The 121,896-nt window shown below is 39.6% G+C and overlaps 2 protein-coding genes across 2 annotated transcripts; one reads left to right on the top strand and one right to left on the bottom strand.

Annotated features, from left to right (window-relative positions):
* Positions 1-671: 671 nt before the first annotated feature.
* ACSS1 (acyl-CoA synthetase short chain family member 1) lies at positions 672-77,549 on the bottom strand. Its single transcript, XM_043982225.1, is given in 19 exon segments — positions 672-6,894; positions 8,933-9,051; positions 14,492-14,555; positions 14,759-14,889; positions 16,790-16,853; positions 16,855-16,914; positions 17,605-17,717; positions 18,882-18,974; positions 24,241-24,378; positions 25,925-26,072; positions 30,160-30,195; positions 30,197-30,229; positions 30,231-30,314; positions 33,193-33,258; positions 33,260-33,369; positions 35,957-36,156; positions 55,937-56,033; positions 63,218-63,231; positions 77,091-77,549. Coding segments are annotated over 19 exon segments (2,127 nt in total). The 5' UTR covers positions 77,471-77,549; the 3' UTR covers positions 672-6,717.
* Positions 77,550-89,081: 11,532 nt separating this feature from the next.
* LOC122743940 (WD repeat domain-containing protein 83-like) lies at positions 89,082-90,484 on the top strand. Its single transcript, XM_043989190.1, has one exon. The coding sequence runs from the start codon at positions 89,082-89,084 to the stop codon at positions 90,030-90,032; it is 951 nt and encodes a 316-aa protein (XP_043845125.1). The 3' UTR covers positions 90,033-90,484.
* Positions 90,485-121,896: the final 31,412 nt, after the last annotated feature.

Below are 121,896 nucleotides of genomic sequence, written 5' to 3'. Positions count from 1 at the left end.
GAAATGGAGAATGTATGAATGTATGAAAACAATGTATGAAAGAATGTATGAATATCTGAACTAAAAACAGAAAGGTAGACATGAGTCATGTTGTAAAAGGCTCTAAGTGCCAGGTTAAGGGATCTGTATTTAATCCTAGAATCAAGAGGAAAGTTTTTGAACAGGGGAGTGAAATGGTTGATGAGCTATGGTTTTTTATATTAATTAAATTAATCAATATCAATTAATTATTTAATTGATTTTTGTTGATTAATTATTGATTTTTGGTTGATTTAATTAGCTGTCAAAAGTCATTGAGCAGTTATTAAGCGTTGCTTGCTATGTATATCAGGTCGTATGTGGAGGACAAATTGTAGAGAAGAGAATGGAAGAAGCAGGGAACCAATTAGAAGACTATTTAATTAGCTCAGAGAAAGATAATGAGGGCCTGAACTAGAGTAAATTATGTTGAAAGGAGATTAATGAAAGATGTGAGAGATGTTGTGGAGGTAGAATGGACAACAATTGACATTTGATATTATGGGATGAGGAAATAGTCAAGGACGATGCCACGTTTGTGAACCTGGGTGATTGGAGGGATGGTGGTGTCCTCAATAGAAATAGGGACATTTGGGGGGAAGGGGAAATAGTAATTGTTTTGGACATGTTGAATTTGAGACAAACATACTATGTGACATTTTTATAGCACTTTAATGTTTACAAAGCAACTTATATACATATTCATTTGATTTTCCCAACAACCATGAGAAGTAGGCCTTACAAGATTATACCCATTTTACATTCAAGAAAACGGCTCAGGGAAGATAAGTGGCTTGCCTTTGGTCACATAGCTAATAAGTGTCTAAGGTGAGATTTGAACCCACATCTTCCCAAATCTACAGACTAGCCATTATTCAGTGCTGCCTTTCAAAGTTGCTACAAGTCATAAAGGTAAGATGTCTAGCAAATAACTAGTGAGTTGGAACTAGAGTTCAGAAGAGACTTAAGCTAGATATAGAGATATGGGAGTTATATTTATAAAAAATAATCTTTGAACCCACAGTAAAATCACCAAGGAAAAAAGAGTATAAAAAGAGGACATTGAATATCCTTTCCAGCATTGTATCATCTGTAAATTTGGCAAGCATGTCACTGTGTTTTCATTCAAAATAAAAATGTTGAAATAGTGAACCAGTCATGAGACTATTTTTTTTTGCAGGATGAATATCCTAAAAGAGATTTTCATCTTGAATTTCAAGCCTTTTGTCCTCTGAATTCTTTTTAATACCATAGGCTATTCCCAACAACCAAAACAATTTTTACCACATTTTCTGTACAGTGAAAAATAAGAAATCTATACACGTGTCTATAACATTTTCTGGCAATCATTTCAAGTCCAACTGGTATTCCTAGAACAGGAAATTAAAGGATTAATTTACTTAGCTCAAGGTTAACTGCTGCATGGGACAATCAAACCTCCACATATGAAGAATTACAGCCGGACCATACAGCAGAGAGCCAACTTCCCTTGCTAGAATCCTGGACCTGTCTTCTACCAAAGGTACTCCTTTACTTGTAAGGCCCTAAGCCTTCTTTCACCAGGATTCAAGGATCATTGAAAAAATTGCAGCCACCAGCTTCTCCTTGAGTTTTCCAATGCCTAGGAGAAATATTCTCCTCCTTTTTAAAATATACTTTAAAGTTAAAAAAATGATATTCAAATAAGCAAAATTAACAGGACAAAACTAAAATGTACAATGTGATCATCCTGTAATATTTCACTTTCTAGAAGGTTTGCTAAAACTAATTCATATATTTCTCCCTTTTTTTCTATTTCTTACTCTTTCAAAAAACTCACCAGCTTTCCTTTCCCCTTCCACTCCATAACACCTTATCCTGTCCTGTCTTATTTCTTTCCTGGGAAGTTACAGTTGAAACTGTTTTACTGGTTCAAACTTCAGTGGCACAATTAAACAAACATTTATTAAGCATATGCCAGGCTTTGTACCCTGAAATACAGAGATTTAAAAAAAAATCCCTACCAACCTGAACAGAATTATGATCTAATGAAGAGGCTACACACAAATAAGTGTGATGGAAAATTCAATATAATATGACAAAGAAAAGTTCTCTAAGAAAATCTGAGGGATTGATAACTTTCAGCTGGGACAATCATAGGAAATTAGGATGCTAGTTCTAGAGCTGGACCTCAGAGGTTACCTGGGCCAACCTCCTCATTTTGCAGGTGAGGAAACTGAAGCCCAGAGAATTTAAGTGACTTGCCAAAGATCACACAGGTAGTGAGTATTTGAGTCAGGAGGTAAAACACTGGTGCAAATTTCATGGAAATGACATCTGAGCTGGGTCATGAAGGCAGCGAATCAGTACAAAAAATGCAGAGGTAGGAGATCACAGAAAGAGTTGGGGGATCACAGCTAGTGGTCTGGTTTGTCTGGAACATAGAATGTAAGAAACAGAACAGTATGGGACAAAGCAGGAATTGGAGGTTGGAAGCAGGTTGTGAGTAACTGTAAAAGCCAGTGCAAGGAAGTAAGGTGCCATTGCTTGCCAAGACATGAGGTTTCAGAGGGTTTGCTTCAGCTTTCCTGGTCTGCTTAGAAACCAACTCAGAGCAGCACCAAGTTTAACTCATATTCTTTGAAAGTATTCCATGATATTTTATCAAAATAGAGATAGAATTTAGTCATAGCAAAGCCAGGAAGCCTTTCTTTTATCCAGCCCCAAGAGAGGGGGGTGTGTTTCTCCCAGGCAGTGGAAAGTAAAAGTGTTATGGTGGAAAGTGTGTTGCATTTAGAGTCCAGAAAACTATGTTCCAGCCTTGTCCCTACCACTTATCAGTCTTCCATGGGCAAATCCTTTAACCATTTGGAGCCTGTTTTTCTCAGTTGTATGGGGATAATAATATGTTCATTACCTGGATTGTTATGAAGAAGGGTTTGATAAATATAAGCCATACTACCAATTCTCTCCCTTTATTCAGATGTCTTCCTCCTCACCCCCACCTAATCCAGAATAATCCATAAGAAACTGTGTCCCACTCTTCAACTCAAAGCATAGAACTAAGATTCCATTTTTTTTTTCCAGTTTGTATGAATCTTACCTCCCCACATTGAAAGTGTCATGGAAAGAATACTGGATTCAGAGTCAAACAACCTAATCCTGGGTCTTTCATTTGACCGTGGATGAGTCACTTCTCCTCATTTGCATCATCTGCCAAATGAGGAAATTGGACTGGCTGATCTCTGAAGTCCCATTCAGCTCTAAATTCTCTGGCTACATATTCTGTTAATTGTAGAGTACCTATCACATTCAAGAGATCCAAGGATTATTTTTATATATTGAGAATTATGAGAAGAATCCTGACAATATCAAGATGCCCTGCCAGATTATATTTTATATAGCAAAAAGAAAGGATCTTAAACAGTGCCTATATACACAATCCCTATATGTATATACACTTTTATAAAAAATTAATTTAGGTTGAGTCTGACAACCTTTCTAAAAAGATTCTAAACTTATCACTCCTTGTGGAGCTGATTTGTAAACTCTCTGTCTATAGAATTTTCCTGGAGCAATTAGCTTTTATTTCTAAGGTTGTCTGGCAAATTACTTTCCTTATTGGTCAAACAGATCCATATTCTCCCTCCTCCCAACTATCTCATTGTTTATTATAAAACAACCTGGAGAAAGAAAAATAAGAATAGGTAGGTAGTGATGTTTTGTACATATGATTGTTGTCCAGTTTTTGGGTTTTTTTTTTTTTTTGTACTTAAGAACCTCACTTGTACATAAGAACCACAGATTTGGAACCCTTAAGGAGAAAATCATTCTGGACAACTGAGCTTTCCAGAGCCTTGGTTTATCACTCAAACACTAAAACTGTTTATAAACCATTTTTATAGAAGTCTCTATTAAGTACAACAACTTCTTGTTTTCTTAAACAGAATGTGCTAAGGCTAACCTATTCATATCTTAGAATCATTATACATATCAACTTATTGTATCGTACAATAATAAAGTGATATGTTTAGGAATTCATGAAGTCTTCAGCACTGTGCTTAGTGGTTGGTTGGCCTTTGTGCTTAAAGAGGACCAAAATGGGGGGGGGGCAGCTAGGTGGCACAGTGGATAAAGCACCTGCCTTTGATTCAGGAGGATCTGAGTTCAAATCCAACTTCAGACACTTGACACTTACTAGCTATGTGACTCTGGGCAAGTCACTTAACCCTCACTGACCCACAAAAAAAAGGACCAAAATGACATCACTGTGTTGGGGTCAAGCTACAGCGTGTTCCACTGTGGCTGATCAGACAAGTACGAGCTCAGAAGGCTCTCCCATAGGTCCATATGCACATTTGGCACAGAGATGCCTCTAAATTCACACATCTCACATTTCTTTTGAGCTACTACAATTCTGCTTTGCTCACAAAGCATGCACAGCACCTTCTTTGAGGCTGAGCAGTCCTGTGGCAATGTCTCTTGTGTCTTACAATCAATTCCAAATCAGTTCTTCAGAGACCTTGAGAGTGTCCTTGTACAACTTCTTTACTGATTACTAGTCTGGAACTGTTGTACTTTTAACATTCTTTTTGCTGCTTTTTATAGTTTCTCTCTTGCTGACAGCTATTGTTTTTCTCTACTGTCAGTATGCCTGTAACAGTCTCTTCTTAGTTGTTGTTTTGTTTTGGTTTTTTTCCATTGCTTTGGAAAATAGATCAGAGGATCAAAAATTTAGAGCTAGAAATAACCCTGAAGGTCATCTACTCCAACTTTTTTTTATAGATGGGAAACTGAGGCCCAAAGAGTTTACATGATCTGCCTAAATTCATAGATACAACAAAGTGGTAGGATTTGAACCTAGAATCTCTAACTCCAAATCCAGCATGCTCTCCACTATGCCACACAAACCATTCGAAATTCTGTGAACAAAAGAAGAATAAAGAGGCTCTGACTGAGGGCTTCTTGTATGAGTAAAGTAAATGAACTTCATTACACAAATATTGATATTAATTTTGTTGACTTACAGGCCACTTTTTTTTTTACTTGGCTTTAATGAGCATTTATCACTTCCCAGGTCTCAGTTGTGTTCCAGACAGATGAGGTTTCCAGAATAACAGTGGGCTGCCTGTACATCTCTTCCCTGTACAAAGCAATTTTCAAAAGGTTTCCTTTCTTTTATTCTTAGTGAATTATGCCTATACTTTGATTTGTCCTTAGTATCACATCAAGCAGAACAGAATGACATTCTTTTATCAATGTCATCACAGTAAACTGGAAACAAAATATATTTTATTTTAATTCATTTTCAAGTAAATTATTCTAAGTCCATAAGCCCTATGATCTCATTTTGAGGTTTTTCATAGGTATCAACTCTTTATAGGCAGCATGGGGAACAAGCAAGATAATAGAGCCTTGGTTAGTATATAAAAGAATTTAAAATACTAAGTATGTTGTTCTTTAAGTGATTGTGTTATAAGTGCCATAATAGTGAACAAAATAAAATTTACCATGTATACATAGCTAATGTTTAATGTCTATATTAGCTGATTAATGTCAGCCACATTTACTGATAATATTCCAGATGTTCACCATTAAGTCAACAATTGTTCACTCTGCTAAGGTCAATACCAGCTATTTGATTAACATTAAGGCACTTTTATATAACAGACTTCTGTTGAGTGTTTGTTCTGTTTTGTTTTTAATTTCTGATTTAGAGCCTTGAACTGGCTCTATTTTCCATCCTCTCCTCCCCCAATCATATAGAGCCAAAAACATTTTTCAAGAATGCAACAGGTTCTTCCAAGAACTTTAGTGCTTATTGTAATAGGTTATTTGAACTTTCATTGGTTACTTTTGGCAGGGCCACAGTTCAGAGCACTAATGACCTGTAACCAAGAAGCATTCTAGAGGAAAGAAAAATCCATCCAGTACAATGCTTAAAAAAAAATGACTGGACAGAACTTAAGAGTGAACAAGCTTATAATCAAGCTTTTAGGAATTAATTTTGTTTTTGTGTATAATGAGATGTAGTCCTGATAGGCAAAATGAAATCATTCTATATGTTTGAAAGGCATCAATACATAATTAAAATGAGTCTATTGGTTAATCAATATATTTTTCAGCATGCCATTCACATGCTGCAAGAATTGAAATGAATTTTTTTCTAACTGCAGCTATCTCCTCTATAATGATGTTATTAAAATGTATACAAATAAATTCATACATTAGACTTCTCTGTTTAAATGCTGTTCTCAAATAAGAAAGTATAAAAATAAAGACTCTACGATATTATACCTAGGACCACATGGGAAAAAATATTATTGCTTCTAGTTTTAAATCTTCTGAGAAGGCACATTTTAACATTTTCCCTTTTGTATCTCAAGGGGCCACTAATATTTAAGCATGATAAAACACCCCAAAAACTCAAATTAGTTTCCATTTTCATGAAGATGAGCATATCTCAACTTTGGTTTTGTTTCTTGTTAATTGCATTCCTAGTTCCTTTTCCAGGGGAAGAAAAGGATGGGGGAAATGACACTATAACAGGCTTTATGTAAGATCACTGGATTCTATGGTGATCCTAGAGAACTCTTTCCTGATTTGGAAATAAACCAATTTCAGGAATGTGTCCTGAGAAAAGACAATAAGGAACTGTTGCATTTGGTTTAGGCCAAACACGTTTTTGGAACTTCCAGGATGATGCACATCTCTTCTCTATTAAGAGGCAGATATCTTGGCTTTATGTTTCTGGTAGGCATTTACAATTTCAGAAATCACTGAAGGGTCCTCCAGAGTAGTAATATCTCCCAGATCCTGAGTATGGTCAGTGACTATTTTCCTTAAGAGCCGCCTCATGACTTTTCCGGACCGAGTTTTTGGAAGACGTTTTACCACCTAATAAGAAAAAGGAGAGAGGAGCATTATTAGAATTTGGAAATGATACCCTGCCCTTTAGGATCTGAGGATAGCTATAAACTAGGGCCTGATTGACTGATAAAACAAAAAGGTATTTGCTCTGGACCATCCAGTCACCTCAGATGAAAAAGCAATTTTTACAATAGGTTACTTTTTTGTAATTCATCATATAGAGAGATTCCTGAGGTAATAGTTCCCTATGATATGCCGTATATAGATATTCTAGGATGATGTTTTCTAATCATAGTTCTTCCAAAGTTCCTGTGTCAGCCTACAATCTAAAACTAATCTTGGCAAGTAGAAAGTGATCCCAGTACTGAAAACAACCCAGAGATTAGAACTACTAAATCTTTAGAGACAACTTAAGGACAATGTACTTCCATGAAGCACCTTCTTAGCTAAACAGTACAAATTTCCTTCAGATGGTTTTTCCCCCACACCCAAATTCACAACTATCATTCGTAAATTTTTCTTTTTTTCTTTAATTTCCCTTACTTATATGGAAATAGTTGTCTATACCCCAGCTCCTTAAACTGTGAGTCAAGATCCCATATGAGGTCACTTAACTGAATGTGGGGGTCGTGAAAAATTTGGCAGTAAATGTTTGATTTGTATACTTATTTTATATACCCAGGGTCACAAAAATTTCTTGGGTAAAAAAGGGTCACAATTTGGAAAAGTTTAAGAAGCTCTGATATAAGCTACTGGGTAGGTATCCCACTTCTGACTCATACTGTCTACATCAGAGCTTCTCAAACTTTTTTGATTCACGACCCCTTTTCACCCAAGAAATGTTTACAGGACCCTAGTTATATAAAGTATAAAAGTAGGTGTATGTATAACCTTTTGCTATTACCAAATTTTTGTGCCCCCACATTCAGTTACACGACCCCATATGGGGTTGCAACCCACAGTTTAAGAAGATGGGCCTTACCCCTGCCCTCTCCCCCTTCCCAAAGTCTTGGGCAATGTGTTAAGTACTTTCAATGTTGCCCTCATCACATTCCCTGGAGATTCCCCAAATCAACACGCCTTTGTGTGGACCCAAGCTTCCCATAACTTAATGTCCTTAGTGGTCCAACACACAACAGTTATAATCTTCCTCACATATTATGTCTATTTTAATAGTTAGAAAAGTTGAAACAGCCACTGTTCTGAACACCCAGTGAAATTACAAAGAAGTTCCCATCCCCCCAAAGTAAGCCATCCAGTACAGAACAGCTGCTGACCTGAATTAGTAAAAGGGACTTTCCTCACCAGAACTTCCTATCACAATGAAGTCAAATCCAAACCAAATCAAAATGCAATCTTGTAACTGGGAATCCAGATAATGAATACTCTGATAAGGAGGACCTTTTATATTAACATTCTCTCCATGATATTCTCCCTATGATTGCCCATGAATCATTAAATGTCACAATTTCTGAAGAATCAAAGTTGCTTAAAATCCAAAGGTCGGGGCAGCTAGGTGGCGCAGTGGATAGAGCACCGGCCCTGGAGTCAGGAGTACCTGGGTTCAAATCCGGCCTCAGACACTTAACACTTACTAGCTGTGTGACCCTGGGCAAGTCACTTAACCCCAATTGCCTCACTAAAAAAAAAAAAAATCCAAAGGTCAATGGAGAGCCATGGTAATCATAAATTGGCTGCAGTATATTACAAATGATAACTTACATACAGGTGTCATAAAACATTAATCAAGAGATGTAAGATTGAAAAGAGGTGACCTGTCATATATTAAGGAGGAAAAAATAACAGGTGGATAGACCAAGCATTGTACTGGTACCCATAGGATATATAAAGACCTAATAGCCTCTGGAGGGCTTATGGAAATATGGATAAGATAAGTACAGTATGGGAAAACAAATATGGGTTGCAGCCTATACCACTGGAGGAAGTGCCTATATCATTGAGATCATGAAGCCACTGGAATACAGTAAAAAGTAATGACTCTCTACTGACCTGGGACAAAAAAAATGGCAGTTAACAAATGTTTATAACCTTGGGCCCCACTCACCAGAATTTGATCAGGCACTGCATATTTGGCTATCTTGGTGGCAACGATCGATTTGAGCTCATTCAATATGATGTCTGAATTATCTATGTCATCTTTCAGTACTATGAAAGCACATGCAGCTAAAAGAAAAGGAAAGAGATGGAATGTTAGAATACAAATCATCTTCTAAAGACCATTTCTTTTGCTATATGTAAGTTACTACTTAACCAATAATTTTCACGAAATTCATTGACAAAATAATTGAGTGCTAAATGGTAATTTAATAATCCTACCCAAAACACCATCACTATAATGCAAAGGTACATACACTGCTACCTTTCCCCAAAGTTCAAAGATGTGCCCCAGTACTGAAAACCTTCTATAACCTTGGAATACAACTAAACAATTTATCACCTAGAATTACAGTATTTTTTAAGGTGGAAGACTTCAGTGACTATCTGATGAAACTCATACCTAAAAAAGGAATCTTCCCTAGGTATTTTAATACCTAGCAAGACATTATCCAGCCTCTGCCTGAAGACCTCTGATGAGTGGAAACATCTCCCAAGCCAAATTATTCCACTTTGGGACAGCTGTAATTATTAGGGAGCCTTTTCCAATATCAAGCCAAAATTTTCCTTCTAGTTTTTTTCGCTGGGCCAAAGAGAACAAACCCAACCATTCTTCCACATGACAACCTTTCACTTACTTGGAGACAGGTGTCATGTCTTCTGAAGCCTTATCTTCTCCATATGACCTATCCTCCATTCTTTCAACCACTTCTTCTTCCACATGAACTCTATATCCTTCACCTCCTTTAGACATTACCAGATGAATCATGATCATATTAGTCCCCTGCTTAAAATTTTTCAATAATTTCCCCATTTTCTACAAAATAGTCCAAATTCCTAGTCTACCATTCAATGACTTCCATGATCTGGCTCCAACTTATTTTTCTAATATCATCCCCCACTACATTCCTTCATGCATCCTCTGCTGCAACCAAACTAGACTCATTGTCATTCCTCCCAAATACTCTGTGTTTCCTTGTCTTTTTATATCCACCTGGAATCCTATTATCTTTATTGTTATCTTTCTATCTCCATTTATTAAAATCCAATCATTCCCTCAAGGTCAAGTCCAAATGCTACATTCTCCATGAAGTTCTCTCTTATCCACCAAGTGGGAAGTAATCTTTGCTTTTTCTTTACTCCCACAGTACTTAGTTTGTTTCTCTTTTGTGGGGCTTATCTCTTCCTATCATATATATGTATTTCTATGTTTTGTTTCCCATAACTTCACTCATCATGGAGTGAAGGTGAACCCAGCTTCTCAATGCCTACCTATACTGGCAAAGCCTAGGTTCTAACCAGTCCTACCAAGCTAGGGAAGCTTCCAGAACAAGATTTTATTTGAGAACTAGATTAACAAAGATTGGAAAAGTTTGCCAACGGATAGGCTGCAAGCTAATGAATTTTTCAGCCAAAACAATTTTCAGTGACAACCTTTGAAATTATAGAGACCTTGCAGCTTGGATAGATGGAGTATCTGCATCAGCAAAATAATGGAACCTATTATCCTAAATTATAAGTTGAGAGCAGGGACTATGATTGATCTTTTTAACTCCTCTTCCCTGAACATATATAATGCCTATGACAGTACCTTGCACATAACAGGCACTCATTAAATGTTTATTGAACTGAATGAAGTAAAAATGAAACATCACATTCTTAAAATGCATTATAGAAAGCAATCTCAAGTTCTATGAATTATTCTCAAATACCACCTTGGCTTTCTGTAATATCACTCCACATTCATATGACATTTTCAAAACTATATTTACAAAGGTACTCATTTCAAGAATATCTCAAAAGCAATTTGGCTTAGCATTCACCCCTGGAATGCTTTGGAAACTCTCAGTGTGTTGAAATATATGATGAACAAATATTACCTGTATAACAATTGAAACTAATATTAACAGAAAGGCCTTAGTCATATGTACTTGGAATATTCAATTATAGAATATTCAACACTTTTTATTTTTCTCAAAAGAAAAATGTCAAAATTTTCTAGAATTTATTTTATAATCCTGCAATTCTGGTTTAATTGTATGGGCAAGTAGAGACACAAATGCTTATCTGTTGCAGTAGGTCAGAACTGAATTTTTCTCCCTGTCTTTTAACAGCTCACATTGGTTTAAAGGAAGAAAAGAAAAAGGGTTATTCTAAGAAATATGGATGAGGGTAGTCTAGAAGCTAGGCAGAGAGTCCAGGAACCATTGTAGAGAGTACAACCTGTAAAGATGATATTATACTAGATATCAGTGAGCAATGATTCTTAGGGGGAAAGGATCTTTTGGATCCTAGGTTGAAAAAGCATTAAGGATTAGAGAGATTGAGGAAAGAGTAATTACAAGTCAATGGCAGAAATGGGAGGAGGCACTCTGCTCACACACCCAGGAATCCAGTAGATTTCTTGTCCCTTCTTCCGGATTACCTGTACTGAAAATGTCTCTGGTGAGTTGGGGCCAGAGGAGCTGGAGCCACAACTAAATTTCTAGTAGATGAAAATCTCCACAAACCCTTTTCACTCCTTATTTCAGTCCCTTTTGGATTTACCTACTACTGACAGGTAACCAAAGTAAATGCCCAATCCCTTAAAGGGATATTCATTTAATTCAACAAACATTTATTAATCTCCTTCTCTCTTTAGAGTAGTATGTTAGGTACTTGTGGAGATAGAGCTTGCAGTCTAATTGGGGGTGAAGATTCAAATAAAATACAGAATAAGTCCTATATGAAGTCTAAGGGAGAAGGAAAATGATTTCTTTCTGTGAGGAGACAGGGAAAAGGGGAGATTTATTGAACACAAAGTCAAACAATCAATCACAGAGAACCATGTTTTCTTTAGATCAAAGAACAATCATAAATAATAATGCAATGTGCTCAAGATAATGACTTGGATCCAGACTTTAGGAGCAACATAATGAAATCCAGATAAGAAATTCCTTTTCTTTCCAAGGTCCTGGCTATTTGGCAGCCAAAGTTTAATGTCTGTACACTGAGAAAGCATATATCGATAACTTGCATACATGTGTTTGCAAAGAATGTTTTCTTTGGCACGAATGCCACAACATCCTTACTTCAGTCTAGATATCAGCTAGGTATAGCAGAATCTTGCCATCTTTTTAAGGACCTTATAGGAGCTATATTTCTTCATATAAATGTCAGCTTCCCACATGTCTTAGGGCTTTCAGCATAACTGATGTACTTACAAGACAAAGGAGTTAAAAAATAACCAAATCCCTGTAATATCACAATTTTTAATCAGCTAATCAATAATAATTTATGAAGTGCCTATTATATAGCAGACACCGTGCTAGGCTCTAAGTTTCACAAAGACCAAATAAAAAAAAAAAGAAAGAAAGAATTGCTACTGGTGAGAAGCATACATTCTTTCAGAGGAGATAACATGTACATAGATAAGAACATGCAAAAAATAATAATACAAGGTTGTTAGGGAGGGCACTAGCAGTTGTGGGGATGAGGAAAGGCTTTTTAGAGAAAGTGGGCCTTGTCCTGAAGGAAATGAAAGATTCTATGAGGTGGAGATGATGAGGGAGTATATTCTGTAGCCAGTGCAACAGTAAGAGAAGGGATAGGGGGATGAGGGGAAGAAAGATGAAGTACCATGTGTGAGGAGCAGAAAAGGTCAGTTTGGCTAAGCTATAGAGTGTGAGAAAAGAAGTCATATATAATGAGGGTAGAAAAACAGATTAAGACCCAGTTGAGAAGGGCCTTAAAAAAAAGACTTCAAATTTTATCTTTAAAGGCATAACTTTATCACAGTTTGTTGAGTAAGGGAGTGATACACTATTGTCAGGCTTCCTGACAATCACTGGGCAACAAGAGAGTAAATGTGCAAAATTTCTTGAGTGGGGAGGAAGAAAAGAATCTTTACTGATCTTTTGAAGTCTTTTGAAGAATATATGCTACTTGAAAGAAGACCTTACTGGTATTTGGAGTAAGGAAGAAAGACCTCAAGAGAGAGGTTCAAGGAGTCAAGACTGTTATCCAATATACCAACAGAGGTTTTAGAGTTGGGAAAATAAAAGACCATTTGTAGATAATAAAAGTTTACATTTATATAGGGATTTATCAGTTTTTTCCTCATAATTGGCCTCTGAGGAAGGTAGTACACATGTTGTTGTCCCATCTTATAGATAAGAACCTGAGATTCAGAGAGATTAAGAGGCTTACTAAACTTACCCAAGTCCTAAATTTCCTATTTCCTGAAGTCCAGAATGCTCAAGCTGACCATTATTAGACCCTGACTGGTCTGCTGCCAAATCATCTTTGCATCTTTATCTTCTACTATTCTCTTTCACAAACTCTACGTTGCAGCCGAACCAATCTATTCAAGAATACGTTGTATTTTCCTGGATTTGTGCCTTTGCTTATATGCACTCTTTGCTTCTTGATTGTCCTTCACACCATTTACCTATCAAAATTCTATTAATTCTTCAAAGACCAGTACAAAATCTCATCTCCCCCAAGAAGCCATGGTAGGCTACCCCACAAAGAAGTGATCTCTTGAAACTACAAACTCCAGTTGCACTTGTTACCTATAGAATTCATATATGATACTAGTAATGTAATACTTATATTTTGGTTCCAAACCTAGGAGGTAGCCAATAACAATTTTCTGAATGAAATAAAAGATAATAATTCCAGCCTCATGTTCCAACAGCTGACTCTCCTAACACATTTTAAGGGGAAACAAAGCTGGAGAGCAATACAAATTTTTTTGGCAGTCAAACCAGTTTTAGGAATAGAAAAGAGAAATAAAAGATTATAAAGCAGCAAGCAACTACCAACTATCTGGGGTGGATAAGATATGTAAGACCTAAGCCCAAAATAGATGAATAACCAAACATACCATTAGAAAAGATCCTTAATGAGTTTTTATTTAAAGAAAATGCAGAAATGATATAAAATGATAGCTATTATGCCTAAAAAACAAGAAAGGAGAGAAAACCAGACAGGACATAGGACATACTTAGCAACTTGCCACCCCTTTTTTTAAATCCTTATGGTCAAATTAGCACACATCAGCAAACTCACAGGAGGTCATTGAGATACTTGAAAATTTTGAAGGAAACAGTAATATAGACTTTTAGGCATTTGACCTTGCTTTTGGAACCATAAACCAAGAAATTTTGGGAATGCTACCATAGGACACAGTGGTAAATAGACTTGGGGAGGAGAAGTGTCATGAACTCCTTTCAATAGCATTCAGGGGATGTAAGGAGGCCATAATCTCCCCTGCAGTGATCCTCAAAAGACCTTCATTTCTATAGTAATGCCATCCTCAAATAATACATATTTATGTTGAATCAGTTTCAGAAATTTTTACTACACAGAATGTCCAATTTGCCCATAATTTTTTTTTAAAAAGAACTGCATTATCCTTTCCTTGTGGCACCTAGGGACCACTATTTTCAACATTCCTGAATAATTTGTATATACAATAGATATGAAATTAGAATAATTCACAAATTATAACTTTTTTAACACTCACCTTCTCCTTTTATGTCATGAGGATAGCCAATCACTGCTGTTTCAGGCACAGCAGGGTGGTTAGCCTGATAATAGAGAAAGACAAGAAAAACAGAATATATGAGATTAGATAAATAAACCAAATTCAGTAGATTAATCCATCTCAAATCTGATGCATACCAATTCACCTGCCTCCCACCCCCTATTACATGATATGAAGAAATGAGGTGTTATGCAGTGTTTGTAGAAGAGGCAATTAGGGAAATAAGAACTTTTATTTGTGAATTACCATTGCATCTTCAATCTCTGCAGTTCCTAGCCGATGACCACTGATGTTGATAACATCATCCATCCGTCCAGTTATCTGATAATATCCATCCTCAGTCCTATGAGCACCATCTCCAGAGAAATAATAACCTGATATGATAAAAGGGTTTAGTATCAATAAATGCAAACTTGGCCTTGACCCTGAGAAAGGTCCTGCCAGAGTTAATATCCTTCCAGTGACCCAATCCAACAACTTCTGTTTTAAAAAAAAAAACTGTCCAATGGTCAAACTGAATCATTCCTGGAATCATTAGTCTAGAAAATATGGTATATGACTTAGATACTAAGAGCTACTATCAAAATAGCCCAAAAAATTAAATGCATAGAAAACTATAGCATAAGGGGACATGGAAGAAAAGGACAAATTTGTTAGTATTTTGTTTAAAGTTAATATGTACATTTTTAAAACAAATTATAAATAACTTTGAGCTTAAGATTCAATTAATGATCACTTTTCTCATAGGATTTAAAACTGGAAGGGAAACAAGAGATAATCTGGTTTAATATCTTCACTGCAAACATAAGGAAACTAAAGTTCAAAGGATGGAAATAACTTGTCCTTGGTCATATATCCGGTTAATGGTATAGCTGGAACCTGAACCCATTCTCCTACTCCCTAATCCAGTGTTTGTTCTACTGCACTTCTTTCCCATCTTCTCCCCACCCTCCCAGTGGAAATCTTGAGACGTCTGTCTACAGTGTCAGGTCTTTCACAGCCCAGTTTATGAACAGTGGGTTTTTTAAATCATTCCTGCAGGATTTAGAGCTATAAGGAATTCAGGAGAACATCAAGGTCGACTTCTTTATTCCAAAGAAAACAGAGGCCCAGAGCTTTTAAGTTCAAAGTCACACAGTTAATAAAGTAGCAGTCCTTTTCTAATTGGAAAAGAGGCTGAGAGTTCCTCCAGCCCCTAGTTAATATAAACAAGGAATTCCTATGAGTTTACCTTAACTCACCCACAATTGGTGGTACAGTGGATAGAGTGCCAAGCCTGGAGTCAGGAAGACTCATGTTTCTAAGTTCAGATCCAGCTTCAGACACTTACTGACTCTGTGACCCTAGAAAGTCACTTAACCTTTTTGTCTCAGTTTCCTCAACTGTAAAATGAGCTGGAGAAGAAAATGACAAACCACTCCAGTATCTCTGTTAAGAAAACCCCAAAAGGGGTCAAGAAGAGTTGGACATGACTGAACAACACCTACAATAGACTCTTGTCCTTTTGTTAATATGCAGTGTATGTTATAATAGTATACGGGCCAGGACTATGATAGTATTTAGCCAGGATTCTAAGCTAAATTGTTGTATTTTTTTAATTTTAATACTTTCTACACTAAAGATGCATTCTGATACTTCATCATGATATGAAAAAAGAGCTTGCCTTTTGAAGGTAATATAAGCTCCAGCAAGTCCTAACAAGCAAGAAATACTTCAGGTATAATCCCAGAGATAGACCTGTTGTCTATTGTCCAAGGACTACCCTAAGTAAGGCTGCAGAAGTTCCATCACTTAGGTTGGCCTCAAGGGGATGAATTTTTCAGCCGCAGAATATCTCAAAGACTGTCTACTAAGTTATAGAGTGCTGCAACCCACATTCCATTGTTTCAGTGCCCACACCAATAAAATTACAGATCTTGGAAATACTGAAGTATTTCAATGTTTGTTTGTTTAAAGGTAACTAAGAAACTGAAGCTCAAGTAATATTCCTGAAACATTCTAAGATCCTTTAATGAAAAATACTAAGAAATATCATTCCTTCTAATAAGAAACAGGAGGTAATATGTATTGTCTTTTCTATTTTAAACCCAATAACACAAGATGAAAATCTCCTGCCTTCATTTACATTTTCCATATTTATTTCCTGGTTCTTTTCTTTAGAATGTTGGATTTAGTTCATGATAATTTCTGAGAAACAAGAAACCAATATTTTGCTGAGCTGAGATTTTTGTCACAACCCTAAGCCTATACCAAGTTATCCACTTACACATCTTACCTGGATAAGTTTGAAGTATGCATCAACAAATCTCTGATGCTCTCCATATATTGTCCTTGCTATGCCAAGGCCAAGCCTGAGTAATGCACAAAGCACCAGAGACATCATATCCTTCTATGATTTTCCCCTAAAAATCAAAAGATCAAAAAACAAATGAAAGAAACAAAAAGGCCTCATCAGAAAACAAATTCTGGTGGAGATTGAAGAAGAACCAAGGGAAGAGCTTGCAGTCAATATTGTTTTCTAGGTTATTGGATTTGAGGCAGAAAATGAAAAGCATTTGCCCCCAAAGGAAATTCCTTCTGACTCGTCATTTCTGGTAGGAACCCCTCCCACAGACTGGAAAATTATTATCAATGCACTATCAAATGTATAATGTGCGACATTACATGAAAAAAGTTGAAAAGAATGGAGTTTTACATTTGGGGAGTAGTCTAGAACTATACCCAAAAGGTTATCTGGCAGTTATAGTAGAATATAGGTTCAATACGAGCCTTAAGTTATGGAGCATAGAGAGAATAGGTGTTGGGGAAGAAAAGGCTAGTGGGTTCCACTGTTCCCAAGCCTTGAGATTATGTGCAGCTCTGTGTGCCTACCCCTAAAACAACATGAGTGTCTAGGGAACAATGATGAAAGAGGCCTTACAGAGGTTAGAGATTTAAATATCAGAGTTCTAAGCTGTATTAGTATTCCTCTATAAGAAAACAGTGAAGTTGGAAGAACACAAATAAATCCAGAGCCTGGGGCTTGAGTAAGATCAGTTTGAATGTGAGGGGGTCTCTAACATGAATAAGGCTTGAGTGGAACATAAACTCACCTTTTCATCCACTAATATTGGAGTAATTCCAAAAAAGGGTCTCATAGCCATACCAGGGATGATCTCAGCTCCCTCCTCAGAAGGCCGAGGAGCAATACAAATGCCTCCTGTTTCTATATAAAGAATATGCAAGTAAGGAAAAATATAAGTTATCATAAGGAATGATATTTTTGTACTTATCTAGAATTGATTTTAAAGGGCTTAAAGGATATTATATACGCCATCTCAATCATCCATTCTGAAAACTTCTAAGTACATAGAATTATCCCTATTTCAGGAATTCATGGCAATTATACAACTGCAAAGTCAGGTTTAGGATTTGAGTTTTCTGAATTTATATGTATTCTGCTCGAGAAAGGAAACTGACCAGTAGATATGTTGGGAAATTAAAATATATCAGAAATCAAGTTAAATTTTGTGGTATAGTGGCCCAGATGACTCCCAATTGTATGAGTTTTGTTCTATTTCTGATGACTCCAAGGTTCCTGCATGTGTCAGACAAAAATTTAATTCATTAAGGGGCAAGGCAGAATTTTACAATTTGGACATGTTTTCCTATGACAAAAATGCAAAATTAAATGATGCATTTTATTCAAGAGCAAGTGTAATACATATGAGCATATTTTATATTTTTTAAATTTGTATATATACATGTATGTGTGTAGGTATATGTGTGTATGCATGCATGCATGCATGCATGCATATATGTATAAGCAAGACTATAATCTACAGTTTTGCACCCTAAATCATTTTTACATTGCTTTGTGGCATCTGTGTGAAGTGTTTTCCGAAACGAAATTACTCTGATTACATAGAATTAGAATGTCCCCACAATTCTGAACTTGATTAAATTATTGTCCATTCGGAGCTGTGTTTCTTCACCAGTCTGGCTTCACCTCTGCTCAGATGAACTTTATAGCAGATTAGTGATTTCTACTAGCTGCATTCAGCAGATTAAAATGATCCTCTGCAATGGACTCCCTAACACTGATTCAAATACATAAAAGAGAAAGGCAAAACAATGTTCATTTAAAGGTGAAAAAACTGGATTTCACAACTTTTCCTACTGAAATTAAAGATTTAGTATCATATGCCTCTTCTAAAAAATAGGACTATTCTTGTAAAATTCACTTGGGTACATAAAATAGCACCAAAAAAACCCTTACTATTTGGAGAGCCTAAAGAAAATATGCTCATGCTGTGAGCAATAAACTCACTGTTTCCTCTAACAAATTAATTTTAGCCATATCTTGACACAGTTAGTCATAGTTTGTTACCTGTTTGCCACCAGGTGTCTACTAGTGTGCACCTGCTATCTCCCACCACTTTGTAGAGCCATTCCCAGGCCTCCTGGTTAATTGGTTCTCCCACTGAAACCAAGACAGTAAAAGAAAATCATATGAAAATTCCAAGGCTTGAGGAGATTAAATGCATTCTGTATCACTTTTATTGATCCTTTTTTGTCCTGTAACTGCCTAAGTTATTGTTATCTCTAAACTTAGCTCAGAAAGTCAGTCAAAGACCCATTCTGTTGGTAGGCTTGCTCCCTATGAACAGAATGTCATCTTGCTCAGAGAAACTTGCCTCAATCTACTTTTATTTAATTTTACTCACAACACTTTTGAATTTGGGTAACTTTGCTCTCCCCGCAAGCAAGATAAAATGAAATTTATCTGCTAAATACCAAAAATATAAAAATAGGGTCCCCATCTTTGGCCCCACCCTTAAGCCCCTGGCAGGGCTAGCTATATAGCCCAAAATAAGATGGGATATGAATACCCTGTCATGATCTACTGCAAAGTGACTAGAGGTTCAGGATTAATGACCAACCACAGTTGTGTTGGTAGGGGGAATCCAGAGTTGAGGCAGAGAGAGATGGCAACAGAGACAGGAAGATAAAGCCATGGGGGAAATACAGAAACAGAGATTAAGGCATAGGTCAAATTAAAAGAAAAGACAGAATTGTGTAAGGGATAAAGCAGAAAATCAGAATGGAAAACCAAAATCAAGGACTAGAAGTAATCTCATACTGACACAGAGAAAGAAGACATGTGCCCCTGAACCAAAGTGGGTATGGGGAAGGAATGGTACAAATGTGAAATGTTATATGCACTTTCAGATGTGGTGGCTATATTATTAATTTTACTTAAATTTTCTGCTTTTTGTAAGACCTCCCATGAAGTAGGCAACAACTATAAATGTTTGTAATGTCAAAACAAAACACATCAATAAAACTTTAAAAGAAGCGAGTTGGGATCACTCTGGACCATGCTTTTTCCTCCATCCTAAAAAAACTTAGATTGCCAGGATTGGGAAGTAGGAAAATCACACATCAGCATACATGGTCTGAAAGCATGAGGTATTGCCTGCCCTCTCCAAGATTTTCCTTAAAAGTCTGGAGATAAGCCAACCCTGTGGATCCTGAAACAGTATGTGCTGATGTGTAGAAATCACATCATACCTTCGGTTGAACTGTCCACCCACCTCATGCCATCCTTGAATTTTAATTCAATTTGGCTTCCCAAGGCATTTTTACTGGCAGTCTTTAGGTGTAAAGGATCAGTTCCTTCCTCTGCTGTCCAGTCAGCCAGCTCTGCACTCAGCCAAGCCAACGACATACAGGTTGTTACAAAAATCTTAGAAATGGGTCCCTCGTAAAGGAGCCATCATCAAAAGGCTTTGGCTGAAGTGCCTTCACATTTCCTTTTGTTTATGAGAGTAGACATAATCAAAAACAGTTGATTGTTGATTATTTGCTGTGTACAAGACATTGCATCAAGTACTTTTGGGTAACACAGAGTAAACTGTTTTGAGTAGAACCTTATAATCTAGATGATAAAATTACTCTCACTGGGAAGTTTCTAGAACCCATTATTCACCAAGTCAACAATTCTATTTTAATCTGTATTTTAGCAGTTTAGTGTTCCTTATATAGTCCAAGCTTGATTTCTACTAAGTAGGAAAGAATAATCATTTCATCACCTTTGTTACATCTTTTGTAGGGTGAGACTAAGCTAGCGATAGATATACTTAGATGGGATAAGAAATTTGGGGCTCATTTGCAAGACAATGTTAAACTAGATGTTATGCTACTTAAGGGCAGAGCCTTATACTTCTCTTGTATCCTCCATAGTCTCTACAACAGTTCAAGTAGTAAATAAGGATTGATCAGATAGAATATTATAATAATACAGTTACTGTCTACATGAAGCCTTTCCTGATTACTTGAACTGCTAGTGCCTTCCCTCCTTAATTATCTGTTCTTTCACTATTTTATGCTTATTTTTATTTATTCTCTTTTTAATATATGCTATCTAAATGGTGCAATAGATAGAGCATTGGGCTTGGAATGAGGAAGACTCCTCTTTCTGAGTTTAAATCTGGCTTCAGACACTTACTAGCTATATGACCCTGGGCAAGTCACTTAACTGTTTGCATCACTTTCCTTATCTGTAAAATGAGCTGCAGAAATTATAAACCAGGGGGCAGCTAGGTGGCACAGTGGATAAAACACTGACCCTGGATTCAGGAGGACCTGAGTTCAAATCTGGCCTCAGACACTTGACACTTACTAGCTGTGTGACCCTGGGCAAGTCACTTAACCCTCATTGTCCCTCAAAAAAAACCCCTATAAACCACTCCAGTATCTTTGCCAAGAAAACCCCAAAATGGAGTCACAGTCAGATGCAACTGAACAATAACAGCATCTCTTTTTATATTTATTCTCTATTTAATTATGCAGCAGATAATTAAATTATCCACTAGAGCATCATAGGAATTGCCATACCTGGAATTCACCCTATAAATTTTCTGGGGACTCAAGGGACATGGCAGCTCAGCATTTGGGTGCATTGGAGATGACAAATTCTCTAGGTGCTTCCAGACATGTGATGGTTCACCAGTGAAGGACATGGTCATTATGAAATGATAAAAAACAAGACCCTTCATTGGCCTGCTGACCCAAATGAGCAATGACGGGATAGACTTTATAAAAGGAAAGACAGCTTCCTACTCAGTCTCTTATTTTGACTCTCCATGTAGGAAATAGTGTGGTCTTTCTCTAGGCTCCCTATAAAGGAGGGGGGAGAATGGAGTGCACTCATTCCTTAACCTTGCTCTCATTCCCACATAAAGCATAGACTCAGTTAGAGCAAGCTTACACGTGGAGCTCTATGGCAGCCAGTCTCCTCTTTGTGTTTCCTTTCCTCAGCAAATAATAGAATTCTTCCTCCCGGTGGATGTGTCCAGGTTGTCCAACTAAGTGAGTTTGAAAGGTTCTGAGGTCCTGCATCCAATGAGTGAGCTAACTACTGGCAAGGGAAGCTTTTCCATCAGACAAGTCAATCACCAAAAAGAGGAGAGTCCAAACCCCTGACTTGGCTTGTCAAAAAGCATGGACTTTGAGGGATACAGTGAAGAGCTGAGGTGAATGTACAATGCAGCAGAAATATAAAAGCATCAGCAGTCCTGCAAACTTTCTTTAGGTTTAGATAGCTTTAAGTCATCAACCTCCTGGCCACGGTTAACAATCATCAACACTGCCTTTTGTTTAGTTTAAATGCGATTGCCAATCCACACTTATGAGAGTTGTTTGTGCCTTAGCTTTTTTTTCCCATGTATAGGCAACTAAACACAAAATCTCATACTTGGTTTATATTTGTACAATGAGTACCCTTTCTACTGTTTCATTTTGGAGAAGCCCAAAATATGAATCTAAACCTAAGCTAAAAGTAAATAATTTTCAGGGGACTAGCGATGGGGTTAACAAAGCAGAGTGTGAGAAAATGGAGCCTACCCCCTCTCTCATTATAAGTCATACACTATCCTTAGGACTTAACCCCATCCAGACCTCATGCCTGTGTCAAGAGCAGAGGGGCCCTTATAGGGAAAGGGAATGAGTACAATGCCCCAGTGCTGTGAATCCAGAAGTTTGTTCCTTAATATTAAATTTGTATTTGTTAAATTTTGTATTTGTATTTGTATTAAATATGTATTTGTTTTCCCATTAGAATGTAAGCATTTTGAGAATAAGAATTGTAAAATTTCCTGAGGGAGAAACAAAAGACAGATTGTGCCAAGTGAATTAAAACACCAGCTGACTAGAGGCACAGGTGGCATAGTAGCTAGAGAGCAGGCCCTGGGAGTCATGAAGCCCTGAGTTCAAATACAGCCTTAGACACTTAATAGCTGTGTGACCCTGGGAAGTCACTTAGTTTCCTCAACTGTAAAACAAGGGTAACACCTGCCTCACAAGGTTGTGAAGATCAAATAAGGTGATATTTGTAAAGTGCTTAGCAGAGTTCCTGGCACATAGTAGTTGCTATACAAATACTTATTCCCTTTTCCCTCCTTCTCCCCCACCCCCTCCCATAACCCTCAACCACCCCTTCCTATCAGTCCAGATGGAGTCACCCAGGACCCTGAGCCCAAACGCTTTGGGAATATCAGAGCCCCCAGACCACATCCCTGCTTCCAGACTAGCTCCTACAGCCATCACCTGGAGAAGTCCTATGTAAAAGGGGCTAGCCCTTCTGCACCAAACCTACTGGGCCAGCAGTCTACATTAGCTGCAAACAGGAAGGTATCCTGAGAGAAAGATAAGAGGTGGGATGTGTGAGCAAGTCAAACTACCAACATCACCACCCATCTCCCTCCTGCTCTACTTGAGATCGCCCAGGGCCCAAACTCAAAAGCCTTGCAAATAGCAGTACCCCCGGGACTCTTAGTCCTACCAATCCCCACAGCAATCTTTAGGGGAAGAAATCACTACGGAGAAGGGATCCATCTTCCTCACCAGCACCAAAGCCAACTACAGACAATTAATACCACACCCATAAGCAGATAAGCCCCAAAGCCCTGGTTGTGACAGCACCTTCCTTCTCAACCCCAATCCTAAATCACTGATCCTGTTTCCAGTCCATCCTCCACATCCTTCATCTAGGGTAGCAACCCATGTGGAAATGTGGCCTGAAAACGGCTTCTGAGAACGATGCAGCAACAGCCCTCTCAAGATAAAGGAAAACAGTTCTTGTCAACAAAGTCCTCAACTCTGTCAAATGATTCGACATCAGAAACCAAGGGAATGATAGGATTTATCAGTTTGCAATGACTTAAAGATAATGAATTACATCTGCTTTCTGATGCACTATAAGGATCATGGGACTTGCAGCTGAAACGTTTTCTATGTGTTGTTTTCCTCATTGGAATATGAACTTATTGAGGGTGAGGGCTGTCTTTCTCTTCTATTTCTCTAGCCAGCACTTAGTATAGTTCTTTATACATTGTAAGAAATTAATACATTTTTTCATTCATTTCATTCATTCATTCTTTGTTTCTGTATTCCTAGTGCCTAGCACGTAGCTTGTTGATTAATGATGATATCAACCATGAGGCAAAAATAATGTAACCCAATGTTCTCCAAAAACTACATAAATGTTTTTTCTAAGCATAACATCCAAGCATACACATTAAAATATGTTCCCTTTTCATGAAATGATTGTTTGTAATCCAAAATACAAAATTCACATTTTCTGTTGTTTTTCCAACTGCTTTTTACACTACTCCCTTATTCCCTAAGTATAATAAATATGAAAGGCTATACCCCAAATTTCTAACATAAGCAAATGCATGTCTTACCTGATCCCAAGGTTCTTAAGGATGATCTGTCATACTTTTTAACCCACTCATCACCATAATTCAATAGTAATCGTATAGCAGTAGGAGCACCATAGAATTGATTAATTTTCAGTCTTTGTATCGTCTCCCAGTATCGACCTGCAAAATGCCCCCAAATTCATTGTCATTCCCACAGGTCATAGAATGGTATTAATAACTCTAAACATGTCTAAATGGCAAAGCAGCAGCTATATGATGATGGCGGAAATCTCCTTTCACTTGTTTATAAGATGATTTAACGTATCCTCAATGCAAAACTAGAAATCTTAGGCTATATTAATATTTTCCTATTGTCCAAGAATACTAAGTCCCTTATGGATAACATTTTTAGGAAATAAGCTTCTCTTGACACTAAATAGCTATAACTATTTAAAAAACAGTTTGAATGAATATTCCATTGAGGACAGTGATAGCTATCTTATATTTTATTAAAACAGTTATAAATAAGAATAATCTCCCTGACAGGATTTTGGTGACTTTCCCATAAAGTACACTTAATTGTCTTAATTTATTTGTTAGGATATGGGCAGAAGTGTCCATAAGATCTGAAGGCACAAACATTCGCCTGACAAAATAGGGTTTCTAGCTGCCCCAAGACAGGAATAAAATTGTCATCATCATTATAGCTAAAATCCTGATTTAAGAAAATTCAGAATATGCACATCTAGCTTTTCTCCTCAACAAAAGGATCTCACAGGGATTCTACGAATAGCCACATTTAAAGTATGCTTTACAGATTTACAAAGTATGGGTTACAATTTACAAAACTGTGATGTATCCACAACCTTCCACAAACACAGTTATCAGGTAAAATTCCTAAATTAATTGGCCGTTTTATCATTTTTTTCTCCTGAAATGGAGAAGTATATTCATGTTGTAGTTTACCAAAAAGATAACGGTTTCTTCTAGCAGTGACTTGAGCAACCAGTTACATGAGAAGATATTCAAATGGTTACTTTAGTGTCTAGTGCTTTATCAAGAGCAGTATTAAGAGCATGAAGCTTCAAGTCATAAAAACCTACAGTCAAATGCAGAATCTGCAAATTACCACTTGGCCCTAATCAGCTCTGAGTCTCTAATAGTTTCTGAGCATCTAATAGTTTCCTTATCTGTAAAATGGAACTGATAATGACAGCTATTCTGCAGACCTCACAAGGTGACAGAGGATCAAAGGAGATAATGGATGTGACCTTTGTAACTATAAAAGGCTATACAAGCTTAAGTTTCATTATTATTATTATTTCCCTTCAGGCAAGGTTCACTGAACTGCCCCCTTCCTTTGTTGGCTGGAAAGGGATGGAAAGGAACAGACTGTTTTCTACTCTGCTGCTCTTACAATTGAAGTAGTAGTTTTCTTTCACTGTTTTCCAAAGCCTTGTTGTGCCTCCAAATACTTCTGACCTCTCTTTACAATTCCTAAAACCTCACTGCTTTTCCTTGTCCCTCAGCTGCTTCTCAGGACACTGTTGATTCCCTCCCATCAGAGGAGGTCCTTAAGCAAATGTAAACTAAGCACTTATAAGACATATAGAGGAAGTTCTTTTTCAGGTACGTGTTGGATCAGAAATCCTCCGAGATGTTTTTGGATAATGGAATTCTGTGGGCTTCTATGACCTGATTCCAAAAGGAGGCATGGAGACCTCACCTGCATTGGGATAAACTGGGGTGCTTTCAAATAGGACACTGGTGGCTCCATTGCAGAGTGGACCATACACAACATAGCTATGACCTGTAATCCATCCAATGTCTGCCACACAGCCAAATACATCCCCTTGCTTGAAGTCAAACACGTGCTGGAAAAAGGAAAGATGTTTAGAGATGAGCATTATCATTATAGCAATGAGGAAATGTTCCTTTGGACACAGGGAGCAATCATTCCTCATATTCTATGTTTCTAAAGTACACAGGAAAAAGAAATAAAGGAGAATCCATCAGAATAAGAAATTCAAATTAGAATAATGACAGAAATATGAGATATATGTCTGGGTTTGTAGTAATAATGGGGGGGATGATGGGAATAATAGTAGCCATATTAATGGTGGGGGGAGAGTAATAGTAGCCATAGAAATGGTATATGGTGGAAATGGCATTTACATCTGGGACCAGGGTTAGAGCTAGATTATCTGTGGCCAAGAAGGAGAAGCTATAGAACTAAACAGGACTAAAAAACCCTGAACTCTAGTGCCATGCTCTCATGAACTGAACTATCTAATTCAGATCATACAACATTCAAATGCTTCTGAACTCTCATAGAATTAAAGACTTAAAACTTAGAGGTCATTAAATCCAACCCCCTCATTTTACAGAAGAGGAAACTGAGGCCCAAGAGGTTAAGTGACTTGCCCAAGGTCACACAACTAGTGAGACTCTAAGGCAAAGGTTTGAAACCCAAATCTTTCTAACTCCAAGTCCATTGTTTTAACCACTATACAGCATAAAGAGACCCTCTAATAGGTGGTAGAGTACCAACCCTGGAGCCAGAAATACCTGGATTCAAGTCCCTCCTATGATACTTACTGGCTCTGGATGAATCGCTCGACTTCTTCTCAGTGCTTTCAACAACTCCCTAAAACTATAAAGTGCCAACTTGTATTGGTAGAGGGAGTTTCTTCATTTGGAAGTTCTCTATACCAATGAAATCACAGGTACAGTTTGTATCCTATCATTATTATTATTTCAGCTTTACCCTCTGTGTAGAAGATAGACATTAGAGTTGTATTTATTCAGACTAACAATTAATTTTGCACATAAAAGAGAGGAGTGGGGCACCATAATATCCCCTCCATCCCAGCCCACTGACTTCTCTTTCTGGAAAGCTATATTAAGCACTTACACTGTGTTTCAGGAGACAACTTAGAAAATAACAAGTAGAAATGGGATCTACTATAGAAAAATGAAGTGTAACTGAGTAGGAACATGGGAGACCAACAGTTGTTCCAAGCAGAGCCCCTAAATGGCATTAGAGGGATGAGATGTGGGATTTAAGCAGAGCCCTCACAGTGCTCTAGCATAGTCTGTTAAGACAAATGGAAAGTCAAGGCCTTTGAGTGTGTTCACCTCATAGCACTGAATGTACATCAATATCATTTACACATACACATATATATGTATAGAAACAAACATATATATATATATATACACATATAGGTATATATGTGTATTAACAGCATTGCTGATTATCTGTTGGCAAGAAGTGATAGCAGGAAGGCCAACTGTCCCCCAGAGAATTTGAGGCCAAAAAACAGTAACCATTTGATTCAGCCCTTCCAAATTTTCCTTTCAGATATAAAAAGAGCACCTGTGCCCCAGAACATAGTCTAAAAGAAAATAAGACGGTATACTTCTCTTCCTCTGGCCACCATTCTCCATGATTCTGTCCTTTGTAACTGAGTACAGGACGACCTCAGAGTCAGCATGTCTTCATGTGACCCATAAAACATACTCAAGGCAGGTTTTATGTCATGGTAACATTAGCTGCAAATAAAACGATTGTACAAACATGACTTGTGCTCTGCACATCCTCATTTGCCTTGTAAATGTGAGCCAATGAGAAATCAAGTACATGAGCAAAGGGTTCTAGCTAGCTTTCCAAGTGTGTTGAGTTCCATGATCATTCCCAGAAGGACAGTTAATGATCTGGATAAAGTATTAGCAGTAAATGAAGCCAAAGTGGAAGATAAAAACAGTTTGGGGAGTTGTTAAAAACACATGGTTTTTGCTAGTGCTAAGGAGGATGTGATCATTTCAGAGACTTTGAGGACCAGTGACCCAACAGCTCACTGGGGATCTCTCTTCTCCATGTGGCCCAAGAAATTCAGAGAAAGCAAGTGGAATTCTCCATTATGTATGACAGGCTATGCTGGCAAAATCCGTGAGCTCTTTCCTAACATTGCTCTCACTCATTCATCTCACAATCCCTCTAGCAGATTAAAGCTTGGTTGCACCTCTTTCTTGCCAGAGGGAAAACAAAAGCCCCAGAAGCTGGCAAAACCATCAAAGAGTTGACCTTCTATGTTATATTTTTTAGGCCTGTGTTAGTATCCTTGGAGTCTCCAGCTCCTGAATACAAAATACCAAAACTCTATTCTGAGACCCACAAGGAAATTAACTCACCAGACAGAAAAGCACAATCAGACTTACTGTGGTCAAGAATTCTTTAATGCTTGTACTTGAGGGGATGGGAAGTGTTTTTAATAGAGAAAGCTTTTTTTTGTCTGTTCAAAGAGAAAGTCTAAGCTGACAAGGTCATGATACCTAATATGTCGCAGAGGGATATAGAGTTTTTAAAGGAAAAATACTTTTAATATCACATCAGGGTACAAATCCCCACACCTTTGTCATGGGACCTAGGATTGCTTACTGCATCCTGTAGATGATGAAAGAAGAACCCTGAACTAAATTCTCCTTTGTCAGCTCCTCTGGAGCACGTGACCTTTTTCACAGAAAGAACTGATGACCCAATCTCTTCTCCCATACCCTAACCTTTGACACAGATTATTTCACTACTCTATTAGTCCGATGACTGCGTCTGGAAAAGGCTACAACCTGGTCAGAGATCCAACAAAAATGTTAATTGCTCCATCAACAGCATGCAGAGCACATTGGATTTGGAGTCAAAGGTCCTGAGTTTGAATTTGAATTCTGCCACCACCTGTGTGACCTTGGTTGGCAAGCTAGGATCTCCCTTTTCTTATCTACTAAATGAAGGGGACAAAAGCAGCCCTTTGAAAATATAAAGCAGAGAAGAATGGCAAGCCACCAGCAACTGCCTTTGAAATAAATTATATGTGTTTGTGGGAACAAAGAGACCCAGGAAGAAAGCAACACTGTGTGATGATGGGGAAAAACAGTGAGGCCATTGAAGGGAAGAAAGTCCCCAAAATAGATGAGGTGAGGGGCAGAGAGGGGAAGTGGGTCCAGTGGTGAAGAGAAAAACAGAGGGGCAGCTCAGTGGCATAGTGGATAAAGCACTGGTCCTGGATTCAGGAGGACCTGAGTTCAAAATCTAGCCTCAGACACTTGACACTTATTAGCTGTGTGACCCTGGGCCCTCATTGCCCCACAAAAAACCCCAAACAATCCAAAAAACAGAGCCCCTGGTAGGGAACTGGAAAGAAAACCTGGGTGTTAAAGAAAGAGGTGAATGAGAATAATTGCCCTGGTATAAGATTTGTTCCTTCATTTCCATACTGTTAAAACTGTTTCTGGGGGAATATCCTGCTTTTTGAGTTGAGAAGGCCAAGATTCAAATCTTGCCCCCTAAAACATACTAATTATGTGACCACAGGCAAGTCACTTAACCTCTCAGTGTCCAAAACAACTAAGTCTAAATCTGAATGATACAACATGCCTAATGCAGAATAAAGTGTAAAGTGCCTGGCAGATCACAGGTGCTTATCAAATGCTTGTTCCCTTCTTTCCTTACTGTAATGAGGATCAAGTGAGAAAATATATGAGGATAATACATTTGTTTTGAAATGCCTGAGAGGTAGTGAGGTATAGCAGACAGTGGGCTACCCTTAAAGTCAGTAAGACCTGAGTTCCAGTCATTCTTCTGATTAGCAATGAGACCATGTAACCTGCCAATGCCCCAGTCAGGCACTATAAAAGTTCATCAATTTCAGATAACCTGGATCTCTGCATCAGTACAATGGGATTTACACACCAAGAAGGGTACATTACATGGTTGGGAGGATGTAAATAGAGTTATTATTTAACAACTACATTGGTTCTTAATCTGCAACTGAATATTCGTGAATTTAACTCAATTCTATCATGTCAGGTTATAGCAGAATTAGCCTCAGCAAACAACATGTTATCCACAAAGATCAATGATTATATTGTCTTCTTTCTCTATACATAGTAAGACTGCATACATACCTTGTGTGTCACAGCAGCAAAGAGCAAAAGCCCAGCCTTGGGTATGGACAAGCCCTTTTGGCTTGCCTGTTGCTCCCTGAAGTTTAAAGCATAAAAAGCATGTCTTCACTGTCCATGATTTCAGGAGCACAAACAGGATTCTCCTTGGCCATCTCCTGACAAGACAGAGAAAACAAAAGGAGTTACATAGGAAAGTCGCCAGCTTCTTCCCTAGATTTGGCATCTGCCACTGTGACTGCTTTGAAATTGGCATTTCATAAAATCTGACCTCAGGACACTTGACACTAGCTGTGTGACCCTGGGCAAGTCACTTAACCCCAATTGCCTCACCAAAAAACTAAGAAAAAAAGAAATTGGCATTTTCGTGGGTGACCAAAGTTCTCAGCTGGCTCAGGGAAGGGAAGATGGGCTGACCTTGGAGAGATCTGGGTGGAATTGCTTCCTCTGACCCATAGTAACCATATAACCATGGACAAGTCACTTTATTTACCTGAGGCCCAGTTTTCTCATCTGTAACATGGGAATAATAACTGCAGTTGTAAGGGTTAAATGTGATAGCATCTTGTAAACCTTAAAGTGTTGTATAAACACCAGTTACTTTGAGAGGCAAGTGGCCATTGGGGGAAAAGTTTTAGAATTAGTGTCAGAAGAGAGTTCAAATCCTTTCTTGAACCCTTAGTTATATGACTATAGGCAGTCACCTCACCTTTCAGTAGAAGCTATTTCTTAATCTATAAAATAAAGATAATACTTTCACTGCCTACCTCAAAGGATTTTTCTGAGGAAAAAGAGGGCATTGAGTACTTATACAGCACTACAAAAATGTAGGTTATTGTTACCAAAAATTATCACAAAAATAAATTCAATCCCACTATCCCACATGGTGGTCTTGATGCCTATCACTCCCACTGTCTGAATTACTCTCTCCCCTTGCACCAATCCATGTTCTTCTTTGCCCCTTTATAAATGAGGTTAGAACTCATCTCTACCAATATACATCTCAGTCACTCTTTACAGCTATCCACTTGGCCACTCGTGCACTTAGCAAAATGTTATTTACATGTTTGTATTACGGTGTTTAAAAAGGCTTGAGAAACCTAATTTCTGGGTAATTTAATCATTATATTAATAATGCCAGCATTTTAACAAAAGGATGATCATTTAGCTGTCTCTCTTAGATGAAAGACCCCCTCTTGGTGGTGAGCTCACAGTTTATATGCCCATGGAAGAGTAGGTGTTCCTGAGAATGGCAATCAACTCTGATTGGTTAACAGTTAATAAGAAAATAAATATTACAATGAGAGGCTGGGCCATATTACAATGAGGATCTTGGGGTACATGACTTGTGACTGGGAGTACCAAATCTTGGCCAAATAGACTTATCAATTACCATATCATCTGTCTGACAAAAGGGAAAATCAATATTTCTCCAGACCTGTCTGAGCAGTTACAATGAGTAGGAATGAACCCATTAGCCTAAAACTTAGAATTTCTTTTACTGTCTGCTTAAATCTCACTTAGCCATCCTGTCTGGGTATGTCTTTTGGAAAGATTTCCCACACTGATTGCTTTATGGATGAGGAAGTAGAAAAGGGGGAAACTTTGGTCCTACTACAATAATTAATTATTAATACCAGAGAGAAATTATCATTTCTCACAGTATGTTATATTGAAAACATTGCTTCATATTTTTCATATGTTTGCAATTGTCTCTGCAACCAAATTGTCAGCCCCTTGAGGGCAAGGCCTGGACCCTCTATATCTTTGTTAGCACTTAGTCCAGTGTTCTAAACACCTTGGTCATTCAGTTCAATGTTGCTAACTGCTTTGTACCCTCCAAATATAACTCAAGTAGAACAATGATTTCAGAAGCTCCCAAGATGTGTACTCTACCTGACATCTCCCATGAGTTTGAAGTACAAAATAATACTCTCAATAACTCTAAATTTCTCCAGAGTTCAATTTTATCAAGAAGTGGTAGGTTGTTGAAAAAATAAACACTGTACTTGGTTTTCTCGTTGCCAGAGTATTGTAGAAATTCAGCAAAGTGGAACAGATGTCACAAACAAAATGTTCCACTTGAATTTCTTAAGCTATCAAGTGTGACTACATATTCTACTTATTCCTATGCTTTCATTTAGTGCTCTTTGGAGGCACTCAGTTGGCTGCCCATCCAGCTACATGCAATATGCATTTTTCATCCATTTTGTTTTTCCAATGTGTCTGATCAGACAGGTCTATGGTCTTTTTAATAACTAGTTGTCATTGAGACAGTTCTGAATTGTTGGAGGACTCACTGTAATCAGTGTCATATTATCTAAAAACAACAGTATGTAGAAGACCTGAATTAAATATAGTCACTAACATATACCTTCCAAAAAAACCATACAGCCACAGAATTTCCTTTTATAAAATAAAAAAGACCCCACCAATCAATTCCTCGTTCCATCTGTTCTTAGAGACACAGTGCCTTTCTTTATCACCTATATTTTCCTTTCTCAAATGTTATTAAAACATCAATACATATTCTGGCCAATCTTCTTCAGGTCTTAAAATTGCTACTTTCATAGAGGCAGCTGACAGTGCAGAGAGCTGCAATGGGAGCACTGGTCATCATTGACAAGTCCTTCTATCACAGAAATAAAGAATCTTTGCAGGTAAATCAGCAGTGATACATGGAATAGGATATCGTATACTTAGAGCCAGAAATAAACTCAGAGGTCATCTAGTCCCAACCCTCTCCTTATACAGAAAGGAAACATAAACCCAGGGTTTAAGAAAATTTCCCAAAGTTATACATGAAGGCCAGTGGAAAAGCAAGTATTTGAACTCTAGTTTTCTGACTCCAAATACAATTTAGGGATTATAATTCCCTCTAACCAGATACCTCTGTCCACAATCCCCAGTGAAAAGACAAAACTCTTTTGTTAGGGTTAACACTAAAGTGTGATCAGCTAATCCTTTATTGGGGATCAATTGTTGGGAAAGAAGGAAAAAAAGCAATAGACCAGAAAAACCCTGACATTAACTTACTTCTTCAAGAGGGACATCTAGCCTCCCCATGTGGATTTTGTTGTCTGTTCTCTGTGCTACTAAGACAATGTTTGACAGTAGGACAGTTCTTCACAGCTTCCATCAACTTCTTCTTCAGCTCGATGATTCGTCCTCCCCGGACTCCTTGGTTTGTAGGTGATGACCACTTGCATTTTGCTAATTATAGAGTAAATTTGAGACTGGTCAATTTATATTTCCATTCTGCCACCCATCTTGTTGCTAATTAGTCACAGCAAAGCACAATGCTAAGCCTACCATAGAGATTTCAGTAATGATTCTGTCTCATTTGCAAGCTTTCTACCAAAAGTCGGGGTGCAGCTAGGTGGTGCAGTGGATAGAATGTCAGGACTGGAGTCAAAAAGGCCTGAGTTCAAATCTGGCCTCAGACACTTACTAGCTGTGTGATCCTGAGCAAGTCGCTTAACCCTGTTTGCCTCAGTTTCCTCATCTACAAATAGAGCTGGAAAAGGAAAGTGCAAACTACTCCTCTATCTTTGCCAAGAAAATCCCAAATGGGGTCACAAAGAGCCATGCTAAATTTCAGTTAGTGAAAATAGAGATGTAATTTTTCCCATCTAAGTTCACAGACTCCTTGAAAAATATTCATAGACCTCTGGGGATCTAAAGATTCCAGGCGAAGAACCCCTGCCTTTTATGAAATATTTCAATCGTTCATATCAACTCTCTATATGAATCATTGCTCAGCTTTGGTTTTTTGTCTCTTTTCAAAGATTCTTAATAGTGCTGTCAATGCAAAATATTTAAACACCCTTCAATTTATTCTGAATTAAGAATGTATCATCCCAAGAGATGTGGGCTAAAGAGCCCAGCACTGAGAAGACTTCACCTTTGTAACCTTCTCAGCCACAAAAGTCACTCTGGTTCTTTCAGACATGAATCTTGGAGAGGGTAAGCAAACTACAGCCCACCAGATTTGGCCCAGAGGTCATTGTTTGTTGACCTCTAGTCTAGGGAATCTCTGCTTGAATGGATCAGCTTTGGGAGTTCTGGTCAGATAAACTGATCCCAAGTCTCCTAGGAAGATCAGAGCAATTGATCCCAAAGCTAACTAGGTTTACTGTACAATTTCACTGTACATTCAGGTTTACTGTACAGTGGACTCAAGAGGGTCTCAATCCAAAATGGATCTCTGGTCTACCTAATAGTAAATAAGAATTCTCAAGTATCTTCCTAGCCTAGAGCCAATTTAGGCCTCCCAGAGTTACTCTAGGGACCTACAACCTGGTATCAAAGAACCACAGATCCTTTGACAGATGAGGAAATACACACCCAGGTAGGTTAAGTGAATTGTCTGATTATACAGGTAGGCCAGTGGATTTGAACCCAAGCCTTTTGACTACTATCAATAAACAAGAACTAGAAACAGAACTCTGTAGAGCCAAAAGAGACCATAGAGATCATATAGTTCGACTTTCTCATTTTATTTATGGGGAAAGTGAGTTCTATAAAGGTTACTCACTCAAGGCCACACAGCAAGTTAGTGGCAGAGCTAATACCTAAGTCTCCAAACTACCATCCATAGCTTTTTACGTTTACTGTGCTATCTCCCTAAGTCAGCCCCTTTATGTGAAAAGGATAACATTTGCCCAGAATTTACCCAAGTATAATTTTCTTGATATAAGCCAAAAGGAAAATGCCCATCATGCTGTAAATGTATTAATGTGGAAAGCATCATTTATCATGCATTGCTCATTTATTTGTTTCATAAGTACTTAGTCTAGAACACTGTGCTATACCCTGGGGAGGGAATAGATATAAAGATTAATTAAAACATGGTCACAAAACCAAAAAGAATCTCAGATACTATCTAGTCCAAATGACCTAAATAGGAATCCTTTCTTTAACCTCCCTAACAAATGTATTCCTGCCCTTAAATCTAGTAGGGGGTATTTTTTTTTGTAACCAGACCCTGACTTCATCTGTAAACCCCAGTAAGGAACCTTCTCTCCAGGATTCTTCTCAAGATACAAAGAGATAAATTTGGCCAGCCAATAGGACAAAGGCAGTATCTTGGAAGCTTTTTGCATCCAAAAAGTTTTTAATCTAGAGCCTTCTCAGGGACAGTCATCCTCTCACCAGATTTCAATGAGAATCCATTTTGGTCCCCTACACTAATACATCAGCCCTACCTGCTCTGATATTTAGGGCCTAACTAGAATAGCAGACATAATCAGACTCTGAGGAAGATACTGTAGAGACTGTGGCCTGGGATAGAAAATTCAGGAAGAGGTGAGGAGTTGCTGCCTCGATGTTCAAAATCTTCAGTCTCCATAAAAAGCTAAAGAAAGTTACAGTTCTCAACAATCACTAGAGAGTGGGCCAGATGGGACTCACAGCCAGGAAGATTACATGAGGGCTTTTGGAAAGACATATTATAAAATTTCTCCTTTTGTCCCATATAATCCTTATCGCTCATATTTATTCAGCTTTCATATCCACTATCTCATTTAATCCATTAACCGCCCTATAAAGTAGAAGGAGAGTCATTATTGTCCCCATTTTACAGATGAGGGGCCTGAAGCCTAGGAGGATTAAGTGACTAAGTCATATAGCCATCTAATTAGTGGTAGAGACAGGACTAGAACTGAGGTGCCTCACTGATTTTGGAATGTATACTCTCAAACCATTGGGGAAGAGCTACACAGGGTGATCAGAGAAGAGTTAGAATGATAGGGATCTATTGAGTCCCCTCACCGTGTCACAGCCTCAGAAATATGCTTACCATCATTAATTCTTCCAGCTAAGGACTCAGCACTAAAGCCAGCAAAGACCACTGTGTGAACTGCCCCAATTCGGGCACAGGCCAACATGGCAGCCACGGCCAGTGGAGACACAGGCATGTAGATGGCCACCCTGTCTCCTCGGCGTACTCCATGCTTCTTTAATGTGTTGGCCAGGCGGCATGTGGTCTCCAGCAGTTCCCTGTGACGCAGAGAAGAGGTTGACATTGGTAACTATGAAGGGGAGACATAAAATAAATTTGGCAAGCTACCTAAAATCCCCACGGGCAGAATGGGCTTTGAATATTATATTCATGCCTAACTTCATAGAGAGATTATCAATTATTTTGGACCTGAGGGTGATCTACTCTTGGGATATTGAGGCAAAAGCTGCTTTGTGTTGGTGTCCAGTAAAAGAGTTAGAGTTGTAGTAGTTGTAGAGTTGGTCTGGGGGCCTAGATTCTCTCAAAGGGTATCTTCTTATTTGTGAACTTTCCAAATACCCCCTTATAATGGAGATGAGTTTGGCTTGTTATTTTTTTAAAAAGAAAGAGAAGGCTTCTCCTTTTTATATCATTGTTTGATAGAGGTTACTGTCTAGTAGCTCATAAAAAAAAAAAGGCATGACCCTTACCCCAAATACCAACCCCACTACAAGCACCTTACTTTCAAGCCATATGGAACATGTTCTCTGGTGCAAAGGAAAGAAGGGGAGAACACAGGATCATTGCTTTATAGCTGGAAGAAATGTAGAAGTCACCCCCATCCAGCTCCCTCATTTTAAAGATGAGGTCACCAAAGTCCATCGAGGATAAGAAATCTGCTCACAGTCATACCAACAGTAGCAGTGTTGGGATTTGAACCCAAGTCCTTTGGCTCCAAATCCAGCACTTTTTACAGGACACCATACTGGAGACACTGTTTAATTCAGTAACCAAAGGGGTAGGGATTCAGAATCATCTAATGAATTACTATACGCATACACAAAAGAGAAGAATGTAAGGAGAAAAAATTTGTCCCCAGCTGTATGACCCTGGGCAAGTCACTTAACCCCCATTGCCCCACAAACAAACAAACAACAACAACAAACTCAGCCCCTTTTTTTCTCCCCTCCTCCATTAATGATGCCTCTTTGTTCTAGATACCAAATAGATTTCACTGAATTTCACAGGAGAGAAGTGTTATAAGAGTGGAAAGGAAAGAATTTTAAAAGGAAATAAGCAGAAACTAGCTCTGTAAGCTTATAGGTACATGCAAATAGTCCATTGCTTGAAGCTCTCTGCTGCTAAAGTGTTCTTGGGAGTGGTTCCTGAGGACATTGATCTCAGTGAGGCATACACATGTCACTTGGCCAAAGGTTAAAAACTAATTAGTGTACCACTCAGATTCTTAATTGTTTTCATAGTTCCTATTAGGACCCTGCTATCAAAAAAAGATATTGAAAAATACATAGCTGATTAAGTCTATGGGATCAGGAACAATAAAGATGCTGACACTTTTCAAAAGGAAATACTGTATGCATAATGAAAAGAAAGGGAAAAATTTTCTCCTCTCTAGCAGAAACCACAAGAAACGTTATTTCTTATAGGCCAATTGGAAAGCAACCTAGACTAGAATATTTACAATTCACCCCAACTGCTAACATTACTTCCATGTTATATAGAATGCTCACTGTGACTCTTATAATTCTTTTTAATGGATTATTTTCAAAAATCATTTCTCCTCAAAATAAGAGCAAAAGCACTGCTAGCAGCCCAACTTCTGCTAGAAGAATTGCACTTTTTTCCCTATACCAACCATTTTAATATCCTATATTCCAGAATCACTCCATTTCATTTTAGCAGAACATGAGGCCACCAGGAGGCGAACAAAGGGAAGAGGGTGTACTTCTCCAAATGAGGTATGCCATGGAAGGACAGTGGAAGATTATGGGAGAAACACTCCAGGGAGGGAGCCCATGTCATTATATAGGACCTACTTTTGTTGTATCAGTACCACTATACCCAACCAGTGTAGACTATGTGAACACAACCTGATCTGTAGACCCAAACCATGGAGTTTACTCAGGATCAGCAGCAAAGGAGACACATGCTGGACTCAGTCCAGAGAGCTCTTCTCTTTTTCTTTCCCTAATGACAACTGAATTTATCCCAAATGCAAGAATTCTCAGTTTTAACTTTGCATATTAGAATGAAATAGACCAATATGACAGGGGATCAGAGATGAGGAATTTGAGAATCAATGAAAAACTGCTAAGAATTTTAATTTAATTCCCTGTATTTGAGGGAATCTGGTTACAATTAAATTTAAAACTCACTTTAACCCTTGTAGATACTACAATAAAAGTGATTGGGCTCTTCAGTAAGGCTGTCAGAGGAGAATGAGGGTTGATCAGGTAATTTGGAATAGATGAGCATATACCTACCCATAATCAGATATAAAAATCAGTTTGACCCCAGAAAGCAGAGGCAGGTTTTGTTCACACTAGTCAATGTTGGGGTGATCATTTGGTCAAATGAGTAGTAGCATAGCCTGGTGGTAGGCTGGGAAGTAACTATGGAAAAAGGAGACACTTGAGCACACACACCAGGAAAGAAGAGCAGTTCTCCAGGGAGAAAATGCCCTAGGGCAAAGCCCCAGCTGTCTCATACTAGTTGTGGCCCTGATGCCACATTATTTGCATTCACTAGTTACTTTTCAGAATCATGACAAATTCAGTAAGGCATATCTATCTACTTCGCCTTTTTGGAAGAAGAGCACGCTGTATAATGGATAGTAACAGTTTGGAAAAGCTAAAGCAACAATCACAAGCAGGTGCCCCTAGAACGAAAAGGGTTGGTTTGAATGTAAACCCAGCAACAGGAAGTATCTGTCACCTGAGGATACTTAGTACAACCTTTACTAGCTGATGATAAGTGCCAGAAGATTGGCTACTTTGTGATGAATTCTCTGGTCAGGGCAGCTAGCCCACAATAAAACAAAAACAAAAAAGACATGCAGTTAAGCACAAAAAATACACACGCACACACACACACACACACACACACACACACACACTTGCAGGAATTTAATATACATGAAATACATGTCTCCAGGGATGCACATTGTGTGTGTGTGTGTGTTTAAATACAACAGAAATACATACACAGTGCATTTGTGGCCATCAAGGAGAAGTTATGAAGATATAACTTCAAATGTAAATTGGGTTCTTTTTGCCCAGTCAGCTGCTTTCCAACCACAAATAGTTGCTTCATAAGAACAGATGGCTACCAAATAGAGAAACCATACATGTCTTCTCTCCCCAATGAATTCATAATCTATATTAGATCAACAGACAAACAGGAAACAGAAGGTGGCTATATTACAGGAAAAGACAGGCAGCAACTTGGTTTTCCAACTTGTAGGGTCCCAAGCTAATCCTGAGTATATCTGTGTTTAGTTATTTAACTCAGAGAGACAGAGAGACAGTCAGACCTGATTTTTCAGGGTTATTTTGAAGCGAATTAATTTGAATGTACCTCCCCCCCCCACCTTTCTCTAATAGTAGGTTCAGTGAGTTATTTAAAACTCTTTATGTATTTTTCCTTTTTTAAAAAAAATCTGAAAATATATGTTTTGCTATAGATATTATTTTGAAAAACTCCTTTTAAGATATCTGAGTCCAGGACAGCTAGGTGGCGCGGTGGATAGAGCACCGGCCATGGAGTCAGGAGTACCTGAGTTCAAATCCGGCCTCAGATACTTAACACTTACTAGCTGTGTGACCCTGGGCAAGTCACTTAACCCCAATTGCCTCACTTTAAAAAAAAAAGATATCTGAGTCCATTAGGCATGTGATTTCTTCATGGAATTTCATAAAGACTTGAAGTAAGGAAAGAGAAGCAGTGAGCCAGGCTGTCATCCCAGTTTTTTTATGAGGTTGAGCTAAAGCCATCCCACTATCTTTCAGGAGACTTAAATAAAAGGACTTTGAATATAAATCAATTTTAGGATGATTATCCCTTATGTGACCTCAGGGAAGTGATTTTTACCTCTCTGGATCCTGGTTTCCTCATTCTGTAAAATAATGGGGCCAGACTAAATGGCTTCTGTGGTCTCCTTCCAACTGAGATCTACAGTATGGTCCAATTCCTAGAGACAAAACAGGACTTATTCCTGAGGAAGGCAGCTGGGTGGCTCAGTGGATAGAGCACTGGGCCTGGAGTCTGAAAAACTATCTGTGAAACCCTAGGCAAGTCACTTATCCCTGTTTGCCTCAGTTTCCTCATCTGTCAAATGAGCTGGAGAAGGAAATAGTAAACCACTCCAGGATCTCTGCCAAAGAAAACCCCAAATGGGGTCACAGAAAGACTGAAGCAACTGAACAACCACAACAAGAAATGGTCCTGAGGAATCTGGTTGTGTACTCCCATCCAACCAACCATTTCCTTTCACAGAGGAGGCCACCCTGCCTCACCAGGTCTCTAATTGTTTTCCTTTTCTCCTTCATTTCAAACACTGACACTAACTGAAGCCTCCACAATCTGTGAACCACAGAGAAGGAGCTACTCACTTCTTAAGGAAATGGGCTTAGCCTGGCTTCACAGCTGATCTTTTCTGCATAGTCATAACCTACTTATCGTGATTCAAAAGGGTGATTAAAGAGTTCCTACCACTCAAGATCGAAGCCTGAGAGACCTTGGAGACCTCTGATAGAGGAAGTGAGGTGACTTAGGATCACAGGATCATCAGTCAAGCAGTCGTTGGGCCAGCAGAGGCCATGTAGTCCAATCCCTTCCCTTTTTTTCATATGTGGAAACTAAGACCCAGAGAGGTTCTATGACTTGCCCAAGGACACACAAGTATCAAGCATCTGAGTAAGAGTGTGACCCTAGGTCCTCCGCCTCCAAAAACCAATGCTCTTTCTACCATTCCACCTTGCCTGTCATGCTGCTATGGAACTGCAATTCCACCCTTAGAGATTTATTCTTTTAGGTTGCCATCTTTCTTTTGGACTGGGAGTCAAACATGCAATACCCTGGCTCTGTCACTTCGCTATAGAACCCAGATACAACCCTTTACATTTCAGGCCATCAATTTCCTCATCTGTAAAATGAAGGGGTTCAATTAGATGATTTCTAAGATTCCTTCTGGGTGGCTAGGTGGTACAGCAGATAGAGTGCCAGGCATGGTGTCAGAAAGACCCGAGTTCAAATCTGGCCAAAGACACTAACTGTATGACCCTGGACAAGTCACTTAACCCTGTTTGTCTCATTTTCCTGATCTGTAAAATGAAGGGGTTCAATTCGATGTTCTCCAAGGTCCTTTCTAACTCTGATGAGGTGTGATTTCCCTCGTTCTAAGTTGATAATGCCTCGAGGTGATTAATTTTATCCCCTAACAAGAGAGACCTAGGAACAGTAGGAATACTGGGCTTCTAGGAAAGGGGTCGTACAGAAAAGGAATATATGGCCACTAAAAACAAGCTGAACTACCAGATAACATTTCTATTCCTCCTCCTCTTCATCCCCCATGTCCCCTGGCATTAGTATGAGCTATATGTCCATATTATCAGCATATATAACGCATTCCTTTATCTCCAGGCACATACCTAGTAACCCATCCAACCACCCCCTAGTCACTCTAACTGTAACAGATGTCAGAGGGATAAATTAGGAGGGAGAAGCAGAGAATTTTCAAACACCACTAGTTTTAAGAAACAAGCTGCTCTATTCAATTATTCTCCTATCTAGTGGATCACTTTGTTGTGCCAACAAGAGTCTAACTTGTATCTCTTAGGCATTCTCAGCAATGACACAGCCCTAACAGGAAATCAGCTGCTGCAGACACCTACCCCCAACTCCTCACAGTCACCAGTTCTGCTGCTGTTATTGAACTCTGTCAGCAAATAAATACCAAAGCAGGAGGCCTTAGCTTCCCGGAGGAGGAGGAAGAAGGAAAGGTTTTTGTCTCTGATTTCTCAAATTATGGTTTCTTTGGGGCTTTAAAAAAATAGTCAAAAGCATTTACACACTGCCATGCTCACCCACTAGAAACTCCAAGAAAACAGGGAAAAACATTGTCTTCTAAGGTTTCATGTCCCTGCCCCCACAGGCATGACATCAGTATTTGTCAAATGAATCAGGTTCCAAGATTCCCGTAAGACCTAAGTTTTTTCATGCTGGGAGGATGTCCCAACCAAGTTAATGGATACTTTCTCATATGATGCAAGGCTTTTCCTCAATCATTCCACTAACTGGAATTTCTAGAAATGAAATGCAGATTTAAAGGTAACCAAGTTTGGCATTTTGGATCCCAAGTTATTTCCAGGCCAGATCTTGTTTCTCCCTTAACTCTTGCTAGCATTGAGAAAAGGAGGGAAACAGTCATCTCTCTCATCATCTAGTCTTCCAGGGTGATAAAAGCAAGTATCACTGCTCCTAATATCCTGCCCAAAACGAGGCATTGAAACACTTTTTAAACCCTGACCAGTCTAACAGTAAGAATTCTGAAGGATGCAAATCATACCACCTAAGCAATCTTATTTCTCCTCCTTACAACCACATGAAGCTGGCAGCAAGGAAATATTAACTTTATTTTGTATAAATAAGCTAGGTAATATATTGCATATAGTATGGAACCTGGAGTCTGTAAGACTTGATTACAAATTCAACCTCAGACACTTACTGGCTGTGTGACCCTGTGTGGGTCACTTAACCTCTGCCTCATTTTCCTTAACTGTAAAATGGGAATAACTATAAAATAGGAGCACCTAGCCCACAGGGTGGTTGTGAGGATCAAATGAAATAAAATTTGTAAAGTCCTTAGCACATTGTCTATTATATTTATTGTTGTTCAGTCATTCAGTCACGTATGATTCTTCATGACCCTATGGAACATAGCATGCCAATACTGTCCATGGGGTTTTCTTGGCAAAGATACTGGAGTGGTTTGCCATTTCCTTCTCCAGTGGATTAAGGCAAACAGGTTAAATAACTTGCCCAGAGTCACACTGCTAGTAAATGTCTGAGTTCAGATTTGAACTCATGTCTTCCTGACTCCAGGATAAGTGCTCTATCCACTGAGCCACCCAGCTGCCCCAACCTAGTCCATAGAAAGAGCTTAATAAATGTTTGTTCCTCTTCCCTTCCTTATAAGATGGACAGAGGCAGTGTTTGGCTTTGTGGCCCTTGGCAAATCACTTGTCCTTCCAGTGCTCTTGGAATTCCTTCTAACATTATAAGTTGCAGAGAAGCTGTCAGCTTACAATGGTAGAGGGAATTACCTCATCTAGGGGTTCCCTATATCAATGAAATCTTAAGTCCCATTCATTTCCCTGTTATTACTGGACTAGAAGCTTTCTTTAATAACTAAGTACTAAGGAAATATGAAGATGGAGAAAAATAAGCAGATGGTTTGGGGCAAATGGAACAAACAGGTCCATGGAAAAATAGAGAGACCTAGATCCTCCTGGGACTCAAAGGGGAAATGTATGATATACACCTCTGGTCACCTAGTAACAGCTGTAGCTCAGCTCTACACAAGAGAGAATTTGCTGTCACACTAGTTCATAGGATCTCTTTAGGTTTAAGCTACACTGACTCTAGCTGAGGCTATTCTTAGTCACCAAATTTTCTGTTAGTAAACAAAATGAGAGGTGTGGACTGCATGACCTCTAAGGTACCTTCCCTATTTAATTATTATTCTGTCCACTCTACCCTTTGCCATCACTGATGGAATTGGATTGGACTGGACCAGATTGGACTAGATTGGACCAGAAGGGAATGTACTGAACCAAACTGGATCAGACTCAACTGGATTAGACTTGATTGGATCAGCCTGGAGCAGACTGGGCTAGATAGGACAGAATTGGACTATATTGGTCCTGACTAAATGACTAGATCCAAATAAATTGAATTGGACTTAACTAAACTGAGTTGGACAACACTGGATCAGACTGGACTGTATTAAACTTGCCTGGACCAGATTGGACAGGACTGAACTGCACTTTATTGGACCAGACTGCACTAGATCGGACAGGATTGGATTGAATTGGCCATCTTGGGCCAGATTCGACCAAATTGGACTGAATTGCACTAAATTGAACTTAATTAGGCTAGACTGGACAATATTGTACCAGAGCAGACCAGATTAGACTGGTAGACTGGATTGAACTCAAAAGGACTGGATTAAATTGAATTGCACTGGACAGATTTAGACTGAATTTAACTAGACTGGATCAGATTAGACTGAATTGAACTGCAATGGAATGTATTGAATCAGAATGGAATAAGTGAGACTGGATTAAACCAAACTACACTGGATTGGACCTAATTGGATTGGGCTGTGCTGTATTGGACATCCAAGTGAAGACTAGACTGGATTGTGCTGGACTTGATTGGACCTAATTGAACTGGACTGGACTGAGTTGAACCATATTGGACATGATTGGGTTGGACTATACTGCAGTAGACTGGTCAAAACCACACTGGATTAGACTATATTGGACATATTTGGACTGTAATGGACTGAACCGGAGCAGGCTGGACCAGATTAGACTGAACTGCACTAGGTTTGACTTAATTGGACTAGATTGGGCTACCCCAGAGAGGACTAGAATGGATTGAACTCGACTGGATTGGTTTGGACTGGACTGAACTGGACTGGAATGAATTGTATTGGTTTGGATTGGACCAGATTGAACTAGTCTCGACTATATTAGACTAGACCAAACTGGATTGAATTGAAGTGAATTACACTAGCCTAGACTGGACTGAGTTGGATCATACTGGACTGGATTGGATGGAAATTTACTAGATTGAACTGAAACAGAACAGATTGGACTGTATTATTCTGACCTGGACTGGATTGGGCCTAATTAGACTGAATTCCTGTACATTCATATCCCAGTTCAGATTAGAAAACCTAAATTATCTCTCTCTTCCCCCTAGCATTTTATGTACTTGTGTTCATTTAATCTATTCTAGGGTTTATTTTTCTATTGTTTTTAACCAGGGCCAAAGTAAGTAAATAATTAGAACATGTAGATAACTAATAACATTAATAATATTAGGTAGGAGAGAAGAACTAAACCAGCTTTTTTCTCCCCTGTATTTTGTCTGTTTTTGAAGAAAAATATTTTCTCTTTTCTGATGAACTCCTTTTGATGAAATAACAATAACAATAACAATGACCAATAAAGTTCTATGTGGAGACTTCGGCTGAAGGGAATCATGTAATCACATATAAATTTTTCCTCCCTAGTAGATGTTTTGACAGTTTGCTTCCTAGGGCTCCTTAGAAAGGATCTAGTTGTAAACATGGGATCAAAACAGAGGACACACCCCTGAGTAACCCTATCTATATCCCTCCTCGGCCCTGAGTATATTTTGAGAGTTATACTTGTGTAAAGACAACAGTTTCTTCTGGTGTAGAAGCAATCCCTGCACTGTTAAACAGACTAGCTAGCCTCTGAGGTCTTTTCCAACCCTATGAGCCTACAATTTTTCAGAAAGAAAAACATTTCCCACCTCCCCCCACTTTTATCCTTTAAAAACAGAAAAGGCAAGCCTATGGCAGACCAAAGGCAGATGAGTGAGCATGGGTGTCTCTCAGAGGCCACATGTGCCAGGCAGATAGTACTGATAGCTCCTGCAACCTCTCTGTAGTACAACGATAGAAGCCTTCTCATCCTGTTGTTATCTCCTGAATGTCACTGGTGTTTGTATTTCTTCCGCAGGGAGTCTATTTGAAATAGACTCTATGGTGTACTTGAAGAGCATTTCATTTGGACCTAGTTCAAGTGGGTTGGCTTGAGGGATGTGCAGAAATAAAACTATGCTCTTACTTTAGAAGTGATGATATGTTATGTGGGTGAGTAGCAATCAGAAAAAAAGTTCAAGGCCCTTATTTTCATGCTCCTCTCAAATTTGGCTCTAGTCTACCTTTCCAACCTCATTTTTTTTTTAGTGAGGCAATGGGGTTAAGTGACTTGCCCAGGGGTCACACAGCTAGTAAGTGTTAGTGTCTGAGGCCGGATTTGAACTCAGGTACTCCTGACTCCAGGGCCAGTGCTCTATGCACTGTGCCATCTAGCTGCCCCCCCAACCTCATTTTATACTACTCTACTTTGTGCCCTCCACATTCCAGCCAGATTGGGCTACTTGCTTTTCCCTCATCTTTTCCAGACTACCACTATCTCCTTGCATTACATCAACACCACTCATGCCCCTCAATGAGAATCCCCATGTGCCTTACTTGTTGAAATCCTTCCCTTTCCTTTGAGTTCAATACCACCCTCCTTCATGAAGATTTCCCCTAAACCACTGAGCTGTGTTTCCCCTTTCTTGGATCTCTCATGCTATACAACAGAGTTGAGTTGTTCTTTGTTATGCACTAATCAAATTCCAACATGTGTGTACGTACACATCTAAATTTCTCAAGGCTGTGCATCTATATATTTTATCTTATTTTTGTAGCAGTATCAGGAGGACTTGGATTCAAGGGATACTCTTTTTTTTTTTTTGGTGAGGCAATTAGGGTTAAATGACTTGCCCAGGTCACACAGCTAGTAAGTGTTAAGTGTCTGAGGCAGATTTGAACTCAGGTCCTCCTGACTCCAGGGCCAGTGCTCTATCCACTGTGCCACCTAGCTGTCCCTCAAGGCATACTTCTAACACATACTGGTTTAATCATTCCAGGCAAGACACAATCTTTCAATGCCCCTAACTGACTCTCAGATTGTTAAATTGCAGAGAAGGTCCCTATCCTCATTGGTAGAAAGAGTTGCCTTATCTGTGGGTCCCTACACCAGTGAAATTACAGGCCCAGTCCAGCCATTCATTCCCAGGAGAGAGCACAGTGCCTTTCATATAACATGTATAGTATAGATGATATTATAGAGAGAGACAGATAATTGAGAGAGAGAGGGAGAGAGGAGAGGGGGGAACTGAACGAACTCGGGTCTTTCTGGCTTTAAGATTTTTTCTCAATCCCCTATACCACTCTCCCTCTGAAAGAAGATAATTTTTTTCCTAACATCTTGAAATAATATACTTCAGGATGGCTTTCAGCTCTTGACAAAGGAAAATTCAATTGATGATTAAAACTCATAAAAAAATGATCATCTTTTACTCTAGCAGTATTATGGGAAATTATTCATCACTGATGATTGCATTTACAGATTGGTGGGTTGAAGTGAGTTTTTTTCTTTTTCTTTTTGTTTTTGTTTTTGTTAGCAGTGGTTAAAAGAGAAAAAATAGGGGGCAGCTAGGTGGCGCAGTGGATAAAGCACTGGCCTTGGATTCAGGAGGACCTGAGTTCCAATCCAGCCTCAGACACTTGACACTTAACTAGCTGTGTGACCCTGGGCAAGTCACTTAACCCTCATTACCCTGCAAAAAAAAAAAAAAAGAGAGAGAGAGAGAAAAAATAATTGTAAAAACAATTTGTCATATTTTGGGAATAGTAAAAAAAAAAAAAGATTGTCCATTAATAGAAAAACCCTAGCCTTAAAGTAACACAGAAATTTTCATAGGAACTTGGTTCTAGATGTTGAAGCAGAGAGACGGTAGGACTTAAATCCACCGGAAGGACTTATTCCTTTTCGTGCATTCTCTTTTGGCAGGCTTGAGTTCAGATTTTTTGGATTTTTAAAATGTCAGGACTTTTTAAAACAGCCAAAGAAGAGAGCTCCTATTCTCTGGGCAACATCTCTAGAAAGTATCTGTCATTCTTCCCAGGAGACATTAATTATGCACCTGTTCTATACAGAGACCTATACTAGGAGCCCACATGGAAGGAAGGGAAGGTATGTGCTTTAGAAAGCACAGCAGTTTTAGAGATGGAGCTGGGGCAGGGTGACCAGGTCTTTCCCAAGGTCTATCACTGGATGGGGATGCACTTTCTCCCCTGGATGACCCATCTATTGCTAGATCTTGGCTACCCACTCCTAGGGTTCCCAATATTATGTTTCTTTGGAAGATATGCTTTTCCTCCTCAGCCCAGTCTCTGTTGCCTTCTCATTCTTCCTGGGGGGATGGGAAATTTGAGAACTGTTGGCCATACTTTGAAGGGCCATACTTCCAGCTGGGCCCTCTGAGAGATAGGCCCATTCCCTCTTCCCTGTGCAACTGTATGTGAGGTGGCTAGCGCTTCGGGGATGCCCAGGCTTTGCCCCACCACTTGGCCAATTGACCTGAGAACATTCCCTAAATAGGATTCTGAGTCTGTTCACTTTCCAACACTTTTGCTCACAGTCCTTGGTGTAAAAAAGTGTCATGGGTTTAAATTTGGTGCCCCAAGTCAGAATGTTAGAAAGGAGCCTCTTACCCTTTATTAGAAGATAAAACGATCACTTGCTTTGATTGTAACAATTTGTCTCAGTGTAGTGACTCGTGGAGCCAATGCGAATGACCAGAGCTACAAGCCCTGCGGAAGAGAGAGCCAGAGGAGAGCTGAGGAAAGCCTCAGCTGCCCTATCTTAAGCAGAGCTGAAAAGCTGTTTAAGCAGCTAGACGTGAACCTTGGCCTATGGAATGTTAGAGGATTCTTTGTTCTGTTGTTTCTGGCTAAAGGCAAGGCTGGGAATACAAAACTGACTCACTCACAACTGGGCCTGCCAAGTGAGTTACTGGCAAAGCTTTTGGTTGCTGAGCTGCTCCATCTAAAGCAGCCGGGGGGGGGGGGGGGGGGGCGGGGCGGGGGGACAAGCACACATACACAAAAATATCTTTGGACTTAACAAACATTTTTTCTCCTCTGCATTGGGCCTATGAAGATTTCTCAACAGTCTTGCATATCTCCCCAACTCACTCACCTTCCCCTCCCACTCCCTAGAAGGGTTCCTGGGGAAGACAAAGGACAGATCTGCAAAAGATACATGCAGAGGGGGATCCCTGTGAAAACCTAGTAAAAGGGAATCAGAGTTCATCACTGCTCTCAATGGTCAGTTGTCTGCTGCTATTCTCGGGGGTCAGCTCCTAACTCCTTTGGCACATAATAATTTGGGGGGCCCACTTTGCAATTTTGCATCTGAGGAGGAGGTGGAGTGGAGCAAGATGAATAAACTAATGATTGAAACTTTTAGTTAGGTATTAAATGTGAGCCTGCCATGCGCAAGGCTCTGTGCTAGAAAAAGGGAAATGCAGGATATCTTCATAAAAAGCACAGTCTTTGATCCCTCCTCTCTGTTATTAGCAAAGTCTTTTTCTTGAAATTACACGTCATAATGTCATATAGACAGAGAGGCAGGATGGCATGGTGGACAGAGAGCTACCCTAGGAGCCAAAAAGACCTGGATTCAAGTCTTGCCTTGGTCACACATGGTTCTTTGACCCTATGTAAAGCTCATTACTTAATTTCTAAGTCCTCTAGGCAACCCTCAAAGACTAGAAGCTGTAGAGAAGGTGCTTCTGACCAACACTGGTAGAAGGATTTCTTCACTTGGAAGTTCCCTATACCAATGAAATCACAGGTCCAATTTCTATCCCCTTACCTTGTATATACATTGTATGTACTTATCTGCATACATGTCCTGACCCCTAAGTAAAATGTAAGTTCCTTGATATCAGGGACTATTTTGCTGTGGCATCTTAAGCCCCCTAGAACAGTAACTCATAAACTTTTGTTGAACTGAATTGAATTTCCTTCAGCAAGCTTATATTCTGATGGGGGCCTTTAGGGGTCATCATTTACTTATTTAGCAACAGCAATGATAACAAGTCATTTGTAAAGTGCTCACAAGTTTAAAAAAGTATTCTCCTCCTAGCAGTCATGGCCAGCACAAATGTCTCCATTTTTTACAGCTGGAGAAACTGAGGCCCAGGCAGAAGAAATTATTTGCCCATGGTCACTTCACCAAAGTCTGGGCCATGAGAGTACTTGGTGGAGAAGAATGGCAGCCTTGACTGCCATTGGTCAACAGGCAGTGCATTTGCAGGGGGAAAGCCTTGCCCTCTGAAGTCAGAGGGACTGAGTTCTCATTTTGAGCCTGTCTTGGACCAATTGCTTCACCTGGCCAGATCTCAGTTTCCTCCTCAATAAAACTAGGGGATTGATTGGCTGAGATGACCACTGAGGTAACTTCCAACTCAAAAGTCTATGTATCTGTGATATGTAAAACAAAGAAGTTGGCCTAGATCAGAGGTCCTCAAAGTGTGGTTCTCTTGGGGATCTCTGAGACCCTTTCAAGGGATACCCAAGGTCATAACTAATTTTTAATATGCAAAAACATTTTAGTTTCTAGTATAATAGCAAATATAACATATCTAAACAAACCTTCTTTGACTGGGAGCAGGGGGCAATATTGTTGGAAGAGTATAAAGCAATGCAAAGACTAAAAAGCTAGAGAACCTCTGGCCTCCCACAACCGAGTCCCTTCCCTCTGTTTGGCCCATGCAAAATTTGCACTTCTTTATTAATGAAGCAGCTGCTGTATTAAAAAATAAAAAGTGCTGGTCTTTAAAGACTGAAAATCTGGGGATGAGCCTCAGTTCTGCTATCTGCCAGCTGTATAAGTTAATAAAACAAGGGGAGAGAGAGTCACAAACTCTCTGATCCTAAGTTTACTCATCTATAAAAAAGGAATCATATTTGCATTCCTTATCTCAGTGTTATTATAAAAAGTGCCTTATAAAGTGCCATATAGATCACCATATAAATATCAGATATTGTAATTTTCATACCAAGTATAGAGGATCAAAACACTGAAGAGAAAGATTCTTAGACTTGGTAAAGCCCGAAGACATCTTTCTCAATTTAACAAAATGTATAAACTCCCCTGACTGAGACAGGCTTTTTTGCAAAGTAACATCACAAATAAGTACACTGATTATCATGGGCAATCTGACACCACTATCTATAAAGTAAACATTTGATCTTAGTTTAACCTTTCTTGGACTGCTGCAAAAGCTGGCATTTTATTTACTATGAAGTTCCTAACCTCTCTGTTAGGGTGGGTAAGATTCTAATCTGACTTCTACCCTCCTTGACAATTCATAAGAAGGAATCTATTGTTAAAAGAGTCTCAGGGCAGCTAGGTGGCACAGTGGATAGAGCACCGGCCCTGGATTCAGGAGTACCTGAGTTCAAATCCAGCCTCAGACACTTGACACTTACTAGCTGTGTGACTCTGGGCAAGTCACTTAACCCTCATTGCCCCGAAAAAAAAATAAATAAGAGTCTCAGCCTTCAGAAAAAAATCCAACAGAGTAACAGCACCTCAGTGAGTGACACCAAGCTTGGGGAGGAAGATATGCTTGAAAATATTATTTATATAGAAAATATGTAAATTAATCCAAGTTACTTGTGCAAAATTCTTCTTGCCTTCAGATCTTACCACCATCAAAGTAGTCAATAAATGCTCATATGCACATGTACAACTAGAACACAGATAATGCAACAGCAAAGTCCATATATATATGTATATATATATATGTATATATGTGTGTGAGCACATGTGAGTGTGTATATATATGTATTTATTTGTAATATCTACATTAGTATCTTCTCTTTAAATAATGCTTCTACTTCTAAAGCATGATCTCACCTTTTCTTCATTCTCATTTTATAAATGGGGGATTATACACTAAAAGAGTAGGAGAAACAGGATGGCATGGTTAAAATTGGACTGAACTTGGAATCAAGTGAGCTAGATACCAGTCCCAACTATGCCACTTACCAGCTGTGTAGCCTCAGGTAAACTACTTGATGTCTCTCAACCTCAGAGTCTTCATCTTTAAAATGGTTATAACACACTACCTACCCCACATGGTTGTTATAAGATTAAAATGAGATAATGTATATAAGAGTATTTTATAAATATTTATATAAGGAAAGAAGGAAGGAAACAAGTATTTATTTGTCATTCAGTTATTTCATGCATGTCCAACTCTTCATGGCCCCATTTAGGGTTTTCTTGGCAAAGACACTGGAGTGGTTGGTCATTTTCTTCTCCACTTCATTTATCAGATGAGGAAACTGAGGGGTTTAAGTGACTTGCCCAGGGTCACAAAGCTAGTAAGTACCTGAGGTCAAATTTGAACTGAGGAAGAGTCTTCCTGACTCATTAAAGTCAATATAGGCCCATTACTCTATCCACTGTGCCACCTAGTTGCCTCCTAGCAGAATTTATTAAGTACCTATAATGTGCCAGGCACTGTGGTAAGCTAAGCACTTTACAAATTTTTTCTCATTTTTACAAGAAAAATGCAATGATGGATGATGGTAGAGAAATGTGCGACAGGAAAAGAAGGTAGGAATTATGTTTAGGTGGAGAATTCTTAACCAAACAAGGGATAGACATGATCACAAAAGAAGAAATATAGATGAACAATTTTTTGCACAAAAATAAGGCAATTCAAATAGACTAGGAAAAAAAACTGTCAATCGAAGGGGAGGAAATCCTTGCACCAAATATCTCTGGTAAGATTCTGTTATCCAAGAAATACATGTAGGGAACTAATACAAATATATAAGACCTAGAGCTATTTCCCAGAGGATTAATAATTAAAAGATATGAACAAATAGCTCTCAAAAGGCAAAGAAGGTGGATTGGTCATGTGATGAGAGTGAGGGATTGCCAGTGGACAGCATATGTGCTCCAATGGTACCCTCACAATGTCAAGAGAACTAGAAAAGGGCCCTCTGCATTTCTGAGTGTACAACAGTGGCATGGGTTGAGAAGACATGGGTTTGGCTATAATCTGAATTGTTGAAGAGAATCCTCATGTGAGTGAGATCACAGATCCATCTGAATACCAACCTATCCATGCTCATACAACCTTGCAAGTGGCAACCCTGAGTGTAGAACACAACTCTCTTCTCTCCTAGATCAGGTGTTTTTCTCCATTCCAGTATATGTGAACTCATGTGTACTAACACAGGAAGTATCCATGTAAGAATTCCATTCAGGAAGAATGCTGTCATTTATCGTTTATCTTCTAAGTCCTAGGGGGTTGCCTAAGGCACAGAAAGTTGCAAGACCTGACCATGATGATGTAACTGATAAATTGTCTGAGTGAAGATTTAGACCCATGTTTTCTTGACTGAGCCCAGCACTCTACTATGCCACAAAGGTGGCAGACTACGTGTAAACTGAGGCACAGGAGAGTAAAGGTCATACCATCCAAGGATGCTGAGGTGGCACCTTCCTCACTGTTACTGAACATGAAAAGATGTTTAGATGCTCAATCTGGGCATTTACTCCTTTTTACCTCTGTTTCCCTCTGTCGGTAACATTAAAGCTATTGACATAGGGGGAATAAAAGCTAAGGTCAGTTCCTCAGGGTCAGTGGGGTAGCCAAGGTTTGCTGACTCTGCTGATTCCTCTTGGGCCTCACCTCCATTGGAAAGTAACTCCACTTTGGGCAGCTGGAATGATCAGTCTTTCCTAGGAGTGGACTATACTCACAGTTCATTTTGGCAGGACAATAAGTACCAATAACTAGCTGACCTTCCTGAAATAGAAACCACAGAAAAAATCTGAAATGACCAGGACAATCATTAACCCAAATCCATGCTGAGCAGTGGGTAATATAGATAGCCTGTAGATATCCTATTAAAACTTTCTTTGCCATCATCAAACAATGAGTAGAGATGGGTATTCACCTAGAATTGATACAACCTCTCAGTCAATGATCAACCCGAACAGATCTCTGTTAAAGGATATGAAGAATGTGCTTCTGCTCAGGATTGTATGTTTCCAGCATAGAGCTGCCTAGTGTGCCAATTAGTTTAAATTACTCTTAGGCTTATGCATATCACATGTCATCCTGAAGAGCCTTTCAGGGTTTTCTGAGCACCACCCACACAAGGAAAATAAAAATAGTGAACATAGCTTAACATTAACTTAGGTATTTGTATTAGGTATCCTGTTCCTCAATTGAGAGAGCAAAGGTGCAGTCAATCAATGTAGCACAATCCCTGAGCAGACAGACCAGAACCTGATCCTCAGAGTCAGAAAGGGACCTTTAGAGGTCAAGTCTAACCCATAACCAAACAAGGAATCCTACCACACCCCCAGCAAAGGATCATGCAGCCCCCACCTGAAGGTCTGTCCCTTGACTCCCCCTGTGTGACTTTGGGTAAATCACTTAAACTTTTCTGGGCTTCAGCTGTTCACCTATAGAATGAGGGGCTCACACCTTGGGCTTTAGATCTTAGACGCTGGACTCGACTACCTCTAAGGTCCCTTGCAGTACTAGTAGCCCCTGATTCTAAGAACTGCAGCAAAGGGCAATCTGCCACTTGGGAAGGCAGCCACTCAACTGCTAGATAGCTCTAATTGTTACAAAGGCCACACTGTGTGAGTACTATGATTCAGGTGAAATTCGTTTTCAAAGAGTGGAATAGAGAATGTGACACATTTATTTCTGCTTTGCTTAAACCGTGCTGTTAAACACCTGCGTCCAAGATTGCAGCTCAACTCTGAGCCACATTGACCTCTGCCATGGGGAGTTCATAAGTTAGCACAGGCGGGGGAAGGGAGGCAGGCAGTATGGCAGTAGTGGAAAGGGTGCTGTACTTTTTGGGGGGTCGAGGCAATGAGGGTTAAGTGACTTGCCCCAGGGTCACACAGTCAGTAAGTGTCAAAGTTGTCTGAGTTCAGATTTGAACTCTAGGTCCTCCTGAATCCGAGACAGTGTTCTATCCACTGCGCCACCCAGCTGCCCCCAAGGTGCTGTACAAGGGACAAAAAGACCTGGATTTAAGACCACCTTTCACTTCTACTAGTTTTGTATCCATGAGTAAGTCACATAACTTCTCCAACCCTTATTTTCCTCATTTGTCAAATGGGGATAGTATATAGCTGGTAGGGATATTGTGAGATACAAATGATATAATGGATGATGTGCTCTGTGTTTTAAAGCACTATATAAGTGTCAGGCTGTGCATTGATGAGGGGTTTTGGGGTGGGGGAGAGAACCTGTGATCTTCCTGTATACAGACTTCCAGTGTGGAAACTCTCTCCACCAATATAAACAGGTTACTCTTCTGTAATTTACAGTCCTAGAGAGTAGCCTTGGGATTATTATCACCTTCCAGCCCTGAAGAAAAAAAACAGCCTCAACAATTTAATTTAACAAATTTACTTACTATGTATATGGTATAAAGTAAAGAATTAGCCTGATCTGAAAGCAAAATAGGCTTCAGGGAAATAATAAATTATGGATTAACAATCTAGAATATGGTCCCTTTCACCAACACTAGAAAAACACAGATAGTAGCAGATAGGAGGAACATCTATTTGGACAGGTAGAGAGGCCATGGGCCAACAGCAGTCTGTGGACCAATGGTCAGAAATGCCACAACAGCAAAAATCATATCTGTTATCTGTGTGTTGTGCATGCTACTAAGAGTAAGAAATCATAAGTGATCACAGAAAACAAATCTTGGAAAACACATATTTTGGACAGTTGGGTCTGTGCTTAAAACCTGAACAAAAATCAGTCAATTAGCACCATATATACTGGAGATTCCCAACTAAATCGATTTCTAAGGTTTATAACACTTAGAAAGGGCGCAGTCATACCTGAGGTGAGAAGAGAATCTCTAATGATAAAGAATAAGTCATTTGCATATTTTGTGTATCAGTAGAAATAGAATGTGAAAGATTAAGGAGAGATTTTCTGTAGAAAGAATCAAATGGCAGGCTAAGAAACATAGTTCTTACCCAATAGATAAGGCTTTTTAAATCAGAAGAGCAAATATAATCAAAACAGTGGGGAGGAGGGGAAGGCCAAAGAAATTTTTAAAAGCTGAGCATCTTTCCCTTCCTTTCTCAACCAGAAGTATTCCATCCCCAATCCTCTTAATATTTTGGTTGGGGGAAGGTGGAAGGTAGGGTTGTTAAACATGGATTATTAGCCACATTGTTTTTGCTAAGTTGGGGAGGGAAGATGAGGAACAACTTGCTGGGCCTGCTTTTTGCCCAAGAGATAATTTTGCTGTGATAGTAAGCATGCTGTTCACATTGAAAAGTGACCAAGGAGAATACATCATACCTGTATGTGATTTTCACTTCTGTACCAGGTTCATCCCTCTCCCAGATCAAAGCAATTCTATCTGGGGACTTCTGCACATGCCGATCCAAGCAGTTTACTGTGAAAAAAATTTTTAAAGGGTTACACATGTTACTTTTTGGGTCATTAACAATAACTCAATGGAGTGGCTTGTTTAGGTTGCCATACTTAGTGCTCTAGACCCTAGCTTCTTAAACTATGGATCACAACCCCATATGGGGGTCACCAAAAATCTACCTGTTTTATATACTTATATACCCAGGGTCGTGTAAAATTCTCTCAGGTAAAAAAGGGGTAACAAGTGGAAACAGTTTAAGAAGCCCTGCTCTAGAGGAATGGTGGCCACTATTGTTACTAAAGGTTTCTACCCACTTGATAAAAGCAAAGGACTGGAAAAGTTGTGGTCAAAACCTGGAAAGGATAACGAGTTCAAGAAAATAAAAACCCACCAAAGGTCATTACCCACTTCTGTTCTCAAATGGAGAAGATGAATGCATGCCAGGGAATACTCGAAAGTGGATTGCCTTAGGTCCTGAGGAAGAATAATTGTGTTTGATACTTCAATGCAAGCAGAAAGTGACTATTTTCATACTATCCTTCCAAAGGAGGGAATGGAGAAGTCATAAAAATCTGAAACAGTTTTCAAGGATTTATCCACCAATCCTCTAACAAAATCGGCAGGCCCCACACTAAGAAATGGTACTGCGAATGAGGAAAACCATCCTTTTGGTTTCTGGGCACTTGTCCCCATTACCCCAGCTGTCAGGTCCACATGATCTACCCTTACCAAACAGAGGAAGAGTCCTTTACTTTCTTTTACTGCAAGCCAAAAGGATTAAAAGGTTCCTGTTCTTTGCACACTGTGTTAAACACCTGCTCCCCACTTCCTTCATTTTCCAGATGAACCAGAACATTTAGCCTTGGCTAGTGCCAGCTGCCCCTCCCTTCCACCAACTTAATCCTATGATTCTATTACTCCTTTCTGTTGGGAATGGTGACTGCATTTGCAATGACCATTGGAAAGTTGATGCTATCCATAATACTTAGGGAACTGCTACCCTGTTTGTATATACTTCCTGAAAGAATATTATTCCTGATGCTTTAGAAACAGGTGAATGTGCTGAAGGAACTTAAGTCCATACAGGGTGAGATCAATGCCCTATCCAGACCAGCTGCTTATCTCTGATAGTTGGGCAAGGAAAGTTTTTAGGGGAGATTATATTAACTACCCTCCTTAAAGATTAGGAATAGGCTGAGAGGGGCAGCTAGGTGGTGCAGTGGACAAAGCACCAGCCTTGGATTCAGGAGGACCTAAGTTCAAATCTGGCCTCAGACGCTTGACACTTACTAGCTCTGTGACCCTGGGCAAGTCACTTAACCCCAAGTGCCTCACAAAAAAAAAAAAAAAAAGGAATAGGCTGAGAGTGTTTCAATATCACCTTAATCACCTATCAGTGAATATGTAATGCATTAATTTTTCTATCACTTTCTTAATGCAGCTGAAATCCTGAGGGAGTCAAAGAGGAGAAGCTTCTTCCAATTCTAATCTAAGGGTCACTTCCCTTGGTAAAAAAGAGCAGTACAATACCCAGACAAGTAAGAAGCTACAAATTCAGAAAAGAGCAGCTGACCATCAAAGAGCAAGGCCAGGGAATCCAGCGGATCAAATGGCTCCTTCTTTGTTCTGTGAAGGGTTCAGTAGTTTAGCAACATGACCATCCCAGTCCAGCTAAGCAACCTGCCTAGTTCTGCCAGCTGAAAGGACGATCAAGATATCCCCATCACTGACACAACTCATCAAAGCAAACCTTGGTGAGGAACCTCTGGAGAAAGAAAGCCCCTGTGACATGGACGCATATGTCTCCTCTGCGTCACCTCACTACCATTTTCCTATAAATTTTACTCAGTCTTCCCCACCATGGACTCTGTGGGTATTTGTGGAAGAGTGTACCCCAAATTGGTTGGAAGAATGCTTTGTAACACTTTGGCAGCTAAGTAATGCAGTGGATTAAAACATGATCCTGAAATAGAGAGGACCTGATGATGTCAGACACTTGCTAGTTGTGTGATCTTGGACAAGTCACAACCTGTGTTTGCCTCAGTTTTCCTCATCTGTAAAATGGAGGCTGATAACAGCACTACCTCCAGGATTGTTGCCTGTGATGAGATCATTGCTAAAGAGCTTAGCACAGTGCCTGGCACACAAAGTGCTATAAAAAATGTTAGCTATCATTACTGTTGTTGTAGTAACTACTATTCTTATTTTGCCATTTGATTTTGGTCATCCCATGCCATTGCAGTGATTTAGTGGAAAAGAAAAGGGTACTGAGTACACAGTTCCTTTCTTCCTCCCCCTCAACTCACTATGTCATGACCCTACTTTCTTCGGTTTTCACTATTTCCTCAAGAAAGACTGAAAGAAACTCAAGTGTGGAAAGTTCCCAAGGTAGAAGAGATAGTGCTTCAGCCTATAATCCATGGCCAATAGAATTCAACCCAAACTCTTTAGGCCAATATTCAAGGCCTTCTAAAATCTTCCTGACCTCATTTCCCACTATTCTTATATAGTATTCTCTAGGCATATTTGTCCCCCAAATATGCCATGCACATTCATAAAGCACTGAAGTTCTACAGACTTGGAAAGATAGCAGATGTCACCCTAGTCCAACTTAGACTTGAAGTAGAAAATCCCATCTATAACTATTTTCTTTGACACGTGGTCATCAAGTCTTGGCTTGAAGACTTTATCAATGGGGACCTCCACTACCTCCCAAAGCAGCCCGATTCTATTTATACGGGTAGCTAGTTTAATTATTAAGAAATTCTCCCCTTTCTATCAGTTCGAGAATTTGTAGCTTCCACTAATCGCTTCTGGCAATTCCCTTTTGGGATAAGCAAAATTTATTTCTAACATGTCTTATATAAGGCAAGCCTTCAAATACATATGTCTCCTAAATATTTTCTTCTCTAAGTTAATCATCCCGTTCTTTCAACTGATTATCATCATTATGACATAAATGTATTTCTATAGTACTTTAATGTTTACAAAGTGGTTTCCTCATACCAATCCTCCAAGGTTATGCAAGGATTGTTACTTTCACTACTATGGTAGGAGCAAAAACTACTGCTCTCTTTGAAGCCCATGCTAGTAGGTCTTTTTGCTACACATTACCTAAGAACACTGGAAGATTCCTACAGCACAGGTTAATTTCCCTCCCCTAAAAAAACATAAAGAATAAGGTCCTCAGGCTTAACAGACTTCCCATTGACATGAGAAATCAGCATGAAGTCAACAAAGCCTTCTGATTGAATGTGCTATTTTGGCAAATGTGGAGGCAAGAAGCTTTGCCCATATAATATCCTTCCCAAACTCTCACTGAGTAAACTTCCTTTTGTTAAGTGTTAAACAGTATGCCAAGTCTGAACCACTACACATAATTAAGTCAGGCTTAGCCCAGAACCTACCTCAGATCACAGAGCCTGATTTCAAATCTTTCTATCCTGGGCACCCTCCTCTAGACACAATCCATCTCTTGTAAATATCTTTCCTAAAATCCAGCAACTACAATTGAATGTAATACACCAGATGGGATTTAATAAGGACAGCAGGAACATCATTTCCCCTGTTCTGGAAAACAGTGATAATATACTTGCCGAAGGAGAAAATCTTAATAATATCTAATATCTCATTAGGTCTTTTGGTTGTCCATTTCACACTGTTGAATGACATTGAGTTTAAAGGTCACTAAAAGCCCAGGGTCCTTTTCTCAACAAGTCTTTGACCTATGCAATTGATATTTTAAACCTCAGGGAAATTACTATACATTTATCCTTATTAAATATCACTTTATTAGGACAAATCATCCAGTGCACCTGATATATTTAAGGGTCATTTTTTAAAAGTGAGAATGTGAGGGCTATGGTGGTTTGGTTTTCTTTCCATGGTCTAAAAAAGAGAGAACAGGAGAGATAGGGACTTATACTAGGGAAGAAAGAGGATAATAGGCAGAGAAATGCACTTAGAAGTACATAAGACAAAAAGTATTTGAACATGGAGAAAGGAGTTGGGGAAAATAGGTATCTCGTGACCCCTCACTTTTCTCTGAACTAAATGAAGCAAAACAGATTCCATCGTTAGAGAGAGTACAAGTCAATCGGAGATTAAAAGGAAAGAAAGAAGAATAAAAACCTTGGGATGGGGTAGAATAAAGGGAAGAGAGAGTTTTGATAGAAAACAAATGTTTCACCTGTTGAGCAGGTGTTTAGCAGATTCTATCTCTTTTACGACCTTCTTATTTGCAAATAGAGGGTAGGAAAGAAAAAGTACAAGAGGAGAGAATGGAGGGAAATATTAACACTCATAACCATGAACGTAAGGGGGATGAACTCACCCCATAAGCAGAAGAGGATGGCAGAAATGGACAACAACATAGTGCTTACAAGAAACACACTTGGAATATAAAGGCTAAATGAGTGGCTAGAGAACATCTGATATGCTTCAGCCTCAGATAAAGCTATAGTAAAACATACATCATAAAAAAATAAGCAGAGAAACTACATTACGCTTAAAGGCATAATAGATACCACTATCAATACTCAATTAGATAAAGCCATAACTAGGAGTGGGGTGCTTTAGATGTAGCTAGATGGCTCAGTGGATAGATCATTAGGCCTAGAGTCAGGGCCCTGACTTCAAATCCACTCCCTCAGATACTAGTAGCTGTATGACCCTGGGCAAGTCACTTACTTTCAGTTTGCCTCAGTTTCTCATTTGTACAAAAGAGCTGGAGAAAGAAATGACAAACCACTCATATCTTTGCCAAGAAACCCCCTATGAACACGCATTGGCGTGCCATGGCCCACAGGGTCATGAAGAGTCAGACAGGAGAGAAAAGCAACAACCTGAGCTTTGCTCCCAGGCTAACTAAATTTAAAGAGTTTTGCCCTTACTTGTACTGCTTTAGTAATAGTAGCTCCCAGGGGCAGCTAGGTAAGCACAGTGGATAGAGCACCGGCCCTGAGTCAGGAGGACCTGAGTTCAAATCCGGCCTCAGTCACTTGACACTTACCAGCCGTGTGACTCTAGGCAAGTCACTTAACCCCAATTGCCTCGACAAAAAAATAATAACAATAAAAATAGTAGCTCCCAGATGGCCTCATTCTTCTCTCTGGTAGAGGTTGGCCGTTCTGCAAGAGGTCCCTCCTTGATCTAAATATCTCTGCTCCCCTCCTCCTCCAATAGCAGCCTCACACAGTACCACCCCAAGAGGTTGGTGTTCCAGGATCTCTGTCTCTGCCATGCAATCAGTGAATATGTGCTAAAGCTTTCCCTCTCAACAGTCTTATCTGCCCTGTTGTGTGATGTCTAAAGTTCTTCCTTACTCCATCCCACAGTTAACTTCTTGGACATTTTACCCCAGGCACAAGAATCACCAATTGTGGTTTTATTATTAGATTCAGCCATCACTCTAGATCTTTCTGGATCTTGATTCTGTAAATCAAAATCTGTTTCCTTTACTTTCTCCTGCCTGTAATGGCTTCTCCTCTCCTTATTGGTTATAAAGGTTTGGGTTTTGTTTTTTTTTTTCATCCTTCCTGGATGAACTCACATTGCATATCTTCCTTCAGTCAGGCCTTGCCTGACAGTTTTCAAACATCACTGAACTCTTCTTCCTCTGAATTCCTATGGCACTTGTGATCTGTAAGACAAATCTGACATTTGTCATATGCTCCTTTGGGGGTTAATTACCCTTTTTACCTCTGTATTCTGTCTCCTCAGCTGGACTAGAAGATCGGTGAGGGCAGGTTTGAATGTCTCGTAATTCTCTGTATCCCCACCCCTGTATAGCACAGGGTTCTGAAATAGAGTAGGCCTTTACAAATGTTTGCTGTTAATGATAATGTTGAACATGAGCTTTCAATCTCATATCTAGGCTTCAGGGAGAAGCCTCGACCTCAACTATACAAGGTTTTCCTCCTAGATCTGGGGGAAGTGATAGTATCTATTCTCCCCTCATTCTGGGCCTCGACTCCTGAGGAAACCAGGGCTCAGTCCTGCATTTGTTTACCCAGTCCAAAACAATGGGCAGAGGGCACAGAGTTCCTAATTTTAGCAAGACATTCAGTGGGGAGGAAGGGACAAGAATAACCTTGCTGTCTGCCAGGGAGAGTAAAAGTGTAGGTTGGCAGGTTAATCTGCTGAGTGATCTATATTCCAGAGTCAGAATAGTCAGGCGTCATACAGACACACACAGGCCCCTACTGGTTCCAGACTCAAATGGAAGCCATTTACATTTCCCAGAGTCTAAGTAATAAAAATAAGGGGCTGGTTCTGCATTTCTACATATAGAGACCAGCCATGTCCCATCACCTAACAATGATAGATCCCAGGGCTCTGTTGTGGATTGTCCTTTCTCTCACTCTTCACTTTCCTCCCATCTCTCCTTCTTTCTTTCTTCCCCCCTTTCTTCCCCCACTCCTCAATATTTAAGCTCCTCAGTGCCTTAGGATTGTTTTTCTTTTTCCTTTGCTTCCCCAAACACCTTGCATAGTGCTTGGTATACTGCAATATATGCCTGATGGTTGATTGGTAACCTCAGGTCCATGGGATCAATTATCACCCCTATGAAGATAATTCCCAGATCTATAAATCCAACTATGGTCTCTTCCCTAAGCTACGGTCCCATCACATTTCCCATCAGGTGTCCCATGGACCTCTAAAACCCAACATGTCTAAAACATAAACCTATTATCTCTTAAACAAAACCTGCCCCACTTTTGAACTTCGCTTTTATTGTAGATAGCCTTACAGTCCTCCTAGTCTTTCCAGGCGACTCAGCCTTGCCTCTTCAACTCTCCCTCACCCCCAATATCTACTTGATTTGACTAAGTCTTGTCAATTTTCCACTCGCTCATATTTTTACCACCTCATAACTCTTTCAGAGCCTATTATGATAATCTCCTAATCTGTCTCCCTGTATCAAATTTCCTCTCCGATCCTTCCTACAAGTAGTTGCCAAAGTGAGCTTCCCTAAAGCACAGCTCAGATCAAGTCACTGCCCTGCTCAGACAAAAAAAGGCTTCCTATTGCCTTTCAGTAGCAAGTAAGTGGTGAAGTGGAAAGAGTGCTGTGCCCAGAGTTAGGAAAACCTGAGTTCAGATATGACTCAGACACTTATTAGCTGTGACTGGGGCAATTCATTTGACTTCCTGTCTGATTCGGTTTTCTCAACTGTAAAAAATGGGATTAAAAACAGTACCTACCTGACAGGGTCAGCCTGGAACATGGTAGGTGCTTAATCAATACTTGTTTTCTTCTTTCACAATCTGGCTCCAGCCTATATTTTATATCTTTTCAATCTTTCTACACTCCAGCCAAACTGGTCTATTTGCTGTGTTCCTCCTACCTCTGTTCCTTTGCACCCACACCTCAGACTCTCAGAATCCCTAGCTCCCTTCAAAGCCCAGAAACTAGTGCTACATCCTTTTCTAATCTCCAAGTTGCTAGTACCTCCCCTCTCCCCTCCCACCCCACCCACACTCACCAACCAAATGTACTTGTTTTTAGTCTGTCATATATTACATTTACTTATATGTCTACCTACTGTTTGCTCTTAGTTGAATCTGAGCTCTGAGGGTGGAAACCATTTAGTTCTTCTCTTTGTGTCTCCCAGCACCTTGCATGGGTCCTGATGGATGTGTCCTTAATGGTTGAACTGACAATGCTGTTCAGGAATAGCATGTCCATGGGGGCAGCTAGATGGCGAAGTGGATAGAGCACCAGCCCCTGGCGTCAGGAGTACCTGTGTTCAAATCCAGCCTCAGACACTTAACCATACTAGCTGTGTGACCCTGGGCACGTTCCCCCCCCACCTTAACCCAATGGCCTCACTTAAAAAAAAAAAAAAGGAATAGATGTCTTCCCCAAACTATAGAACTGTAGTGTTCAGGGTGATAAAGGAAAAAGAAATACAGTAAGTGATTCATTCTCCTCTTGGCCAAAGAGATGATCCTGCCACATTTCTCTGGGAGATCATTTCACAAACATGAGCCCCAGGGAATATCAAGGAAAGTATTTTCTATCACACAGTGCTATAAACACGTTGGCCTTCAAAATTATTCAGTGCTATTGCTCAAGGAAAGAAACACAGTTTCCAGCAGTGGCAACAGCAGGGAGGCATCTGAGGCAACCAAACAAAAAATATTGATAGCATTAACAAAGAAAGTATGCTTCTACCCATAAGACTGGGCAGTGGTGAAAGGAAAATCCTGCTTCCGAGAATGGGTTGGGCAGAACAACTGCTATTTATTAAAGACCTGGCTGAGACCTGTCTCCCAAACCACACTGTCCTCGGGTCTCTTTCTGCGTCCCAGCCATGATGTCCTACCTCCCTTCCTTGCCTTAATACCAGCATATCCCCATGCTGGTGTAATTCCTGTTCCAAAGCCCAGTTATATGGGACTCTCTCCTTATTGGTGGGAGTAAAGACCCTGCCCTGCATAAGGGAATGCACCCCCTCCTCACCTGTGGCTCCTTAAAATCCCTAGCTTCCTTCAAAAGCACAGTCAGCTCAGGTGCTACCTGCTGCCGTGAAAGCCTTATGATCTCTCCAGTTTTAGTGTTCTCACACAAACTCCTTTGTATGTAATTTGCATATAGTTTGTGTTCACTGTGCACTCTCTGTATCGTGTCCATGTTCCCTCTCCCCACTCCAACCCCCATGCAGGATGTAAGCTATTTGAAGACTCGTCTTTATGTCCTTAGTGCTTATCCAAGAGAACCTTATATATAGGGGAGCCTAATAAATGCTTATTGAATTGAACTCCTTTTATACAATACACATGCACACCAGCATACCAAGTTTACTACCCTAAGTTCTTTCATCAACTTATGTCCCAGGTCTGTCACTTATTATGGTGGGTAGAGCACTGGACAGGAAGTCAGAAAGATGTGATTTCAGGCACAAACTAACTGTATGACCCTAGGGAACTTCCCTGTGCTTCAGGGAGTAGAATAGATGGCCTCTAAAATCCTATTAGCTCTAAATCTATGGTCCTATTCTCTTCCCAGGCACACTTTAAGGTCCCTGAAGAGACATATGCCTTTCTTACCTCCCACACCCAGCACAGCATCAGTTCAGTGTATTTGTTGAAGTGTTAAGATTGATTATTAATAATATTAAAAATTAATACTACCATTAACATAAAACTTCAGTAAATCAAATAAGCATTTAAATGCAAAGGAGAGTTTATTTAAATAAATTCTTTTGTGATATGAATAATTGCTCCTTAATATCTTTTAGATATTATTTAGATTTAGATTTAGATCTTCACATATGAGGGTTAAAGTGAGGATGTAAATTACTGGCAATAATAATAGCAATAAGAACATTCCCCATTATAATAATAGCTCATCTATATAAATATACATGTTTACACAAAAGAAAAATTAAAGGTGATGATTTACTTCACAAAAAAATCTTTTAAATAGCAAAAGCTGGACCACCCCCCTTCCCTCCCCATGCATTTAAAATACTATTTGATTTACTAGTATTTTATCTAAATGCAACATTTTAAGACTTTTTTCATTTTTATTTATTTTATTTTTAATTTATGGAATAAAACAAGTATTTCCATAACATAGTATGATTTTTTAAAAATATGAGTACACATGAAACTGCAAATCTATTATGTACAACTTGCTATTCCTTTTAAATACATAATAAAGTTATCATGTATCAAGAATATCCAGGGAAATAATGAAAAAAAATTCACAGGAAGGTGAGTTAGTGGTACCAAACCTGGAGCTTTGCTATAAAGCAGCAGTCCTCAAAACTATCTGGTACTGGCTAAGAAATAGAGTGGAGGATCAATGGAATAGGCTAGGCACAGGAAATGCAGTAGTAAATGACACTAGTAATGTAGTGTTTGATAAACCCAAAGACTCCAGCTTCTGGGATAGGAACTCAGTATTTGACAAAAACTGCTGGGAAAACTGGAAAATAGTATGGCAGAAATTAGGCATAGACCAACATCTTACACCTTATACTAAAATAAGGTCAAAATGAATACATGATTTAGACATAAGAGGTGATACCATAGGTAAATTAGGAGAGAAAGGAATAGTCTATCTTTCAGATCTTTGGAAAGGAAACCAATTTATGAACAAACAAGAGATAGAGTATATTATAAAATGCAAAATGGATGATTTTGATTACATTAAATTAAAACATTTTTGTACAAACAGAAGCAATGCATCCAAAATTAGAAGGAAGGCAGAAAGCTGGGAAAAAAAATTTTGTGGCCAGTACTTCTGATAGAGGCCTCATCTCTAAAATATATAGGGAACTAAATCAAATTTATAAGAATCCAAGTCATTCCCCAATTGAGAAATGGTCAAAGGATATGAACAGGCAGTTTTCTGATGAAGAAACCAAAGCTATCTATTCCCATATGAAAAAATGCTCTATATCTCTAATGATTAGAGAGATGCAAATTAAAACAACTCTGAGGTACCACCTGACACCTATCAGATTGGCTAAAATGACAAAAAGGGAAAATAATAAATGTTGGAGAAGCTGTGGAAAAATTGGAACACTAATGCATTGTTGGTGGAGCTGTGAACTGATCCATTCTGTAGAGCAATTTGGAATTATGCCCAAAGGGTGATAAAGCTGTCCATACCCTTTGACCCAGCAATACCACTTTTGGGTCTTTTTCCCAAGGAGATCATGGAAAGGGGAGAGGGACCCACATGTACAAAAATATTTGTAGCTGCTCTGTACGTGGTGGCAAGGAATTGGAAGTTGAGGGGATACTCATCAATTGGGGAATGGCTGGACAAGTTGTGGTATATGAATACAATGGAATACTATTGTGCTGTAAGAAACGATGAGCAGGAGGAATTTAGAGAAACCTGAAGGGTCTTGCTTGAGCTGATGATGAGTGAGATGAGCAGAACCAGAAGAACATTGTACACAGTATCATCAACATTGAGTGTTGATCTACTGTGATGGACTGTATTCTTCTCACCAATGCAATGGTACAGAAGAGTTCCAGGGAACTCATGATAGAAGAGGATCTCCAAATCCAGGGGGAAAAAAAAGTAACTGTGGAGTATAGATGCTGAATGAACCATACTATTTCTTTTGTCTTTGGTGCTGTTGTTTTTCTATTTTGAGGTTTTTTTGTCATTGCTCTGATTTTTCTCTTATAACATGACTAATGCAGAAATATGTTTAATGTTATTATGTGTATATATATATATATATATATATATATATATAACCTATATCAGATTACCTGCTGTCTAGGGGAGGGGGGAGGGAGGGAGAAAAAATCTGAAATTGGAAAGTTTGTATAAACAAAAGTTGAGAACTATCTTTACATGTAACGGGAAAAAAATAAAATACTTTATTACAAAAATAAATAAATAAATAAAGTTGTCATGTGAATTTCTTTTTTCATTTATTTTCTTCTTTCTCCTCCCCCCGCCCCCAATATATATATATATATATATATAATTTTTTTTTTTTTAGTGAGGCAATTGGGGTTAAGTGACTTGCCCAGGGTCACACAGCTAGTAAGTGTTAAGTGTCTGAGGTCAGATTTGAACTCAGGTCCTCCTGACTCCAGGGCCGGTGCTCTATCCACTGCGCCACCTAGCTGCCCCCCAATATATTTTTATATGAAGCAAGGTACTCCTATAACCACCAGGGTAAATTCAAGGTTACTCTTTAGTCATCTTCTAAGGCAGAAGTTCTTAACTTGGGGTCCATGGACCTTGTGTATCTATAATATGGAGTCCATGAGGAAATAATTACATCTTCATTTTTACTAACCTCTAACCAAAATTTAGCATTTCCTTTCATTATGAATTTTTAAATAACACTATTCTGAAACAGTGTTTAGAGACTTCACCAGGCTGCCAAACACACACACACACACACACACACACACACACACACACACACAATCTGAAGCCAAGCTCTGAGTCTAGATTTCTTTCTGTACCCCTGATTCTATGAAAGACTATAGGCAAGGCACTGAACAAACCACAGAACACAAAATGCTTGGCTGCCTTGCATGAATGGGCATAGCTATGTTACTGATAGGCACATCATGAAGATGAGATCATAGCAATACAATACTTTTTGTTCTGGTAAAGAAGGACTCTCAGAGCATACATACTAACACCCCATCTGAAAACAAATTCTCAGCAACTTGGCTGAGAATCGTAAATGTGTACAAACTTGGGTTTTGTATACATAAAATACAATCAGACAGAGGACTGGACCAGAGAGTTTAGAACCTATGAAAGCCTAGTCCAGTATTTTTAAGATGATCTTCTCCATGTTTTTGTTTTTGCCATTTCCTGACGTCTCTGGCATAGATTTATAGACCACACCTCGAAGACATCTGTTACAATATCTGTAGTGCAACAAAAGCTGGATTTGAGAAACAGAAAATTTGACTTCCCAGAATGCCTCCTGTAAAGCAACTCTAAACACAGGAGTAAGATCATAAATGTAAAAAGATCATACAGACCTCTGCTTTCCAGAGAAGAGGCATATGTCTTTCACCCACAGCTCTTGTCCTCACTACTATCCACCCTATGTGATCTCAATTAAGGCTTCCTGGCTCCTTGGCCAGTCCTGACTGGTAAAATCCCATCCCTAAATGAACCCTCCCCTAAAGCAGTGAAGTTGGCAAGAGACCAGAGAGATTTCAGAGCCATATTAGCACTCGGCAAATACATATACTTCTCACACCACCATCCCCCGCTACTGATCTGGCACAGGCAAACTTGGTCTCATTCTGTTAGAGATCAAGTAAAACATTGCTCTCTCCCACACTCTTACAAAAACACCCCTACTCCAGAGTTTTCCCCAAAGCCAAAAGCTGAGGCTGTAACACTGTCCCCAACTTTCCCAGCATTCCCCTTCTCTACTGCCATGTTTCTTTTCTTCTCTTTTTTAATAGCTAGGCAAATGCAAGCTCTCATTAAGTGACTCTGTGAAAACACAGAGCTAAAAGTGTTACAGGGGATGTTTATGTATAAGCTGTAAGTTATATATATATATATATATATATGTGTGTGTGTGTGTGTGTGTGTATGTATATGTATATGTATATGTATATATATAATTAAATTGCCCAACAAAACAGTTTTTCAAAATACTTCCACTTTTCAACATATTTCTTGTTGACTACATTTTCATTCTATGATGGGGAAATATGTAACAAGTCTAGCAAGGGAAAGTTCCCCTCCCCCAAACTCCCACCCCTTCCTCATAGCCTTCATTTTGCATCAAAATTAACATGTTTGAAGCAGAGTTCCTTATATTCCCCTCTAAATCCATATATTATATATAATAAAATTTGGCCATGGTAAGCACACTAATGTTCAGGGGATTTATCCCCACCAGGTTTCAAGGTTTCAAGCGTTAGTTCAACTAATCACTAATAATCTAATTTTTGTCTTGGGTTTTACAACTTTGTTTATATGGCATTACTAGAAAACAGTGTTAATTAGAGGAATGGTATTTAGGGTATGCCAGTAGTTGCTTTCAAGAGGACTACCCCTTCTTCTACCTTTTCATTCTTTTGGGGGAAGGAAGATGGCAGAGTAAAAAGTGGCAAAGAAACCTGGTTCCTCAAAATCTCTTTAAATACAAATAGGAACCCCAAAAAAGTCACAAAATTGCTTATTAAAAAAGCTTTTTCAAAAAAAAGTAGAATTTGCCCAAAAGATAGTAAGAAAATTAAGTAGGAACTGGAAAATAATAAAATACTTTTATAATTAAAAAAAAATTAAGTAGGGAGTTCTTCTATGATACTTGATAGAAGGAGCAAGAGAAACAAACGTGAGGCACCAAAAGAAATACTGGGCTGGAGGCTGCATAGTGAACAGTACAGAAATCTTGAGAAATGTGCTCAAGTGGAGAAAGTCAGACTTGCAAGAAGGTTCAACCTTCCCCAGTTCTGGTTGTAATTAAATCTACATCTATAGCTATATCTATCTATCTACCTATCTATCTATCTATGTGTATATATGTGTATACACACAAATGCATACACATGCACACATAATATATGTCACAAGGTTATTTCAGATGATTATTTTAGAACCAGAACTCCCTTTGGAAAAAGTCAAGATCAGGCTGAGTTAGCCTGAAAAGGCCTCTAGAAACAAAGGAAATTTGGGAGGGGATCATCTGTTGGTCTCAGAACATTCTAAGCTGTTCCCAAAGAGCAATATATCTAGCATTCTGGTCCAATTCATTTCCCCTTCATGATCCAGTTTGTAGCCCAGCTTAATGGGCAGGAAGAGTCACAAGGAATAGAAGTAGCTAAAGAGAACTGACCTCTGAGTTCACAATTATATTACAAAGTTAGCTTCCTGAAAACAAAGGCCAACTCACTAAGGGGGCTAGATCTGTCATTTTCAGAATGCTTCAGATTTTGCCCCTGTACCCGATTATGAAGAACTGGAAATGGCACTGAAGCAGGACAAATTAGGAAGAGCTGATGGACCTACGTACATAGAAAGGGAAGCTATGCAGCAGTTAACACAATTTTTTGTTTGTTTTTTTTTTTTTAGTGAGGCAATTGGGGTTAAGTGACTTGCCCAGGGTCACACAGCTAGTAAGTGTTAAGTGTCTGAGGCCGGATTTGAACCCAGGTACTCCTGACTCCAGGGCCGGTGCTTTATCCACTGCGCCACCTAGCTGCCCCTGTTAACACAATTTTAAAGGCATGCAGAAATTGATCATCAGCTTCTCAAAGAAAGAAAAATTCCAAATAAATGGGGAAAAAATGCAGATGGTGTTTTTCACAACAAAAGACATCTGTAAATACCAACCCAGATGCCTGCTTTTTCATCTCCATGGTAGTAGCTCATATTTTTAGGATACCTTACATTTAATCATAATAATAGCATTTACAAAACACCTACTATATGCCAGGCACTTTACAAATATTATCTCATTTGATAGTCACAAAAACCCTGGGAGGTAGGTGCTATTATCCCCATATTACAGCTGAGGAGACTGAGGCAAACAGGTTAAGTGATTTGCCCAAGATCATACAGCTAGTAAGTGTCTGAAGGCAGATTTGAAATCAGATCAATCCTGACTCCAACCCTAGCACTCCATCCATTGTGCCACCTAGCTACCTCATTTTACAAAGCATTTTCCTCACAATTACCCTGGAAGTTAGATAGTGAAAGTAAGTGTTTTTACAGATGAGAAAACTGTGACTTGGAATGTCTTTCTGTTGCTTGCCCACAGTCACATAACTCAAAAAGTTCAGATCCAGGACAGAATCACAAGTCTTCTGACTCCACAATCAACTGTCTCTCCAATGTTTTGGCCTTTACACCCCCAGCACCCTATCAAATGCCTTTTGTATGGTGGACATTTAATAAATGCTTGTTGACTGTAAGTCAGTCCATTGATATGTTTACCTTGGATGGACTGAAAACAACCACTTTGGCCCAGAATGAAGGATATTAGGTTGCATTACATTTGAGACTACATCTCAAACTACTTCCTACTACAAAAACCCATCTCTTCAATATTCGACTAGTGATGCTTCATAGCTAAGAATCATAGAACACAGAGATCTCAGAAATAATGAAATTATAAAAGAGAAATGCCATTCAAAAAAACATCATCAAAGATAGCTATGACTGTAAAAGAAAGTGGGATGGTCATGTATCAAGAATGAAAAACAACCAGTGGACAGCCAAAAGTACTTTGCCCTGTCGTAGGGAATAGAGTGCTAGCCTTGAGTCAGGAAAACCAAGGTCAAATGCTGCCTCTAACATTTACTAGCTGTGTTATTATGGACAGGTCACAACTTCTCCTAATTCCAGTTTTCTCATCTTTAAAATAGAGATGATAGGGGGTGGCTAGGTGGCACAGTGGATAAAGCACCGGCCCTGGATTCAGGAGTACCTGAGTTCAAATCTGGCCTCAGACACTTGACACTTACTAGCTGTGTGACCCTGGGCAAGTCACTTAACCCCCATTGCCCTGCAAAAACAAACAAAAAAATAGAGATGATAAAAAATAAAAATAAATTAAATAAATAAAGAAGTTAATTAATTAAAGATGACAATACCTGTAATACTTCTCTTATCCTACCTCACTGGATGGTTGTGAGGCTCATGTGAGAAAATATGTAAAGTGTTTTCCAAATATAAAGTGATGGAGAAAAGATGAACAAATTATGATGTGTATATAATGTAATATTTGTTGTGCCATAACAATGACTAAAGGAGTGGTTTCAAAAAAATCCTGGGGAGATTTCTAAGCAATACAGAGTAAAGAGAGAAGCACCAAAAAATGAATTTGTACAGAAACAAAATTTTAAAGAAAAACTACTTTGAAAGACTTGAGACCTCTGACCAATGTAATGACCAACCAAAATTCCAGAGAACTAATCGGGCAGCTAGGTGGCACCATAGTGCATAAAGTGCTGGGTCTGCAATCAGGAGAACTCATTATCATGAGTTCAAATCTAGCCTAATGACCTTGGGCAAGTCACTTAACCCTGTTTGCCTCAGTTTCCAAATGGCAAACCACTCTAATATCTTTGTCAATAAAATTCCCAATGGGGTCAAAAGAATCAGATATGATTGAAAAAGGACTGAATAACAAAACAACAAATGACGAAGCATGCCACCTACCATCTAAGAAGAAGGTAATAGTTTCAAGGTATAGAATGAGACATAATTTTTCAGACCCAACCAATGTGGGGATTTGTTTTGCTTGACAATGAATATTTGCTACAAGAATTTTGTTTTCCTTTTTTTCCAGTTGGGAAAGAAGTAGTGATAGAGTTTAAAAGAAGGAAGGAAGAAAATAGTTCCATTGGACCATTTTTTAAATTCACAGAAGAGAATAGACCAAAAAGAAACACAGACTAGCATTAAATTTTTTGAAAGTGATATACTGAATTTAGTACATGCCTGAAAGGAAAAGCAGGCTGTACGTATTTTATTTCCCCAATGTTTTTTTTTTAATTATTGTTTAAAGAATTATGTTGAACTAGTTATGGATACTGGAAGGTCTCCAGTGGAGTACCTTCAGGGATCTGTGCTTGGCCCAGTATTATTTAACATTTCTGTCAATGACTTAAATAACAACATAGATGGAATGTTCATCAAAGTTCAGATAGCACAAAGCTGGGAGATGTAATTAACAGAGGAGGACAGTCAGAGTCCAAAGAATCTTGGCAGACTGGTGCACTGACTGAATCTAATGAGATTAAATTCAATAGGAATAAATGCAAAGGCTTGCACTCAGCTGCAAAATATCAGCTTCACAAATATAAAATGGTGGGGGCAGAGGGGGGAGCATGATTAGATATCAGTTATTCTGAAAAGGAGCTATAGTGGACTACAAGATCACTCTGCATCTGCAGTGTAATAAGGCAGTGCCCAAAACCTCATTTGATCTTGTGCTGCATTAAGAGGGGCATAACTTCCAGGAATAAGGGGAAGATTGTCCCACTGTACTCTGCTCTCATCAAACTTCATATGGAGTATTGTTTTGAGTTTTAGGAGCCATAGATTTGAAAAGAGAAGAGAAAAGAAGTGGAAAATTCAGTAGGAGAAAACTGTAACAGTGTAAGTAGGTGGGGTAGTAATGAGAGTTTGGACTAAGGTAGTAGAAATAGGGGATATCATTGAAGTGATGGGTGTGAGTGATATTGCTGAGGTAAAATAGTCAAGACCTGTCAACTCCTTTCATTTTGGAAGTAAAAGAACAGGAGAGCATTAAATCCATACTGAGTTAATAGAAGACTGGGCAAATATTAGTGCCCCTCACTGACAGAAATTGTGAAACCAGAAGGAGGAGTAGATTCTGTGGAGGAAAAACTATAAGCTCATTTGTAGATGTGGTGAGTTTATTCAATCCGACAAATATTGAATATACTAGGCACGATTCTAGAGAAAATAATGATTTTTAAAACCCTAGACTTGGATCTCAAGGACTTACAGTTCAATGAGAAGGTTAATCATGTACAACACAGGTCATTGTGACATATGGGATAAAGGAATAAATGTGACCAAAGGTGTAGGCAGTGTTATGAGAACTTTGAAAAGGAAAAGATTATTTTCTGCTTAGACTTCATAAGCAGGACCTTTGAGAGGAAGGAGAGAAAATGAGGGGGGGAAAGGTATATGTGGAGTCCAGTTCATGTATAGGTGGGTAGCATGACAAAGGCATGAGGAGAGGAGAGGGCAAGATGAGAAAAAAGTTATGAGACAGTCATCCCATTTGACTAAAACTGAGCAGTGAACATAAGCCTGAACATTTAAATTAGAAACTAAATGTGGGTATCAAATAAGATCAGGAATTTTATGCTTCTTCAGAGGCAAAGGGGCTCTACTGAAGTTTTTTGATGGATGAGTTACATGATCAGAACAGCATTATGAAGGGTTGATGAGAGAAGGAATAAACTAGCAGAAGAAAGAGCAGTTAGAAGCCAAATAGTTGAGGCAATAAGGGATGAAGTAAATCACATGGCCAGGAGTGGAGAGAGGATAGGTGCAAAAGATAGCTTAAACAATTGGGTCTTACAAGACTTGTCAACTGATTGGATGTAGAGTGAGGGGGGGGTGGAATGAAAGATGACTACAAGGTAATAAGTCTGGGTGACTAGATGGATGGAGTGGTTATACGAACATAAACAGAGAAATTAGGGGGGCGACCATATTTGAAAAGAAAGATGAGTTCCATTTTGGAGATGTTGAGATTGAAGTACCAGATGGCCATCCTAGTGCAAATGTCTTTTAGAGCTAGGCAACTGGTGATTCACATGCAGCTGAGAAGACAGCTGACACAGATTTAGGAGTCATCTGTGTAGAAATGATGGAAAGACTTGTAGAACAATGGTATTGACAAGAAAAACTGGTAAAGAGTAAAGACAAGAGAAGCAAGGAGAGATCATTGGGGAACATCATTATTAACGGGTGTGAAAGAGGAGTGAGGAAACAAAGTACCACCATTAGAAAGTAACAGGAGAAACAAGCGACTCATGTAACTCAGCTTCCAGCTTCTATGCAAGAATATGTCTTAGAAAAGCATCTTTCCTCTTTTATGTTGTTCTAAAGCAAGAGAGCAAGAATATCCAGAAGGAAGGAAATGCTACAAAGAGGCTAAGGTTAAGCGATAAGGGGAAAAAAATCACTTGATTTGGCGATATCACTCATGCGCATTTATGGGGGGAATCATAGCATCTAGACCTGCAAGGGACTTTATGGATCATCTTGTCCACCTTTAGCTCTTACAAAAAAAGGAAACGGGCTCAGAGATGGGAAATGATTGCCTAAAGTTACTTAGTAAGTGGCAGCCAGGATTCAAATTCAGATTCTCTTATTTTAGATCCAGTGCCTTTTCTACACACTACACTGTATTTTGAGGGTCTGGTTTTCATTGATAATTTTTGCTCTTCCTCCGCTGAATGTTGTCCCTGATGGTAATGGAACATGCCTTTTATGACTTTCCTATTCCCCTATATAAATGCTAGTGTTGTTCGGGGTACATACTAAGGGCTGGACCATTATTTGTGGGTTGATTGATCCAACTGATTTGTGTTTGAAACCTAGAAATGAAGGTTTATGATCGCTTTATTACTGATGATTCCTAGCACTGGTGTCAAATCTCTTAGATGTAATTAGCCTTGAAAACAAAAGTACATTTATCTCATAGGAGATTGAAAATGCACAGGCGACCTTATCCTGAGGATAGGAATCAGTTTCCTAGAGGGCTGAGGTCTCAGCAAATAAAGCATTGTCTGAGCAAGGAGATATATTTTTTTTCTGTTTGCTCTGCTCATTGTCCAAGGTTTCCCCCTCTTCTTCAGACGCTACTAGAAGCTTGATGTTATTTGTTTAGCCTGGACAGAGTTAAAACTTCTCTAGCCGCCAATAGCTCCCTGGAGCTGAGTGATGCGTCTGGATACTATGGAAACAGCCACTAAGGCAGACCAGCTACAAGACTGCAGGAGTCGTTTCGTTTTCACTAAGGAGTTTTATTCGGAGTTTATTTACTAACTCGCATCCCAGGGGCGAAATAAAGAGAGGGAGGAGAGGGAGCCAGGAGAATTCCCCGCAGCTGTCTAGGTCTTGGGGGAACAGAGTCAAGAGCTCTCCTAGCTCAAAACTTATAACACGGACACAATGGGGACACAGGCGTGGAGCTGGGTTGAGGGGTAGGGGAGAGGAAGGAGCCGAGGGACCTGGGTGAGGGGGGGGGCGGGGGGAAAGACGAAGAATGAAATTCCCTGGCTTGCCTTTTCCAGTCCGCAGGGTCCAGCTAGCTGTCCCGTGCAAACGGATCACCTTACTTAGGCAGCCCAGCATGTAAGGGTAAATACAAGCAACCGCACTAGGGAAGCGAAAGGTCTTCTGACAGTTTCCCAGCCAAGGGCTTTAACCCCGTCGTCCTGGACAGCAGCTGGAAGCACTCGCTCGCTCAACCCGCCCCACGAAGCTGGCGGGAAAGCAGCAATGGGGAGGGGTTGGGGAGTGGGGAGGTTGGGGAAGAGGCGAAGGGCAACGCGAGTGCCTGAAGAGGTGACAAGTGGTCAGTAGCTTCAGAGTCCTGACTGTGGTCAAAGTATGAATGATGAGAGTTCCTCGGGCCAGAGAGGTTCTTAGGGCTTTGTGGGAGATCTGTGGTTTGCAGTGGGAAGGGGATCCTAGCTGACGTGGCGCCTGACTTTGCTCGAGACTGCTAAGGATACTGAGATAAAAGTGGAGAGGAACCCGAAGGAATTAGGGCCACGGATGGTTCCATGGGAGGACGCGGATGTCTGGGGGGAGACGTGAGCCATTGCATTGTCCGACAGGTTGCTAAGAGTGTACAGATTACCGAGGGACTTATTCCGGGTTGTGAGGATTGCTAGGGGCAAGTGAGCAAGGTTTGCTAGAGGAAAGTGTAAGAATGGTCTGTAATGGACTGGTTTGTGGTTCAAGGAAGAAATAGAACTGGGGCGGGGGTGGGGGGGGGTGGGGGTGGGGGATGGGGGTGGGGGGGTGGGGAGAAAGAATAGTTCCCGCTGCCTCAATCCCTTCCCTCAAACGCTACCCCCATCCTATTCTTACCCGACACGTTTTAACTGGCCGCCCAGGAACCAGCTGATCTTGCCCTGGCTGAAATCACAGTCCTCGACAGTATGGTAAGGAGTGTCCCACACCAGCGTGTCCCGGGCAAGGCGCCCCCAAAATACGTGGGGCTCTCTGATAGCCTGCTCGCACAGCTTCGCGTAGCTGCTGAGGGACCGTGGCACCGCTGGGGCGGCGCTGCTAGCACCTTTCCGGACAGCCCAGAGGCCCGGGCTGCCGCCGCCCAGGAACCGGCGGTGCAGCTGCAGGGGCAGCCCGGGCCCCCAGCTTCGGGACCCCACGCCCCCCGGGAGCGCCCAGAAGCTCCCGCACAGACTGCGGAGCAATCCGCGGCCCCCGCGGGTGCCGCAAGCGCATAGGCTGAGAGCAGTCATAGCGCTTACCCACCCCCAGACCCGGCTTCCCTGGAGCCCCCTAAGATCCTGGCACAGCACCCCACGACGGCTGCAATCTCACAACGCAAACTAGAGGAACTCAGCGAAGCTGGGATCAGAGCCAATAACGGGCTCCTCCCACTCTTCTTGTCCCTCCCAACTGCCAGTTCTTGGGGGAAGGGCGGGGGGGGGGGAGGCGGAGGAGAGAGAGTGTGAGAAAGAGAAAGAAGTTTAGCGTCCTTATTCCCCCTGTGGAGGTAAGCTGGAGGGGGGCCTTGTAGTCGCTCTTTCCTTCCCTGCTCCTGGCTCCCACCTCCTTTTCAGGCCCCTTCCTCTTCTGGAGTCGGCCTCACCGAGTTCAGTTATCTTTACCCCTACCCCACCCCCTTTCCTGCTGTCATCTTGGGAGGGGGCGTGGAATTAGGGGAGACTATGATTGCAGGAGGAAGAGAATTTAGGGCTTCGAGAGCAGCGAGGTTCTAAGAAGCATTCCTCAATACCTGGTGCTTGTTGGGGATGAGGACAGTCTTGTGGAATGTAAAGTTGCAGTTTTGCTTTGGTTTCATTTTGTAGGTTGTTCTTGAGCCTAGCAAAACAAGGCTATTAATTATCTGGGTCTTACAAAGTCTTAGATCTGGGAGAGACCTTAGGAATCCTTGAGTCCACAATGGAAGTCCAGGGAGATGATGACTTGTTCAAGTTCACAAAGCTATGGAAGTCCAGAGAATTGGTGGGTGACTTGTTCAAGGTCACAAAAAAATGGCAGAATGAGACATCGAATCCAGGTCTATATGACTCCAGGTCCAATGTTCTTTCCACTATAGCTATCTTTAAGGAGAAGACGTGAGTGAAAAGAGAGAGGGAGAGAGAGACAGGGATAGAGAGAAAAAAAAAGACAGACAGAGACAGAGAGAAACAGAGAAAGAAGATACTTATTGCCCTCACTCCCTCAGGGGTGGTGCCTACTTCCTTTGTTTCCTCCCTCCAACCCATCCTCCACTCAGGTGCCACATTAATTTTCTAAATGCACAGGCATCACTTTCTGTCCCAAAATTTTCAATGTCTCTCTAGCCTCAAGTTAAGACCCTCCACAATTCCTTGCCCACCTACTCTTTCAGCCTTAGTTCACAGTATGCCCCTTGACATACTCAATACTCTATCTCCTGCTTCTTTGCCCCTTCCAGCTGTCCCTCAAACCTGGAATGCATTACTTCTTCCCTCCCTAGAAGAATCCTTTGATAATTTCAAGGCTCGATTCAGGTACCATTTCCTCTTGGAAGCCTTCCCTGGTGCCTCCCCATTTGTTAATGCTCTTGTTTTCTGAAATTCCCCAGTATTTCCTTATCTGGATGTGTTAAATCTCCCCAGTAGAATGTTAAGCTCCTCCAAGAGTTTGGGTTTTGTCTTTAAATCCCAGGGCCCAGCACCTCACCTTGCATAACTGGGATATGAAATAAATGTTTATGGAAATGGTGAAGCTTGGTGATGTGGAGAAATGAACCTGGTCAAGCAAACAACCAAATGTAGACACTTAACAAATAGTTGGGTTTTTCTCATTGAAAATTCTCTGAATGTTTCCCCTACTGCTCTACTTTGTCAGCAAAGTACTGCAAGCTAAGTGTAGCCACAAACGCATGTGCCAGCATGAAATAGTAGAGATTGAATAATCAGAGTAGTCACCAGGTAGTCAGCATTCCAGTAAGTAATCTTTCCCACAAAAGAACTGTTCAGGCATAACACTTAGAAGGTAGTGAGTTCCAGGCAGTGTCCAAGCAAAGACTGAGTGACCACCTGTCTAATGATGTCATGAAAGAGATTTTTGACATGGGTGCAAGGCTGGACAAGATTCCCTTTCAAGTCCCTTCCAACACTAGGCTCCTCGAATTCAAAGAAATTACTCTTGGCCTTCTGTTCAAGAGGCAACATTGTCAAATGAATCAGAGTATGGGGGACACTGGGATTCTAACCCAGTTCCTGACAATGACTTGTTGGTCTAAGTTAAATCACTTCACCTTCCCGGGCTTCAGTTTTCCCACAAATTCTTTAGAAAGGAGAAAAGAAGAGCAGAAAAGCAATTATAACATTTTGGAGAAGCTGTCCTTAACTCAGTGGTTTGTTGGTGCAAGGCTCAGAAATGAGAAATAGGAATTTGACTGTAATGTAACTACATTACATAGTTCCCAGTCCCCTCTATCTTGATCTCCTCTATAGATCCTACTCCCTTACTATAATCTCAGAGGACAATTTTGGGGAAGGAAATAGGAAAGGAACCCTCACTACAAATGCTTCTATGCATGTTATTGAGGAGTCCAGCTTTCTCAAATTGTCCGTTTCAAAATGGTCTCTGCTCCACTTGATTCACCTATAAAAATATAAAATCTGAGAGCTATACGGAATCATGAATTCTTCCAGTCATATATCCTAAACCTGCACCATGGAACCCACTGGCAGTCTGGTGAAGCCTATGGACCCCTTCTCAGAATGTTTTAATTGCATTACAAAAGAAAACAACTATATTGAAATGCAATTATCTGGGCAGCTAGGTGGTACAGTGGATAGAGCACCAGCCCTGGATTCAGGAGGACCTGAGTTCAAATCTGGCCTCAGACACTTGACACTTACTAGCTGTGTGACCCGGGGCAAGTCACTTAACCCCAATTGCCTCACAAAAAAAGAAAAAGAAAAAGAAATGCAGTTATCAAAAAAAAAATTAAGCTCAAGGACCCCATATTAAAAACTTCAGATCTATTTTACTGTCCTGCTTCCAGGCAGGAATATATGTTTAGATAAAGTATTACCATGCCAGGTCAAGAGGGGATTAAAAGAAAAGAAAGATAATAAAAACTGTGGGAACAGGTGCCAACTGAGGGGAGTGTGCAGAGTGTACAATGCAATGCTTGGAAAGATAGGCAAGAGTCAAATTACAGACACCACACTGAGGAATATTATTTTATCCTAGGGCCTTCTGAAAGTTGTTGAACAAAGGAGTAAAATAGTCACACCTATGCAGCAAGTAGATGAATTTGGCAACTATAAAGAAGATGAAGAGAAGCAGGGAAAAACCAGAAGCATGAGCCTTGTCTAATACCACCTTAGTGACCTTGGACTTAGTTATAACCTTTCTGGGCCTCAGGTTTCCTCATTTGTAAAAAGGGGATAGACTAGATAAAACCCTTGAGGTCCTGCCAGCCCTGGATCTGTGACCCTATGGAGCACTGACTTGGGGCCCACATTATTACGGAAAGATCGATTAGGAAGCCATTGCAATTGTTCCAGAGGGAATGAGGGCCTGAATTGAGATAGTGCCTATGTGAGGGGAGAGAAGTAGACAAATGAGAGAGAAGATTTGCCAGCTGATCGGAGGTGAGGGTGATGGGGAAAAGGGGGTAAAAGATAGCTTTACTCTTTGCAAATCTGAGTGTTAGAAAGATGGGGATACCTTCAAGAGAAATAAATGAGTGTCAAGAAAGAAAGAGAGAGAGAGAGAGAGAGAGAGAGAGAGAAAGAAAGAAAGAAAGAAAGAAAGAAAGAAAGAAAGAAAGAAAGAAAGAAAGATAGAAAGAAAGAAAGAAAGAAAGAAAGAAAGAAAGAAAGAAAGAAAGAAGAAAGAAAGAAATGTCAGAGGGGGAAAAAAAAAAACAGCTGCACTTTCCCCCACACCTCCTCCGCAAAGATCTAGTAAATGCACCAGACTAAATCCTGATTGGGAAATCCAAGAAAAAAATTCACAATGAGTCATTTTTCCAGCCTGAATCAGCATAGGGAGACAGAATGCTCTGTGACCACTGGGGACAAGGTCTGTCCAGGAGTACACTCCATGAAGAACATTTCACTGCCTGAGGACTGTGCCAAAGGGCAAGGAGAGGTACTAGAATCATAGCAGAGCATTGTGCTCTTGTACAAGATGTGGGAATGGGTACCAACTGAGAGCTCTATCACTCACTACCCAGTTCCTGATCACAAATCCAGGATGAACTGAGGAAAGCACCTGGACCTAATGGTGGTATTGCAGAGTAAGAAGCAGGCTCATGCCTTAGACTATGTACTGAGAAAGGAACAGGAGGAGTAGCAATTAGTTGTTGTATGGATATGACCCCAGAAGCAGAGCACAGTCTCAGTGCAAGCCTCAAGATCAATCTGAAGCCTCCAGGGATATAGCCAGGGCCAGACTCTCAGAGCTTTCCAGCTGACTGATAATGACTGAGTCCAGCAACAATCTACTGGATCTACTAACCAGAGGCAAAACCAAAGAGTGTTATGCCAATCCAAACCCATGGCAAGAATATGCAGAGCTCAAACCAGAAAATCAATATCACACTTTGCCCTGGCAGCACTGAAAGCAAGCAGGTCCTCAGCCAGAACTGTCCCTGAGTTCCTGGAATTACACAACACTCAATATCCCAAGAAAACTTAAGCAGGTGTCAAGAGAACAAAAGCTCAACCAAGATATTACTCTCAGAAGTTTACAGAACCTCGCCCTAACATCAAGTCTAAAATCAGGGAGTAGGCTAGAAGAATGGATAAACACAAAAAGAATGTCACCATGAAGAGTTGTTATGGTGACAGGGATGTTCTAGACACAAAAACAGGAGAAGATACAACTCCTAAATATCTACAAGCAAAGCCCCAAATGAAAACAAATCTTGGGCATGAGTCTGACCAGAATTGCTAAAAGAGACAAAGCAAAAGGTAGGATTTTTAAAAATTAATTTTAAAACCAAATTGTTGTGCTTGATCAAAACGTGGAGAAAGAAATGAAAGCTATGGAAGAAAGAAGTCTGAAACAAAAGGTACAAAAACTTTACCCGAGGGAAAAAAAATCTCTGAAAATTAGAAATGATCAAATAGCTCCCATGACTTCATAAGACTTCAGAAATATTGAAGCAAAATCAAAAGATTGAAAAGAAAAAGATAAATTCCATTAAAATAACTATAGAAAGTATAAAGTATTAGGGAGTCCACCTGCTAACACACACAGGAGTCATACGAATATGACTACAGAACATTGTTTTTACATAAAGACACATCTAAATAACTGGGAAAATATTCATTGCTCATTGGTAGGCCAAGCCAATACAATAAAAATGATACTACTACCTAAATTAATGTCCTTATTCAGGGCCATACCAGTCAAATTATTACTGGATTTGTATACTTTAAGAAACTAGAAAAAATAATAAAATTAATCTGGAAGAACAAAAGGCCAAGAATCTCAAGGAAATCAATGAGAAAAAGAAATAGGAAGGAAGGGACCTATCAGTCCCAGATCTTGAACTATATATTGTGATAAAATAATGGGATTTAGCAGATACTCAAAGGCCCACCTGGAGATTAATCTAAACTGATTGAATTAAGTGAGATGATTGACTGCTGATTAGCCTACTTCAAGTTAACTAGATTGTAAGCACACCTGGCTAGCCCTTAAGAAGGTATTGTTCTCAGAAGCTAGACTTGGAACTTAACTGGAGACCACCTTCAAGTCCAGTGAACCAATGGATTTGGATGACACTAACCAATCAGCTTGAAGCAGTGTGTAAGGACCTCCTATGCTCTGGACCTATAAAAAGCTTCCACACTAAGTTTGAGGGGAGTTTGTGATTGAAGCAGGCTAGTAGCGGAGGATTTGAGGAAGAACCCAACCAGGCTGGAACTCTAGGCTAGATAGGCCTTTTCTTAACTTTCTGAATTCCACATGAATACCCATATGCTTTAATAAATGCTTAATGCCCAGAGACTAGTGCTAAAGCTTCTAATTTAAGGCAACCACACAATTTAGATTTTAAACATCACAATAAATTACAAAGCCATAATCATATGTGGTAAAAATTATTTGTGGTAAAGATTAATATTGGAAGTTTTAGCTGAATCATTTGAGAGATTGCGCATGCTACTGAAGTAGCTTTTGAAGGACCTCCCCTTTTGGGAGGAAAACTCAAGAACGAGAGGAACTTCTGGGACACAAACTTAAAAGTGAGGGCAGGAAGGGAGTTGGTGTTCTCTGGCTGTTAAACTTAGCTGTGGTGGTTTCAGGCGAGAGGAGTTGAGAAACACATGGTTGGTGTTCGGCTTTGGGTGTGCCTGGCGGGCAGTTTGGGATTCGGTGAGTTTTATAAAAGAAAATTGACTAAGTTCATTCATCTGTATTTCTACTTCCCTATTTCCCTAATTGGTATCACCTTTTGTTGTCTAATTAATTCCCAAGTAATAAAAACTAATCCCTCACAGATTAAAGCTCAGAGGCACCTTTTCCTTTTTGGTCTGGGAGATATATATAAAAGGGAAAAGTTAAAAGGGGGAGTTTAATGCTCTGTATATCCAATTTTGAATCTCACACATCAAAACAATTTGGAACTGGTTAAGAAATAGAGAGGTTGATCAGTGAGACAGATTAGTTACATAATATAATATAAAAAATCAAATTAGCACAATAGCCTTGTGTTTCATAAATCCAAAGATCCCAACCATTTGGGCAAGCACTCAGTATTCAATGAAAACTATTGGAAAAACTGTAAAGTAGTTTGGCAGTACCTAGATTTAGGCCAACATCTCATACTATATAAGCTCCACTGACGTTCTTTATATAAAGGAAGACTTCATAAGCAAATGGAGGAGAAAAAATAAAATTACAGGTCACATTATAGAGGAAGAGTTCATAGCCAAATGAGCTAAAGAGGATCACAGAAGAGAAAATAAGCAATTCTGATTACTGTAAAAAAATTAATAATTAGCTAATTAATCCAATCCAATCCAAGTTATATAATTGGACTTATATGAAAAATTATAAGTTTAGAAAAATTATAATTGGGCCGTAAGTCCCTTCATGGTCACCATTCAAATGTAGAAATATTTTGACTAAGTAGGGCTATTTTGTGGGGACTAATCTGACTGGAGGACTAATCTGGGGACTGTTGACTAACTGGCTGACTGCTATTAATTTAATATGGGCCGTTTATAAAGTTCCACCACATTGCTTCACTCCCAAAATTGATAAACTAAAGATTAAGAAGCCTCTTAACTAAATAATCAAAGCAGAGTTTATTTATGAGATACAATTTAAAATTAAGAATACAGGGAAATAAAATGTACAACCTGACTGCATTCTGGGCATCTCTTTCCACCTGCTGGGCCTGGAACTTTTTTAATACAATAAGGGCCTTAGCTGCCTCTTGCCTTAGGGTATGTTCCACTTTCACTGCTCAGCTACTTTCTTCTTTCCTCTTAATCTTCTGGCCTCCTTCCAGCATCTCTAGTCTCTGTTCCTTCCTTGTAGCCCCTTTCTGTCCTTTCCTCTCCAACCTCTTAACCTTCCAGCCTCTCCCTTGCTCCTAGTCCTTTAGCCTTCCCCTGCGTCCTTCTCCGTTCCCTTAATCTTGTCCTTTGGCCTCCCCTCTGTTCTTCTAATCTTGTCCGTTCCCCTCAATCTTGTCCTTCCACCTGTGGGGACCAATTTTTAATTGGGGAGTACTAGCTAAGCGGCTCGCTACAATATTGGGACAAGGAAGGAAACTGGCAGCCTCCCTCAAAACAGAACAGGATTTATTTTAACAAGAACGAACTTAAAAAAAAAAAAAACCACAAACAGGATTAGTAGGATCAAGGGAAAGGAAATAAAATGGGGAAAGGGAAATTATACAACCTGAAAAAATACCACCGCCCAGGAATCAGCTGAGAATACGAAGCCTCCAGCTAGAATGCCCAATTCTCCTTCCCCAATCCCAGAAAAACCCCACATAGCCCAAGCCAATGGGATGGCCCCTCTGACAGTCACATGTCTGCCCTCACTAGGCTTCCAATCATTATAATTTTGCCAGGCCCTTGTAGGCATCGTCGAGTGGTGATGACGTGAGGTGCCAGCGCCATGGCAATGGCTACAACCAGTGGGTGGAGCACTGTGTGGTTTGTGGAGCCCCAGGCCAGTTCCTGCCAAGGCATAAAAACAATTCATTCTTTACCCGCCTTTCTTCTTATCTAACTCCCAGGTCTCTGTCTCTGTCTCTCTCTGTCTCTCTGTCTCTCTCTCTCTCTGTCTCTCTCTGTCTCTCTCTCTCTATATATATATATAAGATATATATATATATATATATCTTACTTCTCTCCACTCAAATCTCGGGGCTTTTTTTCATCCCCATACACACCAAGCTAATCTGCCAGCCAGGGCTTCGGCTTGGGGGGGGGGGGGGGGGGAGGAAGCGGCATGCACAAGCCTCCCGTGAGTATCACACCCAGGGCTCCAGGGGTCCGTGTCCCTGCTGCGTACCTGGGACCTTGGCATGGCTATACCAGAGCCCAGCCTGGACGAGCCTGGGATCTCTCGGATAGATCCTCTCAGGGCAGAGGGAGCTAGGGATCCCTCCCCCCAGCTATCTGACCTGGTCTCTTGTACAGCCCACGGGGCTTTTTGACTCAGCTGAAGCAGAGGAGGAGGGGCACCAGCTCCTCCCACACAGAAAAACCTTGAGGGTCTAAGGCTTTCTAATCTCAACCCAAAGGTAAGGTCCCCAAATCAAAATAAATTTCCACATTACAAAAAGTTTAAAAGCTTTTGAAAAAATAAACCAATGAAGCTAAAATGAGAAGAGAATCGGTAATAGGGTAGGGATAATCTTTGCAGCTAATTTCTCAGATAAACATCTCATTTCTAAGATTTGTAGGAAACTGGTAGAAATTTATAAGAATGAAAACTATTTCCCAATTGATAAATATTCAAAAGATATGAACAGGCAGTTTTCATAGGAAAAAAAACCAAGCTATCAATAGCCACATGAAAAAAGACTCTAAATCACCAATAATTGGAAATATGTAAATTTTTTAAAATGCTATAGTTCTGTCTCATACTTATCAGATTGACAAGTTGGGGGTGGGGAAGGAAAATGACAAATTCTGGAGGGACTATGTGAAAACAAGTACATTATTGGTAAAGCTATATTAAACTGCGCAGATCTCTTGTACCAGCAATACATCTTCTATAACCCAAAAGAAATTAAAAAAAGAAGAAAAGGACTCATATATAGAAAAATGTTTATGACCATTGTTTTTGTGGTAACAAAGAACTAGAAACTCAGGAGGTACCTATCAATTGGGGAATATCTGCACAAGTTATGGTATATGACTATGATGGAATCCTATTGTGCTATAAAATGAAAAAGCAGACAACTTCAGAGAAACATGAGAAAACTTTTGAGTAAACTGATAAAGTGGAGTAAACAGAACTAGAAAAACAACATTATAAACAACCTTGAAAGATTTGGGGGTCTCTGATCCCCACAATGACCAACTAGAATTCCATAGTTCTCATGATGAAATATGCTGCCCATTTCCTGAAGAGAGGTAATGGACTCAGAATATAGATTGATGCACTTTTTGGGGGACAATGTGGAGATTTGTTTTACTTGACTATATATATTTGTAACAAGGCTTTTTGTTTTTCTTGCTTTCTCAGTGAGCATGTGGGAGGGTTGGTGGAAAAGAGAGAAGGAAGATCTTCATTTGAAAACTTTTTAAATTTAATTTTAAAAAAGAAAAATAGGTAAGTATGAAAGCAAGATGGATTTAGAGGGGAATATAAGGAGCTCTACTTCAAACATGTTAATTTTGATGCAAAATGAAGGCTATGAGGAAGGAGTGGGAATTTGGGGGAGGGGAACTTTCCCTTGCTAGACTTGTTACATATTTCCCCACCATAGAATGAAAATGTAGTCAACAAGAAATATGTTGAAAAGTGGAAGTATTTTGAAAAACTGTTCTGTTGGGCAATTTAATTTTGGGAAATATTAGTACTCAGAAGCTATGAAATTCAGAGGAGGAAAAGGATTTCACCCAGGGAAGGCCTCTTGTAAAAGAATTTTAGAACTATGAAATCGGAAGGGAACTTAAGACGTTAATTCAACCTCTTCCTGAAGGGAGGGGTTTGAGGCAGATGTAGATCTGTGATTTCCCCAATATAAGAAATTCCTAAAGTTGAAGCCCCCTCTACAGGAACAAATCATTGACATTTACAACTTTTGGTCTCAGAGGGTTGTCCTAGGCACTGAGAAATTAAATGTCCCACCCATGATCACAGCCATTATGTCAGAAGCAATACCTGAGTTTTCCTAAAATCACTGTGCCAGGAAAGACTCAGAGAGGCAAAGAGATTTGTCTAAGCTCACCTAAAAGGATTAGTTTAAAAAGATTTTTAAAAACCTAGGACAAGTTGCTAGGTCTTCTGGCTCCTAGCCCCAAGTTTCTCTCCACTCTCATCAAACTGTAGAGTTTGACATGAGTAAATGTTACCTCCAGAAAATGCATAAACCCAAGATATTTTTTAACCCTGGAGTAGGTCTATACTTCCTACAATCTATGAATTACATAACCATTACCTAACCATTTTTTTCCAAACTGAATCACACCCTAGGCACCAGAGGCCCACACCTACTCCCTCCAGGCTGCTGTACCTACTTTATATTTCACAGCATTTTTGTCAGCGTCTCCTGGAACTGGAACTATTAAAATTATAACTGGAACAAGGCTAGATCACCTCCACTTATTCCGTTGAGCACACTCCCTGAAGCCAAACAAAGGAAGGAAAGTTTCTAAGGGAGTGGCAAGCAGTTTGCAGATGTAACTGGCTACTTTTCTCTCTACTCTACTGCTTGGGAAAGTTCACATTAGCTTTACAGAAAATTAGAGCCCTTCAAGGCACAAAACACAAGCAACAACAGTCTACACCTGGTTCAGAGGACTGGGGGATCCATTTTCCACAAAAGGGCCCTAGCTCTAGATTGGCTCAGTCCTGGGGGAGTTTAGTCTCTCAAGAGAAGTGTCAGACTTTTTCTTATTGTCTCTGGATCTTTATACCACTATACCAAAGCCCCAGGAGAAATCACTTAAAGCTTAGGTTTGGCCTAAATTTAAGATGTCCCTAAAGTGAATCAACAGAATCCCTTCCAGAAAAGTATTCAATATAGTTTATAGAATATAGATCAACATAGAAGAATACAATATAGATCAGGTATGGGACAGCTATTTATTTCCTCTATACATGAAAAATCCATGAAACAAAAATACAAGGTGACAAAGACTTCAAACATAAAACAGTAACCTAAAATTCCTATTATATTACTCCAGGAGGTTGATAATTTAGTGGGATTATGAAGAACCATTTCCTTCACTATCTGAACAACTCCCTCAAGGTCCATATCGTTTGGCAAGCCAGGACTCATTTGAGCTCATTATCTGCAAGGTGGTCATCTTCTCTGAGAAGAGTATTAACTAGAAAAATCTCTGTCAGTCATCTTCAAGCAGGTAACCCTAGGAATTCCTAAAGTATTCTCTCCAAAGTCCATCTCTCATGATCACTGTTCAGTTATCTGATTCTCCTTCACCAACTGCCTACTTCTTTCTCCCATCCATCTCAACCCCACTCTGCATTATCATGCCAAATCTTTGCAATTATACTCTCCCTTCTGTGAGAAAATAATGGGTTTTGGGACACCCAGGGGCTCCTGCCTGAGAGGTCATTGAATGAGAGGTAGGTTAGTTCTTACTTCCCTTTGCTATATTCAGATACTACTTTTAGCTAAGGTGTAGCACTGCAGACTCTGACGGTTCCGTTCCAGTTATCGGCGCGAACATGGCATTCCCAGAGCCCAGACCAACGAAGCCCGAGCTGCCTCGGAAGTCCGTGCGGAGCCTGCACTGCCGCCAGGGAGCCTTGCGGGCCGTGAGCTTCAATGTTGATGGGCGATACTGCCTGACCTGTGGCAGTGACAAGTCCCTCTCCCTATGCAGCCCACTGCGGGGGACCTTGCTGCGGATCTACAGTGGCCACGGGGCCGAGGTGCTGGACGCTGCAGGCTCATTTGACAACAGCCGCCTGTGCTCTGGGGGATGCGACCGAGCTGTTCTGTTTTGGGATGTGGCATCAGGCCAGATTCTTCGAAAATTCCGGGGCCATGCAGGGAAGGTGAATTGTGTTCAGTTCAATGAAGAAGCCACGGTGATTGTGTCTGGCTCCATCGATTCCAGCGTCCAATGCTGGGACTGCGGGTCACAACGCCCCGACCCTGTCCAGATCCTAGATGAAGCCAAAGATGGTATATCCAGTATAAAGTTGTCAGACCATGAAATCCTAGCAGGTTCTGTGGATGGACGGTCACGACGCTATGACCTTCGGATGGGAGAGCTGGCTGCAGACTATGTGGCAAGTCCCATCACTTGTGTGTGCTTTAGCAAAGATGGCCAGTGCACACTCGTCTCCAGCCTTAACTCTACCCTTCGACTTCTAGACAAAGACACAGGGGAGCTGCTTGGAGAGTACACAGGGCACAAGAATCGTGAATACAAGCTGGATTGCTGCCTGAGCAAGCGCGATACCCATGTGGTCAGTGCCTCTGAGGATGGAAACGTCTTCTTCTGGGACCTGGTGGAGGGCACTCTGGCTTTGACCCTGCCTGTGGGCCAAGGTGTAGTCCAGTCTCTGGCCTTCCACCCCACCGAGCCCTGCCTGCTGACTGCCTCAGAAGGTACTGTCCAGTGCTGGCGAGAAGAATCTTTTGTAGCAGAAGATGACCTGATGACTTGAGAGGCAGCACAGACATACCTGCATGGGACGCATGGACTTTATTGGCCTTAGGGATGTGTACCATTACCTGCCCCAAAAGAAACCTGTATCCCAGGCCTAGGTATTCGCTAACCTTGGCCAGGGCACAATGAAAGTTGGGGATGTCTGGAGAGTAACTGTGAGACAATAAATAGGAGGAGTCATATCCCAGAACCGGCAGCTTCCAGAAAAAAAGAAAAGAAAAAAAGAAACTACCTTTATAACCATCATTTGACAACATTTCTTCCATTGAGGTTTGTGCTAAACAAGAAATTTATCACCCAATTCAGATCCTGCTAGCCATTATCTACTGACCCCAAGGACAACTTCCTTCCATTCTCAATGAGTTCAGTGCCCAACTCTCAGTCCTTTTTCCACCTCATCTTGCCCTCATATTAGGGGACATATATTGATGGTCTTTCAAATCCCCTAACTTCCTCATTATACTCAATTCCCATGACTCAATTGCCTTCTTGCCATCTTAACTATATATCCTAGATCTTGCCGCCACCCAAAACTGTTCTACATCAATGTTCATGAACTTCAAAATTTCTTTATATGATCATAATATGTTGTCATTCCACCTTCCCCTTTCCCCATGCCTTACAACTCCTAGCCCTGTTCTTTGTCTTCACTGTGATCTCCCCTGACTCTATTTTTTGCTAGCCCCATTATCCCTTCACTAGCTAAACTCTCCTCCATTCCTTATCCTTTCCCTTGGTGAACCAGTTGGTCTATACCAGAGGTATTGAACACGTCACTACTCTCCTTCAAAAAACAAATAAATAAATAAATAATGGAACAAGCAAGCAAATAAATGAATGAATGAATGAATAAATGAAAGAAAGAATGAATGGATAGATGAATTCACAAGCAGGTTAAATAAATAAACAAATAGATAAATTCACGGGCAGGTTAAATAAATTAATGAATAAATAAATAGATAGATGAGTGGCTGAGTAAACAAATAAACAAACAAATAAATGAATAGATAAGCTTCACTGGCTCACTGTTGCCTCTTGGATAAAATACACATGCTTCTTTTTGTCAAATAAAGCCCTTCCCAATCTGGGCCTAATCTATTATACCAGATTTATTTCATATAAAATTATCATTCTATTTTTCTTCTCCCTTTTCTTTTTTTCTTCTTTCTCTTTCCCTATGCCATTCTTTTTCCTTTCCCTCTCTATCTTCCTCAGACATCTATCTTTTGAAAACCAAGAATTGCCCTAGATAGAACTATGAAATAAAATTTTTCTTCCAAATCTCTGCCTTCACTTTTAAAATTCCCCCATTTCTAATTTTCCAACACTGTCCATCATTCTATTACATTAGACTTTCAATCACTAACCTGTTCTACTCTTCTACCAACTACTCCCTAGCTACCTACACTTTGCCGCTTTGATATTCCTTCTTCTGCTACCCATTGATATTTGCCAGTACTTCAACCTCTCCAATCCACAGGTAATCTAATCAATTAGTGCATGCTAATTTGCTGATAAGACTTCTGGGCAACAAGTACATTTTAACTATGACGTTTACAATGCCTACACTATTGTTGATTCAAAGATGACTCAAAGGGTGAAATTTCAAATCTATTAGAAGACAAATCTGCACAGGTCAAAGAGCAGGTAGGCAAAGGTATTTCCTTCAACCATACACATTTCCCCACTGATGGTTGAGATTGATGAGTCAATGAGTGGGTAAAACTCATCTAACAAAATCTATCTAGCTGGGCCCAGACGATAGTTCACTTCCATCCACCCAGGCATCTTAGGACATTTTCCATGTACCATGGCACTGTATATCCCCTAACTCTTATTCTGAGAACAGTAATCAAATCTAAATCAATAAATCTAAAATGCTTCTAGAAGGGTATGACTATTGTCTGTCCTATGGATCTACTTCCATTCCTGTTACTCCTCAGACAAAAATTCCCTTCCCTGGTCACAATTCCCATCTACGTGTTGTGTTATGAATGTCATAAAGTCCTTGAGGCCTCCAAACCCTATAACTTTCATTCCATCCCTATGGTCTTCTTACCCTAGAAGATCACTCTGTGCCTGTGACCTCTGATGGGAAAGTAGCCAGGCCACCCATATTCACTCCCTCATTCCTCTTCAGGCTCTGCTCCTGATTCTCTGGACTTCATTTTCCATCCTGCCTCTGAGCTAGTGCCTTCTCCCTCCTCCCCCATTTCAGGTCCCTTTTATGTGTTGCCTTCCCCTACTAGAATGGAAACTCATTGAGGGCAGGACTATCTTTCTTTTTGCTTGTATTTGTATTCCCAGCACTTATAATATTACCTAGTATATGGTAAGTATTTAATAAACACTTGCTGAATTCACTCTAAGGTCCCTTTCACCTCAAAATGTATGATCCTATAAAAATAGTGTTCATTTCCCACTTCCTACCAAAAAAAAATTTTTTTAAAGGACACTTACTTAAAGGGGAGTCAGTATCTGGGAAGGACAGTGAACATTATGTGAATTCCCAGCTAGTTCTCCCCCAACCTTCCCTGATATCTATACATATAAGCATACCTTCTCTGTCTACGCAAACACAAACTAAAGGTATAGGAGCACATGCTCAGGAAGTTGATTGGTCAAAAGGTTGCATGACTTCCCCATGCTTGGCTAGGATACACTAAATATCCTATAAGGGCAGCCCTGTAGTCTCTTCCTTATTTGGATATTCCGTTCTGTATGTCTTGGATCTCACACTTCACCTATACTTTTCTGAGAAACTATTGATAAGAAACTCTCCAAGACTGTCAGGGAGAAGCTAAAGATGTGATAGGGTGCCTAAGAGATGCGCATACACACATATTTCCCCTTAATTTAATGAGTTGAATAGAAAGCTAAGGTACCCTACACGATGAGACCCCCAGTCTGTCTTTTACTTAGATATACATATATACACATATTCATATATGTGTGTATGCAGCATAAATTCAAGTGAATACATTCAAGTAAATCCAAAGTGATTATATACAAAGTACTTTGGGAGCAAGGACACTAACAATTGAGAGAATCAGGAAAGGCTTCATGTAGAAAATGGTGATTTAGCCATATGAAAAAATGTTCTCAATCACTACTGATTAGAGAAGTAAGTTCAAATTAAAACTACTTTGAGGTACCATCTCACACCTATCCAACTGGCTAATAGGACAAAAAAGGGAAATGATAAATGTTGAAGATGTGGGGAAAAGGACACTAATACACTGTTGGTGGAGTTGTGAACCATTCTGGAGAGCAATTTGGAACCATGCCCAAAAGGCTGAAAAACTGTCCATATCCTTTGACCCAGCAATACCACTACCAGGTTGATATCCCAAAGAGATCATAAAAAGGGGACAAGGACCCACACATACAAAAATATTTATAGCTGCTCTTTTTGTAGTAGCAAAGAATTGGAAATTGAAGGGATGCCCATCAATTGGGGAATGGCTAAACAAGTTGTGGTATATTAAAGTAATGGAATATTATTATGCTGCAAGAAATGAAGAGCAGGCAGCTTTCAGAAAATGAATTGATGCTAGGTGAAATCAGCAGAACCAAGAGACATTGTACACAGTACCAACAACATTGGGTGATGATCAACTGTGATAGACTTAGCTCTTTTCAACAATAAAATGATCCAAGACAATGTCAAAAGACTCATGATGGAAAATGCTCTCCGCAAATACTCTCCAAAAAAAAAGAACTATGGAGTCTGAATGCAGATTAAAGCACACCATTTTCACTTTTGTTGTTGCTTTTTAGTAGTCATTGTTTCTTCTTTTTTCTGTTTTTTCCCTTTTGTTCTGAATCTTCTCTCACAACATGACTAGTATGAAAATATGTTTAACATTAATGTAATGTATACCCTATATCATCAGATTGCTTGCTAGCTTTGGGAGGGGGAAGGAAATGATGGTGGGGAAAAAACTCAGAACTCAGAATTTTATAAAAATGAATGTTGAAAACTAGCTTTACATGTGATTAAAACATAAAATACTAAGAAAGAAAGAAGATGGCAATTTAGCTCTTATCAAAGAGGGATTCTATATAGCAGAGATAAAGAGGAAATATATTCTGATCATGAAAGATGGCTAGTATAATAATAATAATTACTAATAGTAAGTAGCATTTACATAGCAATTAAAGATTTCCAAGTGTTTTACATACTTTATCTCATTAGATCCTCACAACAACCCTGTGATATGGGTGCTATTATCATCATTATTTTACAGAAAAGGAAACTGAGACTCAGACAGGTTAGGTGACTTACCCAGAGTCACACATCTAGTAAGTATCCAATGCCAGACTTGAACCAAGGTCTTTCTGATTATTAGTCTGACAACCCAGAGATGTTATATGGAGTGCTATGTATAAGAAACAGAGAGAAGTCTAGTTTGGATACGCTGTAGAGAGAAAGATGGAGAAGTCCAATGAAGCTAGAAAGATGGGTTGAGACTCAGTTTGAAGGCTTAATAGAGGAGTAAATATTTTATCTCAGAGGCAAGCCACTCAAGTTGATTGAGTGGAAGAGTGATGTAGTCAGATTTACAATTAAGGAAAATCACTTTTGTGGCCATTAATAGAATTGAGCAGAATAGAGAGAGACTACAGGAGGTGAGACCAATCAGGAAACTTTTGCAATAACCTAAGTGAAAATTGGTGATGGCCTGAAATAAGGTGTCAGCTGTGGGAGTGGAAAGAAGGAGTCAGATGCCAAAGATGTTGTAGAGATAGAAATGGCAAGATTTGGCAACTAACTGTATATGTAGAATAAGAAAGAGTAAGGAATTAAGGATAGTACCAAGATTACAAAAACTAGGAGATTAGAAAGGTGGTGTTACCTTCAGCAGAAAGAGGGAAATTTGAGAGAGGGGAGAGTTTGAGGGGAAAGAGTTCAGTTTTAGATATGCTGAGTTTGAGATCTCTCCAGGATATTAATTTTTAAATATACAATAGCAACTGATGATACAGGAATGAAGATCAAGGGGGATACTGGGGCTGGATATAAAGATCTGAGAGTTATATGCATAGAGATAATAGTTAAACCCATAGGAGCTGATGAGGTTACTAAGAGAAAATGTAGACTGAGAAGAGGGGCTGGTTCTAAAATATTTACAGCAGTTCTCTATGGCAAAGAACTGGAAATTTCAGGAATGCCTATCCATTGGGGAATGGCTGAACAAATGGTGGTATATGATTGTAATGAAATACTATTGTGTTATATGGAATGATGAGCTTGATGAGCTTAGAAAAACATGGATAGACTTGCATGAAATAATGAAGAGCAAAATGAGCAGAACCAAGAGAATATTGTATATAGTAACAGCAATATTGTTTTAAGAACAACTTTGAACAAATAAGTCATTTTGACTATTCTAAATACCCCAATTAACTACAAAGGCCCTATGAAAGAAGGTGCTATCTGTATCCTGAGATAAATAAAAGTAGGTATAGATTATATATATATATATATATATATATATATATATATATATATATATATATGTGTGTGTGTGTGTACATATATGCATATATATTGTGTGTTTGTATGTATATACATATGTGTGTATACACACATACACATTTGTGTCTAATGGTAGCTATCTCTAGGGTGGAGGGGGAGGATGAAAAGGGGAAAAAGAAATTTACATGACAAATTTATATCTTTAAAAGGAATAGCAAGTTGTACATAATAGATTTGCAGGCTTTTTACAATCATCTTTTTATCATACTATGTTATGGAAACACTTGTTTTATTCCATAAACTAAAATAAGATAAATACAAAATTTTTTAAACAGAGGGGCTAGGATAGAACTTAGGGAAACACCCACAGTTTAGAGACATTATGTGGATGATGAGGCAGCAAAGGAAACAGAAGGAGCAGTCAAACAGGTAGAAGAAGCAGAATGTCACCAAAATCCAAAGTGGAGATGATATACAGGAGAAGAAATTAGTCAACAGTGTCAAATGCAGCAGATAGGTTGAGAAGGATGTAACGATTGGAATGACGCCACCTGCTGGAGACTTACTGTAGGAAAGCTCCACCATGAGGAGAAGGTCTCTGAGGGCAAGACCATGTATCTTTTCTTTGGCGTCAGGAAGTGATGTTTGCTTGTGGGAGGAAGAAGGGGGAGGCTGGTGTTCTGACTCTCTCTCTTTCGTGGGGACTCTGGCGGAGAGCAGAGCTAGGAATGCTCTCTCCCTTTAATAGATGGATGAATCTAGGCCTTTCTCTCTCTCTTTACCAAATTCTTATTCTCCTTAATAAATACTTAAAAGTTTAACTCTTGCCAAAGCTTATAATTTATTGGTGACCACTCATTAGATATTTTAGACAGTATAGCTAGAAGGATAAAGACTGAGAGATCAACAGATTTGGCAAAGAGATGTTGGTGACTTTAGAGAGAACAGTTTCAGCTAACTAATAAGGTCAGAAGCCAGATTGCAAAGGGTTGAAGAGTGGGTGAAAAAAGAAAGTGGAGGCAGTACAGATCTGGCTTTTTTAAAAATAGATTTTTATTAATATTTTTTCTTTTTCATTGCCTAGATTTCTCCCTGTCTCTCCCCATCCCTATTTCCAGAGAGTTATCCCTTATAATAAAGAATTTTTTTAATGAAAAAGAAGATAACATTCAACAAAACCAATTATACATTAGGGAAAAAACTGACTTTATAGGCAGTGTTCTGCACCCATGGAATACCCTTTTCCCCCATCTCTTCAAAGGAGCATGAAGAAGACAGCTTTTTCCAGCACCACTGGCAAGTGATTATCAAAAGTGATCGTAAGAGGTACCAGTAACTCACTCATTCCGATAATCTGTTTAATGACAAGGCTATTAGTCAATTCAAATAAACTAATCAACTCCATTTCATTAAGCAATGACTTATAATGAAAGAGTAAAAATAGATCTGGACAAGGAACCAGGAAACTTGGTATCTAGTCCAGACTTTACTAGCCAGGATGGGACCTTGGACAAGTGACCTACACATTCATAGAATTTAGAGACTGCAGAATAAGAAAAGGAGCTCTGAAGTCATGTAGTCCAGTTCCTCACCAAAGCAGAAAGCCTGTCATTTTAATGTATCTGGCCCATAGTTTCCTTAGCTCTAAAGTCAGGAGTCAGAACTGGATGCCCTCTAAGGTCCTTTCCTGCTCCAAGCTTCTGTGTAATGCATTATATTTATCTGAACCCAGCAAAATCAATAGCAATTTCTTTCTGGATTCCCAAATTCAGTTTTCCTTTTCCCCACCCCCTTCTTTCTTCTCTTTTCTGGAACATCATATGATTACTGTTGAACTCCTTTGCCTCAAAAAAAAAAAACCTTTTTCCTATTCTTTATCCTTAGCCTCTGGTATAGGACAGCCCTAAATGTTTGACCATTTTAATATCTAAAAGCTTAAATTCCCAGTTTTGTCCCAACCCCAGGACAAAGATACAGGAATTCCTATTGGGAAAGGGGGTATATGTGCTTCCAATGCTTGTAATATCCTTTTCCCCCAGGATTTTCCTTGGAGAACCTACCTCTATTTTTGAAACCTAAATCCAAATAAATTGTTACTTATTCTGGGCCAGAGCTATAACTAGAAATGTTTGTGCCTGGAACAACAGTGGCAGAAAGAGGAACAGGGCAGGGGATGTCAAAGAGTTCACTTGGAGCCTAATGCCTGCCCAGGACACTAGAAGCTGTCTACACTTTCACCTGCTGATGTGTTAAGGGGAGGAAGAAGTGGGACAGGAACTAGGACTAGGGTTGGGAGGAGCCACATTGGGAAGGAAATATGACCCAGTAAGGGTCACCCTCTAAATTTCAGCACCCTCTAAATTTCAGTTCCCTGAAAGAGTCCCAGCCATCCTAAACTGGTTATAGCTGGGCTCTTTGTTGAAGTAGTTTAATAACAGACATGCCTCAAACCTGTTGGTGAATTAGAGGGGTGTCTACCCCAAACATGTGAAGACTTCCCCTGGTTGGAATCAACAGATATGAAAATGTTGTTCCAACAGGCCATGAAGGTGGCAGAAGTAGTTGCTGTAGAGTACTTAAAACTTGGTAAGACATCAAAGATGCCAAGATCATCCATTGCATTCTGGGCCATTGGTAGTTGTCTTGACTTTTGCCACTGGACTTTAATGACTAAGGAAGAGAGTGAGGCTGGTGTTTTTTTGCAACTCCACCTCACTTAAATCCAATTCATGCATGAATCAAGACTTCACCTCATGATGTCAATGGTTCTCTTTGAAAATGAAGGATCAATAACAACAATAATTGTTCCAAAGACTGCTTTGTTTTAGAATAAGGATAAAACCAGGACACACATCCACAAGTCTTTGATTACATAAATTTTTCTAGATTAGGATCAATCTATGGATTTGGGATTTGACTTTGGTTAGAATTGTCAGTAGTCTGGGCCTAAGTCTAGCAGGATCTTGCAGAATTTTTTTTTTAATCCAAAGTCTTTTATTAGCTTCTTGAGGAAGAGAAAAAAGGACTTAAGCATTTTGTGAGGGTAGGGAAAGAAGAAAAAATGTGTTCTCAGCTACCATAAAAGTCCAAGTTTACTTTGGGTAAAAAACTAGAAGGAAGAGAACTCTCTGCTCCATGTCTAAGAATCATTGCTTGTATCTCTCAGAAGACAGAAATGCTCAAATGCTATGTGAAGATCTCTATACTAGGCAGGAGAATTATACAATGAATAGCTTCACATTACACTTAAGTCATAATCATAGAACTTAGCATTAGCTGTCATGTTTTGTGATTCATCATTAGCAAAATTTTCCTCATTTGTATTGTGGCTAACAACGACATAGCATTTAACTCGCAGCAACCTTTAGGGGTAGGTCTTGCATGATTACTTTCATTTTACAGATGAGGAAACTCGTAAAGCAATACTAATAAAGATTAAGTGACTTGTTCAAGGTCAGCTAGTTGGTAAGAGTTAGAGCTCAGACTAGAACCCAGGTCTTCTGACTTCCCAGTCCAGGACTCTTCCCACTATACCATACCTCTCAAGTAGTAGAGGAGGTAATTCTAAACCCAAAGGCCCGTTCCACTCCTCAATCCATTCTTGAAAGCAAGATTACTGTGTCCTGTATCCTAAGGATTATTGTTACATTGTCACTTCAGTTATATCTGACTCCCATTTTAAGGGTTTTCTTGGCAAAGATACGGGAGTGATCTTGCCAATTCCTTCTCCACCTCATTTTATAGATGAAGAAACTCAGGCAAACAGAGTTAAGTGACTTACTTGCCCAGGGTCACACAGCTAGTAAGTGTCTGAGGTCAGATTCGAACTGAGGAAGAGTCTCCCTGACTCCAGGCCTGGCACTCTAGCCACTTCAACACCTATCTGCCCCTAAGGGTATTTTGTCTTAAACCACCTGAGCAAGTGAGCGGCTTTCTGACCACCTCTACTTCACAATAATTTCTTCCCAACTCTTCTAATTGATAAATTCTCTCTCCCTCCAGGAGACTTGGCATGTGGACCTCTGTTTTTGATGCTTCCTCAATAGACTCCATTCTAAAGTAGGGACTCAGTTTGATAATCTAGTGGTGGTCATCCTTGGTTTGTTTGATTACAGAAGATTCCCAGATTTTCAAGGCTTACATTTCACAGCTCTTTCATTCAAAGCTGTGGAATCAACACCTCGACTTCACTCGGCCAGGCCTTTCCCACTCATTTGTCACTTTCTGCAGGCACCACACCATGCTGCTGATAAATGACTCAGGAAAACAGCCAGAAGGGGAGAAAAGAAGGGGGCACCAGTCAGCTGGTGTTAAAACATTTCATTTAATTTTAAAACCCTGGGAATCATAGCTATTAAAAAAAGCCCATAGTCCAAAAAACATCCTCCAAAATACATCCAAATAAAAAAGCCCATAAACATTCCTGGACTGGAAATTCTGGTTTTCTAATCATTTACAACTAGGGCTATTGGGATGGTGGGATCTATCCCTAGCCATTGTTTTTGCTGTTCCTCTGTATCCTTGAAAGGAGTTCCGATGCTCTCTGTTCTAGCTCTCTCCTTCTCTTCCAAGCTGCAGCATAGATATCTAAAGGCAAAAGAAACAAACAAAAAACCATTAAGGCACCATTGCCCAAAACCTTATTGAGTCTTTTATATAGAGGTTTAGGAGTGATCACAATATAAGAGAAGAGCAAATGAGAGGAAGGAGTTTTTTGTGACAGAAATTTAAAGATGTAAGAAATGACTTGCTGTTGACATCCAGATGATTCACTGGCCATTATTTCAACACAATGTTTCCTTTTTTGAATAAGCAAAAGATCTCCATCTGTTTTTTAAGCCCTATCTTAGCTTTCATATGCAAAGAACAATGGTCTTGAAAGAGTCCAGTAGTAATTGAAAATAATTGCTCTAGTTATCAGTTTAAAAAAATGAAAATAAAAATAATGATCCTAATTTTGAATGTTGCTCTAACATCACTGGAATAAAGTAGTAAATACCACAGGAAAATGAATAAAGAGAAATTAGTAGCTCATCTTCAAATTTCCCTGGGCATCTAGGGGATGAGCCACTCAATTTATCCCAGCCAAAAACAAAAAACAAAAAACAACTTAGGAACTATTAGAGGGGCAGTTAGGTGGTGCAGTGGATAAGGCACCACCCCTGTATTCAGGAAGACCTGAGTTCAAATCCTGACTCAGACACTTGACACCAGCTGTGTGACCTTGGACGAGTCACTTAACCTTCATTGCCCTGCCCCCCCCCAAAAAAAACTATTCTAAACTCTAAGACAGTGAACAAAATTATAGCTAGTATTGCAAGAATCACAGGATTTCAGAGATGGAAAGGTCCCTCAATAACCATTTCATCCAAGCCATTCCCCAAAAGAATCTCACTATAATCAACCCAAGAGGTTGCTATCCAGACTCAGCCCATTTCACTCTGAGAAAGCTCTAATTGTTTGAATGATTGTCCTTACATCAAGCATAAACTTTCTTCTTTGCCACTTCCACCCATTACCTTTCATATTATAGGACAATAGATTTATGGCTGCAAGGAATATCAGAGGTCATCTAGCCCAATCCCTTTATTTTTCAGCTATAGAAATGGACACTCATCTAATTTCAATAAACTGCCCTGCTCTTTGGAGCCCAAAACTGCTAATGCCTCTAATGCCTCTTCCACATAACAGCCCTTGACATTTTTGAAGAAAGCTACCAAGCACCCTTGACTCTCCTCTTTCCCAGGCTAAACACCCTCCATTCCTTCAAGTGAGTCTCATCAAGCATGGCCTGGAGGCTCTTCACTATCCTGGTCATCTTCCTCCAGAAGCACTCCAGTTCATCAATGTCCTTTTAAAAATTTGGTGCTCAGACTTAAACAAAGCACTTTAGAATTTGTCTGACCAGGGCAGAGTACAGTGATCCCTTCCACACGGTGGGGGCTAAGGGTGCCACACCCCTGATATCTGAAAATTATGTATAAAAAATATTTGGCCCACCCTTCATATGAGAGAAGTCTGGGTTTTTTCTTTTTCTTTTGCGGAATGTTTGGAGTATTAAAAGATAATGGTAAGGGGGCAGCTAGATGGCGCAGTGGATAAAGCACCGGCCCTGGATTCAGGAGTACCTGAGTTCAAATCTGGCCTCAGACACTTGACACTTGCTAGCTGTGTGACCCTGGGCAAGTCACTTAACCCCCATTGCCCTGCAAAAAAAAAAAAAAAAGATAATGGTAATATTACATAATACTACACATATATTTTATGCATTTCTGAATTTCTAAACTTTTTCTGTTATCTACTGGCCTTTTCATGTCCACAAAACTCCCCCCAAAACTCCCATTTAATTTCTTATGTTGATCCATGATATAGTGAAACTGTAATGGGGAAAGTTGCAGTGTGAAAGGGATAAATGCATATCATTACTTTTTGTGGTTGTTCAATCATGTCCAACTCTTCATGACCTCATTTGGGGTTTTCTTGGCAAAGATACTGGAGTGGTTTGCCATTTCCTTCTCCAGCTCATTTTACAGATAAGGAAACTGAAACAAACAGGGTTAAGTGACTTGCCCAGGGCCACACAGCTAGCAAGTGTCAAGTGTCTGAGGCCAGATTTGAACTCAGGTACTCCTGAATCCAGGGCCGGTGCTTTATCCACTGCACCACCTAGCTTCCCCAAGGTGCTATTGTTATTACTCATATTTTACAGATGATGAAAATGGGGTTGAAAGAGGTTAAATGAATTGCTGAAGGTCACACAGTAAGTACCTAAGACTAGATTAGAACTCAGGTCCTTTTGACTCCAGCCCAGCATTCTATCAAAATATTTTAAGATCTTAACTGTCATCTTATGTCTTAGCAATCCCTTCCAGCTTTATGTCTTGTAAAAGTTTGATGATCATGCTGTCTATGCCTGTATCCAAAAGGAAAAAAGAAAGAAAGAAAAAAGGGATGGAGGTGGATAGAGCACCAGCCCTGGAGTCAGGAGGACCTGAGTTCAAATTTGGCCTCAGACACTTGACACTTACTAGCTATGTGACCCTGGGCAAGTCACTTAACCCCAATTGCCTCACCAAAAAAAAAAAAAAAAGACACACAGTGAGAGGGGGCAGCTAGGTGGCGCAGTGGATAAAGCACTGGCCTTGGATTCAGGAGGACCTGAGTTCAAAGCCAGCCTCAGACACTTGATACTTAACTAGCTGTGTGACCCTGAGCAAGTCACTTAACCCTCATTGCCCTGCAAAAAAAAAAAAAGAAGAAGAAGAGAGGGAAGGAGGGAGGGAGGGAAGGAAGGAAGGAAGGAAGGAAGGAAGGAAGGAAGGAAGGAAGGAAGGAAGGAAGGAAGGAAGGAAGGAAGGAAGGAAGGAAGGAAGGAAGGAAGGAAGGAAGGAAGGAAGAAAGAAATAAGTTAACACAGGGCCAAGCACCAATAGCTGAGGTACTCCTATGGAGACCTCCTTCCAAGTTGACATTGGACTCCCTGAATCAGGCCATTCAACCATTTCCAAATCCACTCAATTGTACCATCATCTATCCCACATGTATTTATCTTTCCCCCTATCAAGAATAATATGAGATACCTCATCAAACATTTTTTTAAAATCAGGGAAACTGTATATACATTTCCCCGATCTACTAGTTTAGCAAACCTATTAAAAAAGAGATAAGATTAATATGGTGTGCCTTGTTCTTGATGAAGCCCTTCTGGCTCATGATCACTACTTCTTTTCCTAGGTGTTCACTAACCTTCCCCTTAATCAAACATTCTGGAATTTTGCCAGGAGTCAAAGTCAAGCTCATTGGCTTTTGGTTAGCAGATTAGGTTTTCTTCTCTTTAAAAAATATAATTGACTTAACCCCCATTGCCCCACCAAATAAATAAATAAATTAAAAAAAAATATGTAATTGGAATAGCACTTTCCCTTCTCTTGTCCCATTGCACGTCTCCCATTCTTGACAATCTTTCAAATCACTAACAGTGGTTCAAGAATCACATCTGCAGGTTTTTCTCACTACCTAAAGAGATACTTCATCTGAGCTAGGTGACTTGAGTGCAACAAGGGGAGTTGAGTGACGTCCTACTGTATTGCTCTTATATTTGGCACATAGTAAGTCATTAAAAATTTGAGTTGATTTGTTTATTTGACGCCTTCCATTCATGGTGTTAAGGGTTAAAATTCTAGCTAATCTGTCTAAAATATCTAATGAGTGGTCGCCAATCAATTACAAGCTTTAGCAAGAGTTAAACTTTTAAGCATTTATTAAGGAGAATAAGAATTTGGTAAAGAGAGAGAGAAAGGCCTAGATTCCTATCTATTAAAGGGAGAGCACATTTCTAGCTCCCTTCTCCGCCAGAGTCCAGAGGGAAAAGAGCCCCAGAGTCAGCGCCAGTCTCTTCCTTCCTCCTCCCACTAGTCCGCATCACTTCCTCCCGCCAAAGAAAAGACTCCTGGTCTTGCCCTCAAAGACCTTCGCTTCATGGGCAGAACTCTTCTACAGTAAGTCTCCAGCAGGTGGCGTCATTCCAATCATTACAATGGTCACACAAATGTTCTCTACCACACTCCCCCCCCCTCCATTCTTAGATATCCCTACATAAGTATACCTCACTAGTATGCAGTGTCCTCTTTCTAGCCCCTTTCTTTTGAATAAGGTATACCAATCCAGAAGCATAGTTCAGTCATGACTGCAAGCCTCAGTGATGTGTAGAATATCTAGTTCTTCTTATGATAAGATCATAGATGCAATGGTGAAAGGACCTCAGAGGCCATGTAGTCAAACACCTTTATTTTACAGATAAGGAAACTGAGGTCCACAAGTGACTCTGATAAAAAGCTGACTAGGTTCTCCCCAGCAGTGAGTCATAAATCATGACTACTAGTCTCTTCTTCTGAGCCTTTCTCAATGGTCACTCATTACTGAATCTAGTCTATCAGTCTTTGCAGAAAAAGCAGTGACTTCATCCTTAAAGCATGCAGCTCCCTCTTCTTGAGGATTAGTCTCAAATTTGTTTTTTTTAGCTTTTAGTGGTCCTTCTTTCCTTCCTCCTTTTTGTGACTTCTTTCTATCCTCTAACCTCTTGTCCCAGGTCAAGTTTCCTCTGCCACTCTAAATCCTTTATTTTTTTTTTCCAAAATTAAAGCCCTGGGGGCAACTAAGTGGCTCAGTGGATAAAGCACTGAGGACCTGAGTTCAAATTCACCCTCAGACATTTAACACTTATTATCTGTGTGACCCTGGGTAAGTCACTTAACCCTCATTGCCCCGCAAAAGAGAGAGAGGGAGAGAGAGGGAGAGAGAGGGAGAGAGAGGGAGAGAGAGGGAGAGAATACAAAATTAAAGCCCCATTCTGTGTCTGCATGTGTGTGTCTGCATGTGTGTGTGTGTTTGTGCGTGTGTGTGTGTGTGTGTGTGTGTGTGTGTTTAAGGAACATTTCATTGTCCCAAATAACCTGGAGTATAGAGAGTTTCTTCACTTTCTCTTCTGGGAGCAGAGATGAAACTGAATTTTGACCCAAGACAGGCAATCACCTGGCTGTACTGGAAACATAACCATCACAGACAATGCAGTCACTGCAAAAATTTCCCCATACAGTTTGAGATGCTCTGACTAGTCTTTTATGTTGCTTTTAGATGTTTACAACTCATTTCTTAGACATCTCCTAATACCCTGATACCTTTTTTATCACCTCTTTAAGGACTTAAGGCCTTTTATCACCACTTAACAACTTGAAAACCACACCCAAACTGCCTTTTCTTCCTTTTTTATCTTCACAAATTGACAGCCACAATTAGCTTTCTTTCCTTTTCTCACGAAGTTACTCCTTTGTTTTCTGGAAGATGTTGGCTCAAATTCCATTTCTGCTACTTATTGTCTGCTGGACTATGGGCAAGGCATTTTCACATCTGTGGACCTCCGTTTTGTTTTCTTATCTACCTTGCCTCCCTAACTATCAACTACCTGAAATTGTTTTCTTTGGGAATTTGCCTTCAATACTTTTCATCCTCCAGATTAAGCCCTTTCCTCCTCCTCTAGCTGGAGTGGTGCTCTGACTTCTCAATATTTTTTTAATCTAATAGATAAGGAGCTTGTCTTACAGTCAGGAAAACCTCAGTTCAAGTCCCATCACTGGCAATCTACTAGCTGGATATCCTGGAGATATCTTAAACTCAACAAGTCCAAAACTGAACCACTAGCTTCCTGTCTTTGGACAAGTCTTTGACTAACATCCCAAGCAATTTTCTAAGACTTTGCAGAGAAGGTAGTGACCTGCATTATAAAGGGAGTTTCCTTTTGGGGGACTTCCCTATAGCAGTGAAACCACAGGTCAGGGGGGCAGCTAGGTGGCACAATGGATAAAGCCTGGATTCAGGAGGACCTGAGTTCAAATCTGACCTCGAACATTTGACACTAGCTGTGTGACCCTGGCAAGTCACTTAACCCTCATTGCCCCGTCAAGAAAGAAAGAAAGGAAGGAAGGAAGGAAGGAAGGAAGGAAGGAAGGAAGGAAGGAAGGAAAGAAGGAAGGAAAGGAAGCAAAAGGAAGCAAAAGGAAACAAAAGGAAAGAAAGAAGAGAAAAGAAACCACAGGTCAGGAAAATAATTTATATGATAGCAAAACTCTAATAAAACAAACAACTTTGAAAAACTAAGAACTGTGATCAATACAATGACAAGGAAAGAAGGAAGGAAGGAAATAGAGGAAAAAGAGGGAAAAATCAGCACATGGAAATAATCTGACATTACACGGACCTCCCCAACCTCCACCCTCCCATCTCTACAAAGATGCTATTAGAAGCATCTTCTCATGCTTCTTCGGAGACAAGTTTATACTTTATAACTTTACAATATTTACTTTTCATTGTTTTGCAGCTTTTATTCTTTCTATTTGCATTGTTGTAATCTATGTATATATTATTTTCCTAACATTGGTTTCAAATTAATCACATTTATTACATAGCAAAATTGCATTTGATATGCTGAACAAATACTTTATAGTATGTAATGAAGCCTTGCAAAAAGTATACTGCATGACATTGTACAATTTAAGTGTGTAGTACATTTTTGTTCACTTGATAAGATATAACATGACATTACCAAAACAAGTTATTTTGGAGCTCCACAATTACAATCTTTTTTTGTCAAATGATCAACAAGTCATTTGTTATACCTATGATTTATTTGATACCAAATTTGTAGGAATACAACCCTAGATTAAAATAATTACAGCTGAGAAAGTATTGTATAATTTACAATGATGGGGTTTACTGGAAAATCATCGTAGCAAAAACTAGACTGGCCACCTATAATTATCTTCTTTTAAGAGCTCTGCTCAACTTCCATCTTCTCCATGATGGCTTCCCTACCTTTCACTCTTCAAAATACTTTGTTTTATCTGTGTACAAATTGTATCATCCCATCCTAACAAAAGTAAGCTTCTTGAGGACAAGTACAATTTTGTGTTTGTCTCTGTTCCCAGAGCCTAAAAAGGTAGGTCTATTAGTAAGATTTTAATAAATGTTGCTGAATTGAATTATAACCTTGCATCTTTCTCCAGGTCAATTCTTTATAGTTCCATCTTCCCATTCGAAGGTCCAAGATTATATTGCCAGGCCTATTCCTGACTATCTTGTGTTATGGTATCTTGGAGAAAATATTCACCTGTTTCGGAAAGAGACAATTTTTTAATAAGTATCCAAATACTCTCTGTTGCCATTAGGCAACAGGGACTAGAATAGTCACTGTTACATTTAAAAGAAAATCAAAATGTACATAATAGAGACTCACAGATTAATGTAGAATCTTATTTTTTTGTTCAATTATGTACATGAAAATGCCCATTTTATGGGTGTTTAAATTCTGTAAAAAGAGAATAAATTCTTTTAAAAAGATATCACCAAGAAAACATTTAATCAGAAAATGGGGTGGATTGATCATGTAGCAGGAAAGAGGAATAAGAGATTGAGGGGCTGAATGCTACAATAGCCACAAGATTACGAAAGATCTGAATTAAGTCTTGTAGAGATGTAAAAGATCTAAACAGAGGCACAGAAGAGAAACTACTATGCAAGGTAGTTATTCAATGGAAGATTTATGGAAAGACATGGACAAGAATTACACAAGCTGAGAAAGGATGGGTGGGATGAAAACTACTTTGACACAGGAAGGATACACACAGATCCATCAAAATATTAAAATATAACTGATATAGTGCTTTATGGCTCCATAATCTTTTATTCTTGCCACAGGTTTCATAATTGATCAAATGTTTAGGTATAACTTTCCCCATAACACTTTGAGGTATTACCAGGGTCATTATTTTCACTTTCCAGATAGAAAAACTGAGGTTGAGAGAGATGGTGTCTCGTCCATAATAATATAGATATTTAGTGGTAAAGCTAGGATTTGAGAACTAGTTTTTTGACTCCTGGTCCTATGTTCTTTCCATTATGTCACACTGCATAAATATATTATTTTTTTATCCTGGGTAGAATTATTTTAATTATCTATACCCATGATTACTATATTATAATACTTTGTGCATTCTTTCTGTGAGAGTTGGAATAATGCCCCTGCTGGGAGGAACATTTAGTTAAGAAGCTTCTTAATATTATGCTTATCAATTTGGGAGTGGAGCAGTGTGGTGGAACTTTATAAACGGCCCACATTAAATTAATAGCAGTCAGATAGCCAATTAGTCAAAAGTCCCCAGACTAGTCATCGATCAGCTTTAGTCCCCCCCAAATTAGGCCCAATCATCCAAAAATATTTCCTACAGTATGTATGTATATCTTTGACCTCCTAGAAGTATATGACTAGTAGTAGACTAAAGAAGATGCAGTTTAGTAACATTTTAAAAAGTCTAATTCTAATTTTTTTCTCCAAAATACTTGATAGTTCTATCCAGCACCCCTTTTATCATACTACACTGAGCAATACCAGGTGGCACAGTGGATTGAATACCAGGCCTTCCAAACATTCTTCATCTAGAATATGAGGGAGTGTTTCTTTTAGATCTTTTACTATATTGTGGATGCCAGGGAAGCACTTAATCTTTCTGATTCTTATTTCTCTCACTTGATATATGGTTGACCTGTCTCCTTTGCTAATTATACATATCTTTGTCTGCTAAATCAGGGAGTTTGGATGGATGGATTTTAAGGTACTTTCCAGCTCTAGCCCTAGCACCCTATGAGATAGTCTTGATGGTATCTTATTTATTTATTTGTTTATTTGTTTGTTTGTTTTGCAGGGCAATGAGGGTTAAGTGACTTGCCCAGGATCACATAGCTAGTAAGTGTCAAATGTCTGAGGCCAGATTTGAACTCAGGTCCTCCTGAATCCAGAGCTGGTGCTTTATCCACTGCACCACCTAGCTAACCCTCTTGATGGTATCTTTATGGAACTTTTTTCAATGTTATTGTTATTGGTATGTGCTTACCCCAACTGTATTCTTTTCATTGTCCTTGTAGAGTTAACTGACAATTTTGGTTCTTTGGAAATAGTAGTATTCCTAGATTTACAGTCACCCTCAGAAAAATATAAGCATGAAAAGATGGAATTTTGTGTCAGGGAGCAGCTTGGAATTGGTGAAATAACTCTGCATTTTCCCCAGAGCAATCTAGCCTGATGTCTTCCTATGATTTCTTTCTGCACCTAGTCCAAGTGTTGTTTGTTGTCCTTGTTCTTGTTGTTCTTCTTGTTGTTCAGTTGTTTCAGTCATGTCCAACTCTTTGTATCCCCATTTACGGTTTCCTTTGCAAAGATACTCAAGTAGTCTTCCATTCTTTCTCCAGCTCTTTTTACAGATGATGAAACTGAGGCAAACAGGGTTAAGTGACTTGCCCAGGGTCACACAGCTAGTAAGTGTCTGAGGCCAGATCTGAACTCAGGAAGATGCCTTCTTGTCCCTCATCTCTTCCGTCTGAACCTCTTCTCAACCTCTCTAGTCCACCCCCCAAACCTCTTCAATCTTGTCTCTCTATCTAGTCCGACCTCCCCCCGCCCCGGGAGGTCTCACTCCCAGGTGTATATATACCTTTTCTTCTCTCCACTCAAATCTTGGGGCTTCCTTCGCCCCCACAGCCAATCTGCCAGCCAGGGCTGCGGCTGGTGGGGGGGGGGTGCTCCAGCTTCACGTGCCTAGCACAGGCTATGCCAGAGCCCAGCATCTCTCAGATACCTCCGCTCAGGTCGGAGGGAGCTGAGGGCTTATTCCCCCCAGCTGTCTGACCCGGTGTCTTGCACAGCCCACAGGGCTTTCTGGCTCAGCTGACCCTGAGGGCCTAAGACTTTCTGATCTCAGCCTAAAGGTAGGATCCCCAAATCAAAATAAATTTCCACAATACATACATACACACAAATATACATAAATATCTGCATGTGGAGAGAGAAAGCTGTGATATATCAGAAATATGTCATTCATATATATATATATATATATATAAACATTTAAAACAGCACTTTAAAAAGTCATTGTAATATCAATGAACTGGAAAGAAATTGCGGGTCTACCAAATAGAGATGGATAAACAGATTGTGATATAGGAATGTAATGGAATATTTTTGCATGGTAAGAAAAGGAAAGATATGAAAAATTCAAAGAAATGGGAAGAACTTATGAGCTGAGGCAGAGAAAACTAAGTAGAAATAGACCAACAATTTAAATAATGACAGCAATAATGCAAAGGAAAATAACACTGAGAGATTTCTCTGGTTAATGAAGTGACCGATCATGATCCAAAAGGACCACGGGAAGAGCCAGCCTCTCCTTCTGGTAGATAGGTGTTGACTGAAGGTGCAAGATGAGGGTATGTTTTCAGAATGGTCATGTGCTATTTTCTTTTGATTAATTGTATTTATTTGTGTAGCAAATACCTACCCCCACCATCCTTGCTTCAAGGTCACTACCCAAAACTGCACCCTTACTCAATATTTTGGGTCCTCAAATAGATGGCTACTAATCTCCCTCAGAGTTCTGTGAGGTAACCCTCAAGGGCTGTGTTTTTCAGTACTGTTGCTCACAAGCCCCCATTTGTGTTTCCTATTGATTAGTATGCTCATTAACTTTTAGACAAGGGATTACTGAAATGATATAGTAAGAAGAGTTAGTACAAAACACCACTCTCCCCAAAGGTCTAGTGTGTACTCTGCCACAAATACACACGAGTCCAGAGGAAAAGTGAACACAAACTTATACTATGTGGCAAAGGGATTACTCACAACTCTGGGTTACTGGGAGTCTTTATCTCCTTATAGAATCTTAATGAAATTCCACTGGATTCTGAGCTCCAAAAGTCCCTGGTATCTCTCTATGCTAGAAGCATTACTCTCTGAATCTACTTTTCTCAGATGACTATCTTTCTATATCTGTGTATGTCTATGTTTATCTTCACTTTTTATCTCTGCTTCTGGCTAGATGCCTTGTCTTCTATAGCTGATCCCTTTTCTATGGTGACAAGGTCATGGGGGGTGGGGGAGTAAAACTCCCTTCGCACTCACTTCCCTACCCCACTTCCACCTCCTCTGATATAGATGCAAAACTATCTCCTAAGCCTGGAAGATTCTGCCACTGATTTGACCTATCTCTGAACCAAACAATTATTGAACTTGCCCCTGCTATTTAAAGCCTTCAGGAGCATAGATAACTTGTTTGGTAAGCCAGTCAAGCTGTCCCCTTCTTGACTCAATTTAAAAGAAATTCATATCTGATAAAGGGATCCCTGGGTGAAGACAATATTTCATTGTTTAAATCAAATCCCTGTTGATTGATTGGTTGGTTGAGGTAGGTTACTGAATCCCCTAACTTAATTTATTACAAGGGAGCATTCTAAGCATCCAAGTGCATTAGAGTGGAGGGTGAGGGAAATGACAGTGATATATAAAGTTTGTAGAATACAAGTTACCTTGTGGCAGGTGAATGGTGAAATCAATTTTAATGCCTTTTGAGATTGTTAAATTTTCAGTGTGAGCATTTATACCTCAGAAAGCTTCAATTGCTACAAAATCAAGACTTGGTATATTGTTTTGTCTAAACTTTTAAAAGTGTTAAAAATGGGGCAGCTAGATGGCGCAGTGGATAGAGCACCGGCCCTGCATTCAGGAGTACCTGAGTTCAAATCCGGCCTCAGACACTTAACACTTACTAGCTGTGTGACCCTGGGCAAGTCACTTAACCCCAATTGCCTCACTAAAAAAAAAAAAAGTGTTAAAAATGCAGTTTAAACTTTATAAATGTATGAGTACCTTTTTTCCCCTCAGAGAATCTGCTTGTTAAACATTTATCATCATACCCCCCCACTCTGTGTATTTGTGGGTAAAATTGTCAATGCCACAACAAACCAAAACCAGAACCAATATCCCCACACCAGAATCATAACCCAAACCCAGAACCATAAATTTGAGAATCATTGAGGGTTTAGAGGGTTTATTGCATTAGACAGCAAGGATCCCCAAAGGAACAAAAGGACAATGCTTATATAGGTTTCAATTTAGCCAGGAGGTGAATTGGGGGTGGTGAACCTTAGGATTCCACAAACCTGTTGCTGGGACTAGTAGGGAAGGAAGAAAGGATGTTACACCCTGTGATTGAACAAATCTCTTGCTAGAGGCTAGTAACAGGAAAGGCTCCTCTTCAGGTTAGCAATCTCTTGTAATCCTTTCCTAACAGATAGAACTGTTCTTGTGGGTTCAGCAGTAAGGAAGGTCAAAGAAAGGGTTGAAGGTTTAGTACAGACAGGGTCAGGGGCAAGATAGAGGAACCATAAACAAAATGCAGTTGCTTTAGCAGTTCCTGCCTTTAAAAGCCTTACAGTCTTTTAATAGACTATACTAACTGAACTTCAGTAAATATTCCTTGAACAAGGTTCTATGTTTTATGTACTCAGATAAATGGTAGATAAAATAATAACTAATGCTGCCAAACTATAAGCTATGTCCCTTTGCACATAGATGCTCCCTAAATGTTTATTGAATGAATGAATAAATGAAGAGAAAGTGGGGAGCTAGCACCCACAGTGATGAAATCCCACACCTACTGAAATATCTCAAAGAATTTAAATGAATTAAATTTCTTCAATCACCTTTCACTGTGTGCTGACATTTTTTTAAGGCTGGACAACACTGACACCTTGTGTAGGAATATTGAAATTCAAATAAAATTCAATTTCTAGTTCATCTGAAGAATTATCTCTGTAATCTTCTGCAATATCTCCATCTGGCCAGTTTCCATGGAAACCACAGCAGACACCTTTGAAAACACCACCATCGAAGAACACACAATACCAAAAATTCTAGGTAGCACAGTGCCAGACCTAGAATCAAGAAGACCTGAGTTCAAATCTAGCCTCTTACTAGCTTCATGACTCAAGCAAGCCACTTAACATCTATTTGCCTCAATTTTCTCATCCATAAAATGAAGATAATAATAGCACCTACTTCCTGGTGTTGTTATAAGGATAAAATAAGATACTAATTGTGAAGTGATTTTTAAACTATAAAGCACTATGTAAATGCTAGTTATTATTATTCACAATGGAACCATGTAATGGTCCCTGGTCTCTTGAATTAATCAATGCATATTTGATAAAGTTGTGGAATAATATGAATAATACACAAAAGTACTGTGCCTGTCCTCAAGAAGCTTGCCACCTAGTTTTAGATAGAGTTTAGATTGATATTAGAGGGGCAGCTAGGTGGCGCAGTGGATAAAGCACTGGCCCTGGATTCAGGAGGACCTGAGTTCAAATCTGGCATCAGACACTTGACACTTACTAGCTGTGTGACCCTGGGCAAGTCACTTAACCCCAATTGCCTCACACACGCACACAAAAGAATGTAAATAGATTGATATTAGAGACATGACATACATGTTGAAAAATAAGAAGCAATACAAAGTTGTATATGACAAGAGGCAAATAGGCTGAATAGAAGGTCAGTGGGAAGTGAAGTCACCAGGCTCATGGGAGCAAAGGAAGTCTTTCATATAACAGGTGAGGTTTTTGTCTGGACCTTGAAGCACAGGTAGGATTTGAATAGATAAAGAACAATGGAGCGAGTATCCTGGGAGGATCAAATGTTTTCTTGGTAATAAATTTTGGGAAGGTGGATTTTATTTATTGGGGGATAGGAAGAAAATTGTGGTTAAGTGATTTGCCCAGGGTCACACAGCTTGTAAGTGTCACATCACATCTGAACTCAGGTCCTCCTGACTCCAGGGCTCTGCTCTATCCACTATACCACCTAGCTGTTCCAGGGAAAATATGCTTTAGAAAGGGCATAGCCCTCTGAATGTACAATTTTAATCTCATTACACTGAATTCTATCACAACCAAAATTTCACAACAACACTATAATTGCTATAACAAAATACTTCCCAGACAATGGTCTCTGGTTTTTGTCGTTCAGTAGTTTCTGACTCTTTGTGACCCCTTTTGGGAGTTTTCTGGGCAAAAATACTTGAGTGTTTTGCCATTTCCTTCTCGGTCATTTTACAAATGAAGAAACTGAGGCAAATATGATTAAGTGACTTCCCCAGGGTCACACAGCTAGTAAGGGTCTGACTTCAGGCCTAGCACTCAATGCATTGTGCCACCTACCTGCCTAACGTCTCCTAACAAAAAAGAACGAATTATGGAAACCATGGAACAAAATTGACAAAGCCAGCCATTGCCCATTTATTTCAATTAACTTTATTTTTAACTCTTTTTCCAACAGAAGAAAGAGAGAAGTCCCTCAGATTTCATTGTAGTGACATTTAAGGCCATCAATAACTTATCGATCTAGTTACATGTTGCTATGAACAAATGAATCAGTCAATAAGCATTTATTAAGTGCTTACTGAGTACTGAAGATACCAAAAAAAAAAGAGAGAGACACAAAATCATGATCCCTCTCAGAGAGACGGAATTCTAATGGGGAGGAGGATCGGGGAGACAACATGCTTTGTACATAGATATAGATATAGATATAGATATAGATATAGATATAGATATATAGATATGGATATGGATATGGATATAGATATGGATATAGATATAGATATAGATACTGTCAATGGGCTAGATTTTTTTAATTATTGGTAAAATAATATACAGTAATCATTGTTTTCTACCCCATTCCCCTGCATACCAAAAATGATTTAACATTCATAAGAGTTGGTATGCCATGGAAAGCAGTGTGGTATAGTGAATAGGGAACTGCCTTCAATGGTTACAAAACACTAAATTCACTGTCAAGTCAGCTTTTTGGGGGGGGGGGCGAGGCAGTTAGGGTTAAGTGACTTGCCCAGGGTCACACAGCTAGTCAAATATCTGAGGCTGGATTTTAACTCGGGTCCTCTTGATTCCAGAGCCGGTGCTCTATCCACTGTGCCACCTGGCTACCCCCAAGTCAGCTTTTTAAGAAGAGACCCTGAGGGGCAGCAAGGTGGCGCAGTGGATAGAGCACCGGCCCTGGAGTCAGGAGTACCTGAGTTCATATCCGGCCTCAGACACTTAATACTTACTAGCTATGTGACCCTGGACAAGTCACTTAACCCCAATTGCCTCAGCAAAAAAAAAAGAAGAAGAAGAAGAGACCCTGGGACTCTGTCAGGCTACTGTTGGGAAGGCTTCTCTCCTACACACATACCTGCTAGCTTCTTGTTTTAATTAATTCCTATTACCTACTAGGTGCTAAGTTCTGTTTTGTTGTTATTTTTTTAATAGCTGATAAGGGGCTGTAAGTGCCCTCTAAATGTGTCTCCTTAAGGTATTGCACCCCTCACCCCATCCTAATTATGGCTCTTCCTCCTATATACCATGAGAATCATTAGTCAAAGAACTGCTGAAACATTTTAAATTAGATAAACAAAAGGTTATGTATAGTACAGTATTATGTGGACTCCATTCCAATTAGAATTGGATGATTCCATTACATTAAGTTGTGTTAAGTATTAAATTAAATATAAAGAATCAAGTTAAAGTATAATGTATTAAATCAATTCCATTAAAATGCCTTTGGAATACATGATAAAGAAAACATTTAATGATAGAAAAAAGCATGAAGGAATTCTTTACATCTTTGTTTCATGCAAATCAATTAGTACTAAAAGGTGCCCATAAATTAATTGGAAAATGGCTGAGCAAATTATGATATAAAATGGAATGTTCTTGTTCCAAAGAAATAACAAAAGACACAATTTCAGAGAAACCAGGAAAGAATTATATAAACTGATGCAGAATGAAGTAAGCAGGGTCGGGAGAAAAATTTTTACAGAAACAGCATTATAAAGAAAAAACAACTTTGAAAATTTTAAGGACTATGATCAATTCAGTGATGAACCAAGATTTCATGGGACCTATGACTAAACATGCTACTCACCTTCTAAAAGAGAGATGAACTCAAGATGCAGGATGAGATACAAAAAAATTTTTTGAATTGCATGGCCACTGTGGGAATTTGTTTTTGCTTAAGTATTCACATGTGTCACAAAGATTTTCTTTATCTTCTATTTTCAATGGGTAGAGGAGGTTGAGAGGGAAAAAAAACAATCCTTATTCATTAAAAAATCAAACTTCAGAAGAAAAATCAATTAGTGTTTTAGATCTGAAAAGCACTCTGCAAATATTCAGTTAAATTTGATGATGCAATACAATCCCATCTGTGGTGTCCACCAGGCTTAGTATAGAGCCTTTGACACTAGAGGGCGCCCTTACCAAAATCTTATCTTTGACTTCATTTATTCTAACCACCTTTCTATCAGAGCCTGAGCAAAATGGCGGTTCACAGGCATATTGCTCTGGAAATTCAAATCATAGACCCCATGATTCTAACCCATACTGATGCATTCCCTATTGTTATCTGTGGCTCAGAAGCTCAAAGGGGAGGAAATAAAATCTGGTGTGGTGGACTTTCATCAACTTTTCAAGAATATGAGATATAAAGAAAATACTTGGATCCCCATGTATGCAAAGCCAATGCTCCTGAAAAACATTTTCTGACATTTCTAGAATGTTTTTCACATTCTAATATACTACTAGCTGGGAACATTGACTTGTGTTACTTAGAGGCAGGCAGGCTTCGCTTCAGCTAGCTAAGCTGTATGTTGATGATAATAACAAGAATTTTCATTTATACAGTATGGCACTTTAGAATTTAGGAAGCATTTCCCTCGCAACAACTCTGTGAAATATTACAAGTGTTATTTATTCAGTCCTTCATAAATTCAATGCAATCCAATTGAACTGAGTGTCTACTATGTACCAGGGCCAGCTCCATTGGTTTCCTTGTGATGGAAAGAGAAAGCAAAGGAGCCACACATCTCCTGTCCTTATCGCACAGAGAGGGAGTTCCTCCCTCCCTTCAACCATGACAAGCATGGTAGAGAACAGATAAAAGTAGAATGGGCTGGAATGGATGAGCTGAGATCTGATTCACTGGAAGGAACACACATTAATCTGATCACAGAATCAATATGAATAATAAATTAAGCACCTATTATATTCTAAGGGCTAAGTTAGGTGTTGTTGTTGTTGAGTCCTTTCAGTTGTATCTGATTCTTTGTGACCCCATTTGAAGGGGGTTTTTGGCAGAGATACTGGAGTGACATGCCATTTTCTTCTCCAGCTCATTTTACAGATGAGGAAATTGAGGCAAACAGGGTTAAGTGACCTGCCCAGGATCACACATATAAGTGACTGAGGTCAGATTTGAACTCAGGTCTTCCTTAACTACAGAACTGGTGCCCTATCCACTTCACCACCTAGATATTAAGGATACAAATCCAAAAACAAGATGACTTCTGTCCCCCTCCCCCATGGAGCTTGTTTACATTACAATTTGAGTACTGTTTTTGATTATATGCAACCCACTATGCTAGGTGCTAGGGATAAAAAAAAGAAGATCCCTCAAGGAGCTTATACTCTACAAGGAGATACAACATGCACACCAATAAGTAGTAGATACAAGGAAAAACAGAACAAATTAACAATATACCAAATAGACATTATAAATAAGCCAATCTTAGAAAAGGAATTTGAATTATCTGTAAAAGAACTACCAAAGGAAAAATTCCTGGTCCAGATGGATTTACAGGAAAATGACAGCGAACTTTAAAAAAATAACTAATACCAGGGCAGCTAGGTGGCACAGTGGATAGAGCACCGGCCCTGGATTCAGAAGTACCTGAGTTCAAATCCGACCTGAGACACTTGACACTTACTAGCTGTGCGACCCTAGGCAAGTCACTTAACCCCCATTGCTCCACCCAAAAAAAAAAAAAAGTTGGAAAAGAAAGCACTCTCTCAAATTCCTTTTATGAAATAAATATATGCTCCTGCAAAAAATATAGATAGATAGATAGATAGACGATAGATAGATAGATAGATAGATAGATAGATAGATAGATAGAGATATAAATGTATTTTTGTGTGGGGGGCAATGGGGGTTAAGTGACTTGCCCAGGGTCACACAGCTAGTAAGTGCCAAGTGTCTGAGGCAGGATTTTAACTCAGGTACTCCTGAATCCAGAGCTGGTGCTTCATCCACTGTGCCACCTAGCTGCCCTGAGATATAAATGTATTTTTAAAAACTAATCGGGGGTGTCACAAAAAGGTTTATATTTAGGAAATGCCACCTGAGCTGATCCTTGAAGGATGCCAAGGATTCTAAGAATGAGAGGCCAGAAAGATGTTCATTTCAGGTAAAGAAAACAGCTTATGCAAAGGCCCAGAGATAGCATATCAAGTTTTGAAAACTACTGTTTATTCATTTTCATAGGAAAATAAGGAGAGCAATATGAAATATTTAGAACACTAGAGAGGAACCAGACTGTGGCCCACCTGAGGTATTTATATTTTATACTATCTGCAAAGAGAACCAATGAAGATTTTTTTTTTAAGCAAGACTAAATTTTGAGAATGTAGGGTAGATGAGACTTGGCAACTGACTGAATGTAGGTGGTTGAAGGAAAGAAGAGTCAAGAATGGTCCTGAGGACTTGATCCTGGGAAACAATGAGGATAGTGGTATTCTCCACTGAAATAAGAAGTCTTGGGGGATAGATGAATTTAGGGGAAAAGATTATGAATTCTGTTTTAGCTACATTGTATTTAATATGCCTAAGGAACATACAGGTAGAAAAGTTCTACAGACAACAGGCAATTAAGGTCTAGAGTTCAAGAAAGATTAGAGCCAACTACTTACTTTGATCAATCTTGGAAATCTTCCATGAACCCATGGGAGATGAGATCATTGAAGGGGAGTATAGAGAGAAAAGAGCCCCACACAAAACCTTAGGAATTTCCATGATTAGAGGACAGGAGATGGATGATGATCCAATGAAGGAGATTGAGAACACAATTTATGATTTCATAAGTCTTCCCTCCACTGACTAAGATCCAACTCCTTTAGGACCTTAAAGGATAGTCTTTGCCACGTAACAGATAGTTTTTGCCACTAAAAATTTTCATCACCCTGTGGCCAGTCTAGAAGAACCTCTCCAAACTTGGAAAGGCTGATATTCAGATATTTGGTATACAGTTCATTACTTGGGCCTCCAGTCAAAGCCATTACAGTTTGGTAGGATAATACATATAACCTGAGGTTCAAACCTGCGGCACTTGCATAAGACTCTCCTTCTTAGAAAAAATGATGATTTACTGCTACATACCTTTCTGAGAAATAGAGTTGGCAGGAGAGCTTCAAAAAGGAAAAACTTTCATCCTTTCTGCTTCAGGAATTGACCCATGTGGTTCCAAATTCTCTTCAAGGACCCAAGGAGAAAGAGAACAGACCTTGGAAGTGTGAGATTTAAAATTGGATATTAGATCATAAATCTCCCCTACTTAACTTTTCCCTTAATTTATCTCCCAGACTAGTAAATGGAAGAAGCTTCTGGTTTTCTAGATAGAGCCTATATTGTATATAAGGTGTTGTTGATTAGAAGGATAGGAAAATAGAAATACAGTACAAATCGTCTTAAATCTAGGCTTAGTCTATATTCCTTATAAAAACTCACCAAACCGAAAAGGCCACCTTTGGAGAGAGGGAGACCGTCTGTGCCGCGCCGCCAGGAGTCCCGCCAAGCAGGCAAACAGGCCTACTCTCGTTCTCTCCACCCCGGAAGTCCAAAAACCCGGCAGGCAGTCTGACATGCGCAGCAGGCGGACTGTACCCGGCAGGCAGTCTGACATGCACAGCAGGCGGACTGTATCCGGCAGGCAGTCTGACATGCGCAGCAGGTGGACTGTTCATCTCCTCCCCAAAAGGGTGGTCCTTGAAAAACTGGCGTCTTTCAGTTATCCTAACCGACTGTTAAAAAACTTTCATATTTTACCACAGAAGGCAGATACCATGGGAAATTCAGATCCTTAAAATATCCCTGATTTATAGCTAGAGACACCCAGAAATTTTTCCTTGGGTGAGATCAGTCATTCTCTTTTAATTAAAATGAGATCTGTTACTCACAGTGGAAGAGTCCATTTATTCTAGATATTTTCTGGTTCCAATCTGTATAATATCTCTGATTTCTGATTGCTATCTGCTTGGATAAATGGATTTACTTGCTATTCATTATTTTTGATGGTCTTTTGTATTAAGAGCTGTGTCGTTTGAAATTAGATGGAGGTACCTCTCCCTGTCCCAAGATCTAGGGAATTTAGCTGGGGTTTCTAATATATTGTTACTTAGAAATTAGAGGCTATAGCACCAGTTTGGGACATTAAGCATTTATTAAAGCATATTAAATATTAGTAAAGAGTGAGCACATGACTCTGAAAGTTCAGATGCCCTACATTACCTAGGATAGAGGGAAGAGAGAGTGGGCCATGTCTTTCCTCCTTCAATGTGGCAGGCCAAGAGAGCATGAGAGAGCGTAAGCTCTCTGTGGTCCAGAGGAGAGGCAGCCCTTACACACTACTTCAAGTTAATTGGCTAGCATCATTCAAATCTTTTGGTTTACTGGACTTGAGGGTGTTCCATGAGCAGTACTTGCTGAGGTCAGAGTTCAGAGGACAGACCCTCTGAAGGGAAAGGCTTTCAGGTAGGTGTGGTTTTAAATGAGTTAACTTCCTTTAGGTAGTCATCAAGGTCAATCTACATTTCCTTTGAAATTCTCCTGACTTTGAGGTGGCCTTAAGAAAGGTCAGGTAAGGCTCTCAGGTTCCCCAAAACCCCATTATTTTCTCACAGAGCATTTGATGGGAAGGGGTCAAGGGGTCAAGCCTTCAATAAAAGCTTGGGGTAACCTTTCCTCTTTAAAGTATAGTGTCCAGGAAAAATGACTCAAACCTAAGAAAAGATTATTCCCCCAAACTAGCAATTTGTGGGGGGAAACAGATCTAATTATATGTGTGTGGATTAATTACATATGCATGATTTCTACATGTGTGTATTATATATACATATACGTACATGTATGTTTGTGTGTATGTAAAAATGTACTCCTAATCTGGTACTCTCCAAAGAAAAGAAAGCAGTTGGCTCATGGCCCCTTTTCTTACTCTCCTTTAGGTAAAAATCAAAGTCTTCCTTGGAAAGGGGTGAGCGAGGTTGCCAAAATATCTATCAGAACCTCTGAGTTGGATTTAGACAGACCTATATGGATCTACATATAACCTATATGGACAACAACACATACAACTCATGGATCATATGACAGCTGGAAGGGACTTCAGAGGCAATCTAGTCCAACCCCTTCATTTTACAGGTGAAAAATCTAAGGGCCAAGGCAATTAGCCTAAATATTAGACAAAGATAGGATTTTTGCTCAGGACCTCTATTTCCAGAGCTAATGCATTGTGTTATGCCATGCTTGTGCTTTTATGACATGGAGAATCAGGAATTACTCTCATAAGACAATGAGGTGTCAGAGAAGAACTTTAGTGGAAGAGTTGAAGATGTACTATTCCCATTTTGCAGATAAGAAAAGTGAAGTGTAGATAGAGTAAACTATTTACCCAGTGTCACATGGTCAATACACATCAGAACTAGAGTAATAACAGGTTTTCTAACTCTACAACTCTCACATTTTCCATTATATAACCCTATCTCTCTAATCTATATTAGGAATCCTTCCAAATTGGCCTTACTGGGATTTTAATTTTTTTTAAATCACTTTATATTTTTCCAGCTAAATTTTATCTGGCAAATAATTTATTTCAAAAATTGGAAATGATTCAGTCCTGCTGTTAATACATGGTCAAGTTCCAATTTTTATATCCCCATGGCCTGAATGACTTGTGAATGGATTAAAGAGGAAAATGTGTGAAAAATCTGATTTGTTCCTCTTTATTAAGCAGGCATTTGATACTAAATCCAAGAGCCTCTGTGAAGGCACACTTTTTCAGAGCACCAATGAGAACCATTTAGGATAACTCAATCTCTGCCACAAAACTTACAA

Source organism: Dromiciops gliroides, chromosome 2 (assembly GCF_019393635.1).
Source record: "Dromiciops gliroides isolate mDroGli1 chromosome 2, mDroGli1.pri, whole genome shotgun sequence".
NCBI classification, from domain to species: Eukaryota; Metazoa; Chordata; class Mammalia; order Microbiotheria; family Microbiotheriidae; genus Dromiciops; species Dromiciops gliroides.
The sequence above is the reverse complement of the archived record's forward strand: the minus strand, read 5'-3'. Positions and strand labels throughout refer to the sequence as shown.

Coding starts and splice junctions, on each gene's coding strand:
- LOC122743940 (XM_043989190.1), top strand. CDS start 89,082: ATGGCATTCCCAGAGCCCAGACCAACGAAGCCCGAGCTGCCTCGGAAG.